General features: G+C 33.0%; 4 protein-coding genes across 5 annotated transcripts; 1 reads left to right on the forward strand and 3 right to left on the reverse strand.

Annotated features, from left to right (window-relative positions):
• Positions 1–3,291: 3,291 nt before the first annotated feature.
• On the reverse strand, positions 3,292–13,842 carry LOC128214694 (uncharacterized). 2 transcript variants are annotated; one of them, XM_052921312.1, is made up of 3 exons: positions 13,715–13,842; positions 3,677–4,398; positions 3,292–3,555 (listed from the first exon to the last, which is right to left on the reverse strand). In XM_052921312.1, exons 2-3 carry the CDS (start codon positions 4,121–4,123, stop codon positions 3,403–3,405), a joined length of 600 nt encoding a protein of 199 aa, XP_052777272.1. In that variant the 5' UTR covers positions 4,124–4,398; positions 13,715–13,842; the 3' UTR covers positions 3,292–3,402. The 2 variants fall into 2 exon arrangements, with proteins under 2 accessions (XP_052777272.1, XP_052777271.1); XM_052921311.1 differs by lacking the exon at positions 13,715–13,842 and adding an exon at positions 4,902–5,162.
• A 27,147-nt stretch (positions 13,843–40,989) lies between these two features.
• LOC128215092 (pyrokinin-1 receptor-like) lies at positions 40,990–56,046 on the reverse strand. Its single transcript, XM_052921814.1, has 3 exons — positions 55,511–56,046; positions 42,826–43,238; positions 40,990–41,468 (listed from the first exon to the last, which is right to left on the reverse strand). The coding sequence occupies exons 1-3, from the start codon at positions 56,044–56,046 to the stop codon at positions 40,990–40,992; spliced, it is 1,428 nt and encodes a 475-aa protein (XP_052777774.1).
• Positions 56,047–85,693: 29,647 nt separating this feature from the next.
• Positions 85,694–102,767, reverse strand: LOC128214735 (pyrokinin-1 receptor-like). The gene is made up of 3 exons (XM_052921359.1): positions 101,453–102,767; positions 87,598–88,010; positions 85,694–86,314 (listed from the first exon to the last, which is right to left on the reverse strand). Exons 1-3 carry the CDS (start codon positions 101,986–101,988, stop codon positions 85,818–85,820), a joined length of 1,446 nt encoding a protein of 481 aa, XP_052777319.1. The 5' UTR covers positions 101,989–102,767; the 3' UTR covers positions 85,694–85,817.
• An 18,752-nt stretch (positions 102,768–121,519) lies between these two features.
• Positions 121,520–133,780, forward strand: LOC128215093 (pyrokinin-1 receptor-like). Its single transcript, XM_052921815.1, has 3 exons — positions 121,520–122,055; positions 131,390–131,802; positions 133,118–133,780. The coding sequence occupies exons 1-3, from the start codon at positions 121,520–121,522 to the stop codon at positions 133,627–133,629; spliced, it is 1,461 nt and encodes a 486-aa protein (XP_052777775.1). The 3' UTR covers positions 133,630–133,780.
• Positions 133,781–144,179: the final 10,399 nt, after the last annotated feature.

A 144,179-nucleotide genomic window follows, 5' to 3' on the forward strand; every position in this document is an offset into this window, starting at 1 on the left:
CGAGAGAAGAGGTTGTAGTTTGAAAATGTTATATCTAACGAGTACTAAGGTGCACCGTTACCTTGAGTTTGTACTGCTCGTAACGCTGAAATTTCCATACAGGGTAATTATTTGTTCGTGCATCATATAATACAAGAACACATTTTTTTATAATTTTCAGACCAAGAGATCAACCTTGGGACCCAATTGATCGAATCTGATAGTTAGGTTAGCTCGACTGGCCAAAACTGCAGGTCATATACCAGGTATCTAAGCCAAGGTGTACCATTATTCCATCTTTAAGTAATCTAATGATTGTCATTAAGGACGTAACCCAAACGGAAAGAACAATTATATTGTTTTAAAAATGCTCATATCTAGAATGACGAGCCTTGTTTATCACCTTTTCTCACCAGATTACCTAACCCGTGTACAATATGTTTCAATTCCCATTTGCAATAGGGTTCAAACATTATGTTTAGTCCCAATTATACTTTGTTAAATTCAAAATGCTATCCAATAAAAAATGTCTGATATATGTTGGTTTTAATGACTTATATTTCCCTTTGTTCTTGTATTACAGTCCCATACCGGGTTTGGGGTTATTGGTCTCCTTTCTTCCGTTTGTCTGTCCGTCTTCATACTCATGGACTATCCATTCTGATTTTTAAACAACAGTGAACCAAATTTGATACACTGTGACATACACTTAGCAATGGTGTTAATCACAGACGGTTAGACGGTAAAGCGTGCGTCCCAATTTATCTGTTTAAAGTCAATAGCCTAATTTGTTTAGTTTTCAATGTCAAACTTCAACTCTGCACGTTTACAAGTTTTCAAAAATGTGACTGCATAGTATGTTATTATTTTAAACTATTAACAATGAAAGAATCAACTTGTTTAAAACAAAAACGGCTCACAAGACGAGGTTGATATGTATTTGATATCTATTGCAAGGTAATTAATGTTTTTTTTCTTTGTTAATTTTCGGATTTATTTAAAAGACCATTTTCTGTGCTGATAATCTTAATTTGGTAAGTTATTTTACATATCAGTTTGAATAAATATTCGCTTCAGTAGATATGAATCTTGATTTTTGTGGAGGAGTAAATAACAAAGTCGTTTGAGTTTAATGTGATGCCTGTGTACTTTCCTTGCAAACATGATACTTTGATGACATGTTTGATACGAATAGTACATCATTTACTGAAATTGAATTGGTATACCCTTAAGAATTAAAACTGAATAATTTAAAATTAACACGAGGTGTTTCGAATTTAGGTCTTCATTTTTTGTTACAGATGGCAAATTGAACATCAATATATCAAAAATAACAATATGTTCGGACGTGGATGATTTTTGTTCCCGTAGTAAATTAATAAATGCTTAATTGTTAAAGCAAGGACTTATATTTATTTCATAAATACCGGTGAAAGAGTAAAAAATATCAGTGATTGATAACTTGATCATTTCACTCTGAAACGAGTGAAATGATAACACTTGCTCATTCCACCCTGTACAGACAACTCGGGACTATTTTTTTTTCATTTTTTATAAGATTTGCTTCCCTTGACTTTGAAAAAATACATGTATGTCACAAGTACATGTTTGTTGTCGTCTGTAGTGCAGTAAAATACACATTGACCGAATCGTATTGAATTATCAAAATCAAATTATGCAAGAGTTTTAATAAACAAACATTTTTTTTACGATTGATTATAACTATCAATAAAGAACAAGCATACCAATTTATGTATGAACTATGTCATGGAATATAGATGTACTGTTACAATTAACCCGCTTAATAGGTATCGGTTAAATATTTACTTGGCCACATGTGCTATTAATAGAGTTGATAGATATTTTTTTTTTCTACAAACTCTAACCGCGTACATATATGCACAAGCATTTTGAATTTGACCAATTCATTTTTCTTTTTAAAATCTTTCAAAGTCTGCGCTCCATCCCTCTCAAAAGCACCTTCGGGCAAATCCTCGACATTTCCTCTGGGGTCTTCGTAAACACACGGGAACGTGATATTTAACTTTAATAGATATGAAACTAATTGGCTGTCTCAACAACAAAACATCCTTCGGTTGCACCGAGCATGAATTCAAACCGTAATATCCAGAGTCTGAGAGCGACAGTGACTAGATATAACCTACGATAAACACTAAACAGACCTCCGTTGCTTTTACGAATACACACTTGTATAAGTCCATCATTGTTAATTTAAATCTGTTGAAATTGTTTTTGAATGTACAAACATGTCATATGCTCAAATATAATTTCAATTCCAACAACCATTTCTATAAAGTGTGGAACATTTTTTTAGTGGACGGACTGCTCGCGCGAAGAGGAGGTAACTTTGGCATAGCGATTATGCCGCAGTAACTTCCCTTCGCAAAGAGGTCACAGAAATTTACTCAAGCGGGGAAATATATTGAAAAAACACGATCAATGCATTAATCACCAGTCGTTAAACTATTTTTTCTGTGACCACTCGTGAAATAAAATACGATCTTTCACTGAATTCAACGAATATCTTCTATATCATAAATAGGGGAAAACCTTTTCAAAGTTTTTCATTAAGCAGTTATGGTATTACTCATCCTAATTCTCAAAAATATACGTATAATTAAATTGCTTTCTTAAAATAGACGTACTGCTCGGCTTCGTGGATTTGAACGGAGGTTAAAGCAGTATTGTTTTGACATTATACTTGTCGGTAATTGACCAAACTGGAATCTCTTACAGCTTATCTTAACTCTCTTCGACATTAATTGACTGTCAGTTATGACAAGTTTGCCATTTCTTCGACAAAGGTGAGGGTAGTTCAAACCAGGTGCTCTAAATATCCTTTTCTGAATACAATAATAAAAGTTGAACTTTGCTTCAATTTCTTTTTTGATTTATTTTAACCCAATTTCCTATATGAAAAAAAGTGCGCCAGTGACCTCTAGTTCCACAGGCCGTTCAAATGCGGTTATCCCATCATTTATCGGTAAAGATATTTTAATTCGTGTGTTTACTGTGGTTTTGCACGTCTGTGTCTCTCGTTCGGTGTTTTCGAGCTCTTACCGTGTAACACAGTTTAACAGAGTTTAAATTTGATTTTGTGACTATTTTAGGCTTGTCCCTGTAGTATACATTAGTTAAAAATAAATATAGTAACTGTCAAATGGACTTTACTGTGGTAAAGTACGACAGTACTCAACCCTGAGTTGAGTTTACATTATGTTTATATGTTGAATGTATATTTTACTTGACAGGACAACAATTTATAAACATGCAAGTTAAAAAAGATTACTTTTTAAATATTTATTTTTTTTTCAAAAATATCTTTAGAAAAGACAAAACTATAATTACATTATTTTTTTCGTGCAAAAACAAACAACTCATATTTTTTATCGAAGATCCTCTTTATTCTTCGATGAATTTCTCTGCGCGGACGAAGTGTTTCTTTTTCTTTCGGCTGGATTGATCTCTGTCAGACCTGCCTTGGCAATTTTGAAGGCGAAACCGTCTGCTCTTCTCGCGTTGTTTCATCCTTCCTGTTTCATATTGAGTGTTATCCTGTCAACATAATCATATTCATTTCACATCTTTGCTTTCATAATCAATTTCATTTACGAGTACAAATGTTAAATGTCAATAGGGAATGAAATCATGGCATTATTGAAAGAATAAAACTAACCTCAATAGTTTCGTAACAATCCCCAAAGTCCGATTCTACGGTGAAGACTTTCGTCAAATCCGTGCGTGGTCTCCGGCTTACAAACCATATATTCTTACTACCATACAAGTAAGACTCTGCGATTGGGAAATCCGCAGACTTGTGCACAGCCTTATAGGAGACAATGAGATTGTCTCCAGTTGTTTCGACATACTTTCGAAGGAGAGCTGCGCATCGATGGCCTTTGTCATTGCATGGCATGAGGTGCGTAAAAAGAACAATGATGGGCTCTTCAGCGTGCCCATGTTCCTTGTAAAACTCTTCTTTAATCTGATCAAGCAATGATACTTTCTCTTTCTGGATTTTCCAATCGCTTGTGCAACAATTTTCTGAAAATATATTGATAGAAACATTTAATATACCTGACCTAGATACTATATATTGACCGACAGCAAACACTGCACTCATTATAAGCTTTGGTTTTCCAATATTAAATGCATATGATCTGTTTTACTGTCTAGTCTCAATATTCCGTGCACATGATTTCTCAAATTTAAGCTTCTACTTTCAGAATAAAGATAAACACATTATGAAGACTTAATAAAAACAAAGAAGCTAACCAAGTAGCTGTTGACGAAGCTCTCCAAACGGATCCACAAGTCTTGCTTCTGTATGAGTATTCCCTGTCTCGCTGAATTTTGGTAAAATTGTAACAACTCTTCCTCTTCGAAGAAATTTCTCATCTGAAATATCAAATGCAGACTTGAAATATCAAATGCGAACATATCAAACAAACTTAAACCAATCTAAAGTACAATGGTAATGGAGATGATGATGATGATGATGATGATGATGATGATGATGATGATGATGATGATGATAATAATGATGATGATGATGATGATAATAATAATAATTATGATGTCGATGGTAATGATGATTATCAGGATACTAAAATTGATGATGATGATGATGATGATGATGATGATGATGGTGATGATAATGATAATGATGATATTATATCATTATATAAGTATAGTTTTGGTGTTGATGTTACTATTATTTTCAGTAATATCATCTTTATTATAATTATTATAATTATTATGATAATTATTATAATTATTTAAATTATTATTTTATTTTTTTAAATAATAATCATCATCATCATCATCATCATCATCATCATCATCATCATCATCATCATTATTATTATTATTATTATTATTATTATTATTATTATTATTACCAGCAGATAGAATCTCCGTTTTTGTCCAAAAATCATCATCATCAATTCTCTTTACAAATTCTGCCGAAGAATCATTTATTTCCTCCACAGTTACAGCGGCAGTTATAACGTATTGCAATGCTTTGTAGCTTTTCTTAGATATTTTACTTTTTTCGTATACAATACGCGACTTCATTTGCTTTCCAAGATTTTTCAATCTATTTACAAAGGCGTCACAACGATTGTTGGAAATTTCTTTCCAAGACATCCTTACTTCCGAATAAATAACGCATTTAAACGCGACATATATATACCCACGTGCACAATTCTTGGTTTCTATTTTTATTGGTCGCGTCATTGTGTGTATGGTGGTCTACCACTGCCATTTCGTAAATATGCAAATAATATGAAATAATAAAAATGGCGTGAAGAAAATACGAAAATACTAAAAAGTGTCGGGGCGAAACTATGAAACCGTAATCCGTATTTTTCGCTCCACCTCCTGGCGTAAATTGGTCCCTCTAGATGGATTTTTAGCCGTGCAGAATTGCGCTTTGGTATATCTGGTATCATACTTTTAAAATGTCGCCCCGTCAAGCCTTTTGCATTTTCGCTCCGCCACATGGCGTATTTCCCCTTCCCCAAACGATTGAGCATCAATTAGAGAAAAGGTTAATAAAAGGAAACAGGTCTACGCAGCAGATATGATTTTTTAACGGAAGGCGAAAAAAAAACGCGTAGTTGCGGCGGGTGAAAATACGAAAATACGTCATGTGGAGGGATGAAAATACGACAGGAATTTTAAGCCGCGTCACACTTTTTATTTTGCCCAAAATTAATTTTGTTATTTTCGCCCAGCCCATTTTGATAATGGTCGTATTTTTGCGGAGAAAAACATGATACAAATTACAAAATGGCAGAAATCAGCTACCATATTAGTGTAAAATAGGTCATGTACTCGTAAAGTATTCAATTCCTGTTGAAATGAATGACATAAGACAAACGCATGGCAAGTAGCCAAGTGATTCATTCAGTTATTTTTGGAACGATTACATTGTCTGGCCTCTGACTCATGTTTAAAAATAGAATATATATATATAGCTTAAACAACGGTAAGTAGGTTATGTACCATAAATCTCATTATTTTCCAAAAAAAAATATTACATTGATCATTGGTGAATATAAATAAATTGCGTTTTTTAATATAGCACGAGGAAAAATGGATTAAAAGGAGAACTAGCTAAACTACCAGCATATCATATCTGATTAATTGAGTTATAATGCTGCAAAAAGGAAGTACTTCTTTGTATCAGTTAAACAATTCAACTTAATAAATTAATTCCCCTTTTCAATTTATATCGGTGTATACATCGCTGTTATCGACATTTATAAAACATTTTACTATATCTAATGAATTTTAGAAAAAAGGCACGCTTTGGCTTAAATCCAGGTGTTTATCATATATCACTGTACCTTTTATCTATATGGTTGATATGAATGTATAAAACATGACGCGCGTGGCAATACCCATTAATAGCTATGGTTTTCCAATAATGTAAAATATTAAATGCGCATTTAGAAATGCTATGCTAATGTTTGAAAATGTATAACAACTCGAATGTTTTTGCTATTGACAAAATCTGTATAATAAAGATACATTTTTTATCTTTGGAACTATTTTAAATTGTACGTTTATCATTACAAGTATATCAAATAACTATTTTATTTCTAGATAAAAAAAAGACATGATGAAATAAAATAGTTTGCCTAAAAACATGTTATAACGAGTATCAAACAACATGTTAAAATGGTTGTTGTATTGTTTCAAATTAAGGTACTACATTAGTTCACTTCATCATTTATTTAATGTCAAACTAGTATTTTTAACGATTGAAATTTAATCATATAGCGAAAAAGGTAGGTCAAGAAACGAAAGAACAAGAACAAAACAAATATTATTTATAATATTATTAAATATCCTGATGACACGATTGGTAAAGCCGGTGCCGATTTTGATGAAGCATTTATGATGCTGCTAATGTTTGATATGCTTCAGTGTAAATAATTTTATGAAATACATATTATTCTGATATTGTAATATGTTTTCAATTGTTTATTGAAAATGTTGGTGGTAAAACATAATCATTGTACGCGTTATTTAGTGATTGTTGATTTATTTATTTGTCACATATCATATGAACATTTTTAAGATGTATCAACCGTTTTATTCACCCGCTTACTGATACTTATTTATACTGAAATTAAAAATTATCACAAAAAATATTGTGTACAAGGAAGGTATGTGCAGAAGTAAACATAGTTATGATATCGAATGTATTTTCTTAAATATGTATATCTTTTGATTATTTCACAATTGCAGTTAACAATGTTAAATATGTCACCGATGTGTAATCAGTAAAAGTACATGTCTGAAAGGAATCAATATTTCCAATTTCTCTCTGTACGTTTTTGCGTGAAGCAAAGATTAAGTTTCACAAAGTGAGGAGCCCTTTTTCAAGGTTCTTTATTATGCATTACGACACTCTCTCTCTCTCTCTCTCTCTCTAAATACAATTACAGACTTAAATCTATTCTCTTTAATGGTAAGACTCACAACTATTTTGATATTATCAAAAATCTACGTAAAATTAAAACGCGTCCATCAAATAAACTTACAGGTCGGGTTATTGACCTTATTAATACATTTTTGAGGCAGTAACGGTGTTTTTTTATTTGATACATTCCAAAAGTATTTGAGAACAAGTGTTGGCCTTTACTGTCTGCAACATTATTTGCCTTACGTTTCTGACAATTAGACTTTTTGCGATAGAAGTGAGAGAAATAGTTTCCACGTGGTGCTCTTAATCTCATACTGAGAATGCAATAATGACTGTTGAAATTTTACTTTAATTTTAATTCGAAAGAATTTTTTTCAACATCTTTTTGGACTGATGTGAGCGTTTCAATCCGTGGATAAATTTCAAGGGGATATCGGTTTATCTTTCAATCAGTTTTCGAGGCAGCTGATGCCGCCTCATTTCAACAGATAATTAAGTTTTCTATTCATTTCGTTTTGATATCTCGAAGCATATTCGACAGCAGATTTATAAAAAAAATATATCTTTTTTTCCATCATATTTGTCCTCCTGATTTGTTCAAGGTGGAATCATGATCAAACTATATAAACACATACCTTTTAACCTGGCATATGCTTAAGCGAGCTACATCATATGATTGCTTTTGAGATTTGTTTCAATTTTGTAATTTTACTATTGATAAATAATTAGACAAGTGTGAATAAATGGCCATTAAAACTAGTTTTAACCCCGAAAAGCGTCATGTTCTAGTGAACCCTAGTCACACAGACCGTTCGAAGGCGGCAATATCTGTTGGTGGTGTATGCACGTTTGTGTCATCCGTTCAGTATCGTTTGGGCCCTAACCTTCTTCCTCTAAACAGGGTTAATAATTAAATATCTGACTGCTGGACTTGTACCTTTAAATATCATTTGTATTACCGTTAAACGAAATATATATCGTAATGGTCAAAGCCACTATTCAAACTGACGTTTACTCGAACAGTATTGTTTCCTGAATGGGGATTACATATGTAAATGTTGCAAATATATATCAAACGTTACATAAAAACAACATTTTATTAACTTACAAGTTAAAAGAATACAAAGTTCCATACATTGTTTTGATAAATTCTTTATTATAATAAAAAAGATTTGCACAGACACATTGGGATAACATGTTGCATAGATTTGACATAAAAGCAATGATTTATTAACATGCAAGTTAAAAAATAGATTTTACCAATACTTTTTTTAGTAAAATAATTGGCCTCCTGGTTATATGACTATCTGGTTAATAAATATTCTTCTGTTTTCTATTAAACATACTTTCAAAAGAGAGACGTGCAGTGGTGGTCTTCGTCATTGCATGGCATGAGGTGAGTTAACGGGACAAGAATGTACTCTTCATTGTACTCATCTTCCTAATAAAACTTTTCTTTCAGCTGATCATTCAATGAAACATTCTCTGTTCTAATTTGCAAATCCTTGATGTAACGATTTTCTGAAAAGGCATTTATACAAACATTTCATGCATTAAAATAACAATGCTCTCAATCTGTTTTGGTTTTCCAATGTATCGAATGGATAAACTTATTTCTCTATGTCCTATAAAAAAACTCCAATTTTGTTTACAAATATTGGCGACGGATCGTTTATTTCCGCCACAGTAATGGGAGCAGCGATAAGATGTTTCCTCGTTTAGCAGCTTTTGTTTTTCCCATTCTTCGTCTACAATGAACACACAAATTTCTTCTCCAAATTGATAAAGACGATCTATTACGACGCTGCAACCGTCGCTGGATATATCTGTCCAAGACATGTTAAGTTTAACATTAATTATGAATTTAAAGATTACACGAAGAGATATATTTAGGTATGGTCATATGTATGCGTGATTTTTTTATTTATATCTTTACCTCAAATGAATAATTTGTCTCTAAAGATAAACACACTATCAAATTCAAATCAATATTTGGGTTACGGTTTTCTAAAAATATATATTAATACAGACATTGCATTAACAAATAGTGCACTTGGCATATTCTGGTTTTCCAATACACCTTATATATTTCTTTTCCCCGATTTTAAGTTCCTGCTACTGGGTTTAAAATAAACACATTATAGATGAAATAATAAATTTTCTCGCTTTGTAGCTTTTTGCTGTATTTTATACATTTTTCGGCTACAATATGCAAACATATTTCTTTTCCAGGTTGGTTCAAACGATTTGTAAAGTCATGTTTATTTTTAACATAGATCTTCACTGTTTCTATCTTTACCTCAAGATAATTACTAGTCTCTTAAATAAGAACCACCTTTTAATATAGATAACAAAACAAGAGATGTTAGTGAAACATTTATGCCCCCTTGGGAGCCAAATTGTTAGTAGGATTTGGACACTTAAATAAAATATGGACAATCAGAAAACCTTTTTTCAGCTTACAGTCACACTGACCTTGACCTTTGACCCACTGACCTCAAAATCAATAGGGTTCATCTGCTGGTCATGACCAATAAGCCTACCTAGTATGAGGTCCCTGGGTCAAAGCGTTCTCAAGTTATTGATCGGAAACCGTTTTTCATGTTAAGGTCACACTGACCTTGACCTTTGACCCACTGACCTCAAAATCAATAGGGTTCATCTGCTGGTCATGACCAATACACCTACCAAGTATGAGGTTCCTGGGTCAAAGCATTCTCAAGTTATTGATCGGAAACCGTTTTTCATGTAAAGGTCACACTGACCTTGACCTTTGACCCACTGACCTCAAAATCAATAGGGTTCATCTGCTGGTGATGACCAATACACATACCAAGTATGAGGTCCCTCGGTCAAAGCGTTCTCAAGTTATTGATCGGAAACCATTTGGTATTCCGACCGACCGACAGACAGACAGACCGACCGACCGACCGACCGACCGACATGTGCAAAACAATATACCCCACTTTTTTCAAAAGGGGGCATAATAAATTGTAGTAAGTATGGTCTATTTATACATTACATAAGTTGCATTTAAAAACTGAAAGTAGCCAGGATTATCCCGAACCAGAGAATTCGGAATTATATCGACGACGTTCTTTAACGATGCAGTTCGACAGTTCTCCATAAACGATTAAAAAAACTTGATTAAAAAATACAAATGTTGACTTATTGTATTTTTTGTGTACAATAAATTATATCGCCATTATTCTTTATTTTGTAGGGTGATGGGAATCAAGGCAAATAATCGAAGTTTTCTGCCAGGTGTTTATTATTTCATGGTTTTACATTTAAGAAATCAGGATCGGCCATATCATCGAACTTATCTGTAAAGTTCGGTAATATTTACCAAGTCAGTTTCATGATTTACTTCTTTTGTAACATCATCAAATGTTTTATCTAAACAGTTTTTCCAAATGATAGTGCAACTTAATTGTTTCCTCGAGACATTATTTTTAAACAATTCTGATCAAAATTTTCTTTTCTACACGTAAGGTCGCGCCCTTAATCGAAGATACTGGAAATGAGAACATAGATGGTATAATGATGCTTTCGCAGATGTCTCAAGTAATTTAGATGCCAGACAAAACCATAACTATAAGTGCAAGTTGATGAACACGATAGTTTTAGGCAATATCCGTGTATACGACATATACAGTTTATCAACATTTTAGCACGCGGAAGGCACATAAAATCAGCACTTACGCGGTTAAAACATTCTGAGAGGATTAGGATGTTTAAGTATGGTAAGTGTGGTTGATAGCGAAGTGTATATATAAAGCTGTAACTTGGAAGCCAAAACAAGGGTTTTTCATTGATCAAGGCTGATGTAGGTAGGAAATTCAGTTCAAAAGGATAACAATTGATACTGGCACGCGGAAAAAGGAACGTCTCAAAACCGCTTGCATAGCGTTAGGTCCTCTTAAGATTTACTAAAGAAACATCAACTGCGTCATTATTTAAAACATCTTTCTATAGCAAAAAAGTGTTTTCAATCAAATGATACAGTCTATGTTTCTTGTTTGTGATGTTATGTTATATGTATTCGGCGTTAACCCAGTGCCACTAAACCGGGTTTATGTTTAAACTGTTTGCTACTGAGCTTGTTTCTGTAGCTTTTTAATATAATATTGAACACGTTTGGCTAACCAATTGCAGTAATTCTATAAGTCTTATGTGTGATAAAACCTTCACTAAAGCAATGTCTGATAGTATCAGCAATGTATGACATTTTTCAATCTTTGGTACGAAAACCCTGTATCTGCAATTAAAAAATGAAACGTACGCATGTTAAAATGACGTAAATGCAGCTTGTACATTGAACATTACAGTCCCTGTTTGATATGCTATTAGTTTCATAGGCTTCATAAACATATATTTGACCGGAAATTATATACATTCGATATTGGAAAACCAAAATATTTTGAGTGCATTGTTGATAGCCTTCCGTGTGAAATGATTCTATTTATGTATTTTCATACAATTGTAGCATTTCATACAATTGTAGCACCAAGGATAAGACAGTTAAAACTTATCGATCAGCTGAACGAAGAGTTTTACAGGGGTGTGAGAACACTTACGCTAACATTGTTTTGTTTTCGCACATCATGCTATGAAATTACAAAGGCCACCATTGCGCGGCTCTCCTTCGAATGATGCATATATAAATATATATAAAAATAAAAACAAATATTAATCTCCTAGAAGATGTTTTGCATACATAACTATCTATATTTTAAGTAATAACTTAACAGTGAAGCTAAGACAATAAATTCAAGGTGACCATAAAATGATTCATGACTTTTTTTAAATAATTATTTTTAGAAGGTGTAACCTTGGCATTGTTGGGGAGATTGAACGGGAGTTAGCGATATACATACATTATTGCGTCAGCTAATTTCTAACATCATTTCTCACATGACTCTCCAATGCCAATCATATCGTTCATCTGTCATTATTCTAATATGTTGAGCGTGCTGGGAAACCACGGTTATTGTCAAAGTTAAAACATCAACGCTACCGTCTCTATCTTAAATTTTAGAATTGACTTGGTCAAGGATTGAATTCGATATCAGTTGTTTCTCAATATCTTGCACGTTATTAATAATGAGTTCTTTTTTCTTGTATAGCATTAGGATATATTATTTGTTGATTTGCATTTGCAATATATTCAGTATTGAGTTATCCAGTCGGTACATGTTTATTGTTTCTTTTTTCAAAGTTCCATAATCTGAATAACGCACCAGTTAATTGTAACCACGGCCCCCAGGGGCGGGGATTTAAGCCGGGGACTATGACTTTCGGTCCAGCCAGCCCCGGCTTAAATCCCCGCCCGGCAGAGATGAAGTGATGGTAAAATTCCCGCCAAATGCCCCCGGACCCAAGGGACCTTAGGTTAGGCCCATTCCCCGCCATATTTTGCGCGAAGACAAAACCACCGCATTCAACCGGCAGTGCGGGGTCACCTGAAAGGTAAAAAAACACGGCCCATTTCCCCGGGAGTCCCCGGTATACCCCTGGACCTGGGGGCCGTGGTTACAATTAACTGGTGCAGAATATCAATATCACTGGTCGTATAAATATTGTCAATTACGTTACAGTACTATGTGAAAGCGGATGTGTCAACCAAGATATGCTGTTTCTGTAACTTGTTAAACACACTCCATGATAGTTGACAATATTATTTCATGGCATTTTAAGGCATTTCAAATGAGTGCCTACATCTCTTTCAAAACTATATAATCCATACGAGTTCGACATGGCCTATGTCTTTGCAACTTCAACATGGACAATACATGAATAGCTTTTAATAGATATTAAATTTACTTCCGGATCAATTTTCGCTTTATTCATGCTTATTCTAGTAGATGAGTTTTGTATTTTTAATTTTGTATTAGTTATGAACAACAGCGTGTTTTTTTTCTAATACAACAATCAATGCTATTAACGTAAATATAATATTTTTATACATTCCGATAAACAAAGAACCTCGGTCAGAAGGTATATAAATATGTCTATTTTCAGTGCACATTCTCCAATTATTAAGCTATTTCATGTTACGCTTAAGTTAAATTTGCTTTTAATCATGTTCCGGGAAAGCATAAGTGCATTTAGTGTCCATGTAAGTCAAGGACAACTTTCTGTTTTATTTCATATCATCACCCTACATATTCAGCAATGTTCCTTTCAATTTTTTTTATTTTGGTGTAACGGTTTTCTGAAAATATATTAATATAAATAAGTCATACAGACTAACAAAAAAGTAATGCACTTAACTGCTTTTGGTTTTCCAATATCGAATCATCACCTTAATATTCCGTTTCTCAATTTAAGTTCCTGCTACCGGGTTAGAAATAAACATATTTAAAATACATTATAAAAATAAGTTGAAAAAGCTTTCTATGAAACAGTTGAACTAACTCTTTAGTTAAATTTGTCTTTATTTATATTCCGGCTAAACATAACTGCATCTTAGTATTTTTGTTATTGAAGGATAAAACTGTTTTATTTCATATCATCACTTGCTGCATATTGGATCTATCTTAAAAGGGTCGGTTTTTAAAAAAAGTATAGGCTTATGATAATTAAGTCTTTGTTAGCCATACTTAGGTTTATGCTATAAATCACAAGTCTGCATTCAGTGAAATAGTTGTGCCTTTAAATGGCCCAATATATAAGAAAATATCCTGTTGGTATTCATTCTACATATATAAGAGTGGTCAGTAATGTATACTTTGGAGCTCTCAAGCATGTGTAAACAACTCACTGTTATGATAATTGTATTGTTTTACGGATTAAAAGTATCCTTCCCCCCGCTCTTTGCATCAACAAATATTTTTTACAAGATATATGTTATATATAATACATCTAAATGTAATATCTTGTCTTGAAGTTACTATTTTTTTTTCTTAAATTGAATGTTTTAAATCAAGTGAAGAATACTTAGTTTACAGGAAACACTTGTGAATATTGATAATAGGCAAATTCATATAGACAGTGAACGAGGTCATTGCTAAAGTCGACAGATATCCTTAAAAAGCACACTATTTTTATTAAGTTGATGCCAAAACAGGTTTTGTAATGGGGAATTTATGGCCACTTAGCTATTAATTTAAAAAGTCAAATGAGTTGAACATAATATTGCATCAACCCAAATACTGCCCATTTAAAGCCTAAAGCTGATATAAAACTGCGCAATTTGGATTAGAGCCAGGTGTATCAAAATATCGGTTTACCCTTTTTCAGGAGTAAAATGAATGCAAATGTTTAAAAGCGTGCGATTGATTACTACAAACTATACATAAGATAGATAACGAGGTGTATATCCGACTAATATCATGGCGAGTTTTGGGTCTTGCTTTGAATTGTACTTAATCAAACACTTTGCAAATTAAATGACTGCAATTATTGGATTTTGTACAAGATTATCATGATGGTTATTGTTGAGTAACATACAATGTTAACCATACTGGCAATATATTTTACTTATTTAACATTACTGACATAAATCCAATTCTCATCAAAATTCCGTTTAGTTTCCCAGGACGATTTCATTAAGTACATTGAATTTGTTTACTCAGTTTATTAAGGATTCTTGCTTATAAGTTTTAAATGTTACGCTCCGCTATTTCCATTCAGTAATAAACAATTAAATAAAAATGAACATTGAAGGTGTTAGCAAAGCGGGGGTGCTTTTGAAACGGCAAGGCTGTTTTATTTCTTTTAGATTTAATGGTACACAAAGGGGTTCATTTTCAATGATTGTTTTTTTAGATCTTCCAATCTTCCAGATGCAACTTTTTAAGGAATGGATAATAATCATTTCCATTTACAACTTTAAAAGCATAACATACAAAATCACTAAAATGTCATACATTGCACAAATTTCTTGTTATCTTTTTTGAGTGAACAGGTAGTTCACCATTCTCTAACACCAGAGCTATTATCCTATGCGTACACCAGTTGATTATAAATAATTAAATGAATTCTCGGTATCTTTTGAATGTCTCTTGGTATGTTACTTTTGCGACATTTAAGCTGGCGAATCATATGTTACTCTATATTCAGAATATTTATCTAAATTTAAAGTCAAGAAAATGTTTTTATTTCACATCATTCTTAAAAAAACGTATTTATCCTAAAAACTGTTGTCATATTTCGAAGAAAACTTATTCTAGAGCAAATATCATACTTGAGTATTTGAAATAAATAAAAAATGACATTTACTGAATTACATTGTTTTGCTATAAAAAAAAAATTCTTTGTAATCCTGAAGATGAATTTTAGCAACACGAGAGAATGCGCTTTTAAAAAAGGTTTCAACAAGTAGGATTTATTACAAATTGTAATGTTATTTGGTAAAAGGATTTGAGATTGTGATTTGACTTCTAATAATAGCTATTTTCATGATCTTAACGCCGGACACTCGTTGACTCATACAACGCTCACATACAACTTATAAATTTCCTAAAAATAGAAAAGGTTTGTGAAAAGGGTAGTGGTTTACAAGATTCGGATATGCCTCCATGATTAGGATAAACGTTCTGATAAGCAAGAGTGTTTCATTAATTTATTCACACTAAACGGGATAAACATTGATACATTATTAAATGATATGTTATTTACCGGGCCTGGTGATCTGTTTGGAATATGACATCCTACAATTACTTCAAAAGGATCTCCATAAACAATCTGGAGGTCCCCATGTCCCATTCGTATCGGTAGAACGTCGGGATAGTTGGAAAGGATGAATGTTGCCGTACATTACTTTACCGATGGTCTTGTAAGAAGTACATGTGCGGCAGTGTCTTTAACCAGAACGCTGGCTGCGCCTATTACCTAGAACAGTGACAGTTCTTGTATCTGTTGCGTGCACTATCTAAGTTGTGCTGTGTGACAGTGACTTCTGTTTAATTCAGAACGCTGATGGCGCCTATTACATAGGACAGTGACAGTTCTAGTATCTGTTGCGTGCACTTACTAATTTGCGTGCGTGTTAAATAAATGTGTATTTCGAATTTGTGCAATCTCAGGGGAAACATTAATCCAAATTGATAATAAAACTATATCGTCTTGTTAAACACGTTATGCAGTACATTTTAAACCAAGTCCGTGTTTGGAAAATATCTGACGTATGCATTTCGAATATATTGCATGTTTGTTACGATGTCATCAACATCGCCAACCTGAAAACGCCTACTTTCAATTGTTTCCAAAAACAAAATACACCTTCACCGAGGGAAGACGCACATCTCAATTCAGCGACGATAATATTAGGCGTTTACAGGTCTGTGGGCTTTTCATACATTAACATTGAGGTATGTGCATACAAACGATTTAAATGTTATACAAAAGTGAAACATTGTAACGTCTCTAGTAAATTCATCAGCCTGACCTAGATCTTGTGTAACATATAATTCAATTAGATGAGAACGGTCTTAAGTAGCTCACTCTTTGTTTACTATCGGAGAGGAAGAATCTCCTTTTTCAATGAAATGTTTCTTTGCCGTTGCGTGTTTTGGCTTATAGCTATTGTAAAGTAGCAAAAGAGTACAACAATAATAATGTTCAGGTCGTGTTAAAGCGAGAAATAAATAACCGGGTATGAAAAACTGTATTGTTTCAATTGAAATTAACAAACAAGGGTATATTTTAGAGCACATGAGTGTTTAAGAATGAGATATATTTATTATGAAAACGACCAGTCTGGACCACAAACGTTCGTACTTGCATATATAAGTTTTGAAGGTGAATAATCTTTAACAGACCTGTTGATGGGCTACTTTCCTAGAGTTTTCAGAATAGCACGGTTGTGTATGGAAATTACTTTTTTGTCTTAATCAATTAGTTTGTAATCTTAACATTCTATCTAAACCATACATCCGGAATTATAAATCGGTGTATAATGCATGCTTGATAACTTCAAGACATTTCCTTCCAAGCAGTTTGCTTGAAAGAAAGGAATCTCATTTGTAATATTTAAGAGTGCAAGGGAAGGATCTGTTACAATCGTAAATTTTAGAACGAATTTTGATAAGGCATACATGTCCATTCGTACTAAACCGTCCTTAACAGTGGTAATGATCAACCACATTCTTCAACGAAAGACAAATAATGACCACCCGCTGTCCGTAAGGCTGTACGCGATTAAGTAAATCGTATCTGCACCTCTTGTCTGTTTCCGATTCATCAAGACTACGGATGTCGCCGCTGGAGTCACGACTGTGTCCAAAATGTGTTAAGAGTGATCAAGGTTTTGATTCACTGGTGTTGAAATCGTAAAAGTAGTTCCAGGTTAAAAGCATATTTTATATTAATATTGTTTCGCTTATATTCCCCATTAAATAAACTGAAATTAAAAAATCGTTCTTGAGGTAGCACACCCCATATGGAAACCTCCACTTGAATCTCTTCAATTTTAATATGTTAGCCTATGGTGTTAAGCTCAAGACTACATATCTGTTTTGTAGATTTTATAACCTGCAGGCACGGCTGAAATAGGTGGTTGGCAATTTCAAACTCTATTTTGTTTTAAATGAGACGGTAAAACCTTTTTTTATATTTTGGCATTAATTTCCTAAAATATTAAAGATAATTATTTATAAAGAACAGGTCATGAGTATTTCTAGAATTTGTTGATTTTGCTTTTTAACTTCGATGTTCCAATTTTACGCGGTAAAAACATTATGTTAAAATTGAGATACCATATGGCTATTTATGTACAGTTTGATTTTATTTGTTGGTGATGTGATCAACCATGTATAACTTATGAAAGCAAAGATATTCAATTTTTGAAAAATAAATGAAATAAAGGATTTTTCTTGTCTCTCGGTAGAGTAATTCAAATTTAAATAAAATTGATATTTGACGGTAAATTTCTTTTAAATTTTGTTTTTGAATCCAGGAAATGATACACATTAAGAAATTATCAAGCTGATCATTGTTTGAAATGATGCCCATTAGGGGTGTGCTACCTTAATATTGTAATTTGTTTCGGTTTAATGATAAAGGTCATGACCAGCAGATGTAGATTTTTGTTTTGAGGTCAATAGGACAAATGTCACGGTCGTAGTAACCTTGAGCATAAGAACCTTGTGCAGTTGATAGATACGGTATGCTAGGTTCTACGGTATTCAACCATGGCAGAGACATAGAACACAAATAGCTTGCCATAGAGCCCAACCAAAGTGGTTTCATACAATAACACTTGTATATTTTGACAAATGCAATTGGAATTCAAGTCCCTTTTGAACTAAATAAAGGTTTACTTTTTATTCCAGCTACTAACAAGTGTTGGTTTATACTAATGTATTTTAGCTCGATTGTGACGAAAGCTGATAGCTTATAGAATCTTTCTCGAGTCCGTTTCCTGGGCAGTAACCAGTACTGTGTCCTTTTTGAGAGGCTATGAGAAAGTACCCCTGCTGGGGATCGAACCCACAACCTCTTGGGTGAGAGGCGGACACCTATACCACTAGACCACTCTCACCCGTTTTACACAAGTGTTGATAACTTAAGACATGATTGCAAAATAAACATATATAACGAATGCTTTCAACACATACCAATTATCTTTACTTCATACTATTTCGTTAGTTGTAAATCGAAATGCTCGCACTTTGTAAGTCTTCAAAACTTTCCTCTCACGAAAAGAATCGAAAATTTCACAATTACCTTATTTTACGTCAAGATGCCAATGATTGCTGTTTAAGACACATGTCAATAACCTAGTTATAACGGATTAATGTTTATGCTCTTACCACGGTAGATAGCACACACTAAATTATCTTCATGTTTTCTGACGTTCCCATATCATCGTTAAGCTTACACACATAGAGTTAATCAAAATGCCGATTATTTATTTTGTTTTGAGGGAGCCATTTCATTATCTAAGGATTATGAGATCTTTTTTAGACAAGATGTCCTTTCTGCATCAGTTATTTAATGTAACAGAGACGATTGCAAAATAATATAAAGCTTATATCTGTAAATTAACGAAATCCATGATGGTCTTCTTTGAAGTACAGCTGAAAAAAAATATATCGTACGTGGATAAGAAATGTTTGTATATCAATAAAAACAACAATTCGTATGTACAATTCATATTGGCAGCAGGGCATCTCAACTTGCCAAACGTTAGCTTTCTTCTTAAGAAACTTTCTAAAACGAAAAATCTTAAAAACGCAAACAACAAGTAAGCCTCTCTAGGACATCCACATCATGGCTACTACTGTAAATACCGTTTAGGTTAAGGTGGTATTAATTGCACTTCAAAAATATTTTGCTCCACCTGGGTACATTTGAGATTGAACACGCAATTCATACAATATTTGTTTTCCACCTGATCGGTACGCGCCATACAATACAAATAAATTATAACACAAGTACGGGCATCAAACTCGAAAGAAAGTTTAGTTAAAAAATAACAGCGTACGCGTATATGATATCACTACCAACTTGTAATTTCAAATACTTAAATCGAAACGATATTAAACATCTTAAAGGCTTACCCATTGTTTTAAGTCGTGTATTTGTACTGTAGAATCAAATAATATATTACTATAAAGTTTAAGTTTAACCTTAACATATACCAAGTCAAAAGTTCAACGAAAAATTAGAATTGTTCGGATGTTACATACCGATAAACATAGAAATCACTAACGATGGGGACCCGATACTGCTAAGAACCCTTAACAGCAGAGCACAGCAGAATACATTTGTCGAGATCTACTTATCCTTGCGAAAGCATTCGCGATTTACAAAACGTCTTCAAAAACCGTCTGGGTTAATGTGGTTGCTTTTACTTGAATAACAATGTTTTTTATGTTAAAAAGTACGATTGGAAAAATACAACAGCCCTCTGTATAACACGTAGATAGGTTGTCCACAGCTTATCTGTGGGCTAGTTTTCACATTTAAATGATTTGATTGTATTTAATTTAGTTTTATATAATTTATATAATAATAACTAAACAAAATAATTAGTTTTATGCATCTGTAGCCGTTTGTATCAATCTTGGATCAGTTTTCCAGAAGTTATCTTTCGTTTAGTTTGCACATTGAAATGATTTGATAGGTTAAAAGTTGTAATCGGATAAATATTGAACAATCAATAAAACAATTCAACTAACTTTGACTTAATCAGATAATTTATCAGTTTTATACAATTGGGTGCAGATTACTTTTATTCTTAAAATATTACATTCAAAGAGCATGCATTTCAGTTCAAAACCCCCTAACTGCAAACATGTTTTAGTACTCAGATGTTGGTCCATACCTCAGGAAATAAATACACGGCAGTTTTTTGTTTTCTCCGGACATATATTCCAAAAATATCCATACTTGTGTGAAAAACTACAGAAACTAAAGACATAAACATATACAGTTAATGTGTTTTTGGTGGTCAATGAACCTAACCGAGATTTGTTGTGATTCTTTTTAACATATATCAGCGGGCAAAACGCGAACCAAGTATCAACGGTGAGTATCGACGTGAATCTTTACGGCGAAATCACACTCGTTTACTCGTTTGTGAGCCCCGTCATTTGTCAAAAGAAAACCCCCCGAAACAATGCCCTCTGTAGAATGAACGTCGATAACATTGTCTAATCGAATTCGTAATATACAACTTGAAGGTAATCATTATAACTGCCACCTATCTTTTGTAACCCTATTGTATATAGCAGTAGAAAATACTTAGATATTGGCCAGACTAGACCTTCATATGTGTGCCAGTTTTCATAGTAAAATCAATATTAAAATATTTAACAAATTTTACAAAGATATTGAATTGTTTCTATTATAGTAGATACGGTGACATAATTTGTAACTCTGCGTTTTCATGAAACGAGTTTATATGCCAATTTCTATTCTGAAAAATGTGCTGTTTATATTTTTATACAATCGAACTATTATATTTTTACATCAACCTTAATTGTGCCCATTTAAGAAATAGACATATGTTGAATAATATGAACACATTTTTCTGAAAGAATTGAAAAGATCATAACACTCTACCAACTCTAAATGTCATCATTTGAAACAATACAATACATCATCTACGAAATTGCTATCCCGAATACTTATAAATCGTTTAGTTTCCCTGGTAAATGATTGGATTCGAGGTTAAGTGGCGGTCATTACACCCAAAACTTAAATGAGTTTGGCTTCTTTTTCATTATTGCTTTCCTGTAGTTATCTAATCTATAATGCTTAAGAACAGATTTACAAGGTAAACATGAAAAGGCTTCGTAAATGTGCTAAAGGACGCATGTGATGGATAGCTCATTATTTACCTATCTTACTTTCTTGGCTTCATCCGCAAGCAACAGTTTCATAGCATTCTGAAGAAGAATATCATCATACGGGTGACCATAGGTCCATCACGATATAATGAAGTGATCGCATAACGCAAAAGTATGATTGAAGTTAAAACACTCACATCTCAAGAAGTCAAGTTGAAACATTTATAACAAAATACCTCTTTTTAAGGTTCAATCTTTTGAAAGCATTTTAAATGGATTGTTCATACATGTCCAGTTTGAGTGTAAAAAAGCTTTGCAAGTTTTACGAGTAAGAAACTTTTAACATTTTTTTTATGAAATTCGCTAACATTGCGGACAAAACCTGTCTACGAGGCAATTGATAATAACTAAACCGGCGAGAGAATTTTGGTTAGTGGACAATCATACATAAATAACGTTGGGCCGAAGTAAAATACAAATAATGAATACGAATCTGGAAGCGAAAGCAAACGATCAGATAGACATAGGTCTTAAAGCGTTCAGATCTTTTCACGGAGAAAACATTGTCCCAGACGGTGTCGCACAAGTTTCTGTATTGAAACCGTTCGGAAACAACTATCAGTTAGTAGAACCCTCATATATGTCTTTGTTCTTTTTGTCTTTTTATGACAATTTATATTAGTTCATGATTAAACATCGTAAGCGGTCAAGTTAAGGTTTGTTTCAAACCTTGCCTATCACAAGTGGTTTTATCTCTCAATATGCAGTATTTGCTCTTTCAGACTATGCAATAAAAAGATATGAACAACCTATAAAGCCTATGCACATCAACAAAGAACGGCTGTATAACGAGGTTTTGCAGTTCCTACAGAAATGGAAAGAGAGTTTTCTCAAATTTAGGTACGCTAAAAGAAAAAAGAGGGTCGTTACGTAAGAATTGTTTATTAGTTATGGTACTTGTTACAATAAAAATAATATATATATATATATTAAAAGGAAAAGAAGCAAGCCTGGTAATTTCACCAATATCAGCACATTGTTACACATCGGAAATAGAGTTTTTAAATGAGGTTATAATTCTTTATCCTTCAACGAAATTAAGGTGTTATTGTACATAAGGAATCTATAACAAATACTGAAGCTGTATTAAACAGGTATAACGAAATTTTATTTAGAAATAACAAAATAACTAAAAAATTAAGCTGAATTTCATAGAGGAAAAGTTTATAACCTGAATTAAATGATGAATGCACAGTGTCAACGTTTGATTTAATTGCCTTTTTGAAACTCATTCTCATTTTATCTGATGTAGACAACATTTTAAGGCTTTTTATTACATTCTGAAAAAGATAATACATACTTGTTTGGAAGAGCAAACTACATTCAATTTATTAAAACATATTTAACAAATTCAGCATATACAACTTTTTCGTCACAACTTGAAACGTGGAAGGCATTGAATGAAACTTGAAACATCACTGTTTATTTGTAACACGTTGTTTTAAGATTGCTTGACTTCGTATTAAAATACATTTAAGCAATTAATGTTACAGGAAGTGATTGAAAATTGAAATATCAATATATTATAGTCAAACTCTTGCAGATTAAAAGAGCCATAGGTATGTAGCTTACGTTTAATAACATGTATTGTGAAAGCAAACGAAGTTACTTTTTATCAGAATTTAGAAAGTGAATGTTAAACACAAATTTTACTGGTCAGCGATATTTCAATCGCAGTGTTGTCATACTTCACAGCGTGGTCGAGTTATATAAATAAGTAAGTGTCACACGCAATGGGTCTTAACTTATCCTTTTGTTATAGACGATCTATAAATCATGGTGGAAGTTTAGTATGTGCAAATGGCCATTAGTATGCTAGCAAAATGGAAGCGATAATACGATAATTATCTTCTTGAAATGAAGAAAACAAATAATCTGCAGAGTATTTTCTGTATTTGCACGAACAAAATGCATTTGTAAACAAGTTACAGCTAAATTATTTCTATTTCGTGTGCCATAAATTATGATAATTTCTATTCACATCCGGCCGTGTAGGGCATTGCTCCACCCATCAACGAAACGGCTGGTGTTAACTATGTTGTTTTTTTACGCCATGCTCTTTCCATTTGTCCCGGCTTAAATATTTGCCGTACCCTTAACAAGGGAGGCAATGTGACCGGATCGACCGTTTAGATATTGAGACGTTTAAATCCATAGATGTGTTTTATTACATTTAAATGCATAATGTGGCCACTGTTTTGCAATTGAAGCTAAACGGACTGACTCAGTGGCCAAACAGTACTACGTATCTTGCGATTCTTCAATGAATGAGTGAATCGCAAACAGCAATATGCTCTTAAAATGTTTTTCTATCCAGAAGATGTTCAAGTATGTTGGCTTAGACTGGTACCCGCAAAGATTAGCAAGACATTGGCCACGCTACGTACAAAAATATATTATAGTATGCAGAGTTAGGAATCAACATGCTGACTGAAAGAAAGAGGTTTTCTCCCTTGTGTTCAGCAAGGAAAGTAAGTTCAGTTCATACCTTTTTACTGCTCATCTCATCATCAGTGAATGAAACTATATGGCGACTATTGACTCGAAATTGTGAGATATGTCGCTGTTTGATTTGACCATTGCGCCAGTTGTTGGCATATCGCGAGAAGGGCAATACTATCCCAAGTCTCTCTTTGTCTCCTCCCCGTTATTTTGGAAAGTGTTATGTCCTACCTCACATTGTAAAAAAATAGATGTATTATATGTAGGAAGATAAATGTGTTAGGTGTTGTTGTTTCGCGGGGGACTTATTGTCATGAGAAGCGCAAACCACGAATATAATTTCAAAATAAATAGTTTATGTGTACTTCATGCAATAACATTTATAAGTTGACGTTAATCACATCGTTCAGTTGTGCCATGTTTACTTAATATTGAAACAGTATATATTTAACCTAAATGTTAATTTGTATGTAAGCAGAGCTTTGTTAAAACCATAAAACATACGTGCACATATATGTGCTTAATACCTAATGTCATAACATAATGACTTTCAGACGACGTTTACTGGTAATTCTGTAAAATAAGATAACCATATCCTCTGAATACTTACAAATACATCAAACAATAAATATGTAAATCTTGATATGCCGATTATTGATTTACACATCCTCTGTAAGTATTGTCTAGAAATGTGTATGATGTGTCATAATGCTTTCAAGGAAATACCGCAGATAAATTTAATGTCTAACTTATTGTTCAGCATATTCGGAGCGAATAAGTATCTTTATATGTTAAAAAGGTGGTAACAAAGCTTTTAAGTGATGCCTGAAACATAAGACCACTCTTGTTTAACTCTAAAAGAAAAGCTTTTGTAATGCGTCTATTTTGACCAAAGGTATGGCATTTTTTTTATATAAGTATAATGATAAAGTCTTGTATTTCGAGCTCCTTATGAACCTTTGGGGGATTGGTTTCAAACGCCACATATTTAGTGCTGCATACACTTTGATCATATTTATGACCTTTTTACAGGTGATCAGACGTCGAGTAGGAAAAGATTTGTGCTACATGAATAATGATATGTACACATTTTGACCGTTTGTTATTTCTCTGTATTGTGAAAATGAAAAACTATCGTGTATCAAAATCTTTATACACCATTTTGAGGATTTGTTTTTGCAGATAATCAGGCGTTATGTGAATATTATAGGAAAGGAATTATGTTATTTTCTACGTCTATTTTAACCGCAATGCTGACATTTTTTTATAAAGGATCGAATGAACAAATATTGTGTGTTCAACACTTATCACATTATTTGCAAGATTTCCTTCAATTTTCAAGATCATCAGACTCCATGTCCAGATGATTAAATGATGGTATAATGGTTAATTTAAACAAATTGGTTTCTACATTTTGATGAAATCTTACTTAATATTGATATTGAAATTAAACATTCCTTAAACGGTGATGCAGTGATGGGTATTTAATAAACCGTTGAAGTTAAATGTTGTGCCTTGTTGATCGCTCTTAAGAACAAATATATTTCAGAAGTTGTTTGTGATTTAAAGCTATTATACTAGAGAGAACAGTGGATATATTGTCATCCGTATGTCTGGTAAATATTTGGCCCGGTATGCATATGTAAATTATTCAGTGAATGCACCGAGTAATACACGTTTCTACCTGTAACGCCCGGAGTTTTCTTTTTGACAGACCAAAAGACGGACACCTTTTACGTTAAACCACTGACAAGAAGGGAGTAATAACTGACCTCTTAAACATAATCAAGAAATATGATAGCCTATATTACTTAACACTATACATGGAAAGTGCGTCACTCATGGAAACGTATTGTGAATAGCTGTTTTGTTTACTATAGCAAACCACTATGTCTTATTCGCAGACTCTGTACGGCTTAAAGTCATTCACCCCGCTCTATTCAAATTAACAAAAAACAGTGAAGCCAGAATCAATATTATCAACAGCTACCCCTCACCTCGTCTGAACGGAACTCATGACCCTGTAACATTATGAAGAGAAAATACTTACAATAATGATGTATGTTTTTGATGATAAGTCTATGTGATTTTACTGTGTAACGCTATGAAAATATTGCCTCTATGTATGTCCTCTCTGCAGGAACAACTATCACGCGAATGATACTTTTATATAAGATCTTCGTTTTCCTCCCATTTAAAACATAAATGTTACCTCTAACATTCGAATTTTCATAAGTATTTTCCAGAAAAATTTAAAGATTATTTAACGTTTCAATCTATTCAATGTTAAAATAAATGTCACATCACTTGCCTTACTTGTATTTCGTTTCGACAAGTGTTGTCATTACGAGCCAAGTCCATTAAAATATAATTGTATTCACATTTGACTATGTTACTGACGCATATTTAATTACTTGTGTCTGCTTACGTTATTGAGCAGAAGCCTGGCGTATGTTTGGCTGGTTGACCGTTAGTAAGTATTGACAGAATCACAGCAACAACCGCATACAACCGCACACACGTACATCACTGCTTTTAATAACTGTTGTAACACTACAAACTCTGCTTAAGGTTTTAGGATTAAAACAAAATCGAAGTTGAAGCTGTTGAAAGCCGTTTTGACAAGCAACCTTTTCTAAGATGTGCATCTGTGCCAGCACAGCCTATGTTTTAAATTGAGGTATTTAACGACGAAATTGGTTTCTTTTGATAAACGGATGAGCTTTTTGCATGCAGAAAAATAAAAATTCTGTTTGTAGCGTTCGTCCATTTACAAGACATGGCTTAGCAAGTGCTTTTTTAATAATAAAACAGAAGTAAACCAACGTGAATTGAAAAACTTTGATGACAATTGTTTTATTTATTAAAACGATGAAATATACAAATATACATGTACGTAACTAATGTTCTGTTAGAAAGTTAATGAAAAGCAAATATGTGTATGTGTATATAGACACTGTAGGTATTTTTTGTTTACCAAACTAAGTGTCCTAAAACAAGTTCTGAAAAGTATGCTAAGCATAGATATAAGATTGCAGCTGTCCGTGTATCATATTATAGTTAACACTTTCAACTGCATTTCAAAATGGCAAATGCTCAGAGCTTTATGATGTTAATATTTTCACAACGATCAATCTTTAGTATCCTAAATGCAATCATTTGGAATAATACAATAATTATGTCATCTGTTTAGATGATAAAACAAAGGATGCCTTTCATAGAGACGAATATCGTTCAGTGGTCATATTAAATGATTGGTTAAGGGATGGTGTGGATCGTTAATTATCATGATACATAACTAAAATGAATTGAAGCATTATGGATAGGCTAAAGCAACTAGTGTGGCAAGGAACTCCTTAAAATAATTATCTTAATACATTGATTTGTGCTTAACTCCTGTACGGTTTGATGAAGATAGATACTAGCATTTTAGGGACCGGATTGCTTGCTCGAATAAGTCGAGGTTCAATCCCTGATTTGATCAAAATGTTATTTATTAGAAACTACATGCCGTCAGCAGTTGTTATGTGAAGGGCACATACATTTGGCTATATTTGGCTATGTATAGTTAAGTTTAAAATGATTTAGATGTTAAACAATTGAATTTGGCAAATCTAGCACAAAACAATGCAATGCCAATTCAGGCGTATTTTCATATTTTACATGTCCATTATGTTGTCGTAATTGTGAAGTAATGAATGAGATGTTATCAGGAACGCATATTGTTCAGAATGTCAAACAAGTGTTCCCTAATTTTCAGCCAGACCTAAAATTACGACTGCATTAAATTGTATTTGTCATTTTTGCGTCGTATATTATCAATAAAATGTATTGTCTATGATTACAGACAGATACCTTGGATGGCGTTTACTGTCTGGATCATACATTCATTGATATTTACTTGATCTCATTTACAATGATAAATTGTTTCATCTTTTGTACATGGAATGGAAACAGGCAAATCGTACAAATAACTACAGTGCGCAAAAGCTAACATGAAACGCTAGAATATAATGAATGATATGTTTATAGTAAAGTTACGAAATGTAATAAACATTTTTGAAATTATTTGGACAATCAGCAGAACGTTTGTTATAGTTTTATCCTTAGATTTTCCATAAGTTTTGCATTACACTCATCAGAAAAGTGTTTGAAAGCAACACATGATCTTTGGCGAAGTGAAGCGCTAGCGTTAACATGAATGCTGGATATTTACCATTTTTCTAACACAGGACGGTACACGTGTAGTTTGCAGAAACAAAAACATGAACTATTTAATTTGAAGTATCCTGGGCACCAACCATAAGAGGAATTATTCAATTAATGTCATTATCAGTAAAAAGTTAAAACACCCCCTAAGCCTTTATTTAATTCCTGAATCGTTCCATTTTTCAGGCAGTATAATGTAATAAACATGTCTTCTAAATGATACTAAAAACACCCATCTATAAAACTGTCGACATTATCTACTAAATATTGGCGTGTCGGTGATTGATTGCACAATTTATTTAAATATTGTCTGATAAAATGTTTCTGTTTGATATAATAAACAGAACATACATTCTGTTAAGCCTTGACTCCTAATCCCCGAAATAGGTAAATATGGTAATAGGTAACTGGCTACTGAGCTTATCCATATAATCGCCATTTTATTATGAAAATATCTTGATGATTGTAAACTTGTTTTAATTAAAAATAATCAGGTTGAAATATAATCAAAATTATACGTAACATGTTTCAATCAAAGGTGCAACAAGTTCAGTCTTGCTTTTCGGCAACGGTACACTTTCGTCTAGCGATACCCGAAATCAAACAAGAAAACCGACGTTGGTCGAACTACAATACACCCACTCTAACATCTATTAATTCGATTACATATTGCTTTGTATATAAGTACTTCGTACACAGTTAAGTTTATTGCTCAAAAGTAACCATATATATCATTACAGCATGAATTCCTGCAGTGAATGAAAAAAACACTTAGTGTTTCATATTATACTATATTCATAATACGCTTCAATTGTTAAAAGCTAAACATTAGCATAGAATGTTCATGGCATTTCGGCGATCGAAAAGTGTTAATGCTTTGTGTGTGTCATTATAGTACTTTCAAATAACTGTAAAACACTTGGAAAAGGTTACTTAACGTGGTATGTATTACCAAAGCAATAAAAGCACAATAAATACAATTGGTTCTGATAATAATTTGGAAAAACATATAAAAACATGAAAACCTATCCATTACAAAAGACAATAATACTTCATAAAAGAATTTGGTAGAAAATTACTATGTTGTTAAAATATGCTGCTTGTTACGCCAGTTGCAATGTGTTCATAAAGAGGTTCACTTGGTGTAATTGAACTATGTTAGATCAGAGAGGTACACGTAATACCAATCTGCAGCAGCTTTAGTGATGATTTTGAGTCTGAGCTGCAAGATGGTGGCGAAAAAAAAAAAAAAAAAGATATTTTGGAACATGTCTTCGCCTGGTAAGAAGAATTATATATTTCTAAAGAATCATGACGCCCATTCGACTCTACAATATCCATGTTTCTCCCTTATATAAAATTATATAGAAAGTACTCAGCATGTGGTGGTATAATATTATAAAAGGTTCAATATGTCGCACAGTTTACCATTATTTATAATTGCTTTTCAAATTTCATCCGACTCAGATGCCCGAACTTGCATAAACTGTTGTTATACCATGAAGACTCGTGTAAAGCACCAGAAAATACCTCATTTGAATAATGTAAAAAGGTGAAACCACGACAAAAAATATGTACTTTGAGCTAAAACTACCTTTAAAGTATCAAAATCCCGCTGTCCACCTTAAGAAACATCAGATTTGTCGAAGGGTTTCCTTCAATAACTTTCGTACCCCTGTAATGCCTGCATTATGGCTTTATGCTTAATTCACATAGCGTCTTTAAATACCGTCTGGGTCAGTATGGTTCGTTAGTTCTTCTCGCACTTCTAAATTCTTTACCGCGGGTATTTACCGTAACTTAGAAATACAGCAGAGATTGTGACGGATGCCTTAGAACGCGACCCGGGAAATAGACCTGATTATTTTGTTAATTTGGCAGTTTGTGTAAATCCATGGAACGCAAACTTGCCGAAAGGAAAATTATTGAAAGATTTCCTAGGTTAGTCCTTACAAAAAATATTATGTAACAATAAAGATATCAGAAAATCATGAAACGTCTTTAATTACAATCTGGTCATTTTAGGTGTTTTCACGTTTTGTTATTCGCTGTCGGGCTGGTGAAACGCCGGGTTTTAAAAGTAATTTTGAAAGGCAGAAGATTCCCGACAGGAGTAGTTTTGACAGACGTCATGAAACCTTGCCCAAAAATATGTTTGTGTTTGAAATCTCAATAGCGTTGATGTCTGTAAGTTATAGGACCTTAGAAGTTTGGTAAAAATCTGTAACTTATTGACCCTGGACACTTTGTGAAACGTGTCTGCTTTAGGAGTAATATTGGAGTTTAAGGAAATAATATTTTACGAATTAAATGTTTCTTCGAAAACATTTCCAACTGTTAAATCTATTTGCGGTGTTCGTTCGTTCACAAAACGACATGATGCCTTGTCTTATGGAATAAGTAACTTTTTATCACCGTGAAAACAATGAAACTTTTCTGCATTATAAAAAAATATGTCAAATATGTCAAATATGAAGAATGATGAAAATAAGCAAAATTGAAAGAGTGGAGGTTTTGATTTTGATATTTTTGATATTTCTTTTCAATAGGAGATTCAATATGACATGATTATAACTACCAAGTCATTCCTAATGCTATCATTTGAAACAATACGCTACGTCATATATCTGCTTGATAAACACTTTTACCATTCTGTCTCTATCATAAGAGGAGGCGAATCACAGTCAAAGCTAACACACAAATCGAAGGTTGATATCCATGTAGTTCTTTAGTTCAGCGTGCGGCCACAAACACATTACAAATACTACACTACTAGGCTCTACTCGTACTCGTTCAAGTCATTTTCCAATTACTTTTGTAATCCCCTTTCGCATGATATTTTGTCAGTAGATATTAGCATATATTTTTATCCATTTAGCTTAGTAAAACAAGTCGAAATTCAAAATAAACTATTTAACTTAGTGAAACCTTCACGCCATTTTACACTTTGATTCAGCTATTACTTTGCTGATAGAACTTATCTATAAAGTTAATGGAAAATATTCGAACGTTGAAATATTACTAAGGCAAGTATAGCGAAAAATTACGTTTCCAAAACAAATTCAAGGCCAAACTATAGATGAAATTGAGTTTTGAACATCGACAGCAAATAACCCTATTTTTCAGCAAATAAATTAAATGTTCTCTTGAACGGATTCTTTTTTCGTACGTTAAATATTGTACCCAAATCATTACCAGACATGACTTTTGTGTCTACAATAAATGGCATTTGTCGTATATTACGAGAAAAATGAATTGTTTGCGATTGCTGAGAGAGACCAGAGACGGAGCTTTATGCCTGGCCTAGAGATATCATTTATATTTTCTTTATCTGATTTTCAATTATAAATTGTTTTGTGAAATCTAAATCATGATTTAATTCGACGTTTTTATGAGGAACGAAACTCGCAAAAGGACAGTTTGTATGGTATGTCGAATATCATAAGTACCATTAACATTGGACTTCCTAAGTTTATCTTTGCAATATTACAGTGGATAGTTTGCGGTACATTTTTCCCAATATTACTGACGGGGAAAAACTATTGGGGGAATATTATTGGTAGTTTAGTTATTTAGACACCTTTATCTAAAACAGCTTTCGACAAATGGAATTGTTCCAAGAATCACCAGAGGTTTCCAGAATTTGAAAAACAAACCCAGTTACCAAACACTAAACGACGATCCTTTTCTGTCGTGGAAATTTGACAACTTGTAGATCACATTTAATGTTCTATTAGAACAAAATATAATTACGAAAGTGTATTTTGCAATGCATCATAACTAATCGTTTTTCGTCTGCAGACGATAAACATATATTGTACTGTTCGGTATTTCCTAAAGTTAATGAAGGGATTTTATAACACGGTGAGCGTCTTGGAAGGTCATTATACGCAGGGGAAACGGGACTCTGGTGATTCTGTTATCTAAACTTCAGAAAGATTTGTCTTTTGGACCTAAAAAGGATACTCTTGAGAGCAGTTTATGCAACTTCTGTTTATCAATTTGCGTTATATAGTACTTCAAATATTAATGGAGACAAGCTGGAGCGAGCTAAGATAGCTTGTTTTCGTAGCAAGCCGAAAACACGTCCTGCATTTCGCTACTAAGAATGCATTCGATGTCTCCTGCTATTACTCCAAAAAAAAATAAGTTTCATATCATGGCTTGAAACATAAATCAAATGACCTACATGTTCTATCCCACTAAACACCAGTTTTTTTTTCTTTCACATAATCATATTTCATTACTCTTTGCATTTAAAATGTCAATAAATTTATATGTTTAATCACAAAAAGAAGGAAATAAAGAAATGCGGATGTTATATGAATATTCAAGTAGTGTGATGAGGTGAATATGTCTTCAAAACCATTACAAAAACGCCCATCCATAAAACTGTTAACACTTTCTAGTCAATTTCTAATGCTTCGATGATTGATTTACACAAGATATTTCCTTATTTTCTAGAATATGTGGTTCTGTTTATATAATGCGCATATGGAAACAACTTTGATCGCGTATCAGATTTAAACATGACTAATTATGAAGCGTTAAATTGTGGTGTCAAAATTAACGTCAAACCAAACGAGGTACAACCCAATCTAGTTTATCGGCAACGATACAATGTGGCGACAAAAAAAACAAGACTTTCAGTTCGATTGATATCGAACATAAATACTTTCTCACAGCTATGAAAGATACCATACATCTCTCATCGACCAGTCGTCAATTTTATTTCAAATACAAACGCATTTTTGTTATTTTTTAAACAAAATGCGGGGAAGGCCATTTTCTAATATTGTTATAACTTGTGACCACATTTTTTGTAAAATTGTTTCTTAAAATGACTTATATCACGTGTGTATTTTATATACAATAAAATACGATTAATCTAAACTTTAATGAAATTTTCTTTTAGCGCATTAGTACGATAAATGGAAACTAGATATTTTTGAGTTAGCGCGTTGTTACGATCAATGGAAACCTTAGATATTGTTGATTTAGCGCGTTGGTACGGTCAATGCAAACTCTTAGATATATTTGAGTCAGCGCGTTGATACGGTAGATAAAACCACTAAAACAATATGTGGTTTTGCGCGTTGGCCCGGCCAAGGAAAGCTCATTTAAGGTCAAGTGTATCAAACATCAACCGCACAATTCAGCATCACTATCTCACCATCTAAATATAACTTCCTATGTTGTTGATAAACGATCAAATGATATGTTATGTACGAGTGCGTCTAGTTACAACTACATATTTTTTAACCCTTGTCAAATGATTCAGTTTAAGAGAATAGCCTTGTTCAAAGATCATTTTTTTCATATATCACTTGAATTTTTCAAATTGAAATAGAGCATAGTGATAAGGAACTACTAATCATCATGTAGCGTTCATTGATTGTCAGAGATTGATTTTAATCAGTTCAGTGCTGTTTATATAATATCTAGGTACTGTTAAATAGCCTTTAAGAAGAACATTTGTTTAACCTGGTCTATATAAACAACTCATTATAGGTACAGTTACGATAATTGATTTTCGTCATAATTTAGAAATACAAATAATAAAAATAAAACCATTTGTGTTACAAAGGACAATAACACTTAATAAAAGACATTTGGAGATAATTACTACGTTTTAAATAACTTCTTAATTACGCAACTTGGTATGCGCTCGTTTTTCAATGTTCTGTAATTTAACTTCAAACTGTGAATTATATTGCGCTTTACAGCATTTTAAAATAACATTACCACACTGTGCTGGCATAACTTACATTGCTTATACGAGTTGTTCTTTAAGATCAAGGTCAACATATCATTCTACGGGCTGTTTCTCTATTATGCCTTCCAGGTTTCAAATGAACAACATCATGCCCGTTCGTTTACATGTCCCCTTCAATGTCAAGGTCTTTGTCGCTTATTTTGTTAACGCTATTAGGCATTGCTGATTATTATTTAATGACAACCATCAAACGATTACTTCATCATGCGTGTGTGCCGTGCCCTGCAGTTTCGTGACACGTCTCAAAGTTAAGGTCATATGTATATAAAAAAAAGATTATTCCGGCCCTTTTTTACATTTTGCATTATTTTAATATACTGTTCTACTTATGCTGTTTGTCATAGCTTACATTTACGTATTTTTTTTTTCAAATCACTGTCGCGTTTACTTAAAAACAAAATGGTAAAATTGTCATTGCAGCAACTCCATTTCCCTTAAAGCTATTATAAATGCATCATGCCTTCGTGTCGTATTGGTACCTTCATAAAAATACATTGTGGATACGTTGTTTCCAAATTACCCGTTTAGCCATGACAAATAAATCATGCCATTGTTTCGTATGCCTACCTTCATGAAAAATACATTGTTGGAATACATTGTTTCAAAATTACCCGTATAACAATGATAAATGCATCATGACATCGTGTCGTATGCCTACCTACATGAAAACAACAGTGTGTGAATGGACTGTTTCCAAATGTTTTAATTCGAAATTCTAACTACTACTGAAATACTTGTAATGTCAAAGTTAAGAAATGTACACTCTTCAATGAATAGCCGGGTGTTCTTTTATAATGTTATTGATGTTTACAAGGAAGCCGGCAAATACAATTATATACAAAATAGTATTTTCAAAGATTATGCATCATTATAACATAGCTGTATAAGAAGACGTCCGCTCAGGTAGATTTTTAGGTAGGAGTGATTCTGCCATGAGAGTAAGCATGGGTAACTTCGCTAATAAAGCGCCCTTATAACATTTATGAATAGCTCACTGATACTAGGGATTCAAGTAAATCGTAGACCATAAACGTGGATGCAATTAACAGAACAAAATTTATTCAAATATAACATACTTTAATACCAATATTTATAAACATGTTTTATATTGATACGTGTTCTGACCGCATTTAAAACACATCATATAGTGTATAGCCGCACGGCGCACGACACCGTCAAAAGTCGCAACGTCAATACCATCACAGTAACGTCACTCTTTCTCGAAATACTCTCATCGATGTGCAATTCATTTCTTATTGTGTTTAATCTATTTGATGAATAGATTGCTGATACAATGTTTGTCTAGAGTTGTGTTAAAATTTCTTTTGGCGTATATCAGGTCATTACGGTCCCGAAGCCGCAGCCCCCACTGTTTTGATTTAATTTTGGGAAATAGGTTAAGTGTAATAAAGACTGATCTTCCGAATACGGCGGACTTTCAACACCCTTAAATCAAAGCACATCGATTTCCGAGAATATTAACTTAAATTTACAAACACGATGTTTCTTAGAAACGTTTGTTTTTAGTTTTGCCCCGTCCGTTGACGTAGGGGAAATACTATTTAGACCCTGTAACTACTAAGTTTCGTTCTTGTCGTGTGGTCAAATGTAAGTAGTTGCGGCAAAACTATTTTTTTAGAAAATTTAAATGTATACCATAACAATGATTTTCAACTGTACATCTCATTTTTAATCCCAATTTAAGCATGTTTTACAGTATTTTCTAGTTATGTTGACGTTTTCTTTTCATAATAATACAATTGAAACAACAAGGACAAATACTGACGCAGACGCTTGAGAATGCATAAAACACAATTATGTAAGACCCTGTTAATACAGGAACTAATTAGGGAAGTGAATAACGCAATTGGTCATTACCAATCATTTCTTGCAAACACTGCCTAAATAATACTGCTTGGAAGGTATACCAGTTCAGGAAACTTTCATTCAAAGCTTTCATTTAAAGTGGTACAAACATGTAAGTTCGAATATTTAGTAAACATTTGTAAGCTATATGAATCAAACAAGGGTAGAATACTTGGTAGTTACTAATTGTAACACCATATTTGATAGTCCAGTAGAACGTTGCATCTATACCTGCCGACCCCCCTCACCACGTCTGAAAGTGTTTATGACATGTTTTCGAGAAAAAATATAACTTTACTCAGCGTGGAAATAATTTAATGGTTTTCTGGCGTTATAGATGTATATGTAGTGATACATTCATTTCTGATTTATTTAAGATTCGTCTCTACTGTTTGCAAATATGTTTTCGGATTTTGAGTCTCAAGATCAATTTAAACTTTATCAATTTAATATACAGTCCCATACCGGGCTCGGGGACTAAGTGCTCTTCCGTTTTAACATTTACTGTTGAAGAAATTGCATTTATCTTTTCATTGGATATAAAACGAACTACGCATTGTTACCATGTAATCAAGGCACTTTCAAAATATTTTGAAAATAATTCATCCAGAAAAAAACCTCATGCGGAGGGGACAATATATCGGCCTTCCCCATTCGCGACCCTTATATGTTATACTTCCCTACAACGAGGTTATTCAAAGTTTAAAGTAACACGCACTACTTTCTTAATTGCCAAACAAAAGTTTAAACCACCATTGGTGCGATGCTACACGAACATGTGACTGTTGTATTTACTATAAAACGGAAACTGCGGCGACACAGCATCGGTCATGGTGTTTAAGTGTACGATGTACAGAAAAGCTTGTGGTTTCATCGTGTCTGTGGCAATTATATTAAAGTTTGATGCCTGATAACTCAATAATTTTCTGAAGGGGTACTACTTCTTAGTACCAAAATAGAACATAACTAAGATAACATGTGTTATAGCTAATGTTATTGATGTGTTTGTATGTATATGTCCCTCGTTCAGTGTAATTTAGGCCTTTACATTGTGCCCTATAGAATTGTTTCACATTTGAATGTTTGACAAATGGGCTTTTCCATTGTATTATTATTTTGTGTTTTGTGTTTCAACTGAAATCGGACTTCAGCAGATTTATTTTACAATCTTTCAAGGAAAACAAAGCATTTTTGTAACATCTACATATTATTTCTCTGTACATTATACGCTTTCAAACATTACCAAAATAATATGGGGCTATCAGGCATCCAAATTTCACATACTTGTACAGAGTTTACCTCAGCTGGCACATATATCAAAACCTAAAGCTTAAATTATTACGAATTATTTATGCAGTTGCATTCATCAGAGAAACATAAATTTATGGCAATATTACCTTGGTATAGAGATTCAGTAATAAATATAATGCAAATAAATTGCATGCTTGTGCTGATCTTGATATCTTATTTATATCCCGGCAAAAAGAGGGATTCACACACACCAAACACAAACATTTCAAACAGTTGTATGTCTGTTGTAGGTCTAATCATTATTGTAAGTAAATGTTCCGGTGTGTTGGAGGGATGAGCAATTGCTTCCAAAGAAGGCTTTAACAAAATCATATTCATGCTTTCGAAAGATGCAAACATACTTTCAAAATAATTCTGATATAGATATTCTTCATAAATTCTGTTTCGAAGATTGAGACGCCTATATATTATCTATATTTTTTATTATATGTGCCCAGCAATTTTGAGACCTGCAAAACAGATTATTGTAAGAAGTATTCAAAAATGTATGCCCTACAATTACATAACGTTTTGTGTATACAGAAGCTTTTTGATTTTATATGTTTCTTTAAATAGTATGATGAGGGACAACTGTCTTCTTAATCATATATAGTGACACCCTCCTATAAATCTGTCGACGAAATCCACTTTATCCCAGTGTTTCGATGATAGTTTAATACATCCCATGTACGTATTTTCTGGAAAATAGTTGCTATTTAATAACGCGTACAACGAGGTAATTTGGAACATGTTTTTCTCATCACACTCATAACTAATTCATGTTTACTTATAGTTTATATGAAAGCGATAAGATTCTGGTAGGTCGTGATGCCCCTGGTAGTAATAGTTTTATTTTGATGTTGATTGGTTGATATTTATAGTCATGGATTTACCCAATTTAAAAACCTACAGATGAGGCATTAAAAATACTAACGATAATGAAATAAAGTACGTTGAAACTGTCTTATTAAATAAATGTTTAATTTGCTTTAAGAAATGTTTTTTTCACAACATGCTTAGTTCAGATATTAATATTTGGCGGTTTGGTTAAATTATGCTGTTTACTAGCGTTATCAGCGAGATCGGAAATTTGAAACAAATGTGTTTAGTCACAAAAAGCAATTGCCTTAGACCCGACGAAACCTTATGGACGAAGAGGAGTCTAGAAATGCTTGGACTGGTTTCGTTCTATATAAAAACATTTATATTAGCACGTACAAATAATACATCCATGACATAACTATTAAGTAAGTAAGAAAGTAAGGGTGAACGTATTTTGTCAAGTGTAGGCAATATTCCACGCCGACAGTAGGATAATGTTCCATATATTAGATACAAAGGGCTCACAACTTTCAAATAACAACCACGACTTGGCAGCGGTTTTTGTATTTAATATTTTGATTGTATTATTTAAAAAAAAACTATAAGAAGTAGCATTACAATTACAAGTTCATTGAATATGTACAAGTTCGTAAAACACGACCACTCAAATTAACTTTATTTGTTTGTAATAATTTATGAAAAAAATCATATACAATCCAAAAGTAATCCAAAACCCACTTTGATGAATTTTATTACGAAAACATTTGTCATTAAATGTGCTAAGTTGTTCAAAAAGTATTAAAAAACTCATAAAGATAGATCAGAAGCCATCATTTATCAGAAATAACAATAAACCTCCAATGTTTTGTATAACGAGTGGCAATAACACTTGAAATGATATGTTATGGAATAATTAATTATCTTGTAAAATATGAGCAGGCATTCAAAATTACGCGGGTTGTTCCGCGTTCTTCATGAAAAAAATTCAAGATGCAGGAAACTAAAGCGTTTTGACCCTATATATATCGATACATTTCTTTTTTATAATTTAAAAAAGCAAAAATGACATCATATTGTGGAAAGGCAAATGAGAATGGCGTCCCTGTTTACATAAAGTTCAATCAAAGAACGGACACGAAATAAATGGCACCACAGCTAAATAAAAATAATTAGGTTTGTGGCCTTAATTTTGAACCCACAAACCTGGGTTTGAACACAATAAATTATCAATCTATGGTTAAAATATGTGCGGAGTTATATTACTTGATTCATGGTTATTAAAGGTGCAAAGCGGACTTATTCCATTGTAGGCTTAAAATATAACAATATTGACCTTGGACCTATAGACTGGGTTTGTACTCGCCTCATTTTTCACTGTGGTAAACATTTGTGTATTAAATTGACGATTATGTAGACGGACAGACTTATGGAAGAGAGGAAACCCATACATTGCAGAATCCGAACCCAATATGTTAAACAAGAACTTCGCGACCATATGTCATAACAAATGTTTGAAACATCCAATTAAAGGTAACCTCTCAAACCCTAATGTTATTTCAATGTTACTGAAGTTAGCAGTCACCTTGGACACATGTTAGGTAATACAGCGGATTATGGTGGGAAATCGGCTAGTCATTCCAGAAAATCTTTAAAGCAATATTACACCCAACTGGCCTATTCTTTGGGGTCACTCACCGTATTATCAATCCTAAGATTACATAAACAAGGATTTGACTTCACACATAGGTACGCGTTAGATTATAGTTTTTTAGATATACAGCTGCTACCCGATGACAAAACTATTAAGTAAGTATTTCCGTTGATGAAATTAGAATTGTTTATTCTAAGCAAGAGATTTTGAATTGAGATGTGATATTTGTATATACATGCGTAGGTAGCTCCGTGTCGTTAACGTATTTTTACTTAAGTAAAAATGATAAAAATGTACGTGTAGTTAAAATTGTCTTTAATTTCCTCCAAACGACAAATATTAAACATACGGAACGGTGTACTCATCAAATTGTTGAATACCTTTAGATTTAAACACATATTGTAAAACAGTAGAAAACGGCGGTAAGAAACAAGAAACAATGAAAATTTAAAAATGTTATACTCACACCTTTCGTTTACAGTTGTATGAAGGACACACAACTGATGATTGTTTTATTACAACATAATGCTTAATTCGATTAAGCTAAGTATTAAATAGTATCTTCGTTTAAGCGAAGTCATACAACAAAGTATAAATAAACCCAATTACAGTAAAACTACGATTGCTCGAGGACGTCGGGCTCCGAGCTGAAACCTCGAGGGAACCGATATTTCGAACGACCCGAGTTTCAATTTTCCAGTCTGTTATGAAATATCTGTCAGTGTATTTTAAGTTTGAAGTCGTCAAACCGACTGTTTACTACGACATCGATAATGTGTTGCGTTGTAGAAAACGCTCATATGTTTAAAGGCTGTCGTATACTAAATGTAAAAGAAAAAACAATTATAAATCAATAAATAGTTATGTTTATTTTTACAAAAAGCACATTTTCTAAACAAGCAACATTTAATTATGACAGCACATATTTTGGCATTATTCAGATTTAAGGATTGATGATTGGCGCATCTTGTCTGTCTCGCGAAACTTTTCAAACTCATAATTATCTTCTCAAATGCCGTTTTCAACTAATGGCGGTCATGCGTTAACAGTGATAAACGGTTTTTATACCTTATGAAATTTCCTTTCAGCTGTAACCGTTTGCTTATCTTGGATTACGCGTTCGAGAAAAAAGTGTGAAATTATGACCTCGTGGGGGCGCAGTATTACTTAAAATGAAGAACAATTAACACTGTTATTCACAATTCTCGAGTGTAACCTGTATCGCCTCTTCAGTATCTTCGATGCTTTCTCCTCTACCGCTAGAGGTGTTTCCTTGTATACGGTTTGTTTTAGGAATATGGCAATTATGTTCTTTGTTTCCTCGAGGGAAAGCCGCGTCCACTGATGTAAAACTTGTTTCAGAATAACCGTTCTTATGTGAAAATCTATAAGAAAAGTAGGTTCGTTTTTTCGTCGAATGCACTCTTTGCCTACAACAATTTGGTGTAAGAACCGTTTGCTTAAAAGCCTGTCGGAACTTTAGTGACATGATACTGTAAAGAAACGGATTAATTGTGCAACTGGCAAAATAAAGGACGCCTGAGATATAATAAATAATTTTATGGAGGTCGAGGAGATCATCTGTCCATTTCGAGGCAGAAATATATAATGTCATGAGCCTCTGGCCGTGGAATGGCGCCCAACAAACGAAAAAAGCCACAACCACCGCCACTGAAACGACAAGAATACCTATCATAAAAGCACTGTCTCACCCTTATTTTTCGAGTTATATTACCTAATGCACGTATTTTTTTTATAGAGTGGCAAGGGAAATGTAATGGACATTACTCGTGTGTGTTAAATGTATTTTCTTTACCTCATAAAAGGTGGATAACGTGGATAGCATTGGAGCAAAGACACAGTATCTAACATTTATCTAGATAACAAGAAATTGAATGTCATTGTTACTTCACGTCTATGGTTCAATAATTGAAACATAGGTAGTAAGGTATTAAGCTTATTTCAGTCATTTTTTTACTGGACAACTCGGGAGTTCATAAGCGAAACGGTCAATTTTGCATCCCCGGCATTACAACAAATATAAGATACATTGTTGAGACTAGGTAGTAAAGCAAAAGAAACTTTGTGCAACTCAACTCAAATTACTATCCTTTCGGTGATGAAATCATTATCCCTAAAAGCGCTGAACTAATTTTCGTTTAGGACGCTGAGGTGATGTAAATACTAAATAAAATGCATTTGTGTGATTGGAAAAGATAACTTCCAGAAGGTTATTTCCAATTCTATTACTCAGCGGCCGTAAAATTAAATATGCCATGATTTTAATACCTCAAAGTGACTTTTAAGGTAAGATTTATGTCTATGGCAATTCTTTACCCGCATTTCTAGAAATAGTAATATTGCAACATCAATTGAATGAATCTATATGTTCTGTTACTTATAAACACAGTTATTATAAGGGATGCATATATCGTTTCATTTACTTACTTAAACCTAAAACTACAATGCAAATAAAGAATCAAACCCAAGGGACTACCCCAGTAGTCAAATATTCACATATGTGAATGACTACAGAAACAAGCTCAGTAGCCAAAAGTTTAAACCTAAACCCTGTTTAATGGCACAGGGTGATGCAAAAGACATAGAACACAAAAAGCAAAGAAATCACAAACAAGAAACATTGAACAACAGCACAAATCTCCACAAACAGCAGAGGGCATATATACTATATAAAAAATAGGTATGTTTATCAAGGATTGTTAGGTACCGCCTTGGAACGGTCAGTAAAATGTAAATATACTGGGGGTTTAAACCATTTTACGTGCATAGACCTTACTCATATCCCAACAATCCTGAATATAGAAAACACGAAAAAAGGTAAATCTTATCAAAGTATGCATAAAGTTGATGAAAACTTAATAATAAAACAAATAATAATAAACTAATAGGCAAACAAAAAAAACCCTGTCAAATATCGTATTCATATATCTTTGTATACGAGAACGTCAACTTAACTTAATTGTTTAAGTTAATTAATTTATTCTCTTCAAACATAAAATGTTCTTACCGAGCATTTTCAGAACTGATTGTCGTGCACGTGTCTGTTGTTGCGCGCGCATATCTGTCCCAGTTAAGCGTTCTTGGCGTAACGCATCTGAGCCATCTCGGATGAACCCAGACTTCCGAATTGCAATTGCAATCATAGAATACAAAACCGTCACCAATGTCATCGGAAACACAAAGAAAACAAACGTAGAGAGTTCGAAGGTCCTTTCGATATGATTATTCTCCCCGATGCCACAATAGGCAGACTCAGGGATTGTTCTGTTCCAGGGGTCGACGGCATAAACAACTTTGAACTGCAGGGTCAGCGGGATTGAGGAAACGGCTGCTAGGAGCCAGATGACAACGATTATATGGACAACTCGCTTCAATCCAGACATTGTGTGCGCTTTCAGTGGATGGCAGATAGCAACGTACCTGAAACAGAGGGTTGAAAAAACGTTTGGATTAGATATGACCACATTCAGTTTGTAATTTAGCGTAGGATGCAACAACATAACGCATGCGTTATACAAATGCCTACAAATGCAAAAAAAGTGTAGCAATCTTTTTGTTTTTGCATTGCCGTTGAAAGTGCGTTGATATGCTCTTCTGTATGTTGTCGTCTTTGACCAGTCTCATATAGCATGCCCATATTATAAAGAAAGATCCATTTTATTTCCGAAATACTTCAATGGAACAAACGTCCCGTCTCCTCATTAAAGGTACCGAATGTATGTATTCTAGCAGTTGCAAAGCAGATTTTTCTGGCCTCATGACAGTGCGGCTGTATACTTATAAAATATATTATTTGAAGTTAAATCCATTTTGAAGTAGCCACCACTTTTTTCCGTTATCTGAAATATTGAAATACTTCAATGGAACAAACGTCCCGTCTCCTCATTAAAGGTACCGAATGTATGTATTCTAGCAGTTGCAAAGCAGTTGCCAAATTAAAGTTCTGCCTTGTCCCAGTACTTTTCATCGTATTATTAAATATTGTCTGTTTGTTTGCTGTTTAGATTTTTCTGGCCTCATGACAGTGCGGCTGTATACTTATAAAATATATTATTTGAAGTTAAATCCATTTTGAAGTAGCCACCACTTTTTCCGTTATCTTCCTCAAAACACTTTCATATGTTTTCAAAAGAGTATTAACTCAATAAGATGTGTTATTTATTCATTTTCAAAATGCTCTTATTATGGATAAAATACCTCTTAAAGGATAAAATTTGAAATGTGACCATAACAATTGTCAATTGCTGTATAATGCTGTTTACCTCACGTTAGTACCTGATTTTTTTAGGAGTGTCCAGATATCTAAAAAATGTTTTGCCATTCAGAGGGTCACCAAGACATCTCAGCTGGCTATCAAACGTCGTCTAGACCTCATATCATAAAATGTTTCGTTTTATAGTTTGTACAACCTTCTCTCTATAAGATCTCATCAATAGCACATCAAAACAAATTAGTGGCTTTTCCCTTTTTATCATCTTTATGAGAACGTTTCCGGAATATTTTTCCTTAGTCAATTCCTGTAACGTGTATGCATCAACTGTTAGTTTACAGGATAATGTGTGGTTAAGTATGCGTAAAAAACAATACAACAGACAATTAAAAACGATGAACAGACGTCCGAAAACAACTTACTTGAATACGTAATGCGACGGTTTCGGCAGGCGTTATGAGCCCCTACCCCGCTACATGACATTGTGTTTGTCAGCAGACAGAGAGAGAGAGAGAAAAAGAGGGTGGGGGGGGCGAGAGAGGGAGTTGGTGAGTCCATCATAAAGTTACGTAAAGCTATAAGCAGTTGTTATATATGTATTATTAAATCTTAACTGTTTTAAAGAGTCTGTGTGTATGTACACCTTATATTTAATAAATAATTCGATAATATATATTGTAGGTGTTGACGGCTACTTATCAGAACAATATGACAGAATTTTTTTTTGTCTTTATTAAAAAAAAATGATACAATTACGTTAATTACTGACAATTCATTAAGCAATACCATTGATCCAGTCTCAGCCATAAATGTGTGGGCTAGAGTTGACAATTATTTTGCAAATATACAAATAGTTGAGAAATAGCCATATTAATTTGATCATATTCTCCTAAAGTAATTGCAATTAAAAACTTTTTACTAGTTAGAAATAGTACATTTCGTTGAAAAAATATGTACGGCTTAAATATTAATTAAAGAGTAACCCACTTTTGCACTGTGGAAGGCCCTTTACTGTTTATTTATACTTTGATGATGGCCTTCATATGTTTGGGAAGTTATACACAATTACCCCTTTCTTTCGTGACGAACACCAACCAATCATTGTATTGACTTTGAGATTCTGTTAAGAAGAGTAAAATGGCTTGTAAGCCTAGACACCGAATTCTGTGCGATCTAGTTACAAAGCCGTTTCTGTTACTGAATGCAATAGGATTATTGATGAAAAAAAACTGTTTTTTGAATAGTTATCACATAGATATTCATTATACGTTCGTTATTCTCTAGAACACATTCTAGATACAAACTATAATATTTCCTGAGTAACCAGCAACGTTTTTCGGAAAATACATAATTTATTGTATTGTGTTTGCATACTATGTAGATCTCGAGATCTTGGAAAGCCCTTGAAAGTAAAATCTAAGATTGTGCTTCTTACTCTTTTGTTGAAAGATAATTTTGTAAAGATATTCTCGCCAGTTTTTCAAGTCAAGACTTAAAATGTCCGCCAAATATTCTAGCTATCGTAGTTGTAGACGCTTTGATGTGTTTACCGTTGTAAGTAGATATATCTGTTCTTTACCATGTGCATCTATTTTCAATAAATGTTTTATTCGTTTGCAACGACCTAATTATTTTGCAATGTTACTTTTTTAAATAAGCATGCAACTATCTTAACTGGTGCATCAACATGAAACACTGTTTATCAAACCATAATTGATTCTTTGGATAAAGTATTGAAATATGAATCAAATTTTGAAACATAGTTACATAGTTCTACCCGCAATGTCAAGTACTGTGTTGGGTGTCCTGAATATTTGTAATAAACAATGATTACTCATAGTTGTAAATTGCTAACCGAAGTCTGTTCTCATTAAAACTTATCTCGTATCTATGGTTCATATTTGATTAAATGGTGTAAATTGCGATCGGTCATTGTTAACAATTAAAATCTGACATTGGTTCTTTTGCAATAAGAATCGATATGCAGGCCTTCATTTTATTGTAGTAGTTATGATTTGATAAATATTAAAGTAAGCAATAAACATTTTATGTAACGCTTGTTCCATCACATCACATATTAGTTAAGTAGTTTTACACCTTATTTTGTAATGAACATTCAAGACAAGAAGCCTTAAAGTTAACGATCTGTTTAAGGGTTGAATAAATATATAGACGTTAAATTAGGTGGACGTACTTGTGGTGAGCCGAGCTGATATTTCCTTTGGCAAATTGTCTGCTGTTGCGTGAATCTAGGTCTGGGTAAATATGTGTATTATGTGGGTAAATATGTGTATTATATGGGTAAATATAAGTATTATGTGGGCCTGGATTTTATTATGTTATTCGTGATTTTGGCGTCGTAAATAGTCAACTAGTACAAAATTTGTGATTAATCTTCGCACCTAAATAATTAGCTCCATTATATTCCTTGATAAGTTATCAGTTGTTGAATGATATATCGCTTTGATTAGGTTGTATCCGCTATGCTATAGATATCCAGAAATGAAGCCCAATTAATTTCTATGGAAATATTCAGTACTGAAACTAATCATCGTATTTACATAAAGTATATGAATAACTAGATTTATTCTGCGTTTCTTAAAAGGTATTCGTTATAATGTAGAAGTGTACCTAGTATTACTCTGTACATTATCGTTTTGGAAATTGTAAGACAGATTGCATCTACACACATTCTGCATCAGAAACATTGCAGTTGTATTCCTGTTATGTCATATCATGCCATGGATAAGGTAAATCTGTAGTAATAAGGGTGTTCAGACATCCCTATTAAATGTAAATTTTGCCAGCATTAATGGATATTGTATACTTGATGTCACCATAATGTTATAAGAACCTGAATACAACCGTTCGATGACTTAAGCTCGGAAGTCTGGTTTGAATTGATTGCTTGTTTATTTCAATGGTTGACTGACAAACAAACAAAGATAGGCAAAATACGTTTAATAACTACCTTAAACATTGGTAAAAAAAGGTTCTTTTAATATGTATGACGTAAATCATTTCATTTTGTATTGCCTCGTGTTCAGATAAAAGCAATTTACTGTTTGTATGCATTTAAAATGTCTTCGATGGATATATATTGTCCATCTTGTATGATGACAGGATGTTAACTTGATAAATGGTGGGACAAGAGTGAGGTTATGAACATATGTTATAGTTTAAACATCCAGGACACTATTCTTTCATTGACCGTTCCAAGATAACAATCCGATCATTAATAAAGCTATTGTGATGTGTATAGAGTCTGGTTGTGGTGTTTGTACTCATGCAGTGCCGTTTGTGTCTTTGTGTTGTACCTCTAAACAGGGTTCATTTTTTAAATACTGGGTTTGTTCGTGTCGTTTTTATTGTATAACTGTGAATTCCTTAAGGCCTACAGGGTATAGAATGACATGACAGAAACCAGTAATAAAACAAGCAGGTGTCTAGTATGGTTTTGTTTGCTGTCCCTACGCATGGCTATTGCGCTGTTAATTGCAGAATCAAATTTGTTTTGTTTTAGTCAATGAAACAGGAGTTTAGGGAGGGAATTAATTATTTAAACGATTTCCAAACGCGTCAGGTTTATTTTCAATTTTGAAAAATCAGGCGTTTGACAAGGCTTAGCGTGGATGAGGAGTAAGTGTTAGTTAAATTAAGCATGTTTAAGTAAAACCTCTATCACTCACGATAGATGTATATAATTACCGGTCTTGATCTGTCGCTTTTTTTCTTCACTAAAATCTAGATTAAGCGTATGAACAAAATACACTATCTTTCTACCAACAATCTGAATTGAATTGAAACAAAATTGTAACGACAAACCGTTCCAATATCATGATATTATTTTTAGAATTCTTCTTACCTCCCGGTCATCCTCATACATAATCTTTTGGCTTTTAAAGCGACCTGTATGTAAGTTAACTTTAGTAAAGTCATAATTTCGCCAAATGGTTACTTCATGCTACTGAACCAGGCTGTTATAAAAAGTGTCATTAATCTTCTTACAAATCATGGCCCGAATAAAGTGTTAAATCCTTAAGTTTAATGAATAAACATGATTGGTAAGATCCTTTATCTCAAAAGTCTGCATAGAATAGATGCATTAAAGACTAACATTACTTTTTATTTTAAACATCATTATACTTCTTACTTACCATGTGAGTGCAGAGGATTTCGTATTAAGAGAAACGCTTAAACGCCAAATAGTCGTTTGTGCCAACAAAAAGTAGGAACGTTAGTTTTCTGTTCATCAACATATTATGACGATACGGTTTCAAAACCTGTTGCTTATAATTAATCAATGTCTTTGAAGTTATTTACTTTCTTAACTTCTCTTATAAAAACATTGTCCTTACAATAAGCGCTTTGGTGTGGTCACTAAACGCATTGGTATAAAACTCAACCTTAGCATTTCTCAAGCGTATATTGAAAATGAAAAATGTAGTGTTGTTGCCATGATTTGTGTGCGCAATTCGTAATAGTTCAACATTTGGTTGTAATTCCAACTCATTTGCAAATTTGCAAATACACGACCGAAAATTTATACTACAGGCACAGATGGTGAAAATAGTAGAGCCTCGAAACCCTAGAATTTACCGTAATTACGCTGGATAATTGGACATCATCTAGTTCGCCAAAGCTTCTTAATGATTGTTTCGCAAATACAGCTTTTGACGGCTTTAATTCATATATATCATGTTTTGAACCGTACGCTTTCTGCATCAGTAGAATATTGTTCACTTTGAGTTTCTTGTACAAGATGTATCGAGTTCATTTTAACGGTAAATATTATACAAGCGTAAGTCTGCTGTTCTAATACTTGTGATTTTGTATACGAAATCATTTCCTGATATCTCTGCTAGCCATCTTCAATGTATCCGTTTTGTGTTAAAACGCTGATAATGTTATATTACATTCAAAATATGTTATGTTCTCATATCGAAAAAAGATTGGAAAAGTCCGATTTGACACTGATAAATACATAAATCCCTTTCATGACTGCTGATATTCAATTACAGGGTTAACGCATCTTGACAAAAGACTGTAAAAATGCCTCTTGTAGGAAAAGAAGTATTGTTAACAAATCGAAAATAAAATTTATGTTGAACTTTTAATGCAGTTTACTGCAATCAAAATCCGCACACGGAATTGTGCACATCTGTTTGCTCATCCGTAAAATAAAAATTACGAACTTATTACAACTTGTTAACATATTCCTGCATAAAATAAAAGTCATCTGTCAAATACATTATGTTCAAGTAAATACGTTTCAGACAATCCACTTATACAATTAATGGTTTTGTCTCCGAAAATAGGCAGTGCTATTTGCCTTTTTCTGCCAATATAATAATGGTGTGTGAATATAGAGATTAGCAAAATGACTTTATTTTAAAAGTTTGACTAAACCCTATTTACTCCTAAAAGAATGAAAATGGTGAAAAGTTTTGGGCCATTATTTCGCTTTGTTGCGTCATTTATATCATCGATTCAACATTGTATATGGAAAATTTGTGGTGTTGTTGTAGAATTAACAAATTATTAATAAATGTAGCAATCTAAGCCAACTAATGAAACCAAAATTTGCAGGATTCTATTTGTCAAAAACCAGGCGTAAATACTTCGGGAGCTTTTATATTTAGCTGAAATTCTCTTTTCGAACAGAACACGAACATTCAGACATTTGTTTAGACAACTGTTATTGTTATTAATTGTTCATTTTTTTTAATTTGACCTTTTAATTGTGATCGGAGATCAAAATATTACCGTTTTTTTAACATGTTTTAGTGCATCTACCTCTGTCGCGACCTCCGCGAATATGTTATTCAAACATTTATGTCTTTGTATAATTAATAGTTTATGTGAAATATTAGTTTTAATAATTATTACATTTATCTTTGGTAACTTAAAATAACGTATAATGTTTGTTTTGCTCTGTTGTATTTTTCCATCATGAGTTATTTTGTTTTGTTTACTTTATATGTTTGCACCGTTGAGGTTTAACATGTTACCCGCAATCCTCGTGCATTTCATGTGTACTTGGCGGGAATAATTTATATATAAACGGTGCGCAAGTTGTACCATAGAGATCATTCTTATTGGACTTATTGGACTTCATTTATCAGTTTATATTGGATTAAAAAAGTGTTTAAAAGATATACTTGGACTTCTATTAAATATTGGATTTAATACTGAAATATACTGGATAAATGTGTGTACTTAGGGAATTTAAAGTCAGAACAAATTTTAAATGTATATTTGTGATCTCTCAACTCCGGTGTGGCTAGTTCGGGGCCTAATAAAGTGAAACTTCGCCTGACCTCAGTTGCACAGTTGATGTGATATGTCTCGTGTGCGAGGTACCCCTTTAATGGCTGTATCGTTTTAAAGACATGCTAGTAATTGATTACATCATTTCACAAAGCGTAATAGGAATTTTGGCAATGCCTTGAAAATCATTAATAATATACCGTTATATTTCCACTAGCTTGCCGACAATGGTGCTATTTTGTATACATTGGGCCATTAAAGTACTTTTAGTATTCTCTTTTCCCATTATAGATCATGCAATATTTGGTGAGCTGAACGGACCAAAAGCATAACTACCGTAATTTTTATATGTGTTACGGGGATAAAAACGTGTGTTGTAACGGACGTACAAATCGCAAACAAATATTGAAACCACAAATGTTTGTTCTTCTATAGCTTTGTAAGCAGCGACTTTCATATTCATAACAGTGACCTATGAAATAAAATTTGTTTTGCGTTTTTATACTGATGTTACAAAATAAAACACTTAGGAGACATGAAGGACACATTATTGACCATTTTGACACAAATTTAGAGCAACTTCTATTTCAAACGGATACAAACATAAAGCAAAACGATTTTTGGATTTAGATGGTTTGTAACAAAGAAATAACGTTTGTCACAGATAAATATCAAATGGCATCATGGGTGTTCTATTCATTTAACAACAAGTATTTAAGCAAATGAAACCTTATCTTATTATAATTTACAAACATGGGGTTAAACTATTATTTGTGTGAATAATGTGAAAATGGTTCTTTTTTATCTGGGCTTAGTTTGACGAAACAATGTTCTAAATGCTACGTTACTCGTTAAAAGCAAGATCTAGTCTAGATTTGTAACTCAAATTTAGACAAGACCGCGCAAAATACGAATTTGATAGAAGCTTAATAACGCGCAAAATCTGTGTACAATGTATATATAGCATGTATTTTTCATTCACTAATTCCTGGGAGAAATCTAGACGATCGCCAGTTATATGAAAACGCTAATGGCTACGTACAATTGTCGTTGTTGATATATCAGATATTTTTGGAAACAATGAACAGAAACGAGTTTAGCTGTTCCTCACGTGTAAATGATAATACAATAGACGACCTTGCACGCTTTTTAGCTTATACAAGGAAAACTGTTATGTATGCACTAAGAAACCAAGCGTTTACTCTATATTCCTAGTGTTAAGAGCCTAGTCACGAAACAAATTTTCATTCTCAATGGAAACGAAAATGAAAAGATGTACTTTTTTGACTTGGCATAGCAGTGAATTTTCAACTTATTTAGTTGAAGACATCATGTAATCACGCGGCATTCAAGTTTAAACCTAAAACGAGGACAACCAGATGCTACTGAATTTGTGATGGAATTACAAGCTCGCCGCTAAAATTCCCCTGAACAAAGCCTTTGCTTGCAATGTTTCAACTGTTGCGCTTATGATATAATATATGTTTTACTATTTAATTATCATTTTTGATATTAAATAATTATTGTCTATTTAATTCAATTTCTAACTACTGGGTCCAAAGTTTTCAAATTGATATGAGCTATGTGGTAATATTCTAGTATGTAATCTATCGTATAAATAGTAAATTTATTATCATACATTGTCAATATTTTCATATGTATATTTAAATTCATACTGTTTTGTCTTAAATCTAACATAATAGTTGTCATTTGACTAAAAGTTTACCTATAAAATTTATCTGGAGTTACAGGGACAAGGAAAACAAATATCATAGTCCTGACTACCAGGACTGTCATTTCGATCAAAACGTATGTTCTCGAGCCTCATTAATAACGATAAGAAGTCATTAATAAAACGAAAAATTACGTAAGTTGCATTGTTTAGCTTTTCTTTTAAACAATTGCTAAACGACTAACTTCATAAATAAGGGCAGAGAAGAAGGGGACACAGCAAAGACGGTATCACCTTGAATGCATACTTAACATCATTATAAATATTTTCCTTAAATAATCTACTCTTTGGCTATTCATCACTCTAATGTCATCCTTTGGGATTACAAAGGACATATTGAAGGGAAAAGCTTAAACGCCATAATAATCCATCGTGCCAATGAAAAGTATGAGCAAGTAAAATTCCTGGCCTGTCTGCATATAACTAGTTTGACGTTCAATGTTCATCAATATATTTTATTATGAAAAACGTGACGGGTTCGACTATCGCTTTTTCACGCTGTTGCATTTCGTGTACTAAACTTTCTCATATATAGACCAACTGAAAAATAAATAAAGATGAATATGTCAAAAATCAAAACGTTATTTATAAAAAAAAAGTCCCTTTATTCAAAATATGTATCCCTTTCTTAAATTGCTGATATTGCCATTCGATTATAAAGCAAAATCATTTTGTCCAAATGGGATATTGGTTAAATGCCTATCACTGATAAAAGTATCTTTATTAAGTTTAGGATGGAAACTTAACAAAGAAGAAATCAAGTTTTTATTCAGCATGCTCAGCATATTTTATGCGGTGTTTGGCTGTTTTGGATATCTTTTTTCGCAGTTAAATTTGGCATTCATACGTCCATTTAGGCAACCCCCTAAACGTGTACATTCTATTCCATGTCTCCGCATTCACTCGTGCATCAATCTCTGACTTGACATAAAATTGCCTATATAATGTGATTTCTAATATGAATTGGTTAAAACTGACTATATAACATAAAAAATATCTGCAATTGGCATATTTGCAATAAACCAACCAACTTTGTCTAGTCATTTTAAACAAAGGCTTTTGGGTTTTTTCACTTGATCGTTTACCTCACAAATCGTCCAAGATCTAGTGATCACTGTCGAACAAACAAATTGTCAATACACATGCCGTCTAACGGTTAATGGTTTCTTTATGCCAATGGTAAAACCAAAATTTGAACGATTGCGTTCGTCAAACAATTGGAATCTTTTATTGTCCGAATAATACGCAGGATATCATCTGTTTTCGAACAAAACCTGAACAAGTTAGAGAATTGTCTAGACATCGTTTGTTGTAATCAGTTATTTACTTGTGTTTATAACCTTCAAATTAAGGTGATGAGACTAGCATGAAACAAACTGATACCGTTTCCTTCATGTCTTAGGACATTTACCCCCGCCCACACTTATTATGTTATTTATCTTGTACTATATTACCGTTTTAATTGACGTGTTCGGGATTTACATGCCAGTGATATTTGGAACATTTCATAGACTTTCTCAGAATTTAGTTTCATTTTAACGCAGACGTCTGTTATAGTTGCAGGTGCAGGTATGGTCGACACGATCCAACAGACAATGCCCTATTGCTTTGATACTATTGGTCATTATTTACCCTGAATATGTTTGTCATTTCCTTTAGATACTGTGCTAATAACGCATGTATCTATGTCCAAATACTACCATATTATTGCTGTAATAAGTAGAAGCTAAATCTTATTGTTTAATTCCGAATTCCAAGATTATTAAAAAGAAATTTGGGTTTTCCTCAATATAAACAAAATAACCCAGTCAAATTATCTAGAAGCCCTTTATGATCATCAACAAACGTTTGACATTTGGAAACTGATTCTGTGCCATTAAAAGGGGTTTATGTTTAAACTTTTGGCTACTGAGCTTGTTTCTGTAGTTTTTCACATATCATTTAAATATTAAAGAGAAACGTCCCTACTCATTACATTTAATAAAGTTAGTTTTATGGTTTTGATTTGATTTTTTTAAGTATACTTATAAAAGCTTCTGGGATAAGGCCATACTTAAGCATCCGGAGGTAAAAATAGATAATAGAAAATTTTAAAAAAAATTGTGTGCAAAATTTGCTTATTTTTATAATAATAGATAACAGGTTAATTTGTAAGAGTAATATCATAATTTAATTTTTTTTTAGTGGGCTAGACTATCCACAAGATGTATTAGGATCGGTTTAGCATATTGAAAGGTATTGGCATATTGGTCAAGTTTGTTAGTTACACTTTAACGGATGGCCTTATATGCAGTCTTGGAAACATATTGAGTTATTAAGCTTTCTTGAGCGAAAATAATCATTGAAATGAACGACTCTAAATAAAATATAAAGTTGTCATTTCTTTTTGAGAAGAAACGCATTTAACATCAATTTAATTTAAAGCATTATCAAAAACAATTAGTAGAATATTTTTTTATGATCTTTATAAGCCTTTAGCTCCCTAAAATATTTAGAATTCAGCTAAAGTGGGCCCTTACCTTGTGTCTCTATACAGGTTTTTTTGTTTGTTTATTTTCAACGACTGGCCTTATTCATGTAGTTTTTAGAGAGTATACATAAATAATCAATTGAAAAACATAAAAATTACATTAATAAGTATTAAGTGTATGTACGGTTCTCTTTAAGACTTCGAATTAGTTTCAAAATGTAAAACGTTAGTTGATGGTCATATATGGCTTTCTAGATAATTTGACCGATTTTGTGTGAATTATATTGAGGAAAACCCAAATTTCTTCTTAAATGATCTGGTAATATTGAATTAATTTAATAAAAGCAAGTTCATACTCATAACAGCGAGAGTTTGGTAGTATTTGGACATAGATATATGCGTTATAAACACAGTATCTAAAGAGAATGGCATAAGGCCTTAACATCTAAAAAATGTACAGTCTGACCTCGTTTACATGTTTTGTGTTTTGTCTAGAGAGGAAATAAAAACAGATTATCAATATCAGTTTACAGAAGCAATCGTCCATCATTTACTTGCTAAGATAACATTGCCAATTGAAAATAGATATCGAAAACTGTAATGAAATATAAATATAAATACTATCTAGGGAACTTTCCTTTGGTTACGCTAGCAATTGTAAAAAATACAGAGCTTCATCTGTTATGATTTATTAACATTTATCTTATTAAATGAATGTGATTTTTGCAGAGAAATGTACCGGATATTTCAGAGAGAATATCTTGAATCTAAACAATTGACTTTATCTTAACTAATTATCGTGCTTTGTAGATATTAATCTAGCCTAAGTCTAAAGAGAAACAGACACAAACAGAAAGTCAGGCACAGCAAAGAAAAAATATATAAAAAATATTTGTCAAAAGTAATTCCCTGGTAAAAGTCAAAAACAACAACAAAAACAAAAAAGTATGTAAAAACAGTGAATGTTGTTTTACACACATAGCTTACCCGATGGAACAAAACTGTTTTACCTTTCAATAGTAAACGCGGTGATGGTTAAAATGCTGGCGTTGGTAGACATTTCGGCCATCATGGTCCTCGCGACACAGAACACCTTACCAAATATCCAAGGGTAAGCTGACCATATGGAGTAGGTCTCAGGTGGAAGACCGATGATAAGGAGTACCAAGTCGGCTACTGCCAGGTTGAATAGGTAGTAGTTAGTAGCAGTGTGCATGTATTTGTTTTTGGCGATGACCAAGCAGGTACAAATATTTCCAAATAAGCCCGATAAAAATATGAGGCAATACACGCAAGTAATGGCCACTACGGCCCAAACGGGCCCTCGTCTCCGGCCCAGTGCGTCTTCCAGGTAATCCCAAACATCGCGATACATTTGAGACGCGTGATTTGTTCGAGACTTTGATAAAATCCAGGACAAATCTCCCAAATCGTCCTTCGTTAAATTGCGTAAACTCCCATTTCGCAGCTGTTTTAATATATCACCAAGTTGCTCATAATCTATATTGTTGAATGTATCGCCATAAGCTACTGTAGAGACATTCATTTTGTTTCCCAACTTAAAAATGAATTTAACTTAATTTATTTCACGTTTTCCTTATAAGAAGACAACGACAGTGTTTCAAAAATAAATCTTATATTTATAGCACAATAATTATATAGACTTAAATAAAAACCGTTACGCAATGTCAATGCTCATTACATTTAGCATATATTCCCTGCAGCAAAACGCACAAAAATCACAATATATTCATTATCTACGTAAACAGCCTTGACAAAATATCATAAGTTTGTAAAATTAATCAGCTTGCTGGTTTGATTTGGTTTCAGTTCGCAAATTCACGTAAGTTTCATTCTTGGCGTGACGTCCGCGTCTAACTTTTCTCATTTTCCATGCAGCTCGCACGCGCGTTTGTTATCCATATGCAAAGTTAGCTCGTAACGAGGAGCGACGCAGCCGATTTTATATCAAACTTCGTAAATCCTGCAGCGGTTATGTTGCTTTTACAATTTGCACCAATCATTTTGAGGATTATTTCGGCTGATATATGTTCCATTGTGTTCCGTTGCCCGATATTTCTCTCCAAAGCACACGCTATCGTCGTTTCACTAAATGCACGTATAATATTCTTAAAGATAATATTTTTTTAAATATTTAACGTAACTTTAGATAACAAATATCAATTTTAATTTATTAATTCGAAAAATTTATTAACGTAATAAATATTGCATTTTGTACAAGATGATCGATCGGTATCTTTTAAAACACTTCCGTTTAAAAACAATCAAATAAAAATAATGGATAAAGTATCAGAAAGTTACAGTTAAATTAATAAATAAGTCATATAACGCGTTTTCACTTCTCATATCCATCAGCAAGAGATAGCACTGCTTCTCTTATTGTATTTCCAACAGGCAAATGTTCAATAAACGCTCCAAGCCGCGTTCAGAGGGTTTCTTAAGCGGAGCAATAAAGTAGGAAATACATTGAAATGTGCCTATCGAGAAAAAGTGATGTAAAATGCGATGTAAACAAGACGAACAGTGTTTTATATGATTGGTTACATTGTTTCGGTTGCCAGTAAACAGGGTCCGAGTATTAACAAAGCCATTTAATACACCGTACGTTGCTGTTTACAAGCAAATGTGGTCGTTTGTTCACAACCAATCTTGTACCGCAATAAATCCTGGGCTCTCGAACATGGAAAGGAGGAGCGACTTTAATTAATCATTCTCTTAACTTATCTTTGTTTTCAAAGAAACATGAGCGTTAACACTGAAATATCTTCAAACCGACTTTGTGACATTGTTCTCAAATTAAACACTTGTTTCGCTTACGTACATTTACAAGTTTGGTTTTGGTTGAAATTTGCTGCCTTAATCCGTATAAATCATGGTGTGAAAATATGGCGCAAGAAGAAAATTGAAAAAAGTAAAGAAGACACATTATATTGTGATGATTATAAGAAAACAATATTACTTAATATATGATCTGTTCAAAATAATTTCTTATGTAGAAAATAACAAATCATACTATTTTGCATGTAAAATGCGTTCAATAGAAAAGGATTACGATGCAGTCGCAAAGTTTCACCTTATGTATTCTTTTTTTGAAGACCTTTTTTGTAAATGGTTATCAAATAAATTTAAATGTATATTTTAATGACGATTATAAAATCAATCACACTATTGATAACACGAAAAATGTTAAACACGTATTGACGGCTTATTAGAAACAACTGTCTTACCAAAAATAAAAATATCCAATAAAACCATGTGAACGCTGTGACATATCAGTAAATAGTTCGGAGCTTTTCAAAACAAAACATTTCCAGTTTAATACCAGAATTATCATTTTCCGAATAACTGTCAAATGAAAGATAAGAATTCTCGATAATTGCAGATAAAGCGGACGGCACCAAGACAATTCAATAATGGTACGATAAAATCAAAACAGTAAGTTTCTTGGGCCGATGAAGATGTTTATTCGTAGGAAGTAAATGAAATAACGAAAGATAAAAAAGGTATCAATTCCATTTTCCATTCCACCACGATAAAGCTGTTCCAAGCTGTTAATATATCTTATTTCAATCAATATGTAATAACGCGAACAATAATGTTTTTAGGGAGAAGACAAATTTGCTGTCCATGTGTATTTACGTCATATACAAGAAAAAACAAACATAAGATCTAAAACAACACAACCGTGTCAACATGATCCGAATTAGAGGAGTTGCAGAAGTATTATACAGTATATTTTTAATAAATGCATACAACACTATTACCCAGAAAAAATCAAATTATTGTCACAGCCTTAGTGTCGTTTTGGGCATCGGCCAGCAATTTTCTGTCAACGTTGACTATAACGTAAAAAACGTTACATATATTGACATGACTTATTGTACATTTTATTAGTGACAATACTTTACCCTTGGTCATCGGGTAGCAAAATCGCGTACATGTCTCGAATAGTTCAGCCAAAGGCTTGCTAACTAACAAATTTCCTGAACACGTTGATACATGTATGCATTTTAAAAAGGACCCGTGACAGGTCCTCCTTTTTATCATATGCTACACTTTGTTTCCGGTGTCATATAGCCATCACGTATTTTTCAGTATAACACATGTATAATCTAACATTGCTCTTTTTCTTTTGGTCATATCTCGTATAACTGATGATAAGTATTTATTTCAATACTTCACGTTGTCTATTTAAATCTGAAGAGAAAAGCATGGTATTTTTTTGTCTTGATTTTGTGTAAACATTTTAAAGACGGTCGGTACTTAATGTATTTAAACGGGTGATGACGTCATGAACATATAACAAATTATGACGTCATCTTTCCGAATATAATGTCACAATTTTAAAAGAGAAGGCAAATTTGGTTAAAAGAATAGTGTGTTTGTTTAAAAAAATGGATTTCATCAAGGTACGGGTTCTACTGAAAAAAAAATCATTTTAACGATTGGATGTATATGTGGTTTAAAATATTTCCACAAAATACATTTCTGCAATTCATGTAGCGCGGGAAATGGCATTGCTTTGTGCACAAGATTTAATTGTTTCAAGATAAATTCGGAAATAAAGGAACGTATGTTAAATGTACACGCGGTGTCGTACATGAGGTATACTCTAACTTCTATTTGTTTGATATCTTTCAAATGTATCTAAGTAAAATCACCTTCACCATAGCATCTTTTATAGTTTATCTGGCATTTTAATGGTGTTGGGTTGAGCCTGAATTGGTGTAATCAGACATTACAAGTAACAGTGTGAATTTTTTAGAATCCTGATGGATAATACAATCTGCTAAGGGTTTGTCTTTAACACAAATTTTCAAATACATTGATTTCCTTTCATAATCAAAGTTAAAGTGTATGGGAGCTTATTTTGCTGCTTACTTCTGCGATAAGGCCCACCTCTAAGCTCACTGTACAGTACCTTTAAAACAATAAGTAAAATGACGCTGTTCTATGGAATAAACGGTTGTATTTCATGATGATTTAATTACAGATACATTACGTTCGACCATTTGCAAGAACGCATATCTTTCAGGATCTTTAAGGTTGTAAATTTTCGGTGAAATTTCGTCGTTCGTCAAAAGGTATTTTCTATGTGGTTCGCAAAAACCCGTCAAACCTTTTATCAGGTTCTGAAATTAAATGAAAATATAAACCCAATTCATGATATGCTTGCTGGTGTGATTTGTAGAGATTTACCATTTAAGTAAAAGTGGTATTTTACTATTTCAGACTGTGACTACATCTACATCAATATAATAGTATTCATTGTTTTAAGCTAAACCTTGTAAGTCATATTTCATATGGAGTTATCTTCACTTTTAATTGAAAATGTGTATTCTATTATTAACTTTCATAGGATGGTATATAAGTTTTGAACTAGTAATACTACTGAAGTCGTATGTTTAGTTTTGTATTTTTCTTCATAGTATCTAAGTAATGGGGCAATTCACTCAAGGAGTTATCTTCACTTTTAATTGTATATGTGTATTCTTATTTAACTTTTAAATGATTGTGTGATATAGTTTAAGTACAAAATACTACTGAAATTATGTTTTTAATTTTTTGTTTTCATCATAGTAAATGCATCTTAGCAACGGGCAATTAAGCTTTACATTATATTTTGAGCATTTCAAACACGATACAATTTTGTGAAATTTATAATACATATATATATTATATATGTCAGACATAGTTTTATCGTTTTAGGAATACAAACATCGAGAAAGGAAACTCAAATGGCCTGTTTAAACGTTGTATTAGTTTCGAAACGTGATCGGGCTGTTTCTTGCCTTACATATGGTACAGGAAACCGTTACCGAACGATACGATTCATTTTGGCTTGATAAATTATATTCCTTGGCTAACGTATTTGATTCTCTGGCGCTGTTATGGCTCTGATGTTTCTATTACTTGAATACAAATAAGAAATATTTGCATCTTGGATAACGGAATCAGGGTAAAGATGTTATTTGGTCAGACATATTTCAAACATAAGAATAGCGGCGTTGGAATACAAATTGGTCAATGCGCACTTTAGCGAGGTCATCCAGCATTTGAATGACATATTATTAAAATGAATTATTCTACGCCGTTTCAAAGTATCCATCATTCATTCATTGACACTTTGGTAAATGTATCAACTACATAACATTTGCACTTGATATCCATTGTCACCGTGTTTAAATTGAGGTTGATACATAATTAGATCGAATCTGCGGGTAGAATATATGAGTGCTCAATAATATAAAGTTATTAAACAAACATGCTAAGGAAATTTCACCTAAAGTCATGCTGAAGTTTATACCGATAAAAACGTGTTTTTTTTAATAAAAACACTGCAATATACACCATCATAATTAATGCTACGTCTTTTTAAATGCAGTCGTGACAAACGGAGACATTCAACTGAATCTATTTGAAACAGTCCAGCCGAAAAAAAGAATTCATATATATACCAATAAAAATGTTCAACTGGTTGTTCTCGTAAATAGATACTTTACACTATTAAAGATATTAAGTTATCTAGAATCACAACTGGCATTCACTGAAACCATTCCTGAAGATTCGATGAAAGCTATTCTTGTAAGGAAATCAACGCCTTCGATCAGATTGGATTACAAATATGGCACTCCACAACGTCTGTTAGCTTGATTGTAAACTTGACCGCATTTGAAAAGCTATCTATGATTCGTTCAAGACAAATTACTATAAAGAATTTGGCTTAACCGATATTGATAAATACTTATGATATATAAATAATGCATTAGTATTTATATAGGCAGACCCAAATAAGTGTATTTTGCCTGTTTCGTCAGTTCACATCACTACTAATATATTTTATTTGTAAATGCTTGCCTATACATGGAGCCTCTGCCATAAGTGCTTGTTATATTTTACACAGATGTTGTCATTCAAAATATATTCAGAAATGGGGATTTGTTTGAAGCACAAATCACATTCAGAGTAGTAAAATATCAGTCACAGAATGGTTGCTAATTTACATTTACATCAATGGTATTTATGCCACCTGTTATATTTGCTAGTCCGGTGTTCGATTTCGCAAATACGTAATATATTATTAAGGGGGGGGGGATATTACCACAAGTCAATTTGATTTGCATTAAATAATAAAATAATGTCAAAGTATAGACAAACAATAATATATCACTGACTATTTACAATAAAATGCATCAAACTTAAATAAAATATAAACCTAAAACCATTGCAAAAATAACGTTATTTAAGGGAAAACTAAAAATGTACATTTGACTTTACAACACATCGCCAACGTCCCATAACGCTATATATTAATGTTGATTCTGTAACACGTCATACACATAGAGGATAATGATATTAAAGATGGATTAAACATGCGTCGTTGTCAGACTCAGTTTTTCATTTCAATTATGGTCAGAACATATATCATTTTGAAACGTTTAAGGCCATTCTAACATTTGTTTTTTTCAAAACACTTAACTAACGAACGTTCACTCTTTGGTTCTATCCAATACACAAAACTGCACCTCTTACAAACTACTTATTATCAGGATTCTATACCAGCTTATATAGAGTTTATTGTTGTATATAATAATACGTTTAAAAGGCGCTTTAAAACATCATGTCACAGATTATGGACAAACAATACAACATAAAATAAACACAAAATTACCTTTCATAATAATAATACAGTTTTTTACGGTTTATTTCCAAATACATCTAGACAAAAATGCCCATGCGTATACATAATATAATTACGAAACATGTTTCTAAGCATAGTCAAGGTCCAATACATTCATATAAGCAACTGATTAACATTATAAATACATCAAATCATGCGACCAAATGATATATCATCAATAAACTTACATTTAAGCGTGAATTAGTAAATGTTAACAAATAAAATTACCCGTAATACAATAAATATCTTTCTCTTAGTTCCATTGCCTTATACACATAAATGGCAAGGTTTCTGTTTACAGTTACATTTTGCGATTTAAATAATTTAATAAATTTAGGTATATTCGGTGCAGTATAATAATATGTTTTCAGGTATTGCTTTCTTAGTTCTTTATACAGTTGACATTCAAGAATAAAATGAAATTCGTCTTCAAGTAAATTACATGCAAGACATTTTCTATCACAGTGTGGTAATGCTACTGGTTTGTGCCATCTACCGGTTTCTATTTCTAATCTATGTGCAGATACTCTTATTCTCGTTAAAACAGACCTATATTTTACTATATTAACATTTGACAAATAAGATTGAAGTTTAAAATCTGCAAACAATATGTATGATCTAGCTCTAGTAGAATTATTTAACTCGGATATCCACGTTTGTATAAATATATCAGTTATTCGTTGTTTGACTGTAGACATAAATAAGTTAACATCTCCAACACCTTGGTACATCCAAACATGATTAAAGTCTAAGGTTTGGAGTAAATGCCTCACCAAAAAAGCCCATGATTTAAAATTTGGAGTATCATATAAATCACAATACATTTGATCATACACTATCCTAACGTATCTAATAGTCTCCATTTGAATAGTTTTCATCCAATATCGTATTACACTTGTACAACGTTTAGCTAACAATGTTGTTCTACCAAGCTCTCCATATACAAAATAGTTTTGAGTCTGTGTTCTAACACATAATAAATCCTTACAAAAACTCGGGTGTACTCTTTCTAATTGTATACTATTTTGTAGTACCCATACTTCCGAACCATAGCTTAATATTGGAAAAATGGGTTTATCAAACAGGTCTAATCTGTGCTTAATTGACAGAGTAGGATATTTAGTTAAACAACTTTTTAGTTTAAAAATCGCTTTAAGAGCCTGTCCTGATAAAGTATCAAACGTGGTAGAAAATGACACTCCAGGTGTAAAAACAATACCCAGATAAGTCCAACTCCTGACCATTATACAAAAATCTTAAATTTCTTCTCAGTTTTCCTCCTTTTTTAAAAATCAAAACTTTTGTTTTCACAGAATTTACACTTAACTTCCATCTATCACAATAAGCTTCTAATAATACTAACCCTTTCTGTAGTCCTACCTCTGACTCAGAAAAAATAACAATATCATCAGCATACAATAACAAGAACAACTTAAAAACACCCATATCAACGCCACTAGAATCATTTGTAATCAAGTATTCTTCAATATCATTTAAATACATGGAAAATAAGAAAGGAGATAACGATTCTCCTTGACGTACACCAAGAAAACTATCAAAATCCTCACTGATAACATTATCACACTTAACACGTGATTTAACACTTGTATACATAGATCTTACTATATCTAACATTTTGCCTCTTATTCCAAGCTTTATAAGTTTAAACCACATGATGTCTCTCACAACATAATCAAATGCTTTAGTAAAGTCAATAAACGCTGTAAATATTTTTTTGTTATTGCTCAACAATCGTGAAATAATACCGTGTAGGACAAATATATTATCAACTGTGCCCATATTCTTTCTAAATCCAGCTTGTGCTTCTATGTATACATGGTATTTTTCAGCCCACTCATTTAATCTCTCATTTAAAACTTTTGTAAACAATTTTCCAAAGGTACTTAACAATGTTATCCCTCTATAATTACTAGTATTGTTGACATCACCCTTTTATATGATATATCCCTCAGACCACTTTTCTGGGAAATAACTCATATCAAACAATTTATTGAATAAATTACATATAACATTTGTAAATTGTTCATTCATTGAACCATATTTGAAAAATTCATTCAGTAAATAATCAGGTCCAGCAGCCTTTCCATTATTTAGTTTTCTACATGCTTTTTTATTTCATCTACTTGTATTGGGACATTCAATTCATTAAACATTACATCTATTTCATCATTCAAGTACCTTTCATTGAAATATAAAATGTCTTCATTTGGTTGAAAATATTGTGAATCTGGATCATTTATTGACTTAAAGTAATCTAAAAATTCATCTGATGTCAATGAACATGATTTCTTTACCTCAGAGCCCTTAAGCAATCTCCAATACATCATTGCATTTTTGAGTCTAGCTGTTTCTTACATTTTGGTTTTATTTTTATCATATAAAAATTTCTTTTTCCTGATAGTATTTTTATAATCCCTTCTAGCATGTACCATATCAATTTTTGTTTGGTCACATGGATAGTTTCTGTATACATTTAAACATCTATAATACTGTTGTTTATACCTATAACATTCATCATCAAAATATTCACTATCTTTATTATTTTTAAAATCCAGCTTATTGTATCTGTTTGGGATATTCATTTTAAACAATGGTTTACAAACACCATCCACTACATTTGAAAATTGTTGTAAATTTTCATCTAAATCTGCCTGATAAGTTGACATGTTAATATTATCACATAATTTATCTAATTCCTCAACAGTTTCTTCGCATAGCAATGCTTCAATAAATAAATCTTTCTTATCATTGTTCCATCTATACATAAAGGGAATTGTAAATGAGTCAGTATCATTATCAATATTTTCACCACATTGTATAGTTTGGTGTAACCTAAAGTTAACAACACAGTGATCAGATATAATATTAGGTTCCATAACCTCAAAAGATGAAATGTTTTTAATAAAACTGTTTTTACATAAAACATAATCAACTACACTACAGCCCTGACTATTAACACATGTAAATTTACCCACAGCATTATCTCTTCCACATCTACCATTAACAATCCGCAAACCAGTAGATTTACAAAATTCCAACAAATGTTTACCATATTCATTAACAATTTTATCATAACTTTTCCTGGGTATGCATTCATCAGGAATATGATCATCGGGTAAAATGTCATACAAATGTTTAGATTCATTTTCTACATAGTCTGGCCTCTCCCCTACATGTGCATTAAAATCTCCACATAATAGATACTCACATTCCTCACCATAAATATTTGGTAAATAAAGCATATCATTCATTAATAAATTGAAAATATTTTGCTCTAAATACATCTCTCTACTACTCCCTTGTGGTACATTATACAACAAACACAGTAAAATGTCACTTTCTAAATTAAATAAAGCTCCGTTTAATTTCAGCCAGATTTAACAGTCATCTGTACTTTTCACTAATTCTACATGCCTTGACAATCTGTCATGTATATACACTATAATTCCACCACTGTCACGTTTTGCACCTTTACTTTTATTTTGTCTATTTAACATATACGGAACGAAATTCTTAACATTATATTTAGAATAATCATTCAGCAAAGATTCTGTAAATAACAATATATCATTTTTATTAATCAACTGCTTTATTTTCGACAATTCTAACTTGTTGTAACTTTTTCCTACTAGTCCTTGCACATTTTATAACCCCATTAATGACCCCATCGCTGTCCTACTTCTTTCGCTGTTCTTGGTTTTCATTGGTCGTTCGTGCCCCGCTGTTCTGTCTACTTGTTCCACCACCCGTCGTTCCCTGGGATCCCAGCGCGAAGAGCCTCGTTCCCGTTCGACACCTGAAGCAGAATTTCCCACTGGTCTATTTTTAGCTGCTGTCATACTCTGTTTACCTTTACCTCAGACATTGCCTAACACCACGTGTTGTACATTTGTGTTTGCTCCGTTCTGAATGGATTGTTTTTGTGCTTTCTTGGTGTCTTTTTTTAACGGAGTAGTGAACTTATTAGTATCCTGTGTTGCTTTATCATCTAAAGCAAGTTCCTGGTCGGGAACTACAGGTAGGTCATTGTTTTCGTTTTGGTTTTTACTTGTACTAATTTGATCACGTGACCCAATGTTTACATTTTGCTGACGTTCAGCATGTACAATGTTATCAAATACCTCGCGTTCCTCGTCCCGGTTTGCCCCTTCCTGCTCCGAATCCGTATTTCTTTCATCTATTACTGTCTCCGTCGAGTACGCCCTGTTATCCTTACTTTCTGCTGTGAATAACGAATCATAATCACTGCCAATTTCCTTTATTCTGTCCGTACTAAGTATGCTTAACCAGTCAGGGAACATGTCACGCACAACTTTATCATCAACAAAAAGTTTTGCAGGGTATCTAAGTTGGACCTTCCTCCTCCCATCTCTGGCCTCCTTTGCTTCATCCGATCTGTACAATTCTGACATGGCCTTCGAAATTTCTCTAGGGTACTGCCTGTCTATCCCAAAGGGCGTTCCTTTCAGTTCGTAGACTTTCGCCATAACTATTTCTGTGTCTGCATAGTCTCTGAATCTCACCACCACGGGTCTTTTCGGGTCCCTTCTGTGCATGTTCGCCCCTGTCCGCATTCCTATACACATCCTGTGTGCTCGCTCTATGTACATGTCATCCATGTCGATTTCTAGCTCATTTTCCATGGAATTACGCACCACATGTTTACAGTCACCACGTAGCCTTTCTGTCAAAACATACACCACTAAGTTATTCCTCATACTTCGTGCTTCCGAGTCAATTGATTTGTATGCCAATACCTTTGAACTCCAGATCTGTGTTTTACAAAGTTCCTCCATACGTTTTATTCGCAAATCCAGCTCTCGGTAACTTTTGTTTACTATTTGCATGTCAGCACTGCAAGCTGTCTGTTTGGCTTCAATACCACTTTTTTGTCATAATTCCGGTTAATTTGTTCATAAATACACACCAGCTTGTCATCCAATGTCATACTAACAAATGCATCTACAGATCCACTACTTTTCTTCTTCCTTTTTATGTTTACCTTTTCAAACCCCCCGCGTCCGCCATCTTGCCTTTGTTCATACCTGTTCATGGTAGATACACTGTAATCAAAAACCAATTCCTCGTCACCCTCTTCCTCACTGTATTCCAAAACCCCTCGATCCTCCCCAGAAATACATTTACTAGTCATTATTTACGAAAATGCACTGAAATCCTCTCGTTATTTATTGTAAAATATTAAATTGTATCACTGAAAAAAAACTACGTATTTGACCATTGACCTTGACCTATATACATATGCATAAAATCAATTTCAAATGCTTAATTGTAATTAAAGCGGATACAATTTATAACAAGGAACATTCTTTAAAAAATATATTACAAAATACTTAAAACCGTTAAAAAAATAATAAAGTATACAAAAATACATGATATAATTTTAGAATTATATAAAAGTATTCAACAATGTATTTTTATATCACTTGACTTGATGTTTTTGATATTAACGTCCCATATACCTCAATAAAAATTAGTTTTAAGTACCTTTTAGAAATATGCCAATGTTTTACAATCCCTTATATCAGAGTTAAGTTCATTCAACAACATTGCAGCTGCTGCCTGAAAGTTCCTGTCACCACATCGTACCCTCCGACATTTGGGCACCACATGTATTAAAGATTTGTTTAGCAGGGTTTAGTTGTATGCATACGTTGGTGCTTGGTCATTGGGTGCTTTATAAGAATGTGTTAAAATATTGTACTCACCTCTGCACCCTACTGGAAGCTTAGTGGAGTACACGTAACAAGGGAGTATGTGGTCATATCTAGATGTTCTTGAAATGATTCGAGGTGCCTTATTTTGCACATTTTGTAGTTTGTTAATTGAAAGTTTTGGTATTCCATATTGCAGTTACTGATATGGCATAACTCAATTTGAAAGGGAACCACAATTAGATATATACAATCTTATTTGTGACAAAGCTGTTTACCGCACAAACGAAGGAGGAACCCAATGCGACAAAGTACAAACACCGAACACCAATGTATTTGTTCGATTAATTTATGATTTATGAAAGTTGATAACTCCGATACTAGAATTGTTTCCAAATTTGTATTTAAATATTCATAAATATAGTGTACAAGGTTGCTGACACTAAGTCTGGTTGTAATAAATAAAATAAATCGATAATGACTGAAGAAATAAATGCTTCCATCTAACCTAATAAATGCATTCTAGTTATTATGTTCTGCAGTGAGCTCGTGTCGATCTAAATAAATTTTATTTTATCATCAATATATATGCCAAATGCTACAGAAACATGCTCAGTAGCAAACAGTTTAAACATACACCCGGTTTAGTGGCAATGGGCAAAAGCCAAAGACATAGAACAAAAAATAACAAACAAGAAACATAGAACAGCACAAAACTCTACAAACAGCACAGTGCATAAATACTATATATATATATATATATATATATATATATATATATATATATATATAATTGGTATGTTTATCAAGTTAAGAATTCAATGCAAACGATCCTGTCTGACAGTTATCACAAAAACAAACACACTGCTTTTCCTTGAAACTGCAATGTTCTTCTAATAAGACAAATTGCGTCTAGTGTAATATGATTAATCTATGTTGTTAAGATGGAGGCTTTTAACGCTTGCTGTAATTGTGCTATTGTGTATCATGCACACAGAATGTCAGCCTGTTTCATCTTTAGGCCTCTTTATACTAACTTATAATTCTTTTCACATCAGGGTCTCAGATATTTAAAATAAGATTTTTAAAAAAATTAAAATGAAAAAAAATGTAAGAATTGGCCGTCCAAATAACATGAGCATTTAATTTAGTATTTACTTTCTATGTTGTTTTGAAACCAGTTTGATTCCTTGTGACAATTTTAGATAAGCTATGGCTTCGCAAATCAACGTTTTCACAAATATTATGTGTTACCGAGATAGCTTTGATAGCGAGTATCTAGCTAAATAGCATCGGTATATGTTCATACCTAATGATGAATAATTATATCCCAAAATTGGTAGAAGAGCATCATAATCGGGATTGAAAATGGTATGTTATTAATTGATAATTATTATATTCAGAGCTCCAGATAACTTTTGAGGACAATTGGGCATATACCCACCACTTTTGACTTTAATCAGGAAACAGCAAGTTAAATTGGGAATTCAACTTTTCCAAACCCACTTGTTTAAATTCTTACCGTCAATTTGAAATTAGTTGACAGCAACATATGATTTAACCCAATTGAGAAACAATTAGTTAAAACTTAATTTATTAAACAACGATAATCATTGTGATGACAGTTATGCTAGGTTGGCACGATGTTGCGCGTGACTGTACACTGTAACTGTAACTTTCAACATTCATATTGAATGGCCGTATTTGTATTATAAGGCACCCGCTTTCATTTAACATATTTCAATTTGGTCACGTATTCAAACGTGTCATTATTCCGGGTCATTATCATATATTTGTGATGTCTCTAGTTACAAAGTATCCTTTTATATGTATCATTCATTTCCAATTGATTTAATCTGATTGATAAGATCAATGTGTGTCTTCCTTAGAATTAGCCTCTTCAACATTGTACATTTGCATTATTGCAAGCTTTGCCAGCAATAATTATAATGATTGAAAACACATTTTTTCTGGTCAGATATATTTCAGGCTCAGTGTTCTCATACATTACAGCATGGTCGAGTTATATAAATACGAGAGTGTCACACGCAATGGGTCGTAAATTATCTTTTAGTTGTTGACGATCCATAAATATTGCACTGTAATGGCTCATGATGTAGTTCCTCTGGTATAATCGCGGACGTTTAGAATATGCAAATGGCCATTAGTATTCTAGCATAATGGAAGAAATAATTAGATGATTATTTTCTTGAAATGTATTAAAGATTCTGCTGAGAGTATTTGCATAAACATAGCATTTGTAAACAAGTGGTGAAATGAAGTTTAACAACTTAATTATAGATATTATATTCTTCTTTATGTGCTTGACTTAAATTTATGGTAGTTTCTATGCACATAAACGTTAATATATGCTATGTCAATATGGGTTTTCAGCCGGGTAGGACATGCTCCGCCCTTCAACGAAAAGACTGGTGTTTGCCACGTTTCTATTTTGGCCTGCTCTTCCCTTTTGTATCGCCTTAAAAATTTGCTCTACTCTTAACAATAAAGTTAAAGTGACCGATCCGGTACCGAATTGTACCGAAACAACCGATTTAATCTTGAGACGTTTGCATCCAAGGAGCTGTTAATTACATTTAAATGGATACTGTGGCCACTGTATTGCGATTAAAGCTAAACGGACTGACTCATTTGCCGAACATTTCTACGTATCATGAGTGTCTTCAAGGAGTGAGTAAATCGGAAAACAATATGCTCTTAACATGTTTTTTCAATCCATAAGATGTTCAAGCATGTTGGCTTAATTAGAACTCCAAAGATGAGCAATATATTGGTCACAATACGTACAAATATATATATATATCACTTGAAGAAATATGTTTTTATGTTTATCTTTTCTGTTCAGCAAGGAAAGTTAGTTCAGTTTATGCCATTTTTACTTCACATCTTATTAGTGAATTATGATCTATGGCGATCATGACTCGACATTGCGCGAGATGTCGCTAATTGATTTGACCATTGCGCCAGTTTTTGGCATATCGCGAGAAAGGCAATTATACCCCAACCCTTTTCTAGTCTCCTCCCTGCTTTTGGAAAATGTTATGTCCTACCTAACCTTGTAAAAATAAGAAGTGTTGGGTGTATGTAGACGGATTTGTTAGATGTTGTTGTTTCGCGGGGGTCTTATTTCCGTAAGAAGCGCAAACCACAAATTTAAGTTCAAAATAAATATTATATGTGTTTTTCCTGCAATAAGATTGATACAGTTGACGTTAATCACACCATTCATTTTTGCTATGTTTACTTAATAGTATAACAGTATATTTGTTTAACTTAATATTAACTTGTATGTAAGCATAGCGTTGTTAAAATAACAACCAGACAAAAGCATGCGTTCATAAATGTGCTTAATACCTAACGTCATAACAGGATTGCATTCAGACGTTTACCGATCAATCTGTATAATAAGATAAACATTTCCTCTGAGTACTTACAGATACAATCTAATGCAATGTCAATCTTGATATGCCGATGATTGATTTACACATCCTCTGTAAGTATTGTCTAGAAATATGTTTATGTGTCATAATGCTTGCAAGGAAATACCGCGGCTACTTTTATATATGTCTAACTCATTGTTTAGCATATTCGAAGCGAAATAGAATCTGTTACTTATGTTAACATGGTGATTACAAATTTATTTTAAGTGAATCCTGAAACATAAGACCAGACTAATTTTAACTTATAAAGAAAGGTTTTTGTAATACGTCCATTTTGACCAAAAGTATGGCGATTTTGTTTTATATATAAAGAATAATGAGAAAGTCTTGTATTTCGAGCTCCTTATGATCCTTTACCTACTTCCAAAAACCGTTGTAACACTATGAACTCTGCTTTTTTTTTAGAATTTAAACAAAATCGAAATTGCAGTTTGTGAAAGTCTCTTTGACACGCAACCTTTTATGAGATTCACATCTGTGCCAGCACAGCCTATAGTTTAGATTGAGGTATTTAACGACAAAATTGGTTTCTTTTGGTAAACGGATTAGCTTTTTGCATACAGAAAAATGCAAATACTATTTGAAGTGTTCGGCCATTTACAAGACTTGTATAGGCTAGCACTTAAAACAGTGAACATACGCTAACTAATTGAATTGAAAAGCATTTATGACAATTGTTTTAGTTATTAGTACAATGAAAGATGAGGATACAAATTTACATCTACCGTAACATAATCATTTATGTTCTTCTGTTAGCATTTTTGTGAAAAGTGCGTATTCGTATAGACACAGTAGGATTATTTGTTTACCAAACTAAGTGTATGCCCTGGGACATGTTCTGAAAATAAAGCTAAGCATAGATATAAGATTTCAGCTATTTGATTATCATATTATAATAAGCACTGTCAACTTCATTTAAAAATGACAAATGGTCAGAGCAGTGCTGTTAATACTGTCAAAACGATCAATCTCTTGTATCCTAAATGCTATCATTTCGAACAATACAATATGTCATCTTTTTAGATAATAAACCAAAGCATGCCTTTCATAGAGACGAATATCGTCCAGTTTCCATAGTAAATCATTGTTTCGGGGATCGGTCAATATCAATATCCATAACTGGAATAAACTGAACCATAATTGACAGGCTACGCACATTCGTATCTCTTAATGAAACTGGTTTGGCAAGGAACTCGTTAAAATAATCGTCTAAATGCTTTCCTTTGTTTTTGTATGACTTTATGAAGATAGATACTAGCAGTTTAGGGATCGCATTGCTTGCTCGAATAGGTCGAGATTCAAACCCTTTTTTATCAAAATGCTATTCAATAGAAAGTACATGGCGTCAGCAGTTTTAATGTGAAAGGCACATACATTTGGCTACATTTTGGCTATGTAAGGTTAAGTTTGAAATGTTTTATAAATAATTGAACTTGGCGAATATAGCACAAAAAGAACGCAATGCCAAATCAGGCGTGCTTTTATATTTTACATGTACAGTATGTCGCCGTATTTGTGAAGTAATTAATGAGATTTTATAAGGAACAGATATTGTTCCGTACTTCAAACAAGTGTACCCTAATTTTCAGCCAGATAGATAATAATGACTACAATCAATGGTATTCGTCATTTTGGCGTCGTATATTATCAACATAACGTATTGTCTATGATTGCGGACAGAAACCTTGTAAGGCGTTTACTGTCTGGCTCATACATTCATTGATATTTCCTTTGGTAAATTATTTCACGTTTTGTAAATGATACGGAAACTGGCAAATCGTACACATAACAGCAGTGCGCACATGTTAACATGAAACGCGGGAATATAATGAATGGAGAGTTTATAATAAAATTACAAAATGTAAAAAATGCAATGGAAACTACTTGGACAATCAAAATTACTGTTGTTATGGTTTAATCCTTAGATTCTCGTTAAGTTTTGCATGAAATTTAACCGAATAGTGTTTGAAGCAACAAATTGTCTTGGGTGGAATGAATGTTAACATTAATAATATTTCTTTTTCACTTGACAATGGAAGGTACACATGTCTACAAGTAGTTTCCAGTAGATGATTTCCTTGTCTGATGCTGAACAATAATTGGACAATTGTAACCACCTGCAAAGCATTATGAACATCAAATATCGAACTACCCAACAATTTATCACCAAACCAAAAGAAAATATTTCTTATTTGTTATAAGTACCTGATCGTTCTACACATAACATACCCACAAAATTTCACTTTTAACTTATCATTACATTGTTCAGTACCTTTATGTGTAAAGAAATGCCAATTTTTTTTAATCAAAACTAAACGTTATGTTCTACTTCTATTGGGTAATGTCATTTTGCATGCACAGCACAGTATCATTTTCCAAAATCATCAGAAACACACCTCCAAAAATTAAGCTGTTCCCTGACAGGAATAATTTACCAAACAGAAACATGAATTATTCAATTTGAAGTATCCTGGGCACCAAAATAATCCGAATTTTGGAATTAAGTCAGTACCAGTAAAAAGTATATACTTAGCCTTCATTTTAATTTATGGATCTTTCCATTTTGGGGAAAAAACAACACCAAGTTTATCGCTGGGCATTTATGAGTACGCCTACTTACGCTCCTGCGCATTGGTGTAAAACTGTTCATACATGCATATGACCGTGTACACAGTGTTCCCTGTACCTAGAAGCATGCAGATTTAACATGTTTCTTCCAGCAGTGTTATGCTGTTAACATGTCTTCTAAATCATATTAAAACACCTATCTATAAAACTGTCGACACTATCAACTCAATATTGGTGCGTGATTAATTGCACAATTATTTACATATTGTCTGATAAAATGTATCTGGTTCATAATTTGTACATTCTGTTAAGCCTTGACTCTTTTTCCTCTAAAAAGGTTAATAGGTGATGTTCTGGTTTCTGGGCTTATCCATATAGTTTCCCTTCTATTATTGAAATATTTTGATGATTGTATACTTGTTTTAATTCAAAATATTCTGGTGAAAATCTAAGCAAGCTTATCCGTAACATGTTATAATCAAAGCTGCAACAAGTTCAGTGTTGCTTTTTGGCAATGGTACAATATCGTCTCAAGGAAACCGACATACAACAAGGAAACCGACAGAGATCGAACTACCATAAACCGATTCTAACATTATTTAAATCGATTACATATTCATTTGTATATAAGTATATCGTACTAGGTAAGTTTGGTCGAAAGTAACTATGTATATTATTACATGATGAATGGCTGCAGTGAATGAAAAAACTCTTAGTGTAATAAATTTCTATAAACAGAAGCTAAATATTATCATGGAATGCTCACGGCTTTTCGGTGATCGAGTTCAAAAGTTCTAATGATATGTATGCGCAATTATAGTGCTGTCAATTAACTGTGAAACACTGGGAAAAAGGTTACTCAACGTTGCATGTATTACCAAAGCATTACAAGCACAATAAAGACGTTTGGTTCTCATAATAAATTAGAAAAAAAATATATAAAACATGAACACTTTCCTATTACAAAAGGCAATAACACTTCATAAAAGTTTTTGGGAGATAATTATTACGTTGTTAAAATATGTTCCTAGTTACGCCAGTTGTTATGTGTTTATAACCATGTTCACTTGGTGCCACAGATAGAAATCTCTCAAGGCATAATTGAACTATGTTAGATAAGAGAGGTACTCATATTACGAAACTGCAGCAGTTTAAGTAATGAATTTGAGTCTGAGCTGCAAGATGGCGGTGAATAATTAAAAAATAGGTATTTTGGAACTTATCTTGCTTGTTTAAAAGAATTATATATTTCTAAAGACTCATGACGCCCATTCGGCTCTACAATATCCATGGTTCTCCCTTATATAGAATCATATAGAAAGTATTCAGCATGTGGCGGTATAATTTTATAAAAGGTTCAATATGTCGCACAGTTTACTATTGTTCAGATGCCTGAACCTGTATAGACTTTTATCAGCCGCATAATTAGGTGGTTAAACCAACATTGTTTTACCATGAAGACTCTTCTATAAATAAAGTACCAGAAAGTGTAAATACCTCTATGAGAAACCATGACAAAAACATGTACATTGAGCTAAAACGACCTTCAAAGTATCAAAATCTCGCTGCCTACATTTGCTAACATTCGATTTGTCGAAGGGTTTCCTTCAAATACTTTTTATCTCTGTAATGGCTGTATTACGGCTTTAGGCTTGATTCATATAGCGTCTTTAAATACCGTCTGGGTCAGTATGGTTCGTTGTTCTTCTCGCACTTCTCAATAATTTGCCGCGGATATTTACAGGCACTTAAAAATACAGCACGGATGCCTAAGAACGCGACCCAGAAATAGACCTGATGTGTTTATGAAATTGGCAGTTTGTGTAAAACCCTGGGACGTTAACTTGCCGATAGGAAATTATTGAAAGGTGTATCTAAAAATTCCTAGGTTTGTCATTGCAAAAAAATATCATGTAACAATAAAGACATCAGAAAATCGTAAAACGTCTTTAATTACAATCTGGTCATTTTAGTTGTTTTCGCTTTTTTTATTTGCTCTCGGGCTGGTGAAGCGCCGAGCTATAAGGGTAATTCCGAAAAGCAGAAGATTCCCGATGGGAGTGATTTTGACAGACGTCATGAAACCCTTACGTTTATGTTTGAAATATCAATAGTGTATGTTATAGGACCCTAGAAAATTTGTAAAACATGTTTGCTTTAGGATTAACATGTTTAGGAAAAGATATTTTACGAAGTAGTATGTTTCTTCGAGAGTACTCAAATTGTTACTAGACAAGTCTTTTATGTCTACAATCAATGGTATCCGTCGTCTATTACGAGGAAAATGTATTGTTTGTGATTGCTGAGAAAGAGCAGAGACGGAGCTTTATGTCTGGCCTAGAGATGTCATTTATTTTCTTTATCTGATTTTCAATTATAAATATCTGAATCATGATTTTACTCGACGTTTTTATGATGAATGAAACTCGCAGAAGAACAGAGTGTATGGTATGTCGAATATCATATCTACCATTAACATTGGACTTCCTTACTTTATCTTTGCAATATTACAGAGGATAGTTTGAGGTACATTCTTCCCATTATTACTGACGGGGAGAAGAAACTAATTGGGCGATTATTATCGGTAGTTTAGTTATTCAGACATCTGTATTTACAACAGTTTTCAACAAACGGAATTGTTGAAAGGAAGATCTCCAGAGGTTTTCAGACTTGAAGAACAAACCCAGTAACCAAACACTAACCGATTATCATGTTTCTGTCGTGCAAATTTGACAACGTATAGAACACATTTCATGTTCTAAAACAATATATTTACGAAAGTGTCTTATGCAATGCATCGTATCTAATGCAGTCTGCAAACGATACATATATATTGTACTGTTCGATATTTCCTTAGTTAATGAAGGGATTTTAAAACGCGCTGAACATCTAAGGATGGTCATGAGTCTGCTATGGAAACGGGACTCTGGTTATTCTGTTATCTAAACTTCAGAACTTCTTTTGGTCTCTTGAGAACAATTTATGCAAAGTCTGTTCGTTCAATGCGCGTTATATAGTTCTGCAAAAATCAAAGAAGACAAGGTAGATCGAGCTTAGATTCGTCATAAGCCTGATAAACTTCCTGCCTCTCGGCACCAACAATGAATTTGATGTATCCTGCTATTTTCTATTTTTTAAAAGTGTCATATCATCATGTATTGAGACAGGAGTCATCGTGATACGTCAAACATGTAACTTATGCATTTAACATGTCAATGAATTCACTCAAAGGTGGCTATAAATAGAATAAATAACAGACCCTTGCAGATGTAATATGAATATTAAAGAAGTGTGATGAGGTGAATATGTCTTCAGAACCATCCATAAAACTGTCCACGAAATCTTCTCAATTCTGAATGCTTTGATGATTGATTCGCACAAGATATTTTCTAGAATATGTGATTCGGTTTATATAATGCGTATATGGAGATAACTTTGACTTTTTATAAAACGTTAAGTTGTGGTGTCAAAATTAACGTCAAACCAGATACAACCCAATCTAATACATTGGCAAGGATATGATGTGGCGTCAAATAACCACTTTACTTTGAGTTCAATTGAGATCGAACATAAATACACTCTTACATCCATGAAAGATACCATACATCTCTCATCGTCATGTCGTCAAACATATTCAAATACAGACGCGAAACTTTTAAAACATAATGCGGGGAGGGCCATTATCTAACGTTGTTATGACTTGTGGCCCAGCCCAATAATAAAATAATATTGTTTGTATTGATTGTCGACATGATTAATAGCACGTGTATATACTATATACAATAAAATACGATGAAAATAAACCTTCATGAAATTTTCTGTAAGCGCGTTCGTACGGTCAGTGGAAACTCTTAAATGTATTTGAGTTAGCGCGTTGGTAAGGTAGGTAAAAAACTCTAAAACAATATGTAGATTTGTGCGTAGACCCGGCTCATTTAACTACATATATTATAAGTGTTGATGAGTGATCAAACAATATGTTATGAAAGAGTGAATCTGGTTACATAGTTTTTAAATCTTATCCATAGGTGCAGTTTACGGGAGTAGCCTTCTTCAAAGATCTTTTTTTTATAAATCACTTAAGTTATTCATATTGAAATAGATGATAGTGATAAGGAGCTACTAATTTTCATGTAACGTGCATGGATTGTCAGAGATGGATTTTAAACCGTTCGCTGCTTTTTATATAATATTTATGTACTGCCAGATAGCTGTAAATTACTGGAAGAACATTTGTTTGACTTGATGTCTATCAACAATTCATCAAAGGCACAAACTTCTTAATTATGGTTGTTGTTATGCGCTCGTTTATCAATGTTTTGAAATTTAACTTCGTACTGTGAATTATACTGTGCTTTACAGCATTTCGAAACAACATTACCACACCGTGTTGGCATAACTTGCATAGCGTATTGTTCTTATATGTAAAGGTCAAACTATTCCTGTACGAGCTGTTTTTTCTATTATGCTTCTCAGGTTTCTATTATAATATATCACAAATATACACAAAATCATGCTTGCGTGTTTAGACATCATCCTTCAAAGTCAAGATCGTCGTATTTGAAATACAATTGTTTACATGTCAGGCATTGCTGATTTTTTATCACAACAATCAGACGATTCCTTCATCATGATGGTGTGCCGTGCCCTGTTGTTACGTGTTGCGCCTCAAAGTCAAGGTCACATTTATGTGTATTCAGTTATATCACCATCAATACAGCGTTTATCTAGTTGTGTATAACCGCGACACTATCCGATTTTTTGGAGCGGGCATCGGCTTGAACCCTATGCTAGCCAAGGTTTCAGAAAAAAATGCGGAATAAATAATGGCAATACGAAAGTGCACATAGAATGGTGCGTTTATACTTGAAATGGCGATACATCTCAAGCAACCAAAATGCTACTATCTTAAATGATGCGATAAATCCTCTTGGTATATTGTTCACTTAAGCATGTGCGTCATAGATATTTATATCTTAAAAGAATAGTTTCAAGGGTCAGTGAAGACATGTACCGATCGGTAAGTATACGCAAAATTGAAATAAATTTCTCGTATATCTCCTGGGGTGTTCTTGAGAAGTTGATGCCTCCTATGTAGTTCAGCAGGCGTATTTGTATTGTAAAGTATATTAGATGACGAGGTCGACATTGAGAAGCACCAAAGAACACAATAATTATGTTACACGTTCTCTCGTGAATTACATGGCGTAGTATTCCACTTGTTGATAAAAAAAAAACGTGTTTAAGTTCTGAGGTAGACGAATCTTTATGACTTTATTGGCGGCGAATAGTACCAAGAGGTTGTACCGTTTGTAAACATATATATACATAATAATACATATAATAATAATGTCGAGCCAATGACTGCATTAATACATTCTGTATCTGTTTCGGAATAGTCATTACGTTAACGGTTTGTACAACCAGTACGACAACAGTTTTATAAAAGTTCAAACACATTTGCTATTTACTTTTGCAATATTATAGAGGAATCGGGATTAAGATTATTCATATGTATGCAAAAAGCTACAGAAACAAGCTCAGTAGCAAAAGTTTAAACATAAACCCGGTTTAGTGGCACTGGGCAAACGCCAAAGACGTAGAACACAAACTCACAGACAAGAAACATAGAAGAACAGCACAAAACTCCACAAACAGCACAGTGCATACATACTTTATAAGTTTATATAAAAAAGGTATGTATCAAGAATTGTTGGGTACCGCCTTGGAACGGTCAGTAAAATGTAAATTTACTGGGGGTTTAAACCAGTTTATGTGCACAAACCTCACTCTTATCCCAACAATCCTTAATAAAGATAAAACGCAAAAGGTAAATCTTATCAAAGTATGCATTAACTTGAGGAAACTTATCAATAAAACAAATAATAATAAACGTAAAGGTAAACCCCAAGTACTTCTATGATTAGAGATCCCAACTCTATCTGCAGACGGAGGGAAACAAATCAGAGCACCTAATGCAAAAACTTTTCAAAGGTTCGATGCAGTCATTGTAAGAAACTATAAATATCCCACACAGTCTGCCTTATAAAATAAAAGGTTTATGTATGATCATAGAGTTTCATAATAAAAAGCATCATTGTATTAAAACTGGGAATAAATAAAGAAAACATTATTAAAAATAAAAGCGACATGTATTCGCTAATATTTCCATCTTATTTCGCGATATTTGTGTCCTCATAGATCAAGATTGCTGGATGGCACAAAACTAGGCCATTTTTGCGACCAAACAATCAAACATCTATATTTTAAGCAGATTTCGAAATAATTGATACAAATTTTACATTCGTTTTAAGAAGTTTTCATAATTGAATTATGTGTAATTTTTGCATGACATAAAATACTTATTTTCAAATCTTTTATGCCTTCGCATGGTGAACTCAGTATGCCATATCGAGGTAGCAATAGTTGGTTGAGAATGACATCTCATCGTTCGTCTTTCTAATTACAGCCATAACATGTAACAACATTCTAAACTAACTTCGTTAACAAAATGGTTAATGTACCGTAAAACACATTGTATTTATACGCATTAAAAATTTATTCCGGTGCAATTTCTTCCAATTTGATAGAATGGTGCTTATAAAGCAAGAGACACGCAGCAGCTCTATGTAAGGCCACGAACTCATGTATAAGTCTTTGTAAGACCTTGCAAATACATGGTTGTAAGGCCAATGATATTATTTCTCGCAGCTTTCCAGGGAATAAAAACGTTGCTTTTTACTACATGTGACACTTCCGGCATAAGAGGTGCTAGTCGGAGTTTCCAAGAACTTTCATACCGACAGGAAATGCCTCTTCCGTGTGCAAGAGAGTACAAGTTACACAAATAACAGTAAATACATACTCCGTTTATGACCGTTCTTATATCAGTTACGATGTTTCATAGAAACTTTTTTTAGTTTGGCCGCGTTCGTGGACGCAGAAATACAACTTTGAGCCTTCTGTTTCGCTCTTGTCGTGCGGTAAAAAGTTCGTACTTGCAGCAAATGACCTAAAACAACTGTCGCAAAACTATATGTTTTAGAAAGTTCACTGTATACCATAATTATGATATTTAGTTGTACATTACACTTCTATCCAAACTCTAGCATGTTTTACAGTATTTTCTAATCATGTCGCTGTTTTCTTTTTTATATTAATACAGGGACAAATACCGACACAGAAGCTTGACAATGCATAAAACACAATTATGTAAGACCCTGTTAGATCGGGAACTAATTATGGAAGTGTATCACGCGATCCGTCATAATAATTCTTTTCTTGCAAACACTGCCCAAATAATATTCTTCGTACATCATTTCTTGTATTTAGTTATAACAAATGACGTTTTTTTAACTACATGCAATTTCAAAGCGAAGATAATGTATTGATTATCTAGAATAATATCAGTATTATGTGAGTTGTCATACATTACAGAAAAAAAATGTGGCCCATATAATTCCTAAATTTGAGTTTATCATTTTGCATTTTGGAAATTATAGCTAATTGTATTAAAAATAACTAATTTACATTAGCTAATCTTAGGAAATGACAAACACTTATCAGTTATATATTGCAGCCACTTGAAATATTTTTTATTCAATTTGTATTGCCTGTATACAGTATTGCAAAAAAGTAAAACCACGCTTGTCGTGCCTAAAGCCTTTCAACGCTTTCAGAGCCTTCATTTAAAGTGTTCCAAACATGTTCGTAAGTTGAGTATGCATTTGTTAGCTGTATGAATCAAACTAGGGTAGGATAATTGGTAGCTACTAATTCTAACAATTTTTAAAGAGTCCAATAGAACGTGGCACCCACCAATCACCCTCACCCCGCTAATAATAACTTAGCTTAACGTGGAAGGAATTTAATGGTTTTCTGGCGTTATAGATGTTTATGTTTTTGTAGTGATAAATTCATCATTGATTTATTTAATAGAAACTCTAAAATTCATCTCTTCTGTTTGCAAATATGTTTTTTTTTCAGATTTCGAGTCTCGATATCAATTTATACTTATCACCTTTTCATCGTATATAAAACTAAAAAGCATTATTTTCATGTAATCAAGGCACTTTCGAAATATCTTTTAAATAGTTTATCCTTTAAAAAGAACTCATCCAGAGGAGACCAAAATATCGGCCTTCCCTATCCGCGCCCCTAATAGTTTATACTTCCCCACAATGACGTTAAGACAACAATATTCAATATGTTTTAAGTAACACGCACTTCTTTCTAAATTGCCAAACAAAAGATTAAACCACCATTGGTCCGATGTTACAAGAACATGTGAACGACGTAATTATTACAAAACGGAAACAACAGTAACACACAATCAGCCATCGTGTTTAAGTTTACGATGTACAGATAAGCTTGTGATTTCATCGTGCATGTGGCAATAAAGTCTGATGCCTCTATAATCTATAAAGTTTGGTAACTCTATAATTTTCTAAAAGGGTATTTGTTCATAGGTACCAAAATAGAACATAACTAAGATAACATGTGTTAAAGCTAATGTTATTGTGGTGTTTGTATGTTTTTGTCCCTCGTTCAGTGCATTTTAGGCCGTTTTATTGTGCCCTATAGAACTGTGTTACATTTAAATGTTTGGCAAATGGGCTTTTCAAAGTGGATTCCATTGTATTATTATTTTGTGTTTTGTATTTCTGAAATGGGAATACAGCAGATTTGTTTTACAATCTTTCAAAGGAAACAAAGCGTTCTCGTAACAATTTTCTCGTATTGTATCTATATATTATTTCTCTGCACATTATACGCTTTCAAATAATACCAAAACAATATGGGGCTATCATGCATCCACTTTTCACATACTTGAACATAGTTCACCTTAAATGGCACACATTTCAAAACCTTACATGAAACCAAGGTGATTGCTAATGAATTAGCACTTATTAGACATGCAGTTGCATTCATTAGTGAAACATTTAAGACATATGTATTTCTGTTTAGGTCCAATCATTATTTAATGTACATGTTCAGGTGTGTTGGACGGATGAGCAATTATTTCCAAAGAAGGCTGGAACAAAATCTTATTTATGCTTTCGAAAGAAGTAAACATACTTTCAAAATAATTCTGATAAAGATATTCTTCATAAAGTCTGCTCTAGAGATTGAAGCGCCTATATATAATGCCTGGGGTTTTTTTTGCACTGCAATTTTGAGACCTGCAAGATGGATTATTGTAAGAAATATTCAATAATTTATGTCCTACAATAACATAATGTCTCGTTTGTACAGAAGCTTTTTGTATGTTTCCTCTAAAAGTATGATGAGGGATAACTATCTTCTAAATCATTATAGCGACACCCTCCTATAAATCTGTCGACGAAATCCACTTTATCCCGTAGTTTCGATGATAGATTAATGCATCCCCTGTAAGTATTTTCTGGAAAATAGTTGCTGCTTAATACAACGAGGTAATTTGAAACATGTTTTCCTCATCACATTCAAAACTAATTCATATTTATTTATAGTTTAAATGAAGCGGTAAGATTCTGGTAAGGCGTGATGCTTCTGGTATTTATAGGTAAGGTTTATGCTGATGGATTGATATTTATAGCCATGAAAATACCCAATGCCAAAACCTACAGATCGTCACCTTAGTGCAAAAACTAAATAACTGCATATAGAAATAGAAGCAGATATTAAATTCTTGCACTAAGGTGACGAGATGAGGCAGTAAAAATAGTTACGATAATGATATATAGAACGTTGAAACTGTCTTATTAAATAAATGTTTAATTTGCTTAATGAAATGTTTTACACTACATGCTAAGTTTTGATATTAATAGTATGTGGTTTTGTTAAAATTATGCTGCTTACTAACAGTATCAGCATTATCATAAATTTGACTCAAGTGTTTTAGTTACAAAGATCAATTGTCTTAGTCTCGACGAAACCTTACGGACGAAAATGACTCTAAGAAGCATGGACTGGTTTCGGGTACCACATGTTCTATAAAAAAAAACATATATGCAAATAATACAGCCAGGTGATAACAACTATAAGGTAACTTACATAACTTAGATACAAGGGACTAACAACTATCAAATAACGACCACGGCTTTGCATCCGTTTTAGTATTAAATATTTTGATGGTATTATTTAAAGAATATATATAAGAAGTAGAATAAAAATGCAAGTTCATTGAATTTGTACAAATTTGTAAACGCAACCTTTTAAATTAGCTTTATTTCTTTGTATTTATTTATGAATAAAGAAGAAATTAAATAATCCGTATGCCATTTGGATGAGTTTTTTAATAACGGAAACATTCGTATTAGCAAATAAGACTTATCTGTTCAAAAGTATTTAAAAACTCATTAAGATAGATCAGAAGCCATCAATTAATAGAAATAACAATAACCAGTAATGTTTTGTATAACGAGTGGCAATAACACTTGAAATTATATGTTCTAGTGTAGTTAAGGCTTGTAAAAGAGGAGCTGGCATTCAAAATTAAGCGTGTTGTTCTGCGTTCTTCATGAAAATTGATCCAGGTACAAGAAACTAAAGCGTTTGAAGCGTCAAAGCTTGCTAGTGAAATCAAGCACAATGATATTTTATATGAATATACAGTACCGATACTTTCTTATGTATGATTTAAAAAGCAAAGATGACAATCATATTGTGGAAACGCAAAGGAGAATAGCCTGCCTGTTTAACAAAGTTCAATAGTACCTAGCTTTTCGCAAAAATATTCAATAAAAGAACAGACACACAATTAATGGTACTACAGCTCAATAACAAAATAAGGTTTTTTCTATTTCTTTGGCGTTTGCCCATTGCCACTTAACCGGGTTTATGTGTAAACTGTTTGTACAATCATCATCTATTTATGGTTGAAATATGTTAGGAGTTATATTAATTGATTCACAACTATTAAAGGTGCAAAACGGACGTATGCCATCTTAGGCTTAAAATATAACAATAATTACCTTGGACCTATACACTTGGTTTGTATTCGCCGCGTTTTAACTGCGGTAACATTTGTGTATTAAATTAACGTTTATGTAGACGGAAAAACCCATGGAAGAGAGGAAAAACATACATATAGTTTCTGAACCCAATATGGGACTGTATAACAAGAACTTCGTGTACATTAGTCATAACAAATATGCTTGAAACATCCAATGTGGACTAAAGGTAACCTTTCATACCCTAATAATCTCTCAATGTTACTGAAATTAGCAATCACCTTGAACATAGGCATACAGCGAGTTATGGTGGGAAGCTAGCTAGTCATTCTAGAACATTTTTAAAACAATATTACAACCAACTGGCCTTTCCTTTTAAATTACGCACCATCATAACCATAATTGAACAAGGATTAATGTCGCACAATGATACACGTTTGATATACTTTTTGGGATATACAGCTGCTTCCTGATGAACAACTTGAAAGAAAGTAATGTTCGTTGATGAATTTGGAATTATTTTAAGTAAGAGATGTTGAATTTAGAATTGACGTTTGTATATACATGCGTAGATAGCTCCGTGTCGTTAACGTATATTTACTTATGTAAACAATGATAAAAATGTACGTGTAGTGCAAGCTTTTTTTTAAATTTCGTCTAGACGACAAATACTTAACATACTGAACGGAATATTCGTCATTATGTGGAATACCTTTAATTTTAAACAAATATCGTCAAGCATGGTGGTAAGAAACGAGAAAAAATGAAAATTGAAAAATTACTTGTTATACTTAAACAAAACTTTAAATATGACAAATTTATTACTACAGAACGTTAATTTCGATTCAGAAATATTTTAAATGTTATCTTTTTTAAGCGAAGTCAAACAACAAAATATGCAATTAACACAATTATTACTTTAAAATGACACACAGTTAACAATGTTGTTCACAATCTTCTTAAACATCCTGTATCGCCTCTTTTAGAGGTGATCCGACCGATCGACATCTACTAGTATCTTCGATGCTCTCACCTCGACCACTTGAGGTGTTTCCTTGTTTACGCTTTGTTTTAGGACTATGGTCGGAATTATGTTCTTTGTTTCCTCGAGGTGTAGACGTGTCCACTGATGTAAAACTTGTTTCAGAATAACCGTTCTTAGGTGAAAATCTATAAGAAAAGAAGGTTCGTTTTTTCGTCGAAAGCACTCTTTGTCTGCAACAATTTGGTTTAAGGACCGTTTGCTTAAAGGCCTGTCGGAACTTCAGTGACATGATACTGTAAAGAATCGGATTTATTGTGCAACTGACAAAATAACAGACGCCCGAGATATAATAGATTATTTTATGAAGGTCAAGAAGATTATCTGTCCATTTCGAGGCAGGAATATATAGTGTCATGAGCCTCTGGCCGTGGAATGGCGCCCAACAAACGAAAAATGCCACAACCACCGCCACTGAAACGACAAAAATACCTATCATAAAACCACTGTCCCGGCCTTTGTGTCAAGTTATATTATTTAATGCCCGTAATTCTTAATGGAGTGGCAAGAACGTTATGGGCATCAACAGTACTTCAGTGAAGACGCGAAGTCACACAAGAACGGTTATGGGCATCAACAGTACTTCAGTGAAGATGCGAAGTCACACAAGAACGGTTATGAAGAAACAAAGACTTCAACAATGAAAACGATTACCTCTGTGTTAGTTTATGACCTACATTCCGACATGTTCCGTTTATGAAATATGATTTTAAATATTGTATGTGTGTCACCAATTAAATATACACATAGTTATACAATGGAGAGTTAATCATATTATAATAACTATATTGTCAAAAGACATACTTTGCCAATGCTTTGTTAACAGCATTCCGTGGAAAGCAAAGGGTTGGAGAGTAGGGTAATCATAGTGTAAAGGAAATGTAATCTTTATTTATCGTAAGTATGTTAAGTTAAAAGGTGGATAAAGTGGACATTATTGTTGCAAAGACACGGCTTATTACACAGATAACAAGAAATTGAATGGCATTGTTACTTCACATCTATGGCTCAAGAATTAAACAATTGTACTTAATTCATTTCTAAATTGGACAAATCGGCAGTTCATAAGTGAAACGGATCAATATTGCATCCCCGACAATACAACATAATAATATAAAATACATGTTTAGGCTTAGAAAGTATAGCAGAAGAGACTATGTGGAACTCAAGACATGTTATTATCTTTTCGTCGATGAAATTATTATCCCTAAAAGAGATGTAAACTATCACTAAGGACGCTGATGTGATGCAAATACTACATAAAATACATGCGTGATTAGAAAAGATAACTTCCAGATGGATTTATTTCAATTTTAATGCTCAGCGGCCGTAAAATTGAATGTGCCATGATGGTTATACCTCAAAGTGAATTTTAAAATTAAGTTTATGTCTCTGGCAATTCTTTACCCGTATTTCTAGATAGAATTATATTGTAATATCAATTGAATAAATCAAAAATTTCTGTAACTGATAAAACACAGTTATCATAGAGGTGCATATATCGTTTTATTAACTAACATCAACTTAATAATACAATGCAAATACAGGGCTTATCCCTAGGGACAAGCCCAGTAGTCAAATATTTAAATTTAAACTCAAATAAAACCCTGTCATATATCTTTGTATACGAGTACCTCTACTTAAACTACTTGTTTAGGTTAATTGATTTTATCTCTTCAAATATAAAACGTTCTTACCGAGCATTTTCAGAATTGATTGTCGTGCACGTGACTGTTGTTGCGCGCGCATATCTGTCCTAGTTAATCGTTCTCGGTGTGACACATCTGAGCCATCTCGGATGAACCCTGACTTTCGAATTGCAATTGCAATCATAGAATACATGACCGTCACCAGTGTCATGGGAAACACAAAGAAAACAAACGTAGAAAGTTCGAAGGTCGTTTCGATATGGTTATTCTCCCCGATACCACAATAGGCAGACTCAGGGATTGTTCTATTCCAGTGGTCGACGGCATAAACAACTGTGAACTGCAGGGTGAGCGGGATGGAGGACACGGCGGCTAGGAGCCAGACAAGAACAATGATTCGGACAACTCGCTTCAATCCAGACATTGTGTGCGCTTTCATTGGGTGACAGATAGCTACGTACCTGAAACAAAAGGTTTGGGATTTAGAAAAAATCGTTTAGATCAGATATGACCACATTCATTTAGTTATTTAGTGTAGGATGCAACAACTTAACGCATGCATTATACAAATGCCAACAAATGAACGCCTTTACATGTATCATATATGCATAATTTAATATTATATTTAATATAAAATTTTCATCTGAAATAAATTGGTTGGCTTATGTATTGTCGTTGAAAGTATGTTGATAAGTATTGTGTATGTTGTCCTCTTTGACATGTGTTATATAGCATGCAAATACTATAAAGATAGATCCATTTTAATTCGGAAATACTACCATAGAACGAAAGTCTAGTCTCCCCAATGTATGGACCGAATATATGTTTTCTTTGCATTGTATTATGATTTTTTTCTGTTCTTTTGCTGTTCAGAATGTTTTGGTCAGACGAAATTTACAATGAATTTGAGTGTAAATATATCTAGAAACATATTTATACTTATTCTATTCGTGTTGTCAACCAAAGGAGATTGTGTTATACTACGCGTCGTCATTACACTTTATTTGTATCTCAAGCACAGGTCACAAATTATATCTGATATCAGACGTCAAGCATTACATATATTCACTCTAAATAGATCGTGCATACATATTGAAAATATTCAGTAATATGTTATTATATCGAATTTTATACAATTTACGTTTTGTATTTGCTCTGACCGAACGCTGCATGTAACATATTTTTGAACAGGTAATTTTGAATCTGCTGATTTTATATTTTCCTGTTCTATTGCAAAGTAGTTCAAAACATCTTGTTGTTAACATTCAAAATCTTCAACAGACAATCGAGTCAGTTTCCCCTGGTCCTAACTTGTTCTTTTGACTTAACTCAAGCCATTTAAAGGGTCGCCAAGACACCTAAGCTGGCTATCACACGGCGTCCAGCGCTCATATCAGTCTTCATAAAAATGTTCGTGTTGTATTTTAAGTACAATCTTCCCTGTATAATATCTCATCAACAGTACATCAAAATAAATCAGTGTCTTTTTTCCATACTTAATTCATTTTAAGGAGCGTACACTGTATGCATCAACTGTGATTTAACAGCATGGTGTGGTTTAGTTTCCGTAAAACACAATACCACAGGCAACTAAAAAGATGAAAAGACGAACAAAAACGATTCCCTTTAATCCCAACCCCAGAACTTGACACTGGGTCTGTCGCATCAAGTAACTCATATTAAAAGGAGTGTACATATTTTTCTTAGTTTCCAAGTTTGTTCTGGAAATCAACAACAATGATTAATGAAAAGCTTGTCAAATTTAAAAATGATAGTGTACTTACTCGTATGTTTAATTAAATGCAGTAAAGACCTGCACAAAACTACATTATATTACAAGCAGTTGCTAAATATGAGATGAAATCTTTCCTGTTTTTTAGAGGAAATGTCTGTGTTTATGTACACCTTATATTCAATTCAGAATTCGATAATATATATGGTAGGTGTTGAAGAGCTACTTATCAGAAAAATCTTAAACACAGATGTTTTTCTTTATGCTAACCAACGATACAATAATGTATATTACTGTATTTCATTAAGCAATACCATAGATACGGTCTCATCCTCTGATGTGGGGACTTGAATTGACAATTATTTTGCAAATATGTAAATAGTTGAGAAGTTGATTTAGTTGACTGAATATGTACAACATAAATATTTCTTAAAACATAAAGTGCCTTCCACAGTGTAAAAGTCGTTTAAAGTACCACTACTAAAAGTGCTTAAATCAATTTAATTTTTTTTATTTAGTTGCGATGTTCAATATTTAGCAAGCATAATTTATATATCCGTTGCAACATGCGTATCTGTAAGTAGCAGTTGAGCAAATGAAGATTCTATCCGATTTCCCATCAAAAACATTTACATTTCTCCAGACATGTCTAAATACCGAATGATTTTTTTTGCGAAAACGATTGTCTGTACAACCAAATCAACAATGTCTTGAGGCTTTGTGGTAAATGCAATATTTTTAAGAAAGCTATTTGCTTTTTTCTAATCAGGAAATGAATTTAATCCATTATAGTTCATTATTTAATTGAATATATTTCTTATTTGCAAAGATATCATCAAGAACCCACAAATCATTGTTGATTAGATAGTCTGGGGCATTTTGACACAAATACAAAGTTATAATGTCGACAGACTTTTCCGAAGAATGTGAACGCTTTTTGATCCAAAATCTGATAAAATAAATCATCTCCTAACTACCACAAAACCTGTAACAAAGATAGTATGTTTTACTCCCGAAAAGTTTTTTCAAAAAAACTTAAACAAATAAAACATGAACTTTTGAAACGTTTTACTTTTTGCCTTTCCCACCCACTTTTGCACTGTGGAAGGACTTTAACTGTTTATTTATAATTTGATGCTGACTTTTATATGTTATGGAAGTTTTATTCAATTACTCCTTTCTTTCGTGACAAACACCAACAAATCATTGTATAGACTTATTGATTCACCATTAAGGAGTTAAATAGCTTGTAAGTCTGGACACCGAACATTGTGCGATCTACTGGTTACAAAGCAGTTTCTGTTACTGAATACAGTAGGATTACTGACGTAAAACTGTTTTTAAAATAGTTATCAGATATATTCATTATAGATACTCGTCCTAGTATTTCTTGAGTGACAAACAACGTACTTTCGGAAAATACGAATTGAATAGTGTTTGCATACTATGTACTGCTCGAGATCCTGGAAAGTCTAAGAAAGTACAATGCTCTTATGTCAATCGGGGTTTGGTTTTAGTTTAAGCGATGACGTAAGCCTGATAATCCCAGCCAGCGAACTCTTATATTTATTCATAATGATATGTCATTAATTATATTACTGTGTTTGTTTTCTTGTATCGTTAGGTGTCTCTCTGAGTCTTTGTTAAGTCTTTATTGTTGTGCTTCCAAATATTTGACTAACTAGCTCTTGTTGATACATTCAATAGCACGTTTAGATGTGTTGATGATATTCTAAGTTTAGATAATCCTGTGTTTACAGATAACATTCAAACGATATACCCTTCACAATTGCAACTTAATAAATCTAATACATCCGTTTTAAAAGCATCCTATTTAGATTTGCAACTAGAAGTAAAGGAAGATATATTGAGCATCAATCTTTACAATTAACGTGATGATTTTAATTTTGAAATAATTAATTACCCTTCTTTAGATGCTGATGTTCCTATTTCACCATCATATGGTGTTTTATTGCACAGTTAATACGATTTGCTAGAATATGTACAGATGTAAAAAATTCAGCCCTCGCAGTAAACTTATGACGCAAAAACTTCTAACACAGGGTTTCCGATAACTTTCTCAAAATTTGTTAATGGTCATTATAATCTAATATCAAAGTACAATAGTAGTCTTAAATCGCTCATTGCTGATAGTATTGCTCATCCCGTAAATTTACATTTTACTGACCGTTCCAAGGCGGTACCAATCAATTTATTTATGCACTGTGCTGTTTGTAAAGTTTTGCGCTGTTCTATGTTTCTTGTTTGTGAATTTGTGTTTTATGTCTTTGGCGTTTGCCCATTGCCACTAAACCGGGTTTATGTTTAATCTTTTTGCTACTAAGCATGTTTCTGTAGCTTTTTGCATATATATTGTCCCTGTACTTAGCGGCCGAGAATATATTCTAAGAGTGTGCTCCTTACTCTTATGTTGAAAGATGTGCAATTTTGCGTTTCGTGGTGAACATAATTTTATGTTTGTCTGCACTTGCATTAACTTTGAAATAAGCGTGGAACTATCTAAACTGGTGCATCAGTATCACACACTTTTTTGCATGAAATAATAATTTATTCTTTCTACGCGAATGGTCAAGAACGGGTTTGTGTGTCATGAATAGTTGTATTAAACAATGATTAATTATTATTGTAAATTGCTAACCAAAGTATGTTCTCATTATTTCTTATGTCGTATCTATGGTTCATAGTTGATTAAATGGTGTAAATTACGATCGGTCATTGGACAGAATTTAAATCAGAAATTATTTTTGCAGTAAGAATCGATATGCAGGCCTGCAGATAATAGTATGAAACTTTGATAAGTTGTCTACAGATTGATATTTGGCTTGTTCACTCATAAAACAATTTGAATAGTTAGGAGTGATTAATGGATAAATATTGACCAATCAATAAACATTTTATGAAACTTTGACCGGTTTTATATTATCGGCTGCTGTTTAAAAGTGTCGCAAAATATTGCAGACCATTCAAGGCAAGAAGGTTAAATTTAACGGCCATTTGGTCGCCGTTGCGTAAATCTAGGTTAAGGTAAATATTTGTTTTATGTGGGCCTGGGTTTCTATAAATGTAATTCTTCATCGTTGCGTCATAAATCATTAACTAGTAGATTTTATGTAAGTTATCTACGTACCTTAATGATTAGCTTATATTACTTGATATGCTATCAGTTGTTGAATGATATATCGCTTTGGTTATGTTGTATTAGATTGCAATATATATCCAGAAATGAAGCACAATTAATTTCTTGGGAAATATACAGTATTGAAACAAATCATCGTATTGACATAAAGCCTATGGATAACTAAATTAATTCTGCGTTTCATAAAATGGCTTCGTTAGAAAAAAATATTAAACTTATTACTCTGGACATTTTCGTTGAGAAGATTGTGAGGCAGATTGTATCTTCACACATTCTGCATCAGAAACATTGCATTTCTATTCCTGTTATGTCATATGACGCCATAAACAATGCATATCAGTAGCAATAAGGATGTTCAGACATCCCTATTAGATGTAAGTATTGATCTCATTCATGGATATTGTTTACTTAATGTCACAATATTTTTTTCAAAAACCTAAATAATACTTTTAAGGACTTAATCTCGGAAGTTTTGTTTGAATAGATTGCTTTATTTGTTTCAATGCTTGACTGACAAACAAACAAAGATAAGCAAACACGTACCATAACTAACGTAAACTTTGGTATTAACAAGGTGTTTTTAAAATTTATGCCGTACATTATTGTCATTTTGTATTGCCTCGTGTTCAGACCAAGCAAGTTACTGTTTTAGTATCTCAAATGTTTTCGATGGACATATTGCATTTTTCTTGTGTCCATTTGGTATAATGACAAAAGGTTAACTTGATAAATGATGGGAGAAGAGTGAGGTTATGAACATATGTTATAGTTTAAACCCTGAGTACACAATTCTTTCAGTGACCGTTATAGGATGGCAATACAGTCACTGATAAAGATATTGTGATGCGTTATGTTTCTGATTGTGGTGTTTGAACGTATTGGTCTTTTGGGCCTTAATGCTGTACTCCTAATCAGGGCTTTTTTGAATACTGGGTTTGTTCTTTTAATTTTCATTGTAGTATTGAAACTTACCTAAAGTCTTGAGGGTATAGAATGACATGACAAAAACAAGTAACAAAACAAACAGGTGACTGGTATGATTTCGTATTCTGTCCTCCCGCATGGCCATTGCGCTGTTTGTAAATTTGCTTGTTTTGGTTGACCAAACAGGAGTTCATTCAGGAATTGAACTAGTTAATTTATTTCCATACACGTCAGGTTTATTCTCAATTTAAATCAGGCGTTGGCCAATGCTAAGAGTCGACGAAGAGTAGGCGTTAGTAAACTTAAGTTGTTAATGTAAAACCTCTCTCGCTTAAAATAAACAGTCTTGAACTGTCGCTTTTTCTCTTTACAGAAATCTAGAGAGACAAAATACACTACTTTTCTACCACCATTCTGATTTCAATTGAAAATAATTTGTAACGATTGACAAGCCTTTTCAATTTCTGGTTTTTATGTCTTGATTTACAAATTGCTTTAGTTTCCCGGTCAGCCTCGTAACTCATTGCTTTTATTTAGCAACTAGAAGGTTACTTCATTTAATTTTATTAAGTTATTATTTCACCAAATGGCAGCTTCATGCTACTTAATCAGACTATAATAAAAACTCATAACCTCTCTCTTGTAAAAGCTTTGTTGCGGTCATTTAACGCTTTGGTATCAACCATATCATTTCTCCAGCGTATATTGATAATGAAAAATGTACTGTTGTTGCAATGATCCGTATGCGTAATGCGCAATATATGCGCACCATTTCATGTTTGTAAAAGGTTTTCCTTTTATATATATGTATATATAATTGTTTAAATTTCAACATTTTACAACTCATTGACGACTTTGCAAAATCACGAGCGTAAAGTTACACTATAGGCACAGATAGTGAAAATAGTAAAGCCTCGAACTCCTGGAATTATTCATATTTACGCAGGATAATTTGACACCACCTTGCTTCCCAAAGCTTCTAAATTATTGTTTCGCAAATACAGCCTATTGAAGGCTTTAATTCAAATATATCATGGTTTTAGCCGTACGCTTTCTGCATCAGTAGAATATTATTCATTTTGCGTTTCTTGCGTGAAAACAAACAAGATAATCTAGTTGTACGTTAAAGATTATACAAACGTAAAACTTGTAATTTGTAAACGAAATCATCTTCCGTAATCCTTATTAACTATTTTCCACGCATCCGTATGTGTTAAAACGCCGATCGTATTATATTGCATTCAATACATGTCATATTCTCATATAGAACAACGATTGAAAAAGTCCATTTGTCACTGATAAATAAATAAATCTCTTTCTTGATTGCTGATATAAAGTTAGAGTGAAAACGCATATTGACAAAATGGGATATTTTAAAAATGCCACTACTGGATATATATATACTAGTACTTTCATCTTGTTGAAACTTGTTTTACATATTGCTGCATGAAAATAAAGGACGTCTTTCAAAACATTATGTTCAAGTAAATGCATTTCAGAAAATCGACTTATACAAAATAATGATGGTATTGTCCCTGAAAATAGGCAGTACTATTTGCCATCGCCTTTTTGTGCCAATATAATTATGCCTGTTATTATGTAAATATAAATTGTAGCAAAATAACTTTATTAATCCAGTAAATTCCTCTATTAAACCATAGTCGATTATGTTAGTTTGATATTTATGACAAAAACAGTTTTACTGGACCATATACGCTCGTAAAAACGTTTGAAAGTGATGAAAACGTTTGGGACATTCGCGTCATTTACATCTTACTTGGAAAATGTGATGTTTTTGTCGAATTAAAAAATCATCAAAAAATGTAGCAATCTATGCCGAATAATAAAACCATAATCTTGAGGATTTTATTTGACGAAAACCAGGAGTTAATATTTTGGAAGCTTTGATTATCTGTAGTTTACGCAAACTATGTCTAAGCTGAAATTATCCCTTCGAATAGAGCACGAACATTCAGACATTTGTCTAGATAATTGTTTTTGTCATCAGTTGTTCAGTTTTTGATGTGGCCTTTCAATTGTGATCATAAATCAAATATTACCATGTATTAGGGCATCTACTACAGTCACACTGTTGGTATGATATGTCTCGTGATCGAGTAACCGTTTTAATGACGTTTTTGTTATAAACATGACAGTAATTGATCACATCATTTCACATAGCGTAATTGGAGTTTTGCCAAGGCCTCGGAAATCATAAATAATATTCAGTTATATTTTCACTAGCTCGCCGGCCAATATTCTATTATTTTATAAATTGACCCATTTTATTACCAATATTTGGAAAGTTAAACTGCCGTATACAATAATTTGTTACGGGAATAAAGGTGTTGGAACGGACATACAAATCGTAAACAAATAATAAAAACATGAATGTATGGTCTTCTATTGCTTTGTAGGCAGCGACTTGTGTGTTCATAAAGAGTGTCCATAAGATACCAATTTGTTGTACGTTTTTATACTAATGTCACAAAATAAAAACTTAAAAGACATGGCAAGGATGGACAAATATTGATCATTCAGACACCAATATGCAATTCTTATCACTTCTAAGGTATTTGTCGTGTCAGCTACTCTCTTAATTGAGCCATAACAATTTAGAGTAACTTCTAGTAAAAACGGATACAGGCATAAAGAAAAAATTAGCTGGTTTGTCACAAAGCTGTTTGTCACAAATAAATATCGAATTGAACCATTGGTGTTCAACATAATTCACATAAATTGTTAATTTTCAGGGGTTGAGATATGATTTGTGTGAATTATGTGAAAATGCTTCCATTTGTATATCTGGGTTGAGTTTTACAATACAATACTTTAAATGCTACCTTACGCGTCAGAAGCAATGTCCAGTTTAGATTTGTAACTACAATTTAAACAAGTAAACGCAAATTACGAATTTGATAGAAGCTTCATAGCGTGCAAAACCTGTGTACAACGTATATAAAGCATGTCTTTTTCATTCGTCAATTCCTGGGAGAAATCTAGTCAATCGCGAGTTTAATGAAAACGCTAATGGTAATGTACAATTGTCGTTGTTAATATATCTGATATTTTTCAAAGCAATGGAAAGAAACGAGTTAAGCTTTTTCTCACGTGTTAATGATGAAACGATAGATGAGCTTGCACGCTTTTTAGCATAGACTAGGAAAATATTTATGTTATGCATGCACAAAGAAACCCAGTCTTAAAACCCTCGAGACAAATTAGACAAAAAGATGACATTTTTAACTTGGCATAGCAGTGAATTTACAACTTGTTTACTCAGAGACATCATTAAATAATGTTGTATTCAAGACGAGAAAATCTAAAACGAGGACAAACAGATGATATAGAAATTTGAATGAAATTACAAGCTCCCCTCTCAAATTCCATTTTGATCAGGTTTTAAACACACTGATCTTTTTTCAACAATTGTTGTACACTTTCGTTTTGCATGGGCTGCTTTGCATGCTTGTGCGGTATGCAATATCAGCAATATTGCAACTGTTGCGTTTTTTATACAATATATATTTCTATTAATTAATTTTCATTGTATTAATTTCAATGTTAATGTCATCCTTCGGGTATAGGTGTTTTCAACCTTGACGTTTATTTCAATTTATGTTGTTTCGAATTTTCAATGTTTTGCTTCTTGCATGTATGATATCATTTTTTCCAGCATGATATGTTTGATAGATTTTTTATCATGTTTGATTGCATAACATTGAGTTATATTTATAAGTCCCTGTAACTTTTATTGTATTATTTCAAGAAAATTGAAATGAGCTATGTGATAATAATATATGTTTTCCATTGTATCAAAATTTATTTTATTCATACATTTTCCTTGTCTTAGATAGAAAGAAAACGTATTGTTTTGACTTGAACCTTATATAATTGCTGACATTTAACAAACAAATATCAAAATAAATAACCTGGAGTTGCGCAGACAAGAGCAACAGCAGTCATGGTACTAACTTATCGGACTGGTTCTTATAAATAGTTTTGATATTTAATATGTTTTTTTATTAAATGTAATACCATTTCGTATAATTTGTACAGTTTTGTTAGCGTGAGGTCGTTTCTCACTGTGTAATCAGAATACGAAATGATCTTCCATGATCCATAAAAGCCTAAATCCATGTCCTCGTATTGTCTTTACACGCTGTTGCAATCCCTATACTGTACTTCATCATACAGACCGATTGAAAAAAAAGAATTTGTAAAAAGTCAAAACGTCATTTGAAAATTATGTGTCCCTTTGTTCATTAGATATTCTTTGATTGCTAATACTGACATACCCATACAGAGCAAAAACATTTTGACCAAGCAGAAGCTTGCAGTTATGCTTCTAGCTGTTCAATGTACCTTTTATACAGTGTTTGACTGTTTTGGATATCTTTTTCATGACTTTGTATTCACTACAGTTAAACTCGGCATACGAACGTCCATTTTTGCCAATTTCCTTAAAGTGTTTACTTCATTCCATGTCTCCGCATCCATCTGCGCATCCGTCTTTGACTTTGCATACTGATGCCGTATATAACATAGTTGAGCGTTCTTGTGACAATGCTCTTATCAAAACGATACTATTGTCCCAGAACTGACATTGCCATTAAATTTTAGCATACCCTTGCCGAAATAATGTGATTGCTAATATGAACAGCTTAAAATAGCTATCTTATATAAAAATGTATCTATAATTGACATCTTTGCTATCAAACACACAACATAATAACATCTTTGCCATTTTTATTTCTTGTAATAATCTTTGAGTAACTATCTTAGACGAAGGCATGTGTTTTCCACATGATCATTTACATCTCAAAAAGTCCTGTGATCTAGTAAACAACTATCGAACTAACAGGTTGCCAATAAATATGCCGTCTTACTGAAACTGGTTACCTTATATCAATAATAAAACCAAAATTTGGACGATAATGTTCGTCAAAGAACTAAAATCGTCTATTGTCTGAATAACACGCAGGATGTTAAATGATGTTAGATGTTAACTTGTGTTTGTAACCTTCAAATTAAGGTGATTAGACTAGCAGTGATCAAACTGTTACCGTTTTCTTCATGTTTCACGGCGTTTTCCCCATTCACATTTTTATTTTATTTATCTTCGACTAAAATTACAGTTTTAATTGGCGTTTTCGTGATTTGCAGGCTCCTGGTGATATTAGGAACATTGCATTGATTTTCTCAGAATTATGTCTCATTTAGCGCAAACGCTCTACAAGTAGATGTCTGGGATTGTTGCAGGTGCAGAATTGGTCGACACGATCCAACAGACAATGCCTTTTTCCTGTAACAATATTAGTCATTATTTACCCTGACTTTTTGAATTTTCATTACAAATACCCTATACCTATATCATTATTATTAGATGCATTGTTGAAAGAACGCCAAAGTGTTTGTTTAAACTGATGGTTTAGAATTTTGGAATAAACAAATTCGAGGTTAATGCTGCCCTCTTACAGGTTGATCGTTCTTACAACTGTTTTTATTATTGTTGTCTCTTCAAAGCCTCAGTACCACTTAGGATTAAATAATTAGGGGGGAAACAATATGAGTATATAACTATGAAAAAGTCTCATAAAACGTCTGATAAAATCTCGAGGTCCACACGATGGTAAAAAGAAAATACCAAATACTAAATTCCAAACTGTATCATTAACTCACTATATGCTAATAAGGTAGATAATTGGGCGTAGCATATAACTTTGCAAACAGTATCTGAGCAGTTTCCGGAATGAACTTGAGAAATTATTAGAGAAATACTGAACATTTTAAAATAATATTTCACATAAAGAGATTAAGCTCCTACTTCTAAAACAAATGTGATGCAAGTATTTTCAAATGAAACAAAAATATTAATAGTGTTAAGTGAAAAATCGAAGATTAGTACACAATTTATATCTATTAGTACAGTTGTTTTATATGCCTAAATTGAAGGCATTGACGCTAAAATCAGCAGGTTCTGATACAAAATAGATATGTTCGAACTGTCAATCTGTGAGAGTGCAGCTTAAAAATGACCAAAACAATTTAAAAAAAACATGTAATAATTACAGTACGCTGCTCTTATCATTATCATGTTTAAAAAAACTTTCAGTACACCCAAATCTCTATTTTTGTCCCATTGCGCACATTTTAGACCTAATAAGACAAGATGTGCAGAAGATCAACGGCGCAAATGACGTGAGTGATCTGGATCTGTCCTAGCTTTTGAAACAGTCTCGTTTACACCTTCACATAATCGAGATATTCAGAAACTGTGCGTAGCCTTTTGCGTCGAATAAGGTGATAATAGGTCGCAATGGCTACTTTTTACTGTCATTATGATTGGTACTAAAACATCCGGATGAAAACATATATATATATATATATATATATATTAGAAACATTTAAAATAATTCGGATGTATAATTTGCTTATTGTTATAAAACAAACAGGTGAATTTGTCAGAGTAATATCAGAATTAAATACTATTTGTTTTTAGTGTGCTAGTCTATCCACAAGATATATCAGGTTAAGTTAAGCATATTGAAAGGTATTGACATAAGGGTAATTATTTTCGTTAAAATTAAATGGACAGCATTATACGCCATCGTGGAAACATATAGAGTTATTTTGCTTTCTTGAATGAAAATAATCATAAAATAGAGAGTTGTCATTTCTGTTTGTTTTTGTTTTGTTTTTGCATAAAGGCATTTTACAAAATCTGTTAAAGCATTATCCAAAACAAAAATATGAAAGCTCTTTGAAAGTGGGCCCTTGCCATTTCTTTTTTTAATTCTCAAGTACTGGCCTTATTTCAGAAAATTTTCTTAGGTTACTTAAATAATCAAATAAAATAAAAATAATAATGCTTAGGTGTATGTCCGTTTTTAAAAAATAGTTTCCAAATGTCAAACGTTTGTTGCTGATCAAATACGGCTTTCTAGATAATTTGAGTTTCCACGTTCTTGTCATATGATCTGGCTATATTAAATAAATTTTATTTAACAAAAGCAAATACATACTTTTTACAGCAAAATGTCGTAGTATTTGGACAGGGATACATACTTTATAAAGACAGTATCTAAATTGAATGGCACACAGGCCTGTACGTCTATGGGCTGTACAGTCTGTCCTGGTTTTTCATGTTTGAATTTTTGTCTAGAGAAGGAAGAAAAGTCAGGAAAAAGAAGCAATCGTCCATCATTTACATGCTTAGATAACATTGCCCATTGAGAATAAATAACGGAAACTGTCATGAAAGTTTAGAATCGACCTTTGAGATTATGCCAAAACCAGTAGCCGAATCATAACCGTATGTCTACATGTTCGAATTATTTGCTAATAAATATTATTTAGAAAATTTTCCGTTGGTTACTTTAGTTATTGTAAAATAAAACGCAGCTAACCTCTGTATTGTTGTAATAGTTATCATATTAATAACTGTAATTTCTGTGGAAAACGTACGTGATTCTTAAAGCTGCACTCTCTCAGATTGAACGTTTTGACAACTTTTTATTTTTTGTCTTTGAATGAATCGATTTTTGCGAAAATCCATGGAAACCAGATATATATGACTACTGACAGAAAATTAGCTCGCAGATTTTATATTCTAGTTAAAAAAATGATGTTTTATGCATTTTTCTTAAACCGTTAGTAACGGTTTAAGCCATAAAACATTAATTTTCGAACGCAAATATGAAATTCTAAGATCTGATCTTTTGTCAGCAATCTTATATCATTGGTTTGCAGATTATTACGCAAAAAAGCCATTTCAATGACAAAAACTAAAAAAGTTGTAAAAGTGGTGAATCTGTGAGAGTGCAGCTTTAAGGGAGAATATCTTGACATTGAACAATTGACTATATCTAAACAGAGTGTCTATCGTGCTTTATAAATACCAATCTAGCTAAGACTAAACAAACAAAACTAACATAAAGTAAGGCAGCGCTCCAATAAAATATATAATTATATTTCAACTATTGTCAAAATAAATTCCTCGGTAAAAGTCAAAAGCAAAATGTAATTGTTTAAAATTAGTGTATGTGGTTCAACATAGATAACATTTCGCATGGAACAAAATGATTTACCTTTCAATAGTAAACGCGGTGATGGTTAAAATGCTGGCGTTGGTAGACATTTCGGCCATCATGGTCCTCGCGACACAGAACACCTTACCAAATATCCAAGGGTAAGCTGACCATATGGAGTAGGTCTCTGGTGGAAGACCGATGATAAGGAGTACCAAGTCGGCTACTGCCAGGTTGAAAAGGTAGTAGTTAGTAGCAGTGTGCATGTATTTGTTTTTGGCGATAACTAAGCAGGTACAAATATTTCCAAATAAGCCCGATAAAAATATGAGGCAATACACGCAAGTAATGGCCACTACGGCCCCAAAGGGCCCTCGTCTCGGACCCAGCGCGTCTTCCAGGTAATCCCAAACATCGCGATACCTTTGAGACGCGTGATTTATATGAGACTTTGGTAAAATCCCGGAAAAATGTCCCAAATCGTCCCTCGTTAAATTCCGTAAACTCCCATTTCGCAGTTGTTTTAATATTTCACCGAATTGTTCATAATCTATGTTGTAAAATGTATCGCCATAAGCTACTGTAGAGACATTCATTTTGTTTCCAAACTTAAAAATGAATGTTATTTTCAATTTATTTCACGTTTCGCTTTTATCAAGACAACGACAATATTTTAATTTCTTTAAATTTCGTTTTCTTATATTAATAGCACTCACACAATATTAATTTGGATATAATACAAAAGCGTAATCCAATCCATTTGCTCATAACATCCAACACAAATTCCATACAGCAAAACGTAAACAAATCATTATATATTCATTATCTACGTAAACAACCTCGTCAAAATATTATAATCCTGGAAAATTAATCATATCGCTACATCAATTTGGCTCCAGTCACAGATTAACTCGGGTTCAATTCTTTGCGTGACGTCCGCGTCTAACTTGTCTCATTTTCCATGCAGCTCGCACACGCGTTTGTTATCTATCTATGCAAAGTTAGTCCGTAACGAGGAGCGACACAGTCTATTTTATATCAAACTCCGTAATTCCATCAGCGGTTATGTTGTTTTTTTCAATTTGCACCAATCATGCAAAAAACTAGACCCGTGCTTTTTGGGCTAATTAAGGCTGATATGTGTTCCATTGTGTTCCGTTGCCCGATATTTCTCTCCAAACCACACGCTATCGTCGTCTCCACAAATGCACGAATAATGTTCTTAAATATTTTCTTAAAATATTTTACGTAACTTTATATTAGAAATTTCGATTTTATTAATTCCAAATAATTATTTACATTATAAATATTGCATTTTGTACTAGATGATCCATCTGTTTTAAAACACTTCAGTTTAGTAATAATAAAATATTTAACCTCGTATCAAAAAGCCACAGTTAAATTAATGAATAAGTCATATAACGCGTGCTCACTCCTCATATCCATCAGCAAGAGATACCATTGCTTCTCTTATCGAATTTCCAACAGGCAAATGTTCAATAAACGTTGCGTTCAGAGGGTTTCTTTAGCGGAGCAATAACATAGGAAATTCGTCTTGAAATGTGCCTATTGAGAAATATTGATGTAAAATGCGATGTAAACAAGACCTACAGTGTTTTATATGATTGGTTACATTGTTTGGGCCGCATGAAAACATGATCCGAGTATTAACAAAGCCATTTCATACATCATGCATTGCTGTTTACAAGCAAAGGTTGTCGTTTGTTCATAACATTTGTTGTACCGTAATTAAACCTGGGATGTCGAACATGGACAGGAGCAAGGGCTTATTTTCTTAATTTATCTTTGTATTCAAAGAAACATAAACTTTAACATTGAGATATCCTCAAACTGTCTGTGTGACATTGTTCAAAATAAACAACATGTTTTGCTATCCTACTTTACAAGTTGAGTTTGGTTTAAAGTTGCTGGCTGAATCTGTTTAAATAATGGTGTGCACATATTCCTAATTATCGACGAATAAAATAACAAAGTAAAGAGGACACTTTATATCGGGATGATTTTAAGAAAAAAATACTTATTTGGTCTGTTCAAAATAATTTATTTTGAAGATAACAACGAATCATACTAGTTTGCATGGATAATGCGTTCAATAACAAAGGATGTAGTCGAAATAAAACCTCTGATTGTATTTTTATTTATGAAGACACTTTGTGGCAAATGGTTATCAAATGCATTTAAATGTATACTTTAATGACGATTATTAAATCAATCACACGATTGATCACACGGATAATGTATTAACACATATTGACAGGTTATTAGATACAGCGTTTGTTTAAAAAATCCAAACCAAAAACAACTGTCAAATAAAAACAAAATATCCAGTAATACCATTTAAATGCTGCGACATATCAGTATTGTTAATAGTTTCGGTGCCTTTCAAAAAAACATTTCCGGTCAAATACCAGAAGAATAGATTTCTAAATAACTGTCATGTTAAAGAAATGATTTCTCGATAATTGCAGATTAAGCAAACGGCACCCAGACAATTCAATAAAAGTACGAGAAAATCAAAACAGTAAGTTTCTTGGACCGATAAAGATATTTTATAAGTACAATGTAAATGAAATAACGAAAGTTAAAAAAGACGTATACATTTAAATTTCCCTTCCATCACGATCACGCTATTCCAAGTTGTTAATATTTCTTATTTCAATCAATATGTAATGACGCAAACAACAACGTTTTAGGAAAAAGATAAATTTGCTGTCCATATGTGTTACCGTCATATAAAAGAAAAACAAACATAAGATCTTAAACAACATAACCGTGTCAACATGATCCGAATTAAAGGAGATGTCAGAACAATTATACTACAGCTTCATTATGTCCATTCACAAAGGGTGAGTTGCAGTACTTTTACTACTTATGCTATCTTTTTCATAAATGTATCAAACACTTTTAGCCAGAAAGTCAACTTATTGTCACAGCTTTTGTGTCGTTTTGGGCATAGGCTTGCAATTTTTCTTCAACGTTGGCTATAAACAAAACAAAACTTAAATATATTGATGTAACACGTTGTACATTTCACTAGTGACAATGTGCCCAAGTCAGGCAAGGCAAATTACTATTGGATTATTCTCGAGTTATGAACCTTGTTCGACTGAAATGAAAACAGACGAGCGCTAGCTTCATAGCGCTATTGTTCAATTCAATAATAAAATCAGCTTCTTTAAATATATATATCTGCGTACAAGTACGGTGAATGTTAATTTTAATTGAACATGTGCTTGTATAATACTTTACCCTTGGTAACCAACACCGCGTACATGTCTCTATAACATATTTTATTGACTAAATGTTCAGCCAAAGGCATGCTTACTTACACATGTCCTGAACTCGTTGAATACATAAATCCATTATAAAACTACCCTTAACAGGTCCATTTTTATCACGTGCTACACCTTGTTTTCGGTTACATATAGCCATCACGTATTTTTCTATATCAAGCCTCCAACATACATGACGCAACGCCGTTGGTCCAGGACTGGTCACGCGGTGACCCCATATTTTTCCATATGTGGTCACCAATTAATATCATACAAAAATGGCGTTTATTTTCTGATTCCGATGAAACATTTAAACATGTTAACAGGTTGTGCACTTGATTTATACGTTACGGGGTAAGTAGGTGACCCTATGTGGGATATACGGGGTGCAAAAACCATATTCGGTTTGAGCTTTGCTCTCAACCGATATGGTTTCCTTTTCCCCGTATATCCAATATCGGATCACCTACTAACATCGTAACTTCTAGTATTACATATGTGTAATATAACATTGCTCTGTTTCGTTTGGTCATATTACATTTCGTATTGCTAATGAAGATTTATTTGAATACAATAGTTATTCTCATTTTTTTTTCTTCAGATAAAGCGTGGTATTTCGTATTGATTGTGTGTAAACATTTTAAAGACGGTCGGTACTTAATGTATTTAAACAGGATATGACATTATGAATATATAATAAATTCTAACGTCATCTTTCCGGATATGACATCATAATTTAAAAGAGAGGGCAAATTTGGATACAACAATTGCTTGATTGTTGTAATTCTTTTTAGATCTCATCAATTTACATGTTTTACAAATACACATAATTTATACGACGGATGTATCTGTGTTCTCAAATTTTTGCAATGCATTTAGCTCGAGAAATGGCATTGCCTTATGCACGAGATTTATTTGTTTCAATATTTAACTCGGAAATAAAATCACTTCTGTATAATGCATGAGGTGTCGTGCATCAGGTCCACTGTAACTTCTATTTTATAACGTATTTCAAGTGTATTTAGGTAAAATACTTATATACTATCACCGTATCATCTTTTTAATTTAATCTGGCATTTTACTGGTGTTGGGTGTAGCCTGAATTGATTTTATCAGACATTACAAGTAACTGATTTAAATTTATAATATTCTCATGGATAATACAATCTGCTAAGTGTTTGTCTTTAACACAAATTTTCTAATAAATTGATATATTTCCATAATCAAAGTAAATGTGTATGAAAGCTTATTGTGTTTCATATTTCTGCGATAAGGCCACCTAAGCGCACTGTACAGCACCTTTAAAACAATAAGTAAAATGACCCTTAATTTACGATTACCTAATCAATATTTCTGATTGTATAAATTGATGTGTTACATGATGATTAAATAACAAATACTTTACGTTCGACCATTTATAAGAGTGCATCTCAAGATGTAAATTTTCAGTGAATTTCGCCGTTCGTCAAACGGCAAAAACCTTTCAAAATATCCCTCTTATTCTGGAATTAAATGAAAATATAAACACAATTTATCATATGCATTCCGGTGATTAAGTAAAAATGATACTTAATTGTTTCTAATAGACTTCATCAATAAAATAATTTTGTTTTTAAATTTACGCCTGCTCAGCTTAAACCTGTAAGTCATACTTCATATTGAGTTACCTTCACTATAATTGAATGGGTGTATTAATATTATCTTTTTAAAATTGTATATTTATAATTGTATTTTTTATTATATTACATGCGTCTAAGGAATGGGCAATGTTACATTTTTTAAACAAGATACAAATTCCTAAAAATGAGATTTAACAAATAAAACAAATGTTTTAATATACCAAAAACGATGAACAAATGTCGGAAACAATGGTTCTTATGAAAGATACTGAGTTAAATTTAAAAGAAATGTGCAGAAAACACACTATTGCTACCTTATGAGACCACAGTAGATCGCAGTAAATCTTTAAGCATTCACCAATCATTTAATATTTTTGCGTTTTCAGCTATTGAATATAAAGTTATAATGTTGTTAGTAGTGATTAATATTTTCCATAAATATATTATTTAGTAAGTAGTTGAGGGTGTATCACTAAAAGTTATGTTTGTTTTGCATGTGTATGTTTTGATGTAAATAAGAGTGTCACTTTAAATAAATTTGACGCAAACTTTTTTTATGTTTTGCGACGAAGAGTTATTATCACACATTTAAAAAACCGTTATTGCATTGGTCCTACTCAGTCATATATAATGTACAGTCTGACTGCAGTCCTAGCAATGGATGACTCGGACGTCAGAGGCGAGAGGTTGAAGTCATATATAAGTATTGTTCATGCAACGGTATCGTGCTCTTACCAAATCATTGCATATACCGACAATTTGTAAATACTTTATTAGTTCACTCACGGCTTAACCATATACTATGCAAAATTGAATGCGTACAGTATAAAATTGTAAATGTGATTTTATATGGGTAACCGTTCAATCACAGCGACCTCGACACTCTCAATAAAAAAGATAGTAACAATTCTCTAAATGCCTAGGATAAAAATATGAATTTATAAAAACCTGGTATTTAATAGATATTTATCTAGGCACAAATATACGTTTTGGAACGTAACTATGAAACCAACGATTAGTTTTTTTGTCAACAGTCTTTTATCACTGGTATACGCAAAAAATGCCTTACTGCAAGGGACAAAATGAAAAAAAATGTCAAAACTGTCAATCTTTGAGATTGCTGCTTTAATGTCAACGACAACAACCCACTGCAGTATACATCAGCATTATGCTCCTGAATGGTACGTCTTTCAAATAGAGTCAGGACAAATGGTGATTTTCAGCTGAATATCTTTGAAATAGTAATTTAAAAGTAAAAATAATGAATTATAATATACCATTATCATTAGACAACTGGTTGTTCTCGTAAATAGATAGTATACACTGATACAGATATTTAGTTATCTGGAATTATGACTGTCAATCACTGGAACAAATATATATATATTCAAACAGAATGCGATGAAAGCAGTTCTTGGAAGAATATCGCCTCTAATTCTGCAATATTTTGTCATCGACTCCTTCCATCAGATTGGAATACCAATATGAAAGTATCCAAATGGAATGGAGAGCCAGAACGTCTGCTGACATGATTGCAAACTAGACCGCATTCGAATAGCTATTTTTGATTGGTTCACGACAAATGATTTTGGCTTCATCGATATTATTCAATCCTGACGAAAAATAAATAGCGCAATGGAATTAATAGCGACAGGGTCAGCAGCACAAAGGGAGTTGTTTTTGGCAAATCGGATAGGCATTTCTGGTGCAATTAAGCGTGCTTATCAATTTAATCTGGCAGCTCGTGTCAGATGAGTACGGCATTTCAAAACATTTAATATATATTGTTACTAGAATTTAAATCGAAAATATCTTGGAAAAAACCTTTACAAAAATGTTAATTATCACACAAATGAACTAATGTAGGTATGAAAGAAAAATATCAATCATGTGTCTCAGGTCAGAATCAAAATTTCTGACCAGCGGGCATGAAGCTTTGTTGGTAACTCGGCAAATGTTAAGAGTTTTTTAACATAATTAAAGGCATAAATTTGCATATAGTAATCTGCATTAACAAGTGCAATGCCTGACAAAGACGTTAACGAAATAGAAAAGAAACCAAAGTGTTTCTGTTGAAAGTCTTTCAACTGCTGGTTACTGTATAAAACTGTTGTAAACAATCTTACAGTTAACCAAGTTTAGAATAATTACCGATAATGCTCTATGGCCGTCGATTTTCGTCAGTTTACGTCACCGCTAAATTAATTAATTGAAAACGCGTGCCTATACATGGAGTATCTGCTATTAGTGATTGTTGTATTTTACACAGTCGTTTGTCGTTCAAAATGCATTCGGAAATGGAGATTTCGATTTCGCAAATACGTTATTTACTATTGAGATGGAATAAGTAATAAAAGAATGTCAAATTTTAAACAAACAGTAATGTCCCAGTTACTATCGTTACTCAAATGAAAATATAGTAAAATATTATAAAACATAAAATAATTGAAAAAAAATAAAGTTGTAACAAAACATATTGAAAATGAACATTTGACTTTACAACACATCACCACCGTCCATCAACGCTACATATTCTAGTTTATTTCGTTAACAAGTAACTGTTTGAAACACGTCCAACACATAGAGCATAGCGACATTAAAAATGGATCAAACATTCATCGTTGTCATTCACAGTTTGGCGTTACAATTATGGTCAAAACACACATTCTTTTGATAAGTATAAGGTCATTTTAACTTTGTTGTATTATTTCAAATTATTTAATTATCTTATGTTAACTCTTTGTTTCTTTCCAATACACAAACCTACACCTCTCACACATATCTGATTATTATGACTCTATACCAGATTTTATAGTACACATTTCATATAAAACTACGCGTTCAAAAGCGCTTTACAAACATCATATCACAGATTATGGACAAACAATACAACAAAAAACAGTACTTTTTATAATAATCATATGCTTCAAAAAGTCAATTTCAAATGCTTTATTGTATTTTTTAAACTGATACATTGTATAACAAGGCCATTTTAAATTAAAATGCATTACAAAATACTAAAACAGTTGTAAACATTTATTGAATGTAAAAAATATATGATTTAGGACTTAAAATTATATGTCAGTATTTTACATTGTCTTTTTACATCACTTAATTTGATTCAGTTACCATATACTTCAGTAAAATAATGAGTTTTGAGTATATTTTTGAAATTTCCCAATGTTTACAAATCCTTTATACCAGAATAAAGCGGATTTACCAACCTTGCAGCTGCTGTCTGAATGTTCGTGTCACCATATCGTACCGTCCGACATTTTGGTCCCACAAGTGTTAATTAACAATTGTTTTGTTATCTCAACTTCCTGGATGACTGTATATTTCAAACAAGTCCACTACATAAGTTGGTGCTTGGTCATTGAGTGCTTTATAAGTATGTGTCTATATTTTGTACTCAACCCTTCACTGCACTGGAAGCAAATGGAGTCCACGTAACAAGGGAGTGAAGTGGTCATATCAGAATGTTCCGGAAAATGTTCGTACTGCTTTATTGTGCACAATTTGTACTTTGTTCATTTAGAGTTTGGGCATTCCTAATATAAGAGCGTTACAAACGTTATGTGACGAGAGTTCACAAGTGGTTTGTTTGTATTCGTGGATAGGTATTGTCTGAATTTACCTATTTGTCGTAACATGGTAAGGTATCATTCAATTTGAAAAGGAACTACAATCAGATATCCACCCAGCAGCATCGCATTTTTATTGGTGTTAATAATGTTTACCTCAAAAACGAAAGAATAACCAAATACGACAACTTTCAAACACCACACACCAATGTATTAATTCGAGTATAATATTATAATAAATAAAAGTTGGAGGCTCCGATTCTAGATTCGTTTCCAAATTTGTACTTCAATTATTCATAAATAAAGTGTAGTGTGCATAGTTGCTGACGATAAGTCTGGTTGTAATAAACAAAATTGCTCGTTAATGACTGAAAAAAATACTGGTTCCATCCAACCTTATAAAGGAATTTCTGTAATTATATGTTGCAGTGATCTCGTGTCATTCTTAATGAATTTCATTTTGTCTTTGTCAAGTTAAGAATTCAATGCAACCGATCCTGTCTGACAGTTATCACAATAACAATAGCAAACACGTTGCTGTTCATTGGAACTGCAATGTACTTCTAGTAAGAAGAATCGCGTCTAGTGTAAAATAATTAATCCATGTTGTGAAGATGGAGGCTTTTTACGCTTGCTGTTATCGCGCTATTGTGTTACACACACAAAGAATGTCAGCCTGTTTCATATTTCGGCCTCTTTATACCAACTTTTTGGATGTGTGCACTCTCACAACAAGCATTACATGTATTCATTTAATCCTTTAATCCTCTCCTTATGGCTGTATGCTTACTGTACCGTTAACCTTATCAACTTATGGGCAATGAGAATCAAGAAAAACAATATTTTAATAAGATTGAAGAATTCTCCATAACATTGTCAAAAATAATCTTTACTTTATTGAAAAGAGAATGTTAGTGAAAGGCAACGGAGAACAATTTACGTTGTTCAATTCACACACAAGAAAAAAAAATGAACAAGGTCCCTCGGAAGTTTCTTCTTGCCTTATTAACTCATGAAGTAATGTTAACTACAGGGATAAGCCCAGGCTCAACACCAAGGCCATGCAAATACTAATCTAGACACACACACGACGAAAACATATTTCAGATGTCTCTAAATAGCGTTTTTAATACAAAGTAGAACTCACTGGTGGTTTGACTGGTTAACAAGCGCTATCTCTGACACGAAATGCATCAAAGCAGCGATCAGTATTAAACATACGTTAAATTAAATGCATACAGTTCATGCCCACTGATTTCCTCCGTGTAATACCGACCACGGTTCTAGAAAGATAACTCCATATTGTTTGATAAAAGAGCCTAAGCTTTTGTGTTTTCATGTTGATGTGATGTCGTGTGTGTTTCTTGTGTTTCCTTTGCAAATAATTTTACTGATATGTTTGAAGTGTCCTGTAGGAGTAAGACGATGTGTTAATTAAAACATACTACAGTGAAGTTTCTTCTTGTGTTGACAAATAACTAGTGAAAATGACTGTCAGTAAACAATTAATGGTGGTTTATATCAAGTTGTTTTTAGCCAACTTTATTAAAAAAAAATATCTCGAAAGTGTTTTGTTTATACTATTTTGAGTAAAATGTGAACTCTACAATAACAATATTTAATACCGTTAGCGGAGATTCATATCGCAATTGTATATTACCTAATATAATTAACTTGCATAAGTTTTTAAATAGCAAAGCAGCAATAGTATGCAGAATTCAAATATTGCAAATCGGCTTTTGATATGTCTTGCTTTCAATAAGTTGATCAAAACATGTATTGGCATTCGGCGTTGTACATGAGGTAATGTGTGAGAATCATTTCAGCTTCAATTCAATTAAGTTGTTTTGTATGGTATTGGCAGTTCTGTCTGTTTATCGTCAATAACTTTTTTCACATCCAGAATTATTAAAAAAAAGATTTATAATCATTCTCGAAAATGAAAAAAAATGAAAAATATGAAATATTTGGCCTTCTTTATATCTCTGAGAATAAAATTTAAACTTTCATATTTCGGACTAAATTGCCATATTTGTATCACAAGACACTCGCTTTACTAAAACATATTTGGTCCTGCTCTCAAACGTGTTATTATTATGGGTCCTTACCATATTTTGTGATGACTCTAGTAACAAAGTATCCCTTTATAGTAATCATTCTTTCCAATGAATGTTATATGATTGATTCTGATCAATATGTGTCTTCCTTAGAATTAATCTGTTCTACAATGTACATTTTCATTATTGGAAGCATTGTCAGCAACAATTATAATGATTAAAAACACAAATTTTACTAGGCTGACATATTTCAGTCCCAGTGTTGTGAAACTAAACAGGATGGCCGGGTTATGTAAATAAGACAGTGTCACAAGAAATCGGGCCACAATTTATTTTTTTGTTGAAAGCGATCTATAAATAGTGTACTGTAACTGCTCATGAATAAGTTCCTCTGAAAGAATTGCGGACGTTTAGTATGTGCAAATGGCAATTAGAATGCTAGCATAATGGAAGTAATAATGAAATAATTATTTTCTTGAAATGAAAGAAGATAATGTTGCTGATAGAATTTGCACGAACAAGGTGCATTTAAAAACAAGAACTTTACTGCAATTAAAGCTGAAAGGACTAACTCACTGACCGGAAATCTCTTCTTACATGTATTTTAATCCAGAAGATTTTCAAACATGTTTGCTTTAATTAGAACCTGAAAATATAACAAGATATTGGTCACGATACGTACAAATATTTTTTATAGTATGCACAGCTAGGAATCGACTTGTTGACTAGAAGAAAGGTAATCTTGCTGTTTTCTCTTTTTCTGTTTAGCAAGGAAAGTTAGTTCAGTCCATACCCTAATTACTTCTCATTTCATCAGTGAATGAAGCTCTATGGCGATTTTAACTCCACAGATGATCAGGAATTACTTGTTCACAGATAAAATATTTATCACTTTGATCATAATTATGATCAGGCGTCGAGTAGGAAATGATTTGTGCTACATAAATGATGATATGTATACATTTTGACCCTTTATAATTTCTCTGTATTGAGAAAATGAAAATATATTTTGTGTCGAACTCTTCATACATCATTTTGAAGATTTTTTTTTAAAAAATGCAGATAATCAGGACTTATTTACTCCTCTAGGTCTGTTTTAACCACAATGCTGACAGTATTTTCTATAACGGGTCGAGTGAAAACATATTGTGTGTTTACATTTAAATAAATCGGCTTCTAAATTATGAAGAAATCTTACTTAGGGCCGAATTCAGAACATCCACTCTCACTTCAACCACATTCCCGTAAGGGACACTCAAGTGATGACTTGAGTGGAATAAGGGGAGTGACACTCAAGTGATCTGTTCGTATTCACACGCCTCGCTAACACTCTACTTCATCAAGTGAGCAATACAGTATATATACATGTATGATTTCATGATCATATCGGATTATCTGTTTGACTATGGTGACAATTACATTATACATTGTAAACATATGTTTATTTGAGATTTGAGTACCTTTTTGTTAGATATGGCGACAAACAAATGATAATAATTGTTATTCTAAAACTGAAATTTACATTTTAAAACAATTGATTAACAAAAATAATTAGGAAAACAATTATTTAGCATTGTCTAAGAAAAAAAAACTCATATAAAAATGCTTTGAAATAGAAAACAATTTAAGGCCGCTATGTTATTGTACAAATAAAAAATATTGATTTATCATATTTCCCAATTAAACGTTTGGACAATAACCTTGAAAAAGAGAACAAATTTAGACGGTAGTCCGCCAAGTTAACGCCGCTAGGCCGCTTACGTCATGCCGCTAGGCTGCTAACTTCGCGTACATTTAGCTGTCTGTCTTTGCAGCCATCGATGAATTGTAACCTTCAACTTTGCTTGGCGTTCAAAATCATTACGAAACAAAACAAATATATGATTGGCGCATTCTTTTTCTATAAATGGCCACATTATTGAAGTACATGTACTTCAATCGATTGTCCCGGTCTCTTAAATACTGACTGGGGACGAGGATGTCCCTTATTTTTTCCAAATATCTGATATATTTTATCTTTTCTACTTGTCATGTACTTTTATAACTCACACTCATTCAATTCGTATTCACAACCAATCTTCAAGGGCGGTTCAAGTGGCCTAGCCGAGCACTCACAAATGTCCCACTCACGCAAAACACTTGAGTCTCACTCACACCTGTGAATACGGATAGACCTTTCACTCGAAAATATCTCGACCGTTATGTGATTACAAAGGATTAACTCATTGAGTGTGAGTGAGAGTGGTTGGTCTGAATTCGGCCCTTAGTCTCACTCACACCTGTGAATACGGATATACCTTTCACTCGAAAATACCTCGACCGTTATGAGATTACAGAAGATTAACTCATTGAGTGTTAGTGAGAGTGATTGTTCTGAATTCGAACCTTAATCTTGAAATTGAAATTAGAAAATTCCTAAGAGGGTTGTAGATTGGGGATTTTGAATGAACCGTTGAATTAATATGTTGTGCTTTGTTCATCGCTCTTAAGAACATGTATATTTCAAGAGCTGCGTGTGATTTATAGTTATTATACTGGATAAAACAGTGGATATCGTGCCATCCGTATGTCCGGTAAATATTTGGCCCGGTATGCATATGTAAAATAGTAAGTGAATTAAACGAATAATACACGTTTTCTACCTGTAACGCCCGGGTTTTTTCTTTTTGACAGACTAAAAGGCGGACACCTATTACGTTATACCATTCATTTTCGAATTGAATTATTTCATATCAGTTACGACAAATAGGTTACCTCAATGATTAAAAAAACCTCTTGATAACTCTCTCGTCACTTTACGCTTGGATTATTTTTCCGCCTTATTATATGGAATGCCAAAACTTTAAATTTACAAACTACAAAATGTGCAAATAAGGCAGCTCGAATTATTTCCAGAACATCTAGATATGACAACATACTCCCGTGTTACGTGGACTCCACTAAGCTTTCAGTAGGTTGCAGAGTATAATACTTTAACACATACTTTTAAAGCACCCAATGACCAAGCACGTATGTTATGAACACCTTCAGATCATAAAACAACTATTTAGCAAGCAAGCTGTCTGGTTTAGCAGGCTAGCGCAGTGGTAAGTGTACTGTCTTTTCGCCAAGGCGACCCGGGCTTGATTCCCAGTCTTAGAGTTTGGTTAGTGGTCATCAAGCCGGACAAGTTGGTTTTCTCCGGGTACTCCGGTTTCCCCCATAAGACGATACCACACTCTCGCGCAACATCTTGCCAACGAGAGTGACTTAGTATAAGCTATCTTAACTTTCTTCACAATCGTTGTAAAATATATAATGTTTAAACTAACTCTTTAGCACCTGTGGTGCCAAAATGTCGGACGTTACGATATGGTGACAGGAACTTTCAAATAGCAGCTGCAAGGTTGTTGAATGCGCTTCACTCTGGTATGATGGACTGTAAAACATTGGCATATTCCTGAAAGGTACTCAAAACTCATTATTTTATAATATTGAGGTATATTGGATCTGAATATCAAACACTTCTAATTAAGTGATATAAAAAGACATTGCTAAATTATTTTATATAATTTTAAAATTATATAATTTATTTTTTATACTTCCATATTTTACAACTGTTTTGGATATCTTGTAATGCATTTTGATATAAAATGTTCCTTGTTATAAATTTATCCGTTTAAATTACAATCAAGCATTTGAAATTGATCCTTAATCTGTGATATGATGTTTGTATGGTGAAACGTGTTTTTATATGAAAGAAGCGTTAGAAAAATCTGGCATATAATGCTTATCAGTAGTTTGTAAGAGGTGTAGTTTTGTGTATTGGAAGTGAACTTTAGTTAATTAAATGGTTTGAGAAAAAAAAAAGTTATAATGACCTTAAACTTATCAAAATCCAGATATATGATCTGCCTATAATTGTAATGCCAAACTGTGTTTGACAACGACGAATGTTTAAATCATCTTTAATATCGCTATGCTCCATGTGAATGACGTATTGCAAAACGGAATGAACATGAATATGAAGCGTTAATGTACGTTGGCGATGTGTTGTAAAGTCAAATGTACATTTTTATCTTCCTTTTCCATTGTGTCAATAGTTTTAATTTTATAATTTATATTTGTTTGGTGCATTAGATTATAGATAACGTTTGTCTATATTTTGAAATTCTTTTATAATTTAATGAAAATTAAATGGACATGTGTTAATATTTCCCCCTTATTAGCATATTACATATTTGCGAAATCGGACACCGGCCTAGCAAATATATCAGGTGGCATAATAACCATTGTAAATTAGCAACTATTCTTGCACTGCTACTTCCTACTCTAAATGTGATATCTGCTTCAAAAGTATTTTCATTTCTGAAGCATAAAGACAACATCTGTGTGAAATACAACAAACAGTTATGGCAGAGACTCACTGTATAGACACGCATTTACAATTAATTTATTTTAGCTTTGACGTGAACTGACGAAAGGGCCTATCCGATCCACGAAAAACACGACCTATCCGTATAAATTTCATTGCGTTGTTTATATATGTATATGTGTTCATCAGTATTTATCAATATCGGTCTAGCCAAAACATTTATAGTTATTATACTTGAACGAATAATCAAAAATAGCTATTCAAATGCGGTCTAGTTTACATTCAAGCCTATAGACGTTCTGGCACTCCACCTCCACATATTTGGCGTTCCTCCATATTCGTATTCCAATCTGATCTAAGGCGTTGATGACAGAATATCGCAGAATAAGGGTCGAAAAACGGTTTTCATCACACAGATATATTCGTTCTAGGGATTGCTTGTTATGATTTAAAATAACTAAATATCTTTAACAATGTATAGTCAGTTATTACGAGATTAACCAGTCAATTTGTATTGGTATATATAAAATTCGTTTTATTTCAAGGAGATTCAGTTGCGAATCTCCATTTATCTGGACTGTATTTTAAAAGACGTAGCATTTAAAAGCATACTTTTGGTGTATATTTGTGTTTGTCAGAATAAACTACAGTATGACTTGTTTATGAATAATTTAATATTTTTGAGCATTCATGTATTTAACCCGCATACATTATCCAATTGTACATCAAACTATGGGATATCGTTTGAACGTTAACGAAAGTGTCAATGACTGAATGATGGATACTCTGAACCGTCCTTGACAAACTCATTTTGTCATTTAACTGTTTGGTGACCTCCTTAACGTGCGCATTGATCAATCTGTATTTGAGCGCTGTTATTGGTATGTTTGAAAACTGTCTGGCCAAATATTCTATGTAGCCTGATTCCGCTATCCAAATGCAAATAATTCTTATTTGTATTCAAGTAATAGAAACATCAAAGCCATAACAGCGCCAGAGAAACAAATACGTTAGCCGAGGAATATATCAAGCCAAAAATGAATCGTTCGGGAACAGTTTCTTGTACTGCTTCGTATCTTTAAAACATTTTTGCATTAGGTACTCTGAATTGTATTCCTTCGTCTGCAGATAGAGTCGGAATCCCTAATCATTGAAGTACTTGGGGTTTACCTTGTTTATGATTATTTGTTTTATTATTAAATTTCCTCAAGTTAATGCAAACTTTCATAAGATTAACCTTTGACGTTTTTACTTTATTCGGGATTGTTGGAATAAAAGTGAGGTTGTGCACACAAACTGGGGTAACCCCCCAGTAAATTTACTTTTTACTGACCCCTTCCAAGGCGGTACCTTACAATCCTTGATAAACACACCTATTTTGTATGGTATATATGTACTGTATTGTTTGTGGAGTTTTGTGCTGTTTTTCCATGAATCTGGTTTGTAATTGTTTGTTTTTGTGTTCTGTCTTTGGCGTTTACCCTGTGCCATTAAACAGGGTTTATGATAAACTTTCGGCTATTGAGCTTGTTTCTGTAGTTATTCATATATCAGTTTGAATTACTACCATATATAATCAGCTTTATAAAATTGTATCTTGTTTAAAAATGCTATATTTCCCATTCCTTCGACACATGTACTATGATAAAAATACAAACATATAAATTCTTTAGAATTTTAACTTATACATAATCCTTAAAAAGTTAATATTAGAATAACCATATACAATTAAAAGTGAAGATAACTCAATATGAAATATGACTTACAAGTTTTAACTGAGCAGGCGTTAAACTAAAAACAATGAAAAATATTTTATTGATGTAGTCTGTTTGAAACAATGAAATATCATTTGTACTTAAATTACAGGAAAGCATATGCTAATTTGTGTTATATTTTGATTTCATTCCAGAACCAAGGAGAAGGTTTGGCAAGTTTTGACAAAAAACATGAGCATTATTATATTGATAAAGTCACTGTTGTAACAGTGAAATATCGCTTTTACTTAAATGGTAAATCTCTACAAATCACCGGAAATCATATAATAAATTGCGTATATATTTTCATTTAATTCCAGAACCAGAGGGAAATTTTGACAGGTTTTGCCGAAAAAACATTGAAGATACCATTTGACGAACGACAAAATTCACTGAAAATTTACAGCCTTTAAGATCCTGAAATAGATGGGGGGGGGGGGGGGGGGTATAAATGGTCGCAGCTTATGTTTTTGTCATTTAATAATCATGAAATACATCATTTTATACAATCAGAAATATTGATAAGGTGAACTTAAGTACGTACAGGATCATTTTACTAATTGTTTTAAAGGTTCTGTACAGTACACGTAGAGACGGGCCTTATTGCAGAACTAAGAAGCAAATCTAGCTCCCATACAGTTTTACTTCGATTATGAAAGGACATCGATGTGTTGGAAAATTTTGGTTGAAAACAAACACTTAGCAGATTGTATTATCCATTAAGATTTTATAAAAATTCAATATGTTACTTGTGATAACACCAGTTCCAGCAGAACCCAACACCAGTCAAATGACAGATTAAAGTATAAAAGATGGTATGGTAAAATTCTGCCATTTATTACTTAGATAATAGATGACTATATAACACCGGAAACAAGGTGTAGCATGTGATAAAAAGAGGATCTGTCACGGGTCGTTTTTTATAATGCAAACATGTATCAAAGTGTCCTGAAAATTTGTTAGTTAGCAAGCCTTTGGCTGAACTATTCGAGACATGTACGCGATTTTGCCACTCGATAACCAAGGGTAAAGTATTGTCATTAGCAAAATGCACAATAAGTCATATCAATATATTTAACGTTCCTTAAGTTATAGCCAACGTTAAGGAAAATTGAAGGCTGATGCCCAAAACGACACAAAAGCTGTAACAATAAGTTGATATTTTCTGGCTAAAAGTGTTGTATGCATTTATCAAAATATATACAAGTTAATACTCCTGACATCTCCTCTAATTCGGATCATGTTGACACGGTTGTGTTGTTTAAGATCTTATGTTTGTTTTTCTTGTATATGACGTAAATACACATGGACAGCAATTTTATCTTCTTCCTAAAACGTTGTTGTTTACGTCATTAGATATTGAATGAAATTAGGTATATTAACAGCTTGGAACAGCTTCATCTTGGTGGAATGAAATATTGAATTTATACGGGTTTTCTTACTTTCTTTATTTCATTTACATCCTACGAATAAAATATCTTTATCGGCCCAAGAAACTTACTGTTTTGATTTTCTCGTACCATTATTAAATTGTCTGGGTGCCGTCTGCTTTATCTGTAATTTTCAAGAAGTTCTTTCTTTTACATGACAGTCATTCGGAAATCTATAATTCTGGTATTTAACCGAAAATGTTTTTTGAAAAGCACCGAAACAATTAACTGTACTGATATGTCGCAGCATTCACATGGTAGTACTAGATATTTTTATACACAATTGTTTTCGTTTTTTATCAAGCTCTGTTGCTAATAAGCTGTCATTATGTGTAAAATAAATTCGTGTTATCAATCGGTAGATTTATTTTATAACCGTCATTTAAATATACATTTAAATATATATGATAACATTAAAGCAAAGCATCTTCATAAATAATAATACACTCCGGTGAAATGTTTTTACTTAATCGTAAACCTTTGCTATCGAACGCATTCTTCATGTAAAATAGTATGATTCGTTATTTTCTACATGATAAATTATTTTGAACACACCATATAAGTACTGTTGTTTTCTTATATTCATCACAATATAATGTGTCATCCTCTCTGTGTCATTTTGTTCTTCGAAAATTAGCCATAATTGCACATCATGATTTATACAGTTTCAGGCAGGAAGTTTTAACCAAACCTCAACTTGTAAATGTACGCAAGCAAAACATGTGTTTGATTTGAGAACAATGTCGCACATACAGTTTAAGGATATTGTAATGTAAACGCTCTTTGAAAAGAAAGATCAGTTAAGAAAATGATTTATTAAAGTCGTTGCTCCTGTCCATGTTCGAGAGCCCATGATTAATTGCGGTACAAAAAGGGTTTGGCACAAACGACACTCTTCACTTGTAAACAGCAACGTTTGATGTATGAAATGGCTTTGTTAATACTCGGATCTTGTTTTCTTGCGGCCCAAACAATGTAACCACTAATATATAACACTGCACGCCTTGTTTACATCACATTTTACATCAGTATTTCTCGATAGGCACATTTCAAGATGTATTTCCTATTTCATTGTTCCGCTCAGAAACCATCGGAACTCGACTAGCAACGTTCATTTAACATTTGCCTGTTGGAAATGCAATAAGAGAAGCAATGGTATCTCTTGCTGATGGATATGAGAAGTGAGCACGCGTTATATGACTTTTTTATTAATTTAACTGTGGCTTTCTGATACTTTATCCGTGATTTTTTGTTTGATTATTTCTAAACGGAAGTGTTTTAAAAGATACCGTTGGATCATCTAGTGCAAAATGAAATATTTATTACGTAAATAAATATTTGGAATTAATAAAATTGACATTTCTAATATAAAGTTTCGTAACATATTTATGATTTTATATTTAAAAACATGTTCGTGCATTTCATGAGGTGACGGTAGCGTGTGCTTTGGAGAGAAATATCGGGCAACGAACACAATGGAACACATATCAGCGTTAATTAGCCCATAAATCTGCCACGGATCTAGTTTGTTGCATGATTGGTGCAAATTGTAAAAGCAACATAACCGTTGCTGGAATAACGAAGTTTGATATAAAATCGACTGCGTCGCTCCTCGTTACGGGCTAACTTTGCGTAGATGGATAACAAACGCGCGTGCGAGCTGCATGGAAAATGAGAAAAGTTAGACGCGGACGTCACGCCAAGAATTGAACTAACGTTGATTTATGACTAGAACCAAATTAATGTAGCCATCTGATTAATTTTACAGGCTTATAATATTTTGACGGAACTGTTTAATACGTATGTAATGAATATATGATGATTTGTGTACGTGTTGCTGTATGAAATTTATGTTGGATGTTATGAGCAAATGGATTACGGTTTTGATTTAAATCCAAATTTATTTGGAGTGAGTGCTTTAAATAGAAGAAAACAAAATTAAAAGAATCAAACTGAAACACAGTTGTTGTTTGTTATAAGGAAAACGTGAAATGAATTATTTCAAAGCAGATTTCATTTTTACGTTTTAAAACAAAATGAATGTCTCTACAGTAGCTTATGGTGATACATCTTACAACATTGATTATGAGCAATTTGGTGAAATATTAAAACAATTGCGAAATGGAAGTTTACGGAATTTAACGAGGGACGACTTTGGAGATTTGTCCTGGATATTACGAAAGTCTCGTACAAATCACGCGTCCCAAAGGTATCGCGATGTTTGGGATTACCTTGGAGAGGCGCTGGGTCCGAGACGAGGACCCGTTGGGGCCGTAGTGGCCATTACTTGCGTGTATTGCCTCATATTTTTATCGGGTCTGTTTGGAAATATTTGTACCTGCTTAGTTATCGCCAAAAACAAATACATGCACACTGCTACTAACTACTACCTATTCAACCTGGCAGTAGCCGACTTGGTACTCCTTACCATCGGTCTTCCACCAGAGACCTACTCCATATGGTCAGCTTACCCTTGGATATTTGGCAAGGTGTTCTGTGTCGCGAGGACCATGGTGGCCGAAATGTCTACCAACGCCAGCATTTTAACCATCACCGCGTTCACTATTGAAAGGTAAATCATTTTTGTTCCATGCGAAATGCGTAGAACCATATTTTACACAGTTATATTTTGCCTTTGCATTTTACTAATGAATTAATTTTGACAATTATTTAAATATAATATTACATATTTTATAGTGGCGGTGCTTTACATTATATTGTATTTGTTTGTTTAGACTAAGCTAGATTGATATTTATAAGGCACGGTAGACTTTCTGTTAGATTTAGTCAAATGATTAATTTCAAGATATTCACTTTGAAATGTCCGGTAGTTGTTTCCACAAAAATCACAGTTATTATATGATTATTATTAAATCAATACAGGTGACTGTTGTGTGTTCTTTACAATAACAATAATAAACAACGGAAAGTTTCCTAGATAAAATTTAATGCAAATAACTGAAGTAAATGAGGTTATGGTTTAGGTATTGGTTTTGGCATTGTCTCAAAAGTCGATTCTAAACTTTCATGACAGTTTCCGTTATTTATACTCAATTAGCAATGTTCTTTAAGCATGTAAATGATGAAAGATTGCTTCAGTGACCTGATATTGATAATCTGTTTTTATTTCCTCTCTAAAAAAAAACACGTAAAATGGGGTCAGACTGTACATCTACTAGAAAATAAGGCCTGTTTGCGATTCCCTTTAGATACTGTGTTTATAAAGTATGCATCTATGTCCAAATACTACCATTCTTTTTCTGTCATAAGTATAAACTTAGTTTTATTAAATTAATTTAATATTACCAGATCATTTAAAAAAGTTGGGTTTTTCTCATTATACACCATAATCATATTAAGTCAGTCAAATTATCTAGAAAGACGTATATGACTATCAAATAATGTTTGACATTATGAAACAATTTTAAGTCTTAAAGAGAAACGAACATATACTTGCACTTATTAATGTTTGTTGCTGTTTTATTTGAATACTTCCGTACAGTCATAAAAACTACTAGGATAAGGCTAGTAGTCGAAAAATACATAATTTAAAGAAACACAAGAGAATTTATAGAGACACAAGGCAAGTGCCCACTTTAGCATTCATATTATGATTTGCGATAATGCTTTCAAATATTCCTTTTTAAATTATATATTATATATATATTAGGGATGCAAACGAATGGCAAAATTGATATTCGAATATCCGGTAATTCGTTCGATCGAATATTCGAATATTCGATTACCAAAATAAATATTTAAAAATGCAGTCAACTACTATTAATATTCGCTACAGTTATAGCCGGGGCCTTTGTAATAACCGGTATACGCGACGGACGATGATTTTTCCTAAAATTAGCCTGTGAAATTCCCCATTTACCGAAAATAAATCCATCAAAAAGCAAAATATTCTGAACAAACAAACACCCAAATAAACTTCAATTCAACAGCATTCATATTTATAAAAAAGGCCATGATCTCTACTAAACATTACTATGGAAAAACCGAACCTACTCGGGAATTAGTTCAACAATAAAACGAAAATAACCCTGAATTTTGACTCATCTATTGTACAACAATGTCCTAAAACGATATTCTATGCAGTTACATTTCAAAGCACCAACGTTATATTAAAACATGGAAAACAGTTTAGAGCACATAGCTAGCACATGATATTCATATCAATACGGCGATTTGAGCTATATCGCACAGCTTAATTGGCAGTCATGACATCACTTCATTCATCCATTCATTAATTCATTCAAATATAATATAAAATAATTGAAACTTGTTTGATGTCATTTGTCTAATAGTCAGTTTTCGTAAAATTACGGGTACTGTTAAGAGTCCCCGACGATATGTCCCTTATTAACATGTGACGCGTGTATAGTGTCATCACGTTCACGCCTCTGGCATTAGGTATCAATCGTTGTAAAAACAAGACAAGGACATTTATACAACAACACAGTTGTATGCAAAAGGTGTCCTTTTAATCAAACGAAAAACATCGAATATTCGAATAGCGATTTGGACATTCGAATATCAAACGTTCGATCGAATATTCGAATATTCGTTTGCATCCCTAATATATATATATATATATATATCAAATATGCCAATAACAGATATATATTTTATATAATATAGTCATTTTTAACCTTTTCATATTAGAAATCACATTATACAGGAAATTATATGCTTGTTATATAGCAATATGTCACTTCTGGGTCATATTTATCATTTTGATAAGAAGATTTTCACAAAAACTCTTAATTAAGTTACATTTGGCATCAGTTTGTGAAGTCAGAGACGGATCTGCAAATGCATGCGAAAGTTGCCCAGATGGGCGTATGGATGCCAAATTTATATTTTGTCGGGAATAAACAGGCTTGAAAACGATCTCCAAAACAGTCAAAAACTGCAAAGCAATATGCTGAAAAAAAGACTTCTTCCCTGTTTAATTTCAAACACAAACTTAATAAAGGTACATTTATCAGTACGATAAGCATACGAAAGGGATACAATTATCTAATAAAGGGACATATTTCATTAAAAGTGACGTTTTGATATTTTACATATTCAACCTTATTTTAAAAACATTCAATTGTTCAATATGACAAAGTACAGTATACGGAATGCAACAGCGTGAAAATACCATACGAGTCTTATGGATCATGGCAGATCATTTCGTGTACAGATTACACAATCATTGGAAAACGGTCTCACGCTTACAAAACTATACAAATTATTCGTTTAAAGGAATTGAATAATAGTATATCAAATATAAAAAATATGTACATGGGAACCAGTTACAGTAGATATGACCGTGATTGCTGTTGTCATTGTCGCTATGTAGGTAAACGTTCAGTCAAATTACAGCAATTATATGAGGCTCAAGTAAAAACAATATGTTTTATATATATTTAAGATAAAGACAATGTATGAATAAAATAAATAAAATAACTATTAATACAATTGAATACATATATTATTATCACATAGATCATATCAATTTGAAAATAATACAATAAAAACTACAGGGACTGAAGAATATAACTCCATGCTATGCAATCCAACATGATAAAAAATCTGTCATAACTAAACATATCATTCGGGAAAAAATATCATACAAGAAGCAAAACAATGCAAATTAAAAGCAAGATATTTTGAAATCCGCAGGTACACTAAAGGATGACAATAAAAATGAAATTAAAGCAATGATATAAATATATATAATGTAAAAAGTGCAACAGTTAAAACATTGCAAACTCAGGCAATTTTTGATAAATACAAATGATTATTAAAAATTACTGCAGTGGTTGAGTACAATACAGGCTTGTCTTACCATTGACATAAAACCATGCATGCAAAGCAGCACATGTAAAACGGAAAAGTACGGCAATTGCTACCGAAGAAAAACTAGAAATGTGTTTAACCCTGATTAAAGTTAAAATTTAGCGGCTTGTGTGATTCCATCGCAATTTCAGTATCATCTAATTGTCCTCGTTCTGAGTTAAAACTTGAATACGGCGTGGTTACTTGATGTCTTCGAGTAAAAATAGTTGTAAATTCACTGCTATGCCAAGTACAAAAATGCCATATTTTTATTTTCGTTTTCATTGAGTCAGAAAATTGTTCTCGTGACAAGGGTTTCAACACGGAGAATATAAAGTAAAGGTTTGGATTCTTAGTGCATGCTTATCATAAATATTTTCCTAGTCTATGCTAAAAAACGCACAACTTTATCTATCGTTTCATCATTAACACGTGAGGAAAACTTAACTCGTTTCTTTTCATTGCTTCCAAAAATATCAGATATATCAACAATGACAATTGTACATTACCATTAGCGTTTTCATAAAACTCGCCATTGACTAGATTTCTCCCAGGAATTGATGAATGAAAAAGACATGCTTTATTTACATTATACACAGGTTTTGTACGTTATGAGACTTCTATCATATTCGTAATCTGCATTTAGTGGTCTAAATTTTAGTTACAAATCTGGACTAGACATTTTAATTTATGAGTAACGTAGCATTTAAAGATTTTTTTGGTAAAACCCAACCCAGATATACAAAGATAACCATTTTCACATTATTCACACGAATAATATCTTAACCCCTTTCTTGTTCATTATAAATAAGATTATTTTGCTTAAAAATATTTACATTCACACTTCATTCCTTAACGATGGTTGTTATTTATCAATTGCACTTTATTTCTGTATAAAGCGCAATGGTATTTCTCATCGATATCGCGTGCGTTTGTCCGATACTCCTGCCCTATTTACTACGGAACTATTTTTTTCAATGAAATCGTAGTAAAATTATTGGCAACATGCAAAACTGTAATCTGCAGTAAATCAGTTAAAACAAAAAAGCAACGATAACTTGATTGATTTTAATGTAGATCATTTCATAATGGATGGAACAGTTGAAGAAACGTTTGTGTTTAAAAAGGATGTTAAATGTCACGAAAATGCAAACACAGTTAGTTCAAAATAACCTCTATAACGGGTGCTTGTATGACGTCATGAGTGATGTCATTGAAAAAGTTTTACATTAAACATCAGTGCGTTCAGTCAGGCGAGCGTTTACAAAACGCTCGCAAACGTTTTGTTTTGTATCCCTGTTGCAACGCAGCGCATACACGTAAAGCGGGAAACCAAACAGCGAACGTTCGCCGCAAACATCTTTACTGAACGCTCGATTCGGGCCGCAACATAACTCGGCAGCTGCATTTTGTTTCGACGCCATTTATTGCAGTGTTCATTCGTTTTGAAAGTGTTTTTTTTTAGAAAAATGACTGGATTACTGGGATTATTTACACACAAAACCTATTGGGTAATCAATTAATTACCTATTCAGTCCTACTTTAACCGTTGTTTGTTTTGATAACTAATTTAAGCCTGAAAATTTTGTAAACATGTTCTTGATAGAATGTAGAGCATCTTAAGCATCAGAAAAAAAATATTTGAAATTTCTTTGTTCATTGCATACGACGTAATGGAATCATGTCCATATAAGTCGTATATTCTGAATAAAATCGACAGAAATAACTAAAGTTCGGAGGAGTTAAGCGTTTTAGACATAATTTAGTGCTTTTAATAGTCAAAACAACTGCAGAAAAAACAATTTGGTAAACACATCAGCTTTCCAGGAAAAGACAAATCAGCAGAAAATATGTAAGTTATATGTGGTTTATTTCATGTTTTGGTATTTGTATGCAGCTACATTATATATTCTAAAATATGTTTTCGTGCAAAAGTTTAAATTACAAATTGCACATACATATCATGGCATCAACAGTACATTTTCTTCATCAATATTCGCTGGAGAAATGCTGCGGTTGAGTTTAATACCAATGCGTTTAATGACCGCACAAAGCGCAAAATTAAATTGTAGGAGGACGGTTTTCATAAGAGAGAAGTTAAGAAAACATTTTTTCTACAAAGACAGTGATTTATTGTCAGTAAACGGGTTCTGAAACCAGAAGGTCATCAACATGTTGATAAACAGGAAACAGATGTTTTCCTCCTTTTCTTAACACAAACGATCTTTCGTGTTTAATGCTTTTCTCTTATTACGATTTCCCTTGCACTCACTGAATAGGTATATTTTGTTATGCTGTTTAAAATATGTGTGAATTCAGCTGAAAAAGCAATGTTAGTCTTTAAAGCATTTATTCTACACACAACTTTGAGAAAAAATATGATCATACCAGTCATGTTTATTTTTTACAGTAGAGAATTCCGTATGTGAGCCATGAGTTGAAAGTAGATATATTTAGCCTGGTTAAGTAGCATGCAGCGCAATCGCCATGCGCAATGGCCATGCGGGCGACAGAAAACGAAATCGTACTAATGTTTCTGTCATGTCATTCTATACCCTGAAGGCCTTTAGAATTTTTTTAGTAATGCATTGAAAACCACACCAACAAACCAATGTTACAAACATAAGCCCCGTATTGCGGTACAACACAAAGGCCCAAACGTCACTGTATGAACGTCATAAACGTACAAACACCCCAACCAGTCACTTTACGCATAACAATAGCTTCTTGAAACATTATCGTGTCATCAAGTATACAATGTCCGTTAATACTAGCAATATTTTACAGTTAATAGGGATGTCTGATTAGCCTTATTGCTACGGATATTCCTTGTTAATGGCGTTATATGGCATAACAGGAATACAACTGCTGTGTTTTTGATGCAGAATGTGTATAGATGCAATCTGTAACGTGTAATGTAATATAGTAATAAGTACACTTCCAAATTCTAACGAATACCTTTTAAAAACGCAGCATAAAACTAGTTATTCATAGACTTAATGTCAATACAATAATTACTTTAAGTTCTGCATAGTTCCATAGAAATTGATTGTGCTTCATTTCTGGATATCTATAGCAATAGGATACAACCTAATCAAAGCGATATATCATTCAACAACTGATAACATATCAAGAACTATAATAGAGCTAATCATTAAGGTGCGTAGATCAATCACATAAAATCTACTAGTTGATGATTTACGACGCAAAAAAATACAAATTACATTCATAAAAACCCAGGCCCACATAAAACAAATATTCACCTTAACCTAGATTTACGAAACGGCGACCAAATAGCCAAAGAAAACACCAACTAAGCGCAACACGAGTACGTCAAAATCAACGTCTACATGATTTTTAACCCTAAAACGGATCGTTAAATTTATAGGCTTTTTGTTTTGAATGTTCATTACATGTGTTTATAAACCTTAACCGGATCGTTTAGGGCTTTTTGTCCGCCAAATGCATTATATAATAAGGCGTAACAATACTCAATATTTGCTTCGATGAACCAAGCGTTTTTGCATAGCAGTCTGCATCTAAAATATTTTGCGACACTATTAATCAACAGCTTATTGTATAAAACCGGTTTTTGGTTTGATCAAAGTTATATAACTTGTTCAGTTATTTATCAATATTTATCAAATCGTACTTTCAAATCAAATCTTTTTAATAAGTCAACTAGACAGACAGAAGTTTTATATGATTGGCTGCAGGTCTACATATTGATTCGTACTGCAGATAACCATTGACTGAATCAAATTGTGTCCAATGACCGAGTGCAATTTACACCCCTGAATTAATTATGAACCATGGAAACGATGTTAGTATTTATGAAAACAGAATAAGTTTAGCATTTCACAATTATGATTTACATTTGTTTATTACAAATATGCAGGACACACAACACCGTACCGACCATATTCATTTGTTAGAACTATGTATGTTTCACATTTTAATCTGTTTTTCGATATATTGTCAATAATTACAATAATATATTCATGCAAAAAAGTGTGTCATGTGGTAACACCATTTCAGATAATTGGATGTTTGTGAACATACTAAGTCCTTGACTGAAAACACTGTCAAACATATATGTACTGAATTATCTTTCAACATGCGATTTAGTAACATAATCTTAGAAGATACTCTCGGCCGTTGAGTCGGAACAAAACAATGCAATAGTTGCAAGCATAATAAAAAAAAGACTTAGCAAAGAATCAGAGAGACACCTAACGTTACAAGAAATAAACACAGTCAAATAATCAATAAAATATCGTTATGGATAAATGTTGAAGTTCGCTGGCTCGGATTAACCGTCATCTCCTAAACAAAACAAGACCCCGATAGACATGAGAGCATTGTACTTTGAACACTTTCTTAGAATTTCCAAGATTTCGCATTCTACAAAGTATGCAAACACTATTTTCCGAAAATGCATTGCAATGCCAGCATATTCCGAGAATATAATGAAAATCTGATAACTATTTTAAAAGCATTTGAACCTTTTCGTCAATAATTATATTGCATTCAGTAACATAAACTGCTTTGTAACTAATAGATCACACAAAACTCGGTGTCTAGACTTACAAGCTATTTAACTCCTCTTAACAGAATCTCAAAGTCTATACAATGAATGGTTGGTGTTCGTCACGAAAGAAGGGAGTAAATCTGTATAACCTTCCTTACATATGAAGGCCATCATCAAAGTATAAATAAACAGTTAATCTTAAATTAATATTTGAGCCGTACATAGTATTCAACTAAATGTATTATTTCCAACTAGTAAAGAGTTTTTAATTGCGATTAATAGCCTTCAACACCTATCATATATATTATCGAATTCTGTATTAAATATGAAGTTTACATACACATTATTTCCTCTTTAAATCAGTTCTGATTTAACATCCCATCTCTCCCCCCCCCCCCCTCCCCTCTCTCGCTCTCTCTCTCTCTCTCTCTCTCTCTCTCTCTCTCTCTCTCTCTCTCTTCATAGAAAATTGTTGTTGTTTTCTTGAATAAAATTGTAAAAAAAGGCGCTGCCCACTCAATTTTACCGGAGTAACTTCATCGGTTGACACACACAATGTCGCGTTGCGGGGTAGGTGCTCATAATGCCTGCCCGAAACCGTCGCATTACTCATTCAAGGGAATCGTGTTTGTACTTCTATTCATCGGTTTTAGTTGTCCTTTGTATTGTATTTAACGCCTACTTTACCACACATTATGCTGTAAATTCACAGTTGATACATACGCTGTACGCTTCTTAACAGGAATTGACTGAAACAAAATCAGGAAACATTCTCATATATATGATAAACGGAAAGAGACACTAATTTGTTTTAATGTACTGTTGATGAGATATTATAATGAGAGGATTGTACAATACGCCGTTTGATAGCCAGCTTAGATTTGTGACCCTCTGGATGGCTTAAAATAAGACAAAAAGAGTTTCTACTAAGAAAACTAACTCGACTGACTTTTCATGTTTTTTGAATGTTTATCAACAAGATATATTAAATATATTAAACTAATGTGCAATAGAAAAATATAACAGGAGGATACAAAATCAGTTGAGAAATTCCAATTTGAAATGTGTGACAGTTTTGTTGTCATGTGCGTTAGCATTCCTAAGCCTTTCAGGAACTTACATGAGATGAATAGCGTAATATACGTAAACAATTGACAATTTTTATGGTCACATTTCAAATTTCATCCTTTATGAGGTTTTTAATCAATTATAAGAGCATTTCGCAAAAGAGACAAGAAACAACTTAAATATGGCAACTGCTTTGCAACTTCTAGAATACACAGATTCGGTACATACAATGGGGAGTCTAGACGTCTGTTCCATTGAAGAATATCTTAAATAAATTGAATCTGTCTTTTTAGTATTTTCATGCTATATGAGACAGGTCAAAGACGACAACATACACAATAACACAGGGAGTACACTTGTTTGCATTTGTTGGCATTTGTATAACGCACACGTTATGCTGTTTCATCATACGATAAATTACTACATGAATGTGGTCATATCTAATCAAAACATTTTTAACCCTCTGTTTCAGGTACGTAGCCATCTGCCATCCACTGAGAGCGCACACCATGTCTGGATTGAAGCGAGTTGTCCGAATCATCATTGTAATCTGGCTCATAGCCGCCGTTTCCTCCATCCCGCTCACACTGCAGTTCAAAGTCGTTTATGCTGTCGACCACTGGAACAGAACCATCCCTGAGTCTGCCTTTTGTGGCATCGGGGAGAACAACCATATCGAAAGGACCTTTGAGATTTCTACGTTTTTTTTCTTTGTGTTTCCCATGACACTGATTACGGTCATGTATTCTATGATTGCAATTGCAATTCGGAAATCAGGGTTCATCCGAGATGGCTCAGATGCGTCAAATCGAGAACGCGTAACCGGAACAGAGATGCGCGCCCAACAACAGACACGTGCACGGCAATCAGTTCTGAAATTGCTGGGTAGGAACATTTGATATTTCAAGATATATCAATACGATATTTAACAGGGTTTTGTAGGGTTATATTTTCGGCCCGGTATTTTCATTGCCTTAATAGGTTAAGTAGGTAAATGAAACGATATATACACCTCTACGATAACTGTGTTTTTTCAGTTACAGAAAATATTGATTCATTCAATTGATATTACAATATTACTCTTTCTAGAAATACGGATAAGGAATTGACAGAGACATAAACTTAAACTTAAAATTCTCTTTGAGATATTAACATCACGGCACATTCAATTTTACGACCGCTGAGCAATAGAATTGGAACATGCTATCTGGAAGTTATCTTTTCCAATCACACAAATGCATTTTATTTTGTATTTACATCACATCAGCGGCCTTAGCGAAATTTTTGTTCATTGCTTTTAGGGATAATGATTTCATCACCGAAAAGATAATAATATGATCCGAGTTCCACATAGTCGCTACTGCTTTACATTCTAAGAATAAACAATGTACCTTATATGAGTTGTAATGTCGGGGATGCAATATTGATCCGTTTCTTTTATGAACTCTCGAGTTGTCCAATTTAGAAATAAATGAAATAAGCTAAATACCTTGCTACCAATTGTTCAATTCTTCAACCATAGATGTGAAGTAACAATGACTTACAATTTCCTGTTATCTAGATAAGTGTTAATATAGTGTAACTTTGCTCCAATGTCATCCACTTTATACACCTTTTCTGAGGTAAAGAAATTCACTTAACACAATAACGGGTAGCCATCAATACCTTTCCTTCATACTATGACTACCCTACTCCACTCCACGTTGCTTTCCGCGCAATGCCGTTAACAAAGCGTATGCTACATTTGTGCAAAATGGCAAAGTATCTGATTTGACAACATATTTATTGGAATATGATTAAGTTGTCTGTATGACTATTGTGCGCAATGTGTTTACTTAAATGTTGACATAAATATAACATTTAACATCATACTTCATTAAACGGACCATGGTAGAATGTAGGTCTTAACATTACACAGAGATCATCGTTTCCATTGCAGAAATCTTTGTTTCCCTATAACCGTTCTTGTGTGACTATGCATCTTTACTAAAGTACATAGCACACTTATACGCCAACTTGCCTGTTCAACCCAAATAGATTGATACAAGTCCAAAGAATGCCTTGCGATGCAAAATGTCAATTTAACTGTTGATTCTCATTACATTCTTGCCACGTTATTAAGAAATACGTGCACTGGGTAATATAACTCGACAATAATGGCGAGACGGTGATTTTATGATAAGTATTCTTGTTGTTTCAGTGGCGGTGGTTGTGGCTTTTTTCGTTTGTTGGGCACCATTTCACGGGCAGAGGCTCATGACACTATATATTCCTGCCTCGAAATGGACAGATAATCTTCTGGACCTACATAAAATCATTTATTATATCTCAGGCGTCTGTTATTTTGTCAGTTGCACAATAAATCCGATTCTTTACAGTATCATGTCGCTAAAGTTCCGACAGGCCTTTAAGCAAACACTCCTTACAACCATTTGTTGTAGGCAAAGAGTTCATTCGACGAAAAAACGAACTTACTTTTCCTATCGATTTTCAAATAAGAACGGTTATTCTGAAACAAGTTTTACATCAGTGGACGCAGCTTCCCCTCGAGGAAACAAGGAACACAATTCCAACCATAGTCCTAAAACAAAGCGTAAACAAAGAAATATCTCAAGTGGTCGAGGAGACAGCATCGAAAATACAAGTGGATGTCGATTGGTCGGATCTCCTCCAAAAAAGGCGACAAAGGATGCACAAGGGGATTGTAAATAGCAGTGTTAATTGTTAGTCATTTTAAAGTAATAATTGTGTTAATTGTATTGTTGTATGACTGATAATATTTAAAACCTGGCTGAATCGAAATTAGCTTTCTGTAGGAATAAAACTCTCGTATTAAGCGTTGTGTTTCTTTCATACAACTGTAAATGAAAGGTGTACGTATGACATTTAATTTTAAAACGAAACCATTATTTATCGTTTCTTACCACCATTTTACATTTGTTTTTTTACATTATGTGTTTTAAAGGTAAAGGTACTCAACAATGTGATGAGTACGCAGTTCAGTACGTTTAATATTTGTCGTCCAGAGGAAATAAAAAAATGCACTTCACGTACTTTTTTTATCAATTTTTCTAAAGTAAAAATACGCAAACGATATGGAGCCATCTACGCATGTTTATCCATGTGTCAAATATAATTTAAAAAAAAACCAACCTCTTGCTTAAAGTAAACAATTCCAATTTCATCAACGGACAATACCTACTTCCTAGTTTTGTCACCGGGAAGCAGCTGTATATCCAAAATAGTATATCTAATGTGTACCATGTGTTACAATAGTCCTTGTTTAAGTAATCTTATGAGAGTAATGCGGTGCGTGACGCAAAAGGAAAGGTCAAATGGTTATTATATCATTTTATAGATTTTCTTAAATGACGAGCCGTGTTTCCACCATAACGTGTTGTAACTGTGATAACACTGGGGTTTGATACGTTACTTTAAGTCCTAACTTGGCTGTATTTGAATCCAAAATTTTATATACAAATAAATGATTCAAGCAAATTTGTTGACTTATATGAAGGACGCGAAGTACTTGTTGTGCAGTCCCATATCCCCGGGGTCGGGTAATGCAATGCATAGGGTTACTCTCATATATATGTATAACCGTCAACATCATCGTTTATGTTATACACTTGAAACAAATGTTCATAATAGCAAGAAAATGAGACGAGTACAAACCCAGTCTATAGGTACAAGGTAAATATTGTTACCATTTAGCCTACAATGGCAAACGTCCGCTTTGCACCTTTAATAGTCATGATTAAATGAATATTACTTCGCACATATATCTCAACCAAAGAAAATATATTGGGTATAAACTCAGGTGTGTGGGTTCTAAGTAAAGGCAACAAACCTTTTGTTTTAAGACATCGTGACATATGCAATTAGTTCCGTGCCCGTTCTTTGGTCAAAGTTTAAGAAAACAGCTGTGACCCCATTATCATTTGCGTTTACACAATATGAATGTCATCTTTGCTTTTTAAATTACACAAAAGAAATAGTGTTGTGTTTGATTTTACTTTCAAGTTAGGACGCGTCCAACAACTTTTGTTTCCTGCACCACGATCGATGTCCATAAATGCGGAGCAAACGACGATATTTCGAATGCCTGCTGCTATTCTACAAGGCAATTAAGTGTTCCAGAACATATCAGAGCAAGTGTTATCGCCACTCGTTATACGAAACATTGCAGGTTTATTGTAATTCCTGTAATATGATTGCTTATAATCTATCTAAATGAGTTTTAAAATACGTTTTGAACAACTGAATCCATTTAATGACATCCTAATTCATATCCTGAATGTTTTCGTAATGAAAGTTCATCCAAATGGTTTACGGATAATCTGAAATGATGCTTTTTTCTGTCATTATTATGTCATTAATTAATACGAAACCAAAACCTCTAATTTGAGTGATCGTGTTTTACCAACAAGTACATATGCAATGAACTTGCATCTGTGTTCCTATTTTTTTATATTTTTTAACTTAAAACAATCAAAATATTTAATACATACACCGCTGCCAAGCCGTGGATGATAGTTGACATGTGAGCTCCTTGCATCTAGTATATGAAATATTACCCTGTTGTCGGCGTGGAATATGGCCTACACTGGACAAAATAGGTTCATCTTAGTTACTCAATAGTTGTTGTCTTCTGGCTGTATTATTTGTACGTATTAAATTAAATGGGGGGGGGATATATACCATGTGTGAAACCCGAAACAAATCAAAGTTTCTTGGACTCCTCTTCGTCCATTAGGATTCGTCGAGACTAAGAAAGTTGCTCTTTGAAACTAATGACAAAAAACGATCTCATTGGTACTTTAGTATACAACTTAATTTTAACGAAAACACCTAACATCAATATCTAAACTTAGCATGTAGTGCAAAAATATTTTATAATGCAAATCAACCATTCATTTAAAAAGACAGTTTCGACGTACTTCATATCGTTATTGTAACTATTTTTATACCTCCTTTGTAGGTTTTGATATTGGGTATTTCCATGACTATAAATATCCACCAATCGCTATCATATTAACTATAAATAAGAATGAATAAGTTTTGAATGTGATGAGAAAAACATGTTCCAAATACCTATTTGTATGCATTATTAAACAGAAACTATTTTCCAGAAAATATTTACTGAGGATACATTAATCTACCATCGAAACACAGGGATTAAGAGGATTTCGTCGACAGATTTATAGTTGGGTGTTGCTATAATGATTTAGAAGACCGTTGTACCTCATCATACTATTCAAAGACATGTTCTAAATCAGAAAGCTTCTGTACACACGAAACATTGTGTATTTGTAGAACATAAGTCATTGAATATTTCTAACAATAATCTGTTTTGCAGGTCTCGAAACTGCTGTGCACACAGAACAAAAATTTATAATATTTAAGTGCTATAATTTCCGTGGCAAATTTTAGGAAGAATATCCTTTATCAGAATGTTGTTGAAAGTATGTTCGCATCTTTCGAAAGTAATAATTTGATTTGTTCAAGCCTTTTTTTGGAAACACTTGCTCATTCCTCAAACACACCTGAATATGTACATAAAATAAAAATTGGACCTACAACAAACATAAAACTGTTTTAAATGTTTGTGTTTTGGTATGCGAAACCCTCTTTCTTCCATTTTTATTTACATTATATTTATTTTTGAATCTCTTTACCACGGCAATATTGCCTTTAACTTATGTTCCTCAAATGAATGCAACTGCATGACTAAAATGTGGTCATTATAAGTCCTCAGATTATGATATTTGTGCCCGTTAAGGTATACTATGTGTGATTATGTGAAAATTGGATGCCTGATAGCCCCGTATTATTTTGGTATTGTTTGACAGCGTATATTATGTAAAGACAGAATATGTAGATGTAATACAAAAAATATGTTTTGCAAATGCTTTGTTTGACCTTGAAATATTGTAAAATAAATATTCTTAACTCGGATTACAGTTGAAATAAAGAACACATCTACAATTATTCAATTGAATCCACTGGGAAAGCCCAATTGTCAAAGAGTGAATTTGAGACGTTACACGTAACTGCAGGGTACGGCACTCAAGCATGATAAAGTAATCGTTTGATGGTTGTTATTAATTAGAAATTAGCAATTCATGATATGTCAACAAAATTATAATTCAAAGACAGCGACCATCACCTTGAAGGGGGCTAGTAAAAGCAAGAACATCTTTTTTAGATATATTATAATCGAAACCTGAAAGGTATAACAGAAAAAACAGCCCTTACAAGAATATTTTGACCTTGACCTTAAAAAACAACACGTATAAGCAATACAAGATAAACCAGCACAGTGTGGTAATGTTATTTTAAATTGTTGTAAAGGACAATATAATTCACATTCCGAAGTTAAATTTCCGAACATTGAGAAACGAGCGCATAACAACATGCCTAATTAAAAAGTTATTTAACAATGTAGTTATTATCTCCAAAAGTATTTTATCAAGTGTTATTGTCCTTTGTAACACAAATGGTTTCATTTTTATAATTCATATTTCTAAATTATCAATAGAACCAATTGTCGTAACTGTGCCTTTAATGATTTGTTAATAAATACCACGTTAAGCAAATGTTCTTCCAGTATTTAACAGCTATTTGACAGTACATAAATATTATATAAACAGCTATGAACTGTTTAAAATCAATCTCTGTGATCCATGAACGTTACATGATAATTAGTAGCTCCTTATCAATATAATCTATTTCTATTTGAAAAATGTAAGCGATATATGAAAAACGTGATCTTTGAACAAGGCTATTCCCGTAAACTGTTAAAACTATGTAATTGTAACTAGACGCACTCCTTTGATAGTTTATGAACAATATTTGAAGTTATATATAGATGGTTAGATAATGACGCAGAATAGAGCGGGTGGTGTTTGATACAGGTCGTCTTAAATGAGCTTTCATTAGCCATGCAATCGCGCAAAACCATGTATTGTTTTAGAGGTTTTATTTACCGTACCAACGCGCATATCTAAGAGTTTCGATTGACCGTTTCATTAAATATTAGTTAAATAGCACTGTATTGTATATAAAATACACACGTGATATGAATCATTTCGACAAACAATATTATTATACAATTGGGCTGGGCCACAAGTCTGAATGTAAAATAAGTTTGACCACTGGTCGATGAGAGATGTTTAGTACCTTTCATGGATGTGAGCGTGTATTCATGTTCGATCTGCATTGAACTGAAAGCGCCTTGGTTTTTTGCCGATTCATTGTATCGTTGCCGATAAACTAGACTGGGTTGTACCTCGATTGGTTTTACGTTAATTTTAAGACCATAACTTAATGCTTCATAATAATCATGTATTATATGTGATGCGTGATTTAACTCAGAAGATTTCGTATTAAAACAATATGTATACAATTATTATAGTTATTTCCATAAACGCATTATATAAGCAGAACCTCGTATTCTAGAAAATAAGGAAATAGCTTGTGTAAATCAATCATCGAAGTATCAGGATTTATTAGAATGTGTTGACAGTTTTATGGATGGGCGTCTATGTACTAATTTAGAAAACATATTCACCTCATCGTTCTACTTGAGTATACATATAACATCATAAACATCCGCAGCCGTCTGTTGGTTCTACGTCTCATGATGACTCATGTCTCAAAACATGATATGAAACTTTAAAAACAAAATATAATAATTAACATGAAACAAACTGGATATATCGAACTCATTGTTGGTGGCGAGATTCAGGAAGTTTTCCCGGCTTGATACGAAAGCTATCTTAGCTCGCTCCAGCTGTTTTCTTTGATTTTGTAGACCTATATAACGCGCATTGATAAAACAAAAGTTGCATAAACTGTTCCCATGAGTATTCTTCCTAGGACCATAAGACATATTTTTCTGAAGTGTAGATATCAGAATTACCAGAGTCCCGTTTCCCCTGCGGACGTATGTATTTCCCTAGACGCTCACCGTGTTTAAAAATCCCTTCATTGACTTCATTGACTTTAGGAAATACCGAACAGTATAATATAATTATATGTATCGTCTGCAGACGAAAAACGATCAGTTATGATGAATTGCATAAGACACATTCGTAATATGTTTTGTTATAACAGAACATTGAATGTGTTCTACGCGTAGTAAGATTTCCACGACAGAAACGGGATCATCGTTCAGTGTTAGGTAATTAAGTATGTTCTTCAAGTTCTGGAAACCTCGGGATATTCTTGGAACAATTCCATTTGTCGGAAGCTGTTTTAAATAAAGATGTCCGAATACCTAAATCATCAATAATAATCGCCCAATTAGTTTCTCCCCGTCAGTAATAATGGGAAGAATGCACCGCAAAATATCCACTTTTATATTGCAAAGATAAACTTAGAAAGTCCAATGTTAACGGTAGTTATGATATTCGACATACCATACAAACTGTCCTTCTGCGAGTTTTGTTCCTCATAAAAACGTCGAGTGAAATCATGATTTAGATTTCACGAAACGATTTATAATTGAAAATCAGATAAAGAAGATATAAATGACATCTCTATGCCAGGCATAAAGCTCCGTCTCTGGTCTCTCTCAGCAATCGCAAACAATACATTTTTCTGGTAATATACGACGAATACCATTTATTGTAGACACAAAAGTCATGTCTGGTAATGATTTGGGTACAATATTTTACGTACGAAAAAAGAATCCGTTCAAGACAACATTCAATTCATTTGCTGAAAAATAGGGTTATTTGCTGCACTAACTGTCGCTGTTCAAAACTCAATCTCATCTATAGTTTGGCGATATACCCTACAAACTGTCTTTCTGTATGTTTCATTCCTCATAAAAGTCATGATTCAGATTTTGCGAAACGAAGATCAGATTGAGGATCAGATAAAGAAAATGTAAATGACATCACTATGTCAGGCATAAAGCTCAGTCTCTGGTCTCTCTCTGTAATCACAAACAATACATTTTTCTTGTAATAAACGACGAATAACATTTATTGTAGACATAAATGTTATGTCTAGTAATGATTTGGGTACACTATTGTACGTACGAAAAAAGATTCCGTTCAAGAGAACATTCAATTCCTTTGCTGACAAATACGGTCAATTGCTGCACTAACTGACGATGTCAAATAAAGAGAATCAAGCACATCTATAGTTTGGCTTTGAATATTTTTAACAAAACTTATTCCTTGTTCGCTATACTTTCCTTATAAAACAGTTCAACGTCCGCATATTTTCCATTAACTTTATAGATATTTTCCATTAACTTTATCAAGAAATTCCATCTGCAAAATAATAGCTAAAGTGTAAAATTGCGTGAAGTTTCTACTAAATTGAATAATAGTAATGAAATTAGTTTTTGTATTTCGACTTGTTTTACTTAGCTAAATGGTTAAAATATATGCTAATATCTACTTACAAAATGTCATGCGAAAGGGGAATACAAATGAACTAGGAAATGACTTAAACGGGTACGTGTAGCCTATATGTGTAGTATTTTCAATGTGTCTGTGGCCGCATTATAAATTACAGAACTACATGGCCAACCTTTGATTTGTTTGTTAGCTTTGATGTGCATTTGTTAACGGTTACCACGGAAACAGAATGGTAAAAGTGTTTATCAAGCACAATAGGGATATGATGTAATGTATTGTTTCAAATGATAGCATTTAAAATGACTTGGGAGATATCATCCTGTCACATTGAATATATGTCAAAATCTCCTATTGAAAAGATCTTCAAAAAATCGAAATCAATAGCTCAACTCTTTTAATATTGCTTACTTTCATCATTTCACGTAGTCAATATCTCATAGTTAATTAAAGACGTTTCACGATTCCTTGACAACGTGTTACATGAAATATTTTCTAAGGTCAAAAATAGGAATTCCTAGATACACCTTTCAATAATTTTCCTCTCGACATATATATTGTTTTTAGTTTGAATGTATATGCATAAATAGAAAATTAATTTCCGTTTGAAAGAAGCGTAATTTACTCTAGGTGGTGGATAATAGAAGGTTTTATCCACGAGGAATTAAGTGTAACTGTCACTTAGCTTTGGGCAGTCGACTTGTTAACTTCAGCAACTTTTCGCTCGATTGAACATGTACCTGTTATGGTTAGTGACAAAAACTGAACAAAGTTTGTGGAAATTTAGCGAGTCTTGCTAATGCCGTTAATAAATCAAATTCAGGCAAAGACATATCTTGGATATATCTGAGCAATAAATTGCAGTTCGATTTTAATAGCGAGATATAAGATATCGCGAAGCAGTCACTCTGGGCGTCAGAGCATTTTAAGCCTGAATATTGTCATGAGCAGCTCAATGGACTTATTCACACTGCTAACTCTTCCTCCGGGGGCTGGGAAACTGTTCGGCAATATGAAAGTAATACATTTGCCATAGACTCTGGTGATGAGGCTAAAATTCACAAAGCAGAGAGTCGTGCTCTCAAGAGAAAAAAAGTATTTTTAAACGGCTGGTCTTTGGGCCGTAGTTCTGACTACGTTCCTGCTTTTACTGAAAAACCATGGGAGCTTCAGGCCGTCCGGTCATCAGTCAGCAGGGGCCGGCTTTTTCGAGGCCCATACGGAGCTTCATACGGATCAGGATTCGCCGCCGGTTCGTCCTCCAGACCAACGGGCTTTGCCTGTGGTGAATTCAGTCACCTCCGCTGGAACTGTCCTTACACTGCAAGAACCCCATCAACCGACACAGCCATGTCCGGGAACCAGTCAGTATTCCGAAAATGTGAGTTCTGTTACGTTAGTTCTTCAGTATTGAAAGATGAGTAGAATTATGACTTTGAGAAATTGACACACGAATTCTTTGAATGCGAACAAGGTCAAAAGAACATTATTGTTAGGGGCAGGTTTAGAAAACATGTTCAATTTTGGCAAGATATTGGTTGTAATGATTGTATATAAGATGTATAATAGAATGGGCATTAAATTCCATTCTATTCGAAACCTTTTCAATCATTTAATAAGAGTAACAAATCTGCTTTTTTGGAGCCTGATTTTGTAACTGAAGCGATTCGGGATCTTTTGAATAGAAATGTGATCGAAAAGTGTGTTAGTGCATATGTTGTTCATCCTCTAACAGTTAAAAAAAGCGTTATATTCAAGATTTTGAACATCATCATATACTGGCATTGATGTGTTTACAGAAGACTGGAGTGGATCATTTGGTTCGTTTGTTCCACCAATTACTATTATCCTGAGAGTTTTAAACAAGATGATAGATTCATTTGGTTGCCCAAGTGCTTAACCCAGTATTAAAGCTGAAATGATATTGGCGGTCTGAGTTTCACAAAATACATCAGGTCTATTTTCCGGGTCGCATTCTTAGGCATCCGTCACAATCCCTGCCTTGTTTTAAGTGCCCATAAAAAAGCAGAATTTAGAAGTGCATGAAGAACAACGAACTTGACGGTTTTTAAAGAGGCTATGTAAATCAAGGCTTATTGCAATAATGCAGCCATTTCCTAAGTTATAGAAGGAAATCCTTCGACAAGTCTTTACAAATGCGGGCAGCGAGATTTGGATTCTTTATAGGTCGTTTTAGCTCAAAATACATACTTTTTATCATGGTTTCTCCTTTCACATTATTCAAATGAGATATTTAAATTTCCTCGAGCTTTCTTTGCTGAACAAAATCTTCTTGATAAAAAAGTTAGCACTTTGTGCCCGCCCCCTACGCTAGTTCCGCCACTGTTACCTGTAGGATATTCCTACATGAAAATAGTGATTATATCTACCGATTTAGAGATCGATGTATGCTCATAAAAACAGGAGAGTAATAGAGGGACAGAATTAATAACAATTATGTTTACATTTTACCAGACCATTAATTATGTTTTAAATCCTTTGATTCAAACATGGAAACTATATGGATAAGCCTAGAAGCCAGAACATTACCTATTAAGTTGTTTAGTGGAATAGGAGTCAATGCTTCACAGAATGTATGTTCGCATTATAAAACAGAAACATTTTATCAGACAATTTGTAAATAAATTGTGCAATCAATCACCAACGCACCAATATTGAGCAGATATTGTCGACAGTTTTATAGATGGGTGTTCTAAGTATGATTTAGAAGACATGTTAACTTAATTACACTGCCTGAAAAAACATGTTAAATCTGCAGGCTTCTGGGTGCAGGGAACAATGTGTTCACCATCATACATATATGTATCAACGGTTTTACATCGACAAGAGCGTGAGAAGGCATACTCTGGCCGGGCGATAAAATTGATGTTGTTTTCCAAAAAAAATTGAAAGATCCAGGAATTAAATGAAGACTTAGGGAGTGTTTTTATAGTATAAGGACTTAAATATATAATTTCACATAGTGTTGGTGCCCAGAATACCTCAAATTGAATACTTTCATATTTCTGTTTTGTAAATTAATCCTGTCAGGGAAAAGCTCAATTTTTGAAGGTGTACTCCTGATGCTTTTGGAAAAAAAATTTTTTTTGTTGTGCATGGAAAATAACATAACCCACTATAGGTACAATATAACGTTTAGATTATATATAAAGATACTGAACTATGTAACAATAAGTTAAAAGTGTAGTTTTGTGTGTAGTTTTATGTGCAGAACGGTAGGGTACTTATAACAAATCAGAATTTTTTTCTTATTGTGAGGTGATAAATAGTTGGGTAGTTAGATGAAGATGTTCATAACGCTTTGCAGGTAGTTACAATTGCCCATGTATTGTTCAACATCAGACAAAGAAATATTCTACTTAAGTCTAGATGTAGACATGTGTACCGTCCATGATAAACATCCATTATTTATGTTAACGCTTCATTATAGCCAAGACAATGTGTTGCCTTCAAACACTATTCGCTTTTCGTATAAACTTGCATTCTTTATTTATGTCAAATATTGTTATGCATACTGATTAATGAATAAAATACTTGTTATTTATACATTCATGACACTAGTTTGGAAAGAAAACATATGTATTGCCTCCGCAATTTATGATATTGCACCAGTTGATCATATAACAAAAAATCATAATCTATAATGATTACTGTTGTTTATCCAATAATCGATTATGATTCTTTACGATAACCATTTACACTGCATCACCAACTTATTTCAGGCGGTGGCCCTAATGCATGATCCATTGGTCATCTGACAGATGCCGTCATATCGGTTGTGGGGAGGAAGTCATGCGGCTTATAGGAATCTCAGGCTAGGCTAGTATGCCAATGGACTCGGCTGCCCTCCCATATTTGGTGAGAGTT

Source organism: Mya arenaria, chromosome 13 (genome assembly GCF_026914265.1).
Source record: "Mya arenaria isolate MELC-2E11 chromosome 13, ASM2691426v1".
Lineage (NCBI taxonomy): Eukaryota > Metazoa > Mollusca > Bivalvia > Myida > Myidae > Mya > Mya arenaria.

Bases quoted from the DNA above. Each gene is read 5' to 3' on its own strand.
- LOC128214694 (XM_052921312.1), bottom strand. From the start codon at position 4,123: ATGAGTGCAGTGTTTGCTGTCGGTCAATATATAGTATCTAGGTCAGGT. The intron at 3,556-3,676 runs GTTAGTTTTATT...TTATGTTGACAG, and splicing joins ATTGTTACGAAACTATTGAG to GATAACACTCAATATGAAAC.
- LOC128215092 (XM_052921814.1), bottom strand. From the start codon at position 56,046: ATGAATGTCTCTACAGTAGCTTATGGCGATACATTCAACAATATAGAT. The intron at 43,239-55,510 runs GTAAAACAGTTT...CCTCTGTTTCAG, and splicing joins ACCGCGTTTACTATTGAAAG to GTACGTTGCTATCTGCCATC. The intron at 41,469-42,825 runs GTAAGAACATTT...TTGTCGTTTCAG, and splicing joins ATCAGTTCTGAAAATGCTCG to TGGCGGTGGTTGTGGCTTTT.
- LOC128215093 (XM_052921815.1), top strand. From the start codon at position 121,520: ATGAATGTCTCTACAGTAGCTTATGGTGATACATCTTACAACATTGAT. The intron at 122,056-131,389 runs GTAAATCATTTT...CCTCTGTTTCAG, and splicing joins ACCGCGTTCACTATTGAAAG to GTACGTAGCCATCTGCCATC. The intron at 131,803-133,117 runs GTAGGAACATTT...TTGTTGTTTCAG, and splicing joins ATCAGTTCTGAAATTGCTGG to TGGCGGTGGTTGTGGCTTTT.
- LOC128214735 (XM_052921359.1), bottom strand. From the start codon at position 101,988: ATGAATGTCTCTACAGTAGCTTATGGCGATACATTTTACAACATAGAT. The intron at 88,011-101,452 runs GTAAATCATTTT...CTTTTGTTTCAG, and splicing joins ACCGCGTTTACTATTGAAAG to GTACGTAGCTATCTGTCACC. The intron at 86,315-87,597 runs GTAAGAACGTTT...TTGTCGTTTCAG, and splicing joins ATCAATTCTGAAAATGCTCG to TGGCGGTGGTTGTGGCATTT.